The sequence below is a fragment of the Pleuronectes platessa genome, chromosome 13 (assembly GCF_947347685.1).
Source record: "Pleuronectes platessa chromosome 13, fPlePla1.1, whole genome shotgun sequence".
Taxonomy (NCBI): domain Eukaryota; kingdom Metazoa; phylum Chordata; class Actinopteri; order Pleuronectiformes; family Pleuronectidae; genus Pleuronectes; species Pleuronectes platessa.
This window is the reverse complement of record NC_070638.1, coordinates 17,699,861-17,842,690: the sequence shown is the minus strand read 5'-3', so window position 1 is coordinate 17,842,690 and position 142,830 is coordinate 17,699,861. Positions and strand designations below refer to the sequence as shown.

Genomic DNA, 142,830 nt, shown 5'->3' with positions numbered 1-142,830 from the left:
TTTGGCAGCAATGTTTAATACCTTCCTCTTACGTCCATGTAACTTTCTCAAGTCATGACAATTTTGCACAAACCAACCCAGGAAAAAAGCCTTGGAACAACCAAGCTAATTCTAATAAATTAATATCTTAATATCTTAGCCAGATCATGACTAGAATAATATTTGCCCTGCAGAGGTCTATGAGATGAATATCAAATAAAACCATTTTTTCTCTAGATTCAAGCGATTAAAGACAATTCCAATCAATTTGTGCCCTGAGATATCTACATATATATCTTTTTTCTTAAAATGTTCAACCACTCACGTCAATTGGTTGGTAAGTAACCTGTACTGCTATACTACTAACGTTTGATTATTATAAGCACAACACCAAAAGACGATGTGGTCCGTTTTACTGTCACAGTTAGAACAATAATAATCATTTTGAATCTCCTGTGTCCTCTACTCATCTTATCAGATTTCCCATTAAAGCATTGTTCTACTCTATTGCAGATCTATAATTTCTCTCCTGAAATAAGGTGTTATTAAATATTCATTGATTTTATTACACAGTATACAAAGTGAATTGTTGATCCATTTTTACTGCATAAGTAAAACCTAGTTTGATTTTTTGATGATGATGATGGCTTCATTTATTTTGCATACTGGCTTCACTGGAAGGAATCCATTGTTAATAATATTAGTTACACCTCTGCTTTCTTGCTATGTCAATTCAGCTGTCAGATGTTAGTTTCTTGCTCGATACTTGGAGACACATGATCTCAGTCTCACCCACAAATAAGTGACTGTTTCTGCACCAGTCTGCTGTCAAGTGATCACATCAATGTGAGAGAGCCTTAAGTGCTGTAATATTTGAAGCAATATCAGACACATAGAGCACCGCAGACAATCTCTTATCCATAGAAGACTCTCATTGTTCATCATTACTGCAACTAACTCTGCTTCATCCAGCAGCCTGTGGCGTAGAGCGGGAGCTGGATACGCTAACCGAGCCAGGGTGCTGGCGTCAGGGTTTCACTTCAAAGCTGACAGGCTTAACGAAGCACACAGGGAGAGGACGGGGACATTCACTGTCTGACAGGCAGGGAGGCTGCGCGCACAGAGAGAGGCTTCATGTGTTAGACAGAGAGAGGACTGCTGATGAAGCAGGACTGCGGGACTGAAGAGGGGCTATGGAGGTCTGCCAGCTCCAGCAATATCTATGCCCCCTGCCATCTCTGTCTGTCTGTATAATGTTTGAATGTGATATGGTGCACTGTGGCGTTATGGAACAAAATAATAATTTGATTTTGTCAAAAAAATAATGTGTGGTGTCTGATCGAGACAGCACACAGATTCAGGTGTGTCTGTTTTCCCTCAAAATGCTCATATTGTAGCTGAGCAATCATCAGCAAGACGATATTTTTATTCAAATAAACAGAAAATATCTTGAGAGACATATTTGTTAGGGTGGCACGATATTAGGAAAACATGCGATAATGTTGGTTATTATTGCGATGACGATATGACTTGAAATTAAGAAACAAATGCTTAAGTGTATGATGTAAAAGTCTTTCTGCTTTGGGTTCACTGCTAACATAAACCATATACAGTCAGTGGTCTATACAGCCTAGACATGAAAAGTTATTATTATTTCCATTCCAACAGCATGGTTTTATTGGAAAATTCCAAATGGCTACGGACACAGGAACCACAGACAGGTCCACACCCCAAGGGGGAGGGGGCTCGCAATTACCTATGCAGGAAAATCCCTAGGCAGGACCATCAATGATCTGAATATCTTTAATTTATTATCTAGGGCAGTAGGGCTTCATCTGATTGGCCAAATATATTGACATGCAAGGCACATGGAACACCGTTTAACGAAGGTCTATTCGTCTTTTGCGATACGTATATCGTACATGCTGTGCATAAAGTGATTTTCACATATTGTGCAGCACAATGCTACATAAACACAAAAATACCCCCAAAACCCCCACAGATTGTAGAAGTTAGATTATCATCATTGTGATGTTGGTCAGAAGAGAAATCTCCTCCACAGTTCAGGTAAAATCGAACTATAAGTCACGGAGAACTGAGGTGCGATAAACGTTTATGCATAACGTTAGATGCTCCAGCAGACCAGTGATGTGTGATCTGAGCTGATTCATTAAAACCCCTCTTTTCTCTCTGTACTGATACACTGGTCATCCTGCTCCCTGCCGAGCCTCTCATCTCTACAGGAAGGCTCGATTTACAAAGCTTTAATAACCTATTATCAAGACTGGATTTCTTTAAATAAACACATAAGCTGACCCTGTGTGAAACAGCAGTAATAAGTAATTAAAAGGCACACAGTTGAGTATATCATGAAGCATATGCTGAGAGGTATAAGAGGATTATTGCCTCAGACTGTTTAGAATTAAACACGTTTATTGCAAGACGGGAATTTTGTGTGTGTGACACAAAATTATTTGCAACATTAATCCTTACAGACAGGGCTTATTTTGAAGACACAGCATCAACAGCTAATTTAAAATGGCCAGCTCAGAAAGAAACCAAAAATATAATGCACTTAGAAACCGGAAGGACATGGTTTAATATTACCCTGTTTTAAAAAAAAATGCCTTGCAACACATAAAAAAATAAAATAATAAAGGATCCCATTATTATTTTGGTGATTGGTCAATAATTATGATTCAAAATCGGGATACAATGGTTAAAAAGTTGTTAATACAGTTTAGTTTGCAGGAAAACATACAATACGCAACTACATGAACAAGGTGAACTTGTCAAAACAATGTAAAATGCTTTGTATCTTGGTGCATATGTATCTTCTGGGGCCGTGGTGTTTGTACCTGGGAGATGTGGTTGATGGAGGACTCCATACGTCGTAGTTGCGAGGCCTGGATGTCCAGCAGCTGCAGCACATTGTTAGCTAAGGCATTGATCTGGTAGGCCACACTGGCCAGAGACTGGGTGGTGTAGGCCTTGGTCTCCTCCAGGGCCTTCCTCTTGTCTTGGGCCTGGCAAAGACAGAGGAGGAGAAATTAAAATATCAAGAGAAAATACTGTATTCTTCATTGTTGCTATCCTATCAGAAGAATGAGTGGAGAGTGACAGGGCAGTTGTTTTAGCAGGAGCATTAACTCACCGTCGGTAAAAGAGCAATGATCTGTTAATATATGAATGGACGTGAAGAGGAGTTTATGACTGTGTGGGGGGGCCACAGTGGAATGCAAAGCAGCCTGGAATCTGACAACACTAACTTCCGAATAACTTAGACGAACAACATGAGACAGGTGCAGGTTGGGAGCTGTGCCGAGTGAGCAGGAATGCCAAGACATTTCACAAATCTGTTCATGGCAACTTTAAATAGCAATGGGACTGAATGGACATATTTATTTATACTTCGTAAACACACCAGGGATGCTGGAAGGTCAAATAGAGAACTACTCCAACAGAGGACAGTCAGGTCATTTTCAGTGTAAAATATTGAGCCGATTTTTCTTTTCCTCAGATAGTGATAAAAAAACAGACACAAATTAAATGCGGGGGGAAAGGATCTGTAACTATTTTATATCATATCACCTTCAAATAATCTAATTTTGTCAGAATAACTTTAAATTTTAAAAACTTCCTTTGAATCAATTTCAGAATCAGCTATACTTGATTGACTGACCAATCACTTCAGTTGAATTATTCACACCTGGTAGTATTGCATTGAGTAGATACAACAATGTGAAGTGGCTAAAGCCTGATCAAAGAGTCACAATATGATGTAATACACAAATGACCATGTTTAATAAGCGATCTGCATGTTGGTTTCTTCCGTTTATCTTTTTGCCTTTCTCTTATTTTCTGACCTCACATATAAAGTATTTGAATACAGCTGTCAGTCAGCCAGTTCTACACATGTGTGTTTCTAGGGCCTCACTGTTGCTGTCCAACCAGTTGGGTTATTTAACTCTCAGGGTACCATGCACGCTTTTCAAAATGTCAAACTATTATTTAAACAGCTAATACCAGCTGAGTTGAATATGTTGCCATTTGTTATACTGTTCAGTAACTAATTATTCTGAGCCTACTTTTAAAGCTGTTATCTAACAAATGCCGTTTGAGTTTGTCACCAGCTAGAGTTCATTTAGGTTGCGGTTTCCAGCCAACAGCTTTTATTTGTATGTGTGTGGCCTGTACCATGAGACCTCTTTACTACAAGACCACCTGCTACCTTACAAACCACCTGCAGCCACACAATCTATTGCAGATGTCTGATTGGACCTGCAGGTCAGCCCTTGACTGTGCACGCCTCTTACTCACAGTTTGCAAATCACTGAGGCAGCAGAGGAAACGTTGCAGGTTTGCTCAGCACGATCCCAGAGATATGAGCCTGGAGCCTGTCCTAATACCTGAGCATGGGAAACGCTGACTTATTGCCAGTGACATATTCAGACGAAAACTCCCTGCAGAGTCAAATGTAATCTATGTTGATCCCATGAGTCCATTACACACCACGGTTATCAATGGTGTTGAGATTGTTACACATTCATACATATAATTCATCATTGACACAGTGTAGTATATGCAGTAGAGAGTTAACAGGGATCTGAGGAGAGGTGAAAACTTCAAATAGAACCAAACTAATTAAAATAATCTGAAAATATCTTGCACAGAAAAACCCCTGGATGTAATAGCCTACATCTTCCTAATCCAGGATGTTCATTACGAATCTCTCTTACTCTATCTGTTCACTTTGATACCATGAGACATTATGTTTCATATTAATCTTACAAAAGAGACTTCCACTCTGAATCCCTTTTTGTTACGCACCACACTGAAATTTAACAATGCATAACAAGTACAGCAATTGCCGGGTGCCATAGCAAAGTTAACATGAGGTCTGATACTGGCAAAACGTGAACCTTATGAGTCATGGATGCAAAAGACATGAGTCAGAGGGGAAACATGGGGATTTTGAAGAGGAACTATTGAGCAGAGTCATGAGCCTCCATGTAACACATTATTCTTCATGCATCCTTTGGAAAAAAGTTAATTTTTTAAATCATTTTTGGATCATTTGCTTTCAAATGTTATGGTATATTTACATACAAATAGAAGCAAAGGTCTCTCTGTGTCCCCAAAACAGCATGATCTCATTGTTCAACATAAAAATGTTTGATTCAAAGAGCTGCTATTTTAGTACACAAAGGTCTTGAGAAAAGTATGAACAAAGCTCAATTCTGCTTTCATGCTAAAAATGTTGTACGTGTCAGTCCGTCACTTTGTTCAGTTGGCCCACTTTAAGTATCTCAACTAAGAATAAAAAGTATTTTCTCCAGCGTCACAGAGTGGAGTTACATGTAAGCATTGTATGCAATGTATGGTGTCTAGTTTTAAAGACGATAAATGTTATATGTAGAGCTTATTCAGAATACAGAAAAATAAATGATGGTGAATGTTTGTTGTCCTTACTCTATCATTCCCTGTTGTGTTCGGCAAGTGTGTTTATATGCAGGCAGGTTCCTGGCAAATGTTCATCATGTCCCTGAAGAAATCATTATTCAGGAGAAGCCACATACAAGCATCTTCATATCCCAGGCATGAATATACTGCTACAATAAACAAACATAATCTCCTAAATATTGCAGCAGTAGGTGACACAAATGTCTCTGAAAATCAGGAGTAAAGGGGGTTTCTGAAAACTGATCAGAGTGCATTACGACCATTAGTCACATGTGACTCATACATTTCTATACGTGTTAGGTTACACACCGAGGTAATCTGATGCAAATGCAGTGAGGATGGAAATCACCAAAAAAAAAACAGAACCATAGAAGTTCTTTTTCACTAAACTTATTTCTTTCATTGTAATATCAAATACACAAAAGTTATCTAAATTTTGAATATTTCCATCCTCCCTTCATGGCAGACAGTTTTTTCAATAGCACTCAGGTTGTTTTTCTTAATCAAATGGTATGTGAAAGATACATCACAGCCAAGAAGCCTGTCTACAATATCTGCAAGACCTCATAGGTGTTGGTGGCTTTGACATACTAATATGAATATTGCAGCATCACAGTCTGAAGACAAACTCCAGATCAGTGACTAGCATGTAGTAACACATTATTCTAACAGACTGGATAAGACACTGCCATGCAAACAGCCTTTTCTGATTACCTTAACCTGAATGAAGTCATTATTAGAATAAGCAATAATCAAATTAGTGTATTCTGACACCACATTATCACCACATTTCCTCCCAAATAGATCTGCTTTAACTAAACTGGCAACTAATGGAGATGTGAGTTGAAATGGGCACAACCTCTGAGCAGAACATTAAACCTCTCAGGTAGCTTTCTGCATAATGATATTGGCGTCAGCTGCAGTACAGAGCTGTGCATGCTTGTCAGTATCTAATAAATGTGTATCTAAACAGTGTCACCTACCTAGCATTTCTTGTCTCGTCAACCACACTTAGGTAATCGGACCTGTTATTATGGCATGATGGTGACTTTCCTCAGCACTATACACATGAAAATACACAGTGGGGTTTCTGGCTTGCGCCGGTCTGCCAACAGACGCTGCTGTTCCCACCCGACCCTTCTGCCAACTGATGGTCTACAAATGTCAGCTCACACTGCTGAACACTTCATCCCCATGGCAGAGCTCAGGGTGGCGAGGTTAAATGAGTGCAACTCACTACGATTTTCAATGTTTCGAGGGTGGAGAAATGACACTGGCCACAATGAGGCTTCTTTTCAAACAAGCTTCACCAATACACATTCGTAAAATGGTAATAAAAGTCAAGCTGAACTGAGGTCCCCTTGCCCTGGTATGACCCCACTTGCTTTTCACAAGGGAGTCATCCCATTCCCAACACATACACCTAACACAGTCCAGATACACCAGAAAAAAACAGGCACACCTATTATTACCCTACACAATGATCTGATTAATGCACGAACATGCTCATGCTTTGCATGGTGTGTGCATCTGGAGCAGCTTTATATTATTTTTCTTTAAAGACTCCGCCTAATATATCATCACTAATAAGCAACCTGACATAGGAAAGATGTTAGTAGATTTGTGTTAATGGCCGATGATGAAGAATATTAAATGCACATCGTTTGAACAGTCTTAGTAAGTAGGTGTCTTTACTGCACAGCACAGTTTAAGTGACTTTATGGTGACTAGGCTTTATTTATTTATTGTTTGGGTATAATCACAGTCCATTCATATATTACCATGTACTTACAGTATTGCTAGCTTGCTAGTTGCTCGCGAGTAATATTCCATTTGTATGGATTGTATCCGCTATTTCTTCCTCTATCACACTGGAGTGTGGCCTGAATGTGAGCGGACCGTTTTATTTCCAGTCGTATAACGGGACAGATAATGTAACAACAAAGGTAAATGTGTGTTCAGATATCTGTCCATCACAGAATACATTCAATGACAAACCACTTGGTCATAACAACGACACACCCTCTGAAAGCCCCCAGCAGCAGCCACCCGGGCTGCAGCCCTTCAGATGAGAGCCCGGCCCCGGTACACCGGGCCCACCGGCCACACTACACTCCACCGAAATACAGCCGGTTCTTCCCCCGGCAGCCGCCAATGAGCCGCCGGGGGGAGAAGGCCACCACGGGCTTGTAGCGGTTTGAGAATCCCTTTCGTTCGCCACCAGCGCTTCCTGTGGTTTCACTCACTTCCACCGACACGGCGCCGCGCACACGACGGAGAACAGCGACGAATTCCCCGCCTTTCACAGCCGCTCGTCGCCTCTTACCTGGACATAGTTGTTTTCACAGTATTCGGCCACCCGGGACAGGTTCTGGTAGCTCTCCACAAGCGCTCTCTTGCCGGCGGGGATCTCCTCCTCTAGTAGCATTTGTAGCTCTGCCATCTTACATCCCTTCGCATCGCTCTCCTCTCTGTCCCTGTGAGCTGAGAGAGGGAGAGAGAGAGACACACACACAGAGAGAGAGAGAGAGAGATAGAGAGAGACACACACACATAGAGAGAGAGAGGCTCCCCCGCCCGGCGTAGTGGGGCCTCCGATTCACAACCGCCCGTGACGAATCACAGTTACGTTAGAAACGGAATGGGCTGATTGGCTGACAGGCTTACAGAGAACACGAGCACACCAATTACATTTCCCCGCTATGCTACGACATATAACAGTAAAATAATAGTGATAGCATAATTATATGAAGTTAATGTATTCGGTAATAATGTGGGCGTTAAATATAAAAAGTTATTATTATTATTATCATTATATTATTAATATTATTGTTATTATTGTTATTATTGTTATTATTAATAATATTATTACTATAATGTTATTATTATTATTGTTTTCATAATATATATATATATATACTGTTGCATTACTGTAACATAATTGTAATAATATATATTGTATATTCAGATAGGTTAAATTTACAATGAAAAAAAAATAGGCTCACATTTGACGTTTTAATAATTTTCCAAATCATATTCCAAGAAAAGGAAGAAATGACCACACATATGGTTCAAAGGGTTATTATATTATAGGGTTAATCAATATTTGCATTACTGTAATGACATAAATAGTTTTTCACTATTGTAACTTAATAATTGCAGTAATGTTTGTTTCTATTTATATATCCAGAAAGATAAAAATACAAGATGTGGAAAAATAACTAATACGAAAATCTGTTCATGTTGAAATGCTGTTAACAAAACACTCTTAAAGCATCAAAGACTGTAAATTTGCATGTGTCACAACCATCTTTTATCATTTGCATCCAGCCTCCTCTTTAAATAGGCTCGACAAAAAACTACATTTCCCATGCACCCCGGCTGTTTAAAACCCCACTGAGAAGGGGTTGTGGGACTTGTAGGAGAGAGAATGGAGCGTAACACCACCTCACTATGAGTTTTAGCCAATCAAAAGACTACATTTCCCAGATGTGCTAACAACCATCCGCAAAGTGTTTGGCTCATCCTTGACCGGAGTCAGGGCTGTTCTGCTGCATATTGCAAATAATATAACGCCGGCTAATATGAACTTAATGGTGAGTCTCTAATAAATCAACCATAGTGATAATATTTCTGGTTAATAGTGCAGTGTGTTATCACTGGACAGACACGAGCTCGCTAAATAGATCGGTTTTATCCCATGTATCTCAGACCGAAGGGGAAACACTCTTCCTCCACGTAGCCATGACAAGTGGCCAAAGTAGTGTTGAAGTGTCCATCATTGAATTAGTCATAAATCACGTTTATATTTCCATGAACGTTCTGAAATTCCGGACGAAGATGTGAGGACTCGTCCCTGTCATCCTCCCTGGAGCTCAGTATGGCGCAGGAGGACAAACGCAGCCTGGAGGCGAAATTTGCTGCTGCGGTTAAAGTGATGCGGAGTTTACCCGGAGAAGGTGAGAACTAATTGTGTTTCGTTCCTCTGTGATTGAAAGTGACTGGATGTGGGGTGCTACGCGGTGTGTAGACTGTGTGTGTGTAAACACTGCAGGTGGCTGACCTACATGCAGGGCGCCGTAAGAGCTGTCAGTCTTGGCTGAGCCTCCATTCATAAAGCTGCCACAGGAGCTTTATGAATAGAGGATGAGAGCTGGTCTAATAAAAACTGCTATAGCTGATCATGATAACTTCTCAGTTAATTGCATTTCCAAGCAGTCCTACACCTTAAAAATCACAATAATGTAAAAATTAAAAACAAATTTTATGTAGCATAGTAATTTGTATTTGTTTACTTTAATATTTGAATAGTGTTTATACATATATTCCCTTGCACAAGTAATCCCTTATTTAACTTGTATCTCTGTGCATGTAACACATACAAATCCTTGACTTCTTTATATTCCACTTCCTTCCTGTCTTCCTCAGGTCCTTTCCAGCCATCTGACGACATGATGCTGATGTTCTATGGTTACTACAAGCAGGCAACCTCAGGGCCCTGCAACATCCCCAGACCCAGCGGCTTCTGGGACAGCGGGGGGAAAGATGAATGGCATGTCTTTTTTTTTTTCATGCACATGTTATTGTTGTGTTCCACATTGAAATTCACAGTTTTAGCTAACTGCAGTAAGCAGAAATAGCCATGAATGGATGTCAAAATATGCCATTCAATCGAGGTCTGACCCTCCCCGGTACATTCAGATAGTCAAAGTTATGGTGAGATAATTCCTGCTATACAATGACAACTAAATATAACTGCTCCATACAGCAGTTATATCAACTAAGTAAACCTGCTGTAGATTAAGTAAGGTGAGATTGCTGCAACACTTACAGCCTCTATCACTGCATATTTCATCTTATACATGGTTTATCGTCACTTTCTTCTCAGTGTTTGAATGTTGGACTGTGACTTTGTGTTGCCAGGGATGCATGGAGCTCTTTAGGAAACATGACACAGGAGGACGCCATGAAGAATTATGTGGAGGACATCCAGCTGGTAAGTCCTTTCTGGATAAACTAAGGCTGAATAGAGGGAGCTTGCATAATAATAAATGCACAGGCATCAAGGATGGAATAGTCCATGCAATACAAAAGAACTCTCTCTCTTTCTTCAGCATCAGTTATTCTTTGTGGTTTGTGCTATTAAGAAAATATTGGCATGCTGAAACCATAAACTAAGATGGCGAACTAAGTGTCTAAGTACAGCTTCACACAACTGCTAGCATGGAGTTTATATATTGTATAGAATCGAGAAATGCAAATATCCTTCTTAATTTCTCCCCTCATAGCTATATGTCTATATCTATATGGTATTCAGTTCCCCTGTGATCCAACACATAAATGTGTCCGCCTAATAATTGAATCTAATTAACTTGTTTTCTTGTTACTTGTTGACAATGTTATTACACCTATTTATACAAAAGCATGTGTCATACACTCGTACTCCGTTTGAACACTTTTGCTGTCAGATTCTGGAGACAATCCCCATCTCAGACGAAGTGTCCGACCTGGTTCAGAAGCTTGGCAACTTCTACATTGAGATAGATGGAGAAGGGGAAGAGGCTGAGGAAAACGAAGTGGACAGGAGAGCCTTCACCAGGCCTTTTGTAAATCACGCAGGTAATGACATATGATCCGAGACACTTGGAGGCATGTCAAAGGAAGAAAAAGTACAACAATCCAAGAGGGCCACTGCTGCTCCAGATGTGCTTCTGCTATTCATCTCTCTTTCTCAGCCACAGCTGTTATTTACTGTGCCTGAGCTTGTCTTACATGTCTTTTTGTCACTAGATGAGCTGATCAAACCCTTTAAGAAACCAACAATGGAAGGCAAGTCTTGTGGTTTTTCACTGTAGCTGTAGAGTTGGTAGACGGCTCCTTGTGGCCCCAGTCTGAAAAAAGCCTATTTTGAATTAATAGAGCTGCATTCATTCGCATTTTAGTTGGCTGGCCAAGGGCATCGTGATATTTACGCTGAATTTAGAGTAATGCAAACGCAGTCGGGCTGTTAGTTGGGTGATAGTGGGGTGTACAGTCTGGCTTGTTTCGTGGTTAGTCAGTGTGTTTGTTTGTTGGCTTTGTAAAGCTCTTTGTGGTAGATATGTAGTGTGTCGAACCAGTGACTTGTCACTTGTATATTCGTGTTTGCTTTGTGTAGATGCAATATTTGTGTAGATGCAATATGTTCCTTGATACAGAGTTAATTGAGCATGTTTCCCTCACTGTTCAGGCTATGGGGATCTGTGGGATGATATACAAAACCTCCAGAATACAGACAGTTATTATGGTGTAAGTGGCAGTAGCACGGAGGAGCAGGGAAGTAAAGAAAACAGTGAAATAGAGAGAAAAGAGGAAAGTAGTGATGGAAAGAGGAGTGAGGACGAGGAGAATGGGGATGAAGAAGACAATACAGAAGACGACATGGAGGAAGAGGAGAAAAGAGGTACCGTCAGTAGTTTTGTGCTGTGAAGTAGTGTGTGTGTTTGTGTTATGTTATAGGGGCTACACACACCAAGCCAGCAGAGGGCATGAATATTGTTTTGCAATATTTAAAGGGTAAGGTTTCGATATCATATATTTGTCTTAGCTTGAACAAATCTCATGAAAGAAATTAAGCAATCCAAAATAGCAAAATTGTTGCGGCCCAGATTTGGCTCCCACTGTCACCCTGTCATCTGGCCAACATATTGAATGGAAGGATGGCACTTAGACGGTCCGCTCCTGTTTGCCAGATCTGGGTCGGAATTAAACTATATCAATACCGCATGTCAAGCAAAGATGGCATCCAATTAGTTTTGTGCTATTTGGGCCAATATAACCATTTACCACATAGGCCACTTTAGATTCACATCCAGATTCGGCTTGCAGGGAGCCCCGCATGTTCGCCAAAAAAAGGCCCCTATGATATTTTGGCTACATTCACTTTTTTACAAGTCGGCCAATTTAGGCTTACTTACATTTTGTCCATGCCACAGGAAGGCCAGAAGCTCCTCGACATTGCCTGAAGTGACCCACGTTCATATGCAATTTGGGATGCCTGATTTACTCTTTTACATCAGTTGTTGGGTTGTTTTGTGTTAAACAACACAGCAGATAACCACACTGTTGTACTGGACCTCATGTGTTTTCATTGTCATGAACACGAGCACTGCCATAAAATGTCCCTTGCAAATACTCGGTGTCCAATTCATCCATAAAAATTATCATGACATATTATTCTGTGCTGAGAATGTGAAAATATTTTTAAATACGTATCTAATATCTTTTAATGACATTTTCTGACAACTAAGTAGGGTAATTTTTTTTTTAAACAATGTCAAATTATTCCAAGGTACATAAGTGGGTACATGAGTGGGTCACCTTAATATTTTTGTAGCCAATGTGTGGACTGTTTTATCTTGTAAGGGGTCCTGAGAATCTCTGCACTGGTGTCCCAAAAGTGTATCAATACGCAGCTGAAAGTAGTCCCTAACAAATACATATTGCCCACTCCTGTGTGTGTCATGAGCTTTGTAGCCTGTAAAAATGTGTGTTTGACCTGTTATTAACCTGAGATGCTCTGTAATGAATGCTTAGTTTAGTGGCACAGATGCACACTCTCATTTCTATGCTGATCTCTTGGGTGTGCAGTACTATCTCTTAATTTTCCTCATGATTTGCTTGTCAGTTTTTAGTTTAAAGAGGAAGAAAAGAAGCTGTGTCTTTTTATATCTGTAAAAGTAAATCTTGGACTAGTTTCTACCCTCAGAGTTATTTTAAGGGTGCGAGACATATTTGATTTCCTTTCAAAGTCACTGAACGTGATGAGGGGATATGTGATGATGACAAGAGAATTTAAAAGAGATTCAGGTCGAGAGCACATGACAGCACACTCTTTTGTTATTTTTAAACTCTCTCTCTTTCTCTCTTTCCCACCTTGTCTCAGTCTCGACTCCTAATCCACGGCTGCTGATGGTGGGAGACAAGAGGCGGAGGTCTGACACCAGAGGCTCCAGCAGCAGCATGGAACCCAGCATGTCCCCCTTCACCAACGGGACACACAGCTCGCTCAACAGCGAGGTGGAGGAGGAGGAATTGGCCTGTTCCATCGAGCCCAGTGTGCAGTATAACCCTTATGTGCACTTTAATGGGCATCTGAGTGGTAAGATTGCAAATATAATGGAAAACCTATGTATTTGAATGTATAATGAAAAGTATCAAATTTGATTGTACGTATTTCAAAAAACATGATGATTATTCTGAAAATCCAAAATAAGTAAGAGTAAAGTAAAACAATAATTTGTATAGAAAGAAAAATGTATATTGCAGTACAAAGATTAGTATAACAAGCTTGAGGATATCTTTTTGGTAAAATTTTACTTTATAATACCATATAGTCCTATGGTAAAGCAAATAGGTGACACTTAAAGCCTTACGCTCTACTGCCCATCTAAATAGGGATATTTAAACCATAAAATTATAGTAAAACTTAAGTCCCCAAATAATGGCACAGAGATCCAGGCACTCAAAGTGACACAAAGACAAAGAGTGATTATTTGTAGTCACTACACCTGAAGTGACAAATAATCACTGTTTGTCTCTTTGTGTCCGTACTCCCTGATGAAGGCATAAGCCGATATACGCATTGGAGTTTTTTAATGCTTCAAGCCCATTGAAATAAAGGCCTTTTATATTTTATTTTTAAAACCACTTGGAGTGCCTGGACCTGATTACTTCATGCAATTATATTTTGGAAATGTATTCCCTTCCATGAGCACCAATGGTTCGAGGGACACCAGTCCTTCCAGCTCTTTCTTCCAAAGACAACTAAATGTTGGATTTCTGTTTTGCCCCTTTCAGATCATAGCGATGCTGCTCCTGAGAAGAACCACCGATCCACCGATTCTGATAATGAGGAGTTCTGTGACTCAATGGAGCATTTAGCCATGGAAGAGGTGCTCTATCATCAAAATTGTACACAAACGTGAATTCAAGAAGGTCTGTCCAATTTGTGGTATTCAATTTTTGGTATGCTGTCATTTTTCTCCAACCAGTGGGTGTTGACATCAAAAGTTACGACACCTAGATCAAGAGCTGCCTCCGTGAAGCAAAACGAGCTCTGGTTTGAGAGCAACACTACGCTGAATGGAGGAGAAGATCAAGCAGTAACAAGAGATTCCTACTTTAAAGATGGGATTAGTACCAAGAGTCAAAACAACAGCTCCTTATCAAGAAGAGGGAGAGGTGAGTCTTAACTTATACTCTCTCTAATTTACCTTTCCGGTGTACATGTGCACTTAGCTCACTAAGTATTTAATAAGATACATGAGATAAATTTAATCTGCTCCCGGTTTCAGGTTCTCATTCATTGAGGGCGACCTGCAGCTGTGTGCGGTGTGTCGAAGCAGATGCTGCCAGTTGTGTGTCACACAGCAGATTTCCTGTCGGTGCTCTAAGAGGAAATGTCAACGAGCAAATAGCTACAGCTCTTTTGAGGCTGCAGCGTGACATGGCCAATGTGTTGCACCGGCTACAGGCTCTGGAGATGATCGCTGTGTCACAGGTGAAACTTCAGGGGTTTGGCCCCTTCATTAAGACTGATGGTCATCGAGACATTATCATTTCTTCATCACAGCAGCTGTTGATCTTTTTTCCATGATTTTGAATATGAAACACACTAAATTCATATTGCTCTTAATTATTTTTCCTTCAAACTCCTCTGTGTTAAGATTTAATACAAATATATCCATCTTCCTGACTATTTATAAGATTTTCTTTAATAACTTTCTGTATTTTCAGTCGAGATCATCGTCACCGAGGCAGGCGGACTCCCTAACAGTGGCACGAAAGGTCCTAAAACATCTGTTTTCATTGTGCAATCTTCTGACTAATTACTTTCTAAACAGGATATAAACAGTTCTCTGTTTGTGTAGGTCCTGAGACCGTCCTGGTGGCCTTTTGACCTCTCTCCACTCACAGTGGTGTTGACTGCTATCTGGCCTCTGATTGCCCACTGGCTTTTCCAGCTTTACTTGATGCGGAAGAGGAGGTGAACAAAATCCTATCAGAAAAGACACTCTATGTGTAAAGTCACTGATTAATTTATTTTTATGATGTCATTCCACAAAACTAAAACTATGTTTCACTTTTTCTTCTTGTATAGGCGAATCCCCTGACTCTCTGACCACCAGCAGCATCAGAGACATGAACCTGGGATGAAATTGCTTCTTGTCTTGTGGCTTTGTAAAAGTCACCAACAGACAATGTGATGAGACAACAGTAGAGATGAAGACACTACGTTAGATAAATGAATGGTCAGAAAGGCGTTGCTCTATGTAGCGGAACTATGGAGACTGAGAGGACTTCTAAAGAAGGGAAGATTAATGCATCATTAATGCAGGCACATTTTCAATGTTATAGTTAGCTTAGCATTACCTGCTCTTAGTTATAACTAACAAAATTGATTCAACTTTTAATTGAAACACTTTGATAATCATATACTGCACTGTTAACCTTAAGTAATAAGAGTGTTGCACCATTGTAAATCACCAGTTATTAATGGTACAGTTTGTCAAATATGTTCTTTTCCCTGTTAATTATTGACTTCAGCCTTTTATACTGATAGACTGAATATGTAGACATATTTCAGGAGAATTTCCTTTGAGACCAAATAGACATTTAAGCTGAAATATATGGTAATTTATGTATAAAAGTAAATGTTGGTTTCACAGCTTCAGTGAAATTCTAGTAAAGGTTAGACAGAGTACAGACAAATCATATACTGTATCAATATATAAGATATTTATTCTTGTTTCTTGTCAGATGTACAGTGGAAAGAAAGGGGGTTGTTCAATATAAGCAAGGTTACAGTGCTTTCAAATATACAGTGGTAAAACATCAGTATATGAAGCACATTTGAAATGCAATAAATACCCTCATGAAGCGTTTTCAATGTAGAGATTCTTTTATTTAAGATATAACATAACACAGATAATTTGAACTGAAAAGCTTTAAGAGCTTTTGAAAAGGGATATTGTCTGTGTGCTAAATCCTGTTTACATGTAGGTTTTAAATACAAGGAGGAAGTGAGTTTATCACACTTAAGACTTTTGTAAATTAGCAAGTAATATTACTTTAGAAAAAAATGCTTCAGATTGTAATTTGAAACCTAAATTGTTCTTTAAGTTTATGATGATTAAGGATACAAATATGGGGATATTTTATACATTTTATTAGATATGAAGATACTGAAGTGAAGCGTCTTTGTTGGATGTGTGTGGTAAAGGTTTAACATGTTTTTTTCGGTTCCATCCTCTTGTTTGTCATACAGGTAATGTAGGTTGTATAGATTTAGAATTTTAGATGAAATATTTGAAGAAAAACATAAATATTAAAGCATTATTATTATAACGATGTAATAACAGAGGCTTGATGGGCGGAACCTCCTCCAGTTCTGTGAAGGAGGAACAGATTTCAACAGGGACAGAAAGTTTGTCACAACGCCGTTGAGGTCATATCCGGTTTCCTTGAACTGTCAAGTTGTCACATCAACTTGCTGCGACCGAAAGTTAAAGCGAAACCAACACGGACTCTCGGGACAGCGGTGTAAACTCCTTCAGCTTAGCGGCCGTCTGCTACCACTGAGAATCAAATCATGTTCTCTCTGTCAATGACGGTCCAACCACAGGTAAGACAGCGACGGGCCAAGCTAATGTTAGCATTGTTGTTGTTTTGGTTATATAGCTATGGTTTTGGTCCTGTCCCGGTTCAGCCGAGCCTGCTAGCATGCTAATTTAACATTAGCCATTTTACGTGGGACTGAGATAGCTGTTGACCTTTGGTTCAGGTTTAGTCCTGTGAAGTACAAGTAAGTTAACATGAATACTTAGCCCCTGTGTGGGCCGTGGACTTGACCGGTTAGTGCTCTCCTGAACGCTCAGTGTCCTTAGCTGCCAGAAGGGAACCTATGTCAGGGACAGACATGTTAGAGGACTCATGCATGTTCTTATAAATCAGCAGTTTATACAGATTCTCCGAAGATAAATGTGTCTACTACCTACCTGTGTCTTATTTAGTACATAATAAGGTTGATTTAGATCATGGAGACTAAATGACTCCATCTAGCTGGTGTACTTTACCTGGGGCTAGTGTAGATAGAGAAAATCCCTAAAGAACTACAGATGAAAGTGTGTATGGAGACTGAGCAAATAGTCATTACAATAACAGATGGAAATTGTTAAGTACTAAATTGAAGTGCACATAAGGTAACCAAAGCTATGATTTCTCCATGTGAGCTGAGTTAATATGGTAGCATGTATGAGAGTGGTCATATTAATGTCCTTCGCAGGTGACGGTGCCTCTCAGCCACCTCATCAACGCCCTCCACTCCCTGAAGAGCTCAGTGGGAAGCAGTAGCAGCTCCACCTGCAACTCGAGGAAACACAAGGAGCATGCCTCCGACTCACCACGGCACTGTACAGAGGTACGCACCAGCAGGAGAATATTACACTATGTTGTAATGATCCACATGTTTGCTTTCACACTTCCATTGGCTGAACGGTGCATATAGCACAAACAATTCACAAGGTGGCCACTTTACTAGGTTCACCTTCACTGGCTGTTATGATTCATTACCACAGCTTTTAACCCCGTTGAAAATGTGTAGATTCAGTAATTTATTATTTGATTAGATCATAGTTAGAGGTGGCTTTGTACTGAACCACATTATGTTGGGGAGGTTTTCTAATTTATTTATTTTCTATTTACATAGATGAAGGAGGCATGATATTAGAAAGACCTCTGACCAAAATGCTGCACAATTTAACACCAGCCAGCCAACACCTCAGTACTAAAATATAGATAAATAGATAGACATACTTTAATGATCCTAATTTTGGAAATTTTTGTATCACAGCAGAATGTCAAGCGCATTGCACATACAGCAAATAACTAAAGGCTAAATTGCAGTATTTGTTTGAACATGACTAAAGTAAATAAATATGACTAAATTATGTGCAGTAAAAAACGAATATAAATATAATATGTGCTGAAAATTAAATTCACAGTTGTTGCAGGAGTAATCAGAGAGTTTGGTGTAGACAGAAACTATAGGGCTCAGGGTTTTGAAGGTTCAACTTTTGACAGAGATGAGAAGTTGTACAGTCCTATTGCTGTGGGCAGGAAGGATTTCCTGTATCTGTCCTTGGAGCTCAACCAGTCAGATGGAGAAAGTGCTCCTCTGTCTGTCCACTAGGTGGTGGAGAGGGCGCTTGTATCTGTCAATGAGGGATAACAGTTTGTTCAGTGCCCTCCTCTCCACCACCACTTCAAAAGAGTCTGGTTTGCAGCCAATGACGGAGCCAGCCTTCTTAATCAGTTTTTAAGTCTGTTAGTGTCATATTTATATATAAATATACATAAGTCAATGTAAAGCTCTGTTGTAGTGTCACACGCGGAATACGAAAGCAAACACATGTAGTTAATCATTTAGATTGTGCAGGTGTAATTAATAGAGTGTTCAACTTTGCAAAGAACCAAACTCAACTTTCTGTCCTGTACCTCTTTCAGCCTGTGTGGAACCTGCGGGAGCTTGGATTATCCGACCTGGGAACACAGCAGCTGGATGAGCTCTTGAACGGTGTTTTACCAAGCTTGAGCAAGCTGGAAGCGCCGCTTCCACTTGGCAGCCAGATAGCCTGGAGGACGTCTCATCTCTCTTCACACTCCTTTTTCTTCAACAAGCATGGTGAGGATGTTTATTTTTGTTTTGAACAAGGGTTACTATGTTCCTTTTCTCAAGAACAAGCTGCCTGGTACCTGAGGTGTGAACAGTGTCAACTTTCAAAAGCAAAATTAAAACACTCTGTTCTTTCAGGCTTTTGCCTGATTTTCTGTATCTACTCTGTCCATTTGTGATACAGGTTTCCTGTTAAGCTGCAGTGTAGTTATATCTTTTGACTAAGTGAGTTTTGAGTACTATGTTGTATGTCTAATTGCTTTATGGATGTGTGATGCATTTGTATGTAGGCTTTATTTTATAATCATCTTATTAGTATTTGTTATTATAGTATACACCTTTGAATCTCTTTATATACATATATATGTATATTTTGTTATTTTGTTATCTCAATGTGAAGCACTCTTTCTTGGAATGATATTTTCCATATCAATAAAATTGCCATTAATAAACTTGAACACTCCAATAATACTTGTGACTATTCATGTTCAGTTAACATTCAATTATCTTTGTATTTATTTCTTATATGTATGTTATTACGTATGTAATAAAAAGCACTTTCCCTCTGTTTCCAGGGTTCTCATGTAGTCCAATTCCAATGTCAGCCCAAGTTTTATCCAGGCAGCAGCTTCCACCTTTTGAGTCTGTCTTCACAGAGCTACACCACTGGCCAGGTAACCATGGATTAGAAGCATTTATAAGAGGTGTAATAATCTATCACTGATCCGAAGCATTGCATTCAGTGAGTAATAATACATGAGTTACTTTCTTTGTATGGTGTTTGAAAACAATGTAGACTAATCTTGCTAGTGAGAGTATGATAAATATTCCTGTTTACTGTTGATAATATCTCTGCTTCCTATTTTTCATTGCACATTTACATGTAAAAGTGTATACATTTGTACCTTTTACGATAATTAAAGTTATATACAGTAGAAATATAGGTGTTTTTAAACTACTAATATGTCATATATTTACTTTATATTGAAAGTGTTGGTCCAGAGCAGGGGCTTTAAAACATTAAGGACCAAAACCAGACAACTGCAGTCAAACTATGAGCGCCCCCTGGAATCTGAAGGGTTCACACCGTCTTTTATGAAGGTAGGTATTTAGTGAAGTGTTCAAACACTTGGTGCTCTATGGGAAATACTTAATATAAGTCCACAACTGAAATAGCTGTGTTTTTTTTTCTTAGTTTCCTCAGCAAATGCTACACAGTTAAACAAGTGAAGGTACTAAAGTTACAGCTGAGGTTACACTACAAGAAAAAAAAGCTATATCTGAAGACATTTTTAAATAAATGCAGAGCAGAGTTTCCATTGCGATGCTTGTGAAGGTGGGATAGAAGTGAAGGAGTATTCTGACTACGTGAATACTCAAGTGTAACTTTGCCTTGTGCTGCAGGGTTTCCTTTCACGTGACAAGGGGATTGAAGTGGAAAGTTTAGACAGCCTGACGAAGAACAAGAATGTCCCGGATGGACAACATGAGTCTTTCAAGAGGGGCTTCGCTGAGGGTTTCCTGAAAGCTCAAGCCTTGACACTACGCACACAAGGCAAATCTTAAATCACCCACATAAATGTTATCCTACAGGTTACATTAGGAAACTGCGATGATGTTTTCATGTTACTTTTCCACCTGTTCAGACTCCCTGAAGAGGACTCGTCTCATCCTGCTTGTTCTGCTTCTGGTTGGGCTATATGGTATCTCCAAGACCCCGTTCCTATCGGGTAAAGGCTCCTTTTCTCATCTGAAGCTGCTTTTTATAACTGAAAATTCAACTTGGACCTTGAAAAATATTGGCTGTTATATTGCTCAGAGAAAGTCTGTAGCTGATGTGAAAGCTTGCATTGACTGGATACAGGTTTGAAAAATATGAATAACACGCAAGTTAATTGCATAAACATATGTCTAGTGCGCAAAGGCTGTAAAGCACTAATATAGACAATTGGATGTCACTATTTAATAACTCTTAACAGTAGGCTGTGTGTGTTTGTGTGCGCTTAAGTGTATGTTCATTAACCAAGCCTTGCAGTGTGATTTCGAACTTTAATCTAACCATTTTGGGCAGTGCGGTTCCGAACCACATCAGGCCTGGACTCGGCTCTGGACCCGGTTCAGATGAAAAACGTGACATTTGAACATGTCAAAGGTGTGGAAGAGGCAAAGAATGAACTGCAGGAGGTGGTGGAGTTCCTGAGAAGCCCACAGAAGTTCACAGCTTTGGGAGGAAAGCTGCCAAAAGGTAGAGTTGTCCCTGTGCAGTTTAAGTTAAACGAAAAGCTTAATGAATTACAGCAAGTCTATAATATCTTATCATCTGATATTGTGACAGATCAGTACTTTTCAAGGTTCTGATTTCTCCTCATCTCCTCTACTTCCTCACTTTGTACTTTAGGTGTTCTACTTGTCGGCCCTCCAGGGACTGGTAAGACCCTGCTGGCCAGGGCGGTGGCCGGAGAGGCAGATGTGCCATTCTATTATGCCTCTGGGTCAGAGTTTGATGAGATGTTTGTTGGAGTGGGAGCAAGCCGCATCAGGAACCTTTTCAGTGAGCTTACTTTTAAAATGGATCTTTTCCTTTCTCTTTTTTGTCCTCATAGGCCAATTGAATATTAATGTTTTTTCTCCTAACACAAGAGCTGCCGGATTTGGGGATTTATAGGAATGAATACATAATTATTCTGAGTATTGTACAACATATTTTTTCTAGGGGAGGGTAAAGCCAATGCTCCCTGTGTGATCTTCATTGATGAGCTGGACAGTGTTGGTGGGAAAAGGATTGAGTCTCCCATGCACCCCTACTCCAGACAGACTATCAACCAACTACTCGCTGAGATGGATGGGTAAAATTATCGCTTGCATTTCTAATACTTCAGTTATATTATTAAATAAATTATTGAACTTTAGATTGTGAATTTAAAATAAAATTGCATGTCCTCACTGGCAATGTGTGATGGGTTTGTTATGCGTTTGTGAACAGATAATAAGAGAAGATAAAATCTTCTGTGATAATTCGCTGCTTGGGCGAGAACAATTAACTAGATGTTAAGTAATAATACTACACTTTCTACTTTATGTACCTTAGTTGTAAATACTTACTCATATAGCTACTAAATTACTTAACCTTGTTGTGTTACCTTGTACTTCATGAGCTTAAGAACTAAATTAAAAGTAATTGTGGGAACCGGCAATTAACATAAGATCATGTAAACAGTTTTGTTATTGTGATAGCAGTATTGAGTGATATAAATTAGCAAATTTTGATAAAGAAACCATATATAGGTCAAAAGTAACCACATTGGAATGTGATAATGGCAAATTATTAAATGAACACATGACAAATCAAAGTACTTCATCACATTGATACAAACACCTTATTAGTCTGACGGATTTACAATACAGTCTGCAATTCAGATAATAATGAACCATCTTTAATCCCAAGGACATACAACACTGTACACTATAGTACACCAAGTGATACGAGAGAAAAGTATTGAATTACTGACACTAATCTGAATGCATCATGTGACACTTAATAGGTTTAAACCAAATGAAGGTGTGATCATCATTGGAGCAACAAACTTCCCAGAGGCTTTGGATAAGTATGTTCACATCTGTGTCTCTTGAGATAAAATGTCAAAGCTTACACTTCACCTATGGAAATGTCAAAGTTTACAACTCTCAGAGTCACAATTTGTCCTTCTCAATAACAAAGAACGAACTACAGCTTTGAGTTATACTCTGGCCCAAGATCAGTGTTTTTATAAGCTTATTTCCCCTTTCTCAGTGCCCTGGTCCGCCCGGGACGTTTTGACATGCAGGTGACTGTCCCCAAACCAGATGTGAAAGGACGCACAGAGATTCTCAACTGGTACCTGAAGAAGATTAAAGTAGATCCAGGTGTGAAATAAATAAATAAATAATATAAGCCAAAAATGTATCATAATCCAATCTATAACTGTAGTACCGTGGAAATCATAGGCTGAATATTAAAGATATTTTTAAGATATCTGCTTTGCTTCTGTAAAGCAATAACAAAGTCTGAGCTGTTCTCAGAGAACTGTGAGAACTGTGTGAGTGTTGTGTTTTTTCTGTCCAGCTATCGAGGCCAATATTATTGCCCGCGGCACGGTCGGCTTCTCGGGCGCTGACCTGGAGAATTTGGTCAACCAGGCGGCCCTGAAGGCAGCAGTGGATGGCAAAGACATGGTCTCTATGAAGGAGTTGGAGTTTGCTAAAGACAAAATCCTCATGGGTGAGAAACGCTTTGTCAATTGGTTAGGATGAGCAGCACCACTTGACTTTTTCCTTTTCAGTGTTTTCTTTGCATACATTTTTTTCCACCAATCCCTATCTTCGCTGTCTTCCTCTTTTTCTTTCTCACAAGAGTTTATGTTAGTCGTCCCTGTCCTTTTGCAAGGTAGCACCAAAAATTACTTTATTTCCCCTGGTTCATGGTTCGTTGCCATCGTATCGGCTGAGGAATAGGAAGCACAAATATTAATGGTCAGTAATCAAACTTCATGTATGTCAATGAGGGAGCACAGAGCACCTTGAGGGTGATTGCAGATGCTGTCGGTAAAGATGAGGCATCTGCTGTAACCTATGGAGTTACCTGGATTGTGATTGTAAAGGAGTGCCCAAAGTGGAGCTCCTAGAGGAAACAATCCGGTGGCAACCCATTCTGTTTGTGTTTCTCCTTTGCCTTTTTCCGTTTAGGAGAAGCATATGCTAGCAACACGCAATGACCAATCCATCAAGCATAAACACATCTTCAACCCTTGTGTTCTCTCTACTTTAAGGTCCTGAGAGGAGGAGTGCAGAAATAGACCAGAAGAATAAGCGCATCACAGCGTTCCATGAGTCAGGCCATGCAATCGTTGCCTACTACACCAAAGATGCCATGCCAATCAACAAAGCTACTATCATGCCCAGGGGCCCAAGTCTGGGACATGTAAGAAAGCCAGGAGCTTGTTTTTTTCTTACATTTTAACGTTGCGTTCTCGACTTTGAAACCAGATCTGGTGCAAATCTTTTCTCCTTTTTTCTCTCCAGGTGTCAATGCTTCCAGAGAATGATCGCTGGAGTGAGACTCGCTCTCAGTTACTGGCCCAGATGGATGTCAGTATGGGTGGACGTGTGGCAGAGGAGATTATATTTGGCCAGGAGTATATCACAACAGGTAAGAAATGGATTTTAATAAGATAAGAAGTTTTGGTTCAGAGGGTAAAATTAGGACAAACAGTGATACATTTTTTGCACAAGAAAATGTGTTGAGCAGTAAAAAAAGGCCGGATAAGTGGTTATATAAATGTACTTTCTTCCTATACAGGAGCATCAAGTGACTTTGACAGTGCGACCAAGATCGCTAAGATGATGGTGACCAGATTTGGAATGAGTGAAAAGGTAGGCGAACTTAACGGAAACATAAAAAGGAAAGACTGTTAACATTATATTCCCTTTTTGATAGAATTTAACATTTATTTGTGCATTGACTCACCTCTTTGTCTCCCAGTTGGGTGTGATGACCTACACTGACATGTCACGACAGAGCCCAGAGACACAAGCTGCTGTGGAGCAGGAAGTCAGGCTGTTACTGAAGGTCTGTTTAATCCGTCATAGAATATCTGAATTTGAAAAAACCATCTCGGAGCCTGTAGGAATATTTCTAAGTGTCTTTTCTCTTGCTTAACTCCAGGAGTCGTACGAGCGTGCTCGAGCCCTGCTGAAGTCTCATGCCAAGGAGCACAAGAACCTGGCGGACGCTCTTCTCATGTATGAGACACTGGATGCCAAAGAGATCCAGCTGGTCCTGGAGGGCAAGAACCTGGATGCGAGATAAAAGCAGCAAGAATAGCAACAATCACAGGGAAGCAACAGGGAATGGGGTCATATTTTACAAGCATTAAGGAGGGAGGAATGGACTCAGTTTTTGAATAATGAACCAGAGAAGTATGAAGTCAAGTGCTCATGTGGGACGCTGTCATCTCCGCTGTCACCTTCATTGAATCTTCTCAATATTCCCAGACAAGTTGTTTAGTTTGAAATTCAAACATAACTTTCCTGTGTTCAGAGGTAAGCAGATGTATGAAGTTCATTGTATGTGGAGAAGGTCAAATGACTGATTTTAAGGATGTTGCTCAGCTCACTTTATCAGCTGGTGTTAGGAAATTCTACATCTTGTGAAATATGCAACCTAAAAAAGTCTATGGATATTTAATTTGGTTAAATTCTGTTCACCAAGGTCTATTTAGATTCTCATGTCAGTGGGAAATGCTGAGCATCAAATACAAGTACCTCAAAGAGCTACTTTAAAGCAACACCATGTAACTTTTACTGTGCAACAGCGCCCTCTACAGCCACATGTGCGAAGTATGAGTATGGTATGTATGAATGAAGGCTCTGTGTCTAAGCGATCAAGTGGTTTTCATGTTGAGGAAAAAAAAAGTCTAACAACTGAATGGTGGATATTCCTCATGATCCCCTGTTTTCTGAACCAGAAGAGCTGCCCTTGTAACAAATAAACCCAACTCTGTTCAGAATTCTTCATATTTTAAAAGTTTCCTCGCCTAATATTGGAGATAAATGCAGTTTTTTTAATGACCTCCAAGTCTTTTTAACTGATCTACAGTTCGGCATTACTCAGGAACTTGTGACTCTCAGTCAGGTACACATTTCTCACAGGAGATGGTACCTGCTCATCAAAGTTAGATAGAGCAAGACCAGACTTTCAGGGAGAGGAGTGGGAATGAAAGTGAAAATTGGAAGCTGATATATAAGGTTATAAGTTACATAGTGTTGCTTTAACTCAGTTGATTAATGTCAGGCTGTATCTCCTACTTTAGCTCGTTTGATTCTCAAGTTAGTACATAGAGCTGTAGTGAGTTTTCCATCAAGTTCATGGTGTCTGGGATGTTTGAGAAGATCATACGTACATTCTCCTGTCCTGCTCTTTCCGTCGGCCCCCTGTTGCTGAAAGGTGGCCTTTTGGAGGAATGTACTGTTAAGTGTATATTTTGTCCCTTTCGAAGTAGAAAGTGTAAAAAGAGAAAACTACAACGTCGCAGCGCTTTGGGTAAGTGAACAAAATCAAAAACACACTTGTGCTATCCTCATGTAATTTATTTAATTCACGCTGTGTGTTCAGAACAAAGAAAGTTGCAAGAAATACACACTGCACTTATGTAGACGTAGAGCACCGGGATTGGAATCATTAGGATTTTATACTTGTGAGGGTTGGCCAGTTCTATCAGTCGCAGTATTGTGCATTGCTGTCTGTGAACAATGTGAAACAAACATGAAGCTGTAATGAATAGAGACATCCTTGGTTCTAAATGTGACATTTCAACACAGGTTGTGGGTAGAAACTTGCAGTTATGTTTTTATTAAAATATTGAATGTCTTCATTTTTATAGAATAGTTGAAGCAGCAGCAGTGTGTGTCATCTTTCATTTTACATTGCAGAACAGGAAGTATATACAGTTGTTACTTTTATGAGTACCAGCAAATGCCATTTTATTATTGCAGCTGAAATAAATAAAAAGAAGCCTAAAGAAATTACAATATTAACCTGAAGTTGTCTTACTCTTCCTCGATTCCTCGAATCATAAGAATTTGAATACCCTCAGTTCAACAACATTTACATGCTCCAAACAGTGTCAGGAACACTGGGATGAACATTAAGCCATGACACACCCCAAATGTAATCACAAGAAACATAACTTTGAAGAATGTCCTGAAGATGTAACTCTTAGAAAAGGACAGCGCCACCACTCCTAAAATAGTGGACAATGCTCCTTGAACAACAGGATACCCTAACTGGGACAAGGCCTCCATAGCTCTCTTATTGACATCGGCATTGTTACTGGAGACGAAGGCGTAAGAAATATGTGCTGAGAAATCCACAGAGAACCCAATGCTCATGATGAGGTTGATCATGGAAATGGAGTCCAGGCTTACGTCCCACAGGGCCATGAATCCTGTCACGCCGACAATGACCGAGCAAATCGCAAACACCACCCAAAGCGAGCATATAGGACTGGGTATCAGGACCAGTGCGATGACGAGCATCACAACCACAGCCACCAGGAGGGTTTGGATGGTGTTGCCCACGATGACAGTGTACTGGTCAAAGTAGATGAAAGAAGGGTGGTAGACCATGAGACCTATTGGACATTTCTCTGCTGCTTTCCTGAGGCCGGTCATAGTGTCGTCCTCTGAGTTTCTGTTTAGCGTCTGAATGAAAAAGCGAGAGGCCTGAATCACACCGGCCGCTGACGTGTTGATGTCTTCTCTGAATATTGGGCTAAAGTTTAAGAACAGGGTCAGATTGGTTTGATAAGCCTCTTCATAGCTAATGTTGAGACCCATTCCATTTGCAGTCTCTTGATAATAATTAAACCAAGCTAATGTATTATTGACATGGGTCAAATTTTCAAAATCTGCAATGCATGTGTCCAATTTCTTCATTACTTCCTTATCCCAGTATGCGATGGGTTCTTTTATAACCACCATTGCACTGTAGTAATATTCAGAGAAATGCAGACTCTCATCATCGTAGTATTTATTAATGTAGGAGTCATCCAAAGCCAGATTGCTGATATCCAGTCCCTCCTGTAAGGTCGTACAACCATAGACACTAACGGCCAGATAGGCTACATATATGACACCAACTATTGATTTAGTCACTTTGTGGGTTAGAAATGGGCCATAGTTTTTCTCAAAAATGCGGCTCATGAACTCACTCTCCTCGTTTCCAGTGAGTTGATCGAAGCGCCCTCCAATACAGCAGATTTGGGAGGCTTTTGATTTCCCATCAGGTAAGTCTTCTGGGATTTTGCGACAGGTGAACCAGTGCCTGTTCTTCCCCTCCCTCTGACCATTCAAAGCCATACAAGCCCCCAGGAAAGTGATGTTGTACAAATAGCAGAAACATATAGAAATCCCAGCATAGAGGCAGAAGGACCGGACCGAGCCAAAGGTAGTGATGCAGCCCAGGAAAAGAGCCAGAGCATCGGTCAGGGTGGTAATGGTGATGGAGATGGCAGCCTCCTGGTAGGTTTGGGCCAGCCGCTGGGGAACGCTGTCAGCAACTTTGGTCCTCTGCCAGCAGGAGATCATGATGAACATATCATCAATTCCAATACCTTTAAAAAGAAGAGGAAGGATAAGTCAAAAGGCACATATGACTTCTGAATGTTTGTTTGTTCGTCAGCATTTTGCACATGTCTTGGAGGGATGGGAAAGGACAGGAAGAACACAACATTTTGGCTGCGGATTTTTTGTGTAGGCCTATGTAATATTTGGTAATTTAAAAAAGCCCAAAGTCTTAGGTAAAGATAGCACCTCTCAAAAGAAGACACTGCTCCTTAAGTTCCTGAAACACAGGAGTTTGACTGATACGTCCGCATCGTCATGCTGCATGTGACAGCCAGAGGCCGACATTTCCTACACGCACTGGAAGCGTTTGACCAATCACAGAGTGGGCCAGCTGGCCAATCAGAGCAGACTGGACTTTATACCTGGGCGAGGTAAATGCTATCCTATCCCTTCATTCTATTTCCAGTTTTATAACTTTTACAGGCAGCCATTGGGTACAATAACATTCTGATTATCATCACGAGTTGTATAAACTCCATAGTGTACATTAACTTTTGGTCTTCAAGAACCAAACAATGTTTTTATCCCGGGAAAGCGTTTCTAAATAATGCACACCAAAAAACGAAAGGAATCTCATTACATAGCATCTCACCTGTAAATGGAAAAAGGAAAATGATGGTTTTAATTCAAAACTACATACAACGAAAACCACGTCAATAAATCTATGAATTTATTTTTTACTCTACTTGGAAGTTATGTTGTTTTGAGTCCTTTTGAGAACACAACCCACCTAATACCAGAAAAGGACAGGAGGCCGCTGTCATCACAAAAGGTTGTCCGACCATCATCAGCAATCCAAAACCACTCAGCACAGCCATACCTGTGGCGATCACCCCACATGTTGCAACCCACACCTTCGTCCGCACATTATCCATCCTGAAGGAGTCAGACATTACAAGGAATCAGTCACTCAATACAAAACACATGCTCTTTAAACGCTTAAGTTTTTCTCTATCTGGCTGAAATTAGTTGACACTTGTCGCCAATTCACCAATAAACTGGCGTTTCACTAACCTCACACATGATACGATTGAAAAGGTGATGACGATGGTATACGTGATGGAGAATAGAGAGATGACAGAATCTGGTGATTCTTCAAATTCCCACTGTCTTGACATTGAGGTGGAGTATGACACCTGGAAAGATATGAAATATATTTTGATATAAACCTATATTTAAAGCATTTAATTTAAAACACTGCCATGTTAAAAGTCTGCTTACCTGAATTGAAGTCAAATTCGTTTGTTCGCTTGCAACCAAATCTATGAAACTTCTCAGCCACAGATCTGTTTTTGATTTGTCTTCATCTCGTAAATAGTAAAAAAGCTGAATGGCATTAGCCTTTTCAACAAGTGGCGTATCCTTGTACAGTGTCACACTCCCCAGACTTCGATACAGAGGAATTTCCATCCCTTTGAAGCTATACCATGGATATGTCAAATCGACAGTTTCTATATAGGAGGCATTGTAGTTAATAATATCTAGAATATCATTAGAGACGCAGGATCCCATGAAGACAGCACAAAGATCACTAAAAGCAATTGACTGGCTGTCAAACGACACTACCATACTCCTGATTTTGTGATCCAACTGTAGGATTGCCTGCAGTGACTCCACTGTCAGGATATTTTTGTCGCTCGTAGCTATGAAGGTTGCAAAATTCCCGTCTGTGCTCAGCCTCAAGCTGGAAAACAAGGAGTCGTTTCCGTGAAAAGTTTCCTGGACGTATTCCCTCTCCGCCTTGGCTTTTCCGTCACTAGGTGTGAACTCCTTTTCGAGGTCGTTGGACAGCCTGTCGTCGAGAAAGTAAAACCCGCTCCCCAGACCTGCGGCGAGAATGAGGGGGATGATCAGGAACCACAAGGGATGGGACCCGATGAAATAACCGAGCGTCTCAAAACATTTCACCAGTGGTTTCTCTATGCAATCTGTTTTGCACTTGGCCATAGCTGCAGAAACTTGCTTCTTCCAAAGCTTCTACGTAGTTCTAAACTGCTGCTCCTGTTCTCCGAAATGGAGACCAGCATGCGAGGGAGCTGCATGCGGAATCAACTGTCTTTATTGTGCTGATTTTTATTTCCCTCACATGCAAATATTTGCATAATAGCAGGGTCTGACTTCTCCAGAATTTCAGAGCAGATAAGTAGCCTACCAAAGAATGGACCTTTGCACATCTCTCGTTGTTTATTACTGTTCCCCAGGTGATCTCCTTTAATGATTGAGTGACATCATGTTTATGGCTCTTGCAGTTTATTGAGGTGTAGAACAGGCACAGAAGAGCGATGTGTTGTGCTTAATTGTATTTGTACGTTTAACATTAGGTTGATTCCAAATAACTGAACCTAAATGGTACATATACCAAAAGCTTTAGTGCCTATCACCAATGGAAGGTCCTGTGTAGGGTTTGTTTGGTATTCCTTCATTTTACATGTATTCAACCTTTTCTGTGGATGAGGAAGTTACACTTCTGCTGAATCTCATTTCAATAACTGGGATTAGTCATTCAGTGGGGGGGGGGCATTGTATGCTGGCCAAGCTTAAAAAGGTGAATTGATAACAAGAACATAACACTTCTTATGATGAAGCAATAAAAACATATGATATAATGTAATATGATTTCATGTTATGTTTGATCACACTTTCCATTGTGTGTAGGCTTCTAATCTATATATTTTTGAACTTATTTTATTTGAAGAAATTGTGATTCAAAATACAACTGTAGAAAACAGAAATAAGTATGTACGTTTTATTTTATTACATTTTTATATACAGTCTATGATTTTATTTCACTTTAAAATTGACAGTGTATGATTTTGTTGAATTTTATTTAATGTAGTGTATGACTTTATTTCCTTTCATGTTTATATACACTATTTATAGTCTATGATTTTCTTTAAGTTAATTATATACAGTCGGCTAATTCCAGGTACTCAAAGTAACCATGTTAGAGGCCATGTTTTGTTAAAACGCATTTATTTTTTAAACAATAAAAATTTTAAACATGTTTTAAGACATATAACAATCAGGAACAATATATGCATATATGTGTATTCTTGGACGCCACCATATTCCACCTTTGCCAACATTTTCTGTGAAAAGATGAGTGGGGTCAAGTACTAAATCAAGAAACATTGTGATCCAATATCAAGTAACATCATTTATATCATGAAATAAAGGACATCTATGCATCTCTGGTTTTTCAAGAGAATCGTAAACACAGAAAAAGGCTGTTACTTTTTATGAAAGCTTGAATAAGCTAACTTAGTGAAGTCCCCAGCTGTTAGGGTGGCTAGTGTGTGGCTGCCTCACCATTACAAAAAAAAATAACTAGGTATAATGTAACAGTGTGAAGTTAAGTTCACGTCCAAAGCAGTTTTCACAAGTCAAGGATTCTCTCTGTCTCTATCTCTGTGTTGTACTCTGTACATTTTAAGTGAAATAAAAGCATAAAAATAAAATAAGAATTTTATAAAATAAAACAACACTTTCTTATTTCTGTTTCTATAGTTGTATTTTTAATCAACTTTTTTTTAAATATAATACATTCTAAAATGTATAGGATAGAAGCCTACACACAATGGAAAGTGTGATAAAACATAACATGAAATCATAATATATTATATCATATGTTTTCATTGTTAACGTCATAAGAACTGTTATATTGATATTTCAAATTCTTGTTATAAATTCACCTTTTTAAGCTCATGCACCATAAAATGTCAAAGAAACAGAAATAAGATACACCTCCTAATCAGAAACATGTTCAATAGTGATGTCCCCCCCCCCCCCCCCCCCCCCCCCCCCCCAACCCACACTCAGGATACATAGTATACATCATCTATTACATGAAGATCAACGTGAATGTAATATTTGACATGAATGACAAATCCTCGTTATTGAAATAAGATTCAGCAGAAGTGTAACTTCCTCATCCAGGGTAAAGGCTGACTAAATATAAAATGACGGAATAGCAAACAAACACTACACAGGACATTACCTTGGTGATAGTGACTAAAGCTTTTGGTATATGTACCATTTAGTTTAAGTTATTTGGAATCAACCTAATGTTAAACGTACAAATACAATTTGTCAGGACTAAACTTGGAATTTACTACACGCATATTGATTTCTGTTTTCTACAGCTGTATTTTGAATCAAAAAAAATTTCAAATACATTCTAAAATATACATACAGAAGCCTAAACACATTGGAAAATGTGATAAAAAATAACATGAAGTCATATTAAATTATATGATATGCTTTTATTGCTAACTTCATTGGAAGTGTTGTGTTGAGATACAGAATGACGATACACCTCCTAATCAGGAACATGTTCAATACTGACTGGTGTAATCTTCCGTGTAAACTGTATGTCATAAATTGTATTCATTACATGAAGATAAATGTGACAGTAATATTTGCCATGAATGACTAATCCAAGTTCTTGATAAGAGACTCAGCATAGGGAACATCCTCTTCCACAGAATAGGTTATCTAAAATGAAGGAATACCAACCGAACACTACAAGGGATATTACTGTACATTGGTGAAAGTGACTAAAGCTATTGGTATATAGTGTCAGTTAATAATAATCAACCTACTGTTCAATGTAAATATACAAATTGAAATTTGTCAGGACGTATCTTTGGGAATTTACTACACAAAAATGTATTCTTGCATGCAGCCCATCTGCTGTCTATGTCAGTTGGCCTTTTCTTTTTAATGTTTTGACTCTGATGTAAGCTAATTATAAAAAAAAGTTAAAGTTCAAAATGAAAAACCCTGAAAATTGATTACCTCGAAATTGCCCAGACAAGAGATGGCCTTGCAAAATTGTCCTTTTATTAAAGCCAGAGCAGTATCAAACACATTCAGTAACTGACATGTTTTAAGAAATAACATTTCGTAAATACAATCATAACACAGGGAAGCATCATTCCTAATGCAGAAATGGTTCTCGATATGCATGTCCGAGTCAATGTACCTTGTATTCAGTTTGTGTGGTCACATGAAGCCCCCACTCAAAGTCAATGAGGTCCTTTTTAAGGGTGGACACATGGGGATTCACATTTGCTGCTTTTTTCTGGACCAGCTTCCCTGTCTCCTTGGACACCAGCTTCCCCTGACTGGACTTTGTTCTCCTCTTGAGGTTAGTGCTAATGAAGCGCATAAGAATGTCAGAACAGAAAAAGCATATAAGAGGTGTGGTATTAGTGAGTTTTAGGTGCGGTGAGTAAAGATCATTTGCAATCATTCAATAAATTGGTTATTTATTAAATACAAATTCAAAGTTAATTTGTCATTATAATGTGCCACCCAATGAATTATTAGTTTCCATGACTAGGGATGACAAAAACAACAAAGATAAGAGAATACATTATTGGGAAAGCACAACATCACATTACTTTGTGAGACAGATACTGAAAGAGAGACATTAGACTGGCTGGGAGGGTCAGGGTGTGCTTGACATTGGTAGTAGTTGCAAAAATCGGTAGAACATGGACAATGGTATCCAAATTATGAATACAAGTATGTGTACAGCCATTGTGGACATAAAAAATAATGCTGAACAAAACTTACATCAGCAGGAAGTATCAGTCCCTCTGAACTCTCATCGAAGAAGGCCATCAGCAGCTGGATGACATGAAGAGTCAGCTCCCCATCGTCAACATGGCCCACGAAAGACTTGACGAACTTGTAAATAATACACAACAGTTACATAGGAAGAGATCAGGAGAGTATAGAGCGCATGCCGAATTCACAAGAAAACAGTATTCAAAGTATTAACTGAGATATTTTTGTCACTTTCTCTGATCAAGCACAAAATAGCTTAATCTCAATACTCGCACATAACAACCTTCAGAACTCAGTTAAAGTGCATAAATCATTTTATACAGATAAAAGAAATAAAGTGTCAATGCTAAATATTACTATCTGTACACAGAGATGGGCAGTATTTCAATTACTTGTATTTGAAATACGTATTTCAAGTACTTTAAGTATTTTGTAATTTGTATTTGATAGTGCCGATACAAATCAAATGTAATTTGTAACAAAATACTTTAGAGTGGAGTAATTTAGTATTTTAAATATTCAAAATACTTTCTCCACTAATCAAAAAGCAGTTCACGAGTTCAGTCTTCAGATCTTCAAGTGCAGCAGATTGTCTGTCATGGTAAATATTTTATCTGAGTGTGACAGATGTCAACTAGCTTGGATGTATAACTTATGTCAGGGTCTGGCTACATTATATAGCCTATTGTATATACATGGTGATGGTTTTAATATCAAACTAGCGATAGATGCTAACATGCTAATGACGCTAGGATGCTGGCTATGCTAATGCATAGCTAGTGTTTAGCAAGTTAAGTTATCAGTTGAGTAGCTAGCTATAGGAAGAGGGAGATTAGGAGCTTGTGTGTTCATGATAACCTTATCTAGAGACGTCTGACCATCTAATCTTGCACTGTATTACAAGTTCTGCTTTGTCTTCTCAATGTGAATGTCATAATGCCATATCAATGGTTGGGTCTCAAGAACCAAAATGGAAAGGATTATTATGTCATAAATATGTCAGTGTGAATATTACACTTAACACTGTAATATATAACTATGGCCTACCATGCCTCTGGCCAATGTAAGAGAGAAATTAGTAGGCTACCACGCCACTGGCCAAGGTTCAGTAAAAGAGAAGTAAGTAGGCTACTCACTTGTTTAGTTATTTTTCTGTGCAGAACTTTATGTACAGTAATTTATTTAGGCTATTTACCTGTGTAAAACTGGTTTTAATTCTATATTTTGCTTTAATAGTATACATAGGCCTAATGTGTGATGCTATCCATATGTGAGGAATATTTGTTTTTGGGCTGTTTACCCATTAATCTATATATATATATATATATATATACACACACAGTGGTGGCCAAAATTATTAGAACACCTTTAGAATCTGACAAAATTGACTTTTTTTGCCTCCAAATCATGATTTAATGTCATAATGTTCATGAAACATGCAGGTGGTTGCTCTGAGCACAAACAAATAACAGATGAAGTGAGTCCTACTGATTTTATCCACTTTTAACTTTAATATTTGGTACGTCCACCTTTTGGAGCAATTACAGCAGCACATCTCTCTGGCATAGTGTCAATATATTTCCTAAGAACCTCAACCCTCATTTTATCCCATGCCTTCTGCAACTCAAGCCAAAAGCTTTCCTTTGAATGTACAATAGATCTGTCCAGTTTATTATGTTTTTTATCAGTTTACCAATTTTCTCAGATCCTAATGGTGTTATAATAATTTTGGCCACCACTGTATATATATATACGTAATCAATCAAGTTGTTGTCTTTTATTAGCTCTGCTTAGTTACACTGACATTCCGTGACTGTTCTTCCTTTTTGTGGGGTTCACCAGAGCTTTGTGTAAATTATACAGCCCAAACCTGAATGCTCTGCTATACCAAATTGTGAGAAAACAGAAAATCCAGAAAAAGTATTTCCTATATTTCAATTACAAAATACATGTATTGTATTTTGTTACATTTTCTGGCACCAGTATTTTGTATTTTATTTTGATACATTTATTTGAGGGGTATTTTGTATTTTGTATCAAAATACATTTTGATGTATTTTTGCCCATCTCTGTCTGTACACATGTCAATTCACAAAATGCCGTCTACATTTAAATGATAAGCTAGAAAATTTAACTTAGTTTGTTGATTTGACTGCTGAGAGATGAAATCCTGTTGCCATGAAAATCAAATAAATCGACACAGTTTCGTATTATACTGTGAACTTGTACAGTAGCTGGCTGTTGATATTTCTTTCCGCAAAGGCATCAACATTTACAGTATTCAACTGTATTTACGAAGAACAGTATTTTACTGTAGCAAATTTCCTGTATTTTTACAGTAATTTGTTACAGTGTATAGTCTAGTACGTCATTTTTATTTATATACAGTCCATACATTTATTTTAATTTGGTTTATACAGTCTATTATTTTTATTTTATATACAGTCCATGATGTTCTTTTAATTTGGTATAAACAGTCTATTATTTTATTTTATATACAGTCCGTGATTTGATTTTAATTTGGTATATACAGTCGATCATTTTATTTTATTTTATATACAGTGCATTATTTTGTTTTAATTTGGTATATACGGTCTATAATTAGTTTTTTACACAGTCAATAATGTCATTTTTATTTGTTATAGTCAGTTTATTATTTTACTTTATATACAGTCCATGACGTTATTTGTATTTGGTATAGATAGTTTATTATATTATTAGATTTTATACTCAGTATATGATTTGATCTTAATGTGGTATATATTTCTTTCTTTTATCTATTATTTTATTTTGTGTCGTTGCGTCGTGGCGGTGACGTCACACCGGTGGCGGAAGTGTCCCACACGTCATCTGTCATCCTGGTAGCAGCAGCAGCAGCAGCGACTTGTTTCCACTAAAACTAGTTTCAGCCGTCGTCAGGGGAAGTGAAGTCAGCTCCTGTTCAACATGGACGAAGACGTGTTGACGACACTGAAACTGTTGATAATTGGAGAAAGTGGAGTCGGGAAGTCCAGGTCGGTCGCTGTTTGTAGCTGAGCTAACTGTTAGCTTGTTGTGACTGTTGATATTCTTCTCGTGTTGATGAAGCTAATAATGCTAATGTTGTTTTACTGCCTGTTTCTTCACAACAACTGAGGCAAACAAATGTCTTGTGTGTGACTGTACAAACCTCAGGTTACATAAACAGTTGCATAACCATGGCCAGGTGTTACTGCCCCGCAGGAAGTTAGCTTGGTGTCATGTTGCTTTTCATGGTCAACATCACAACTGTGTAGCTGTTAGCATCTTCACGTAAAAATACTTAAACATACACGAAATACACGTAGAGAGCACACACACATACATACACACACACATATATATATATATAGTCAAAGACAATATAACTGTTGTCAAACATATATAGGGGAATATATAACAGTCAGTGACTGGACAAATATGACAAATGGGTTAGAAAACACAGACACACACACACACACACACACACTCTAAAAGTTAGGAGCAAATACTTAAATGTCCAGTGTGTATTCAGGGGATTCTACATAATAAAAACACACTTACACAAACCTCCTCACACTCCCAAAATGTGGGAATGAATCTCAATAACAAGATGTTTAATGTACAGCTTCCTTGCTTTACCACAGTGCATTCTCTAAGTGATGATTTAAAGTTATTTATAAGTAGTCTAAGGAGGGTTTGGGATCTTCACACTCCTGACACCTTTGCCACAGCTGTTAGTCAACTCACCAACACCCAATGCACTGCTCACTGCCATGTTCTCTGTCATTCTCCAACAGTCTCCTTCTGAGGTTCACAGAAGATACGTTTGATCCGGAGCAGTCGGCCACCATAGGTTTTATACACTCACACACAACCCATGTTATTCTATACATAGACTTATGGAAAGTAGATTAGTCTGAGTCTTTTCTCTGTCTTCTCTCTGGCTGATCAGGTGTGGACTTCAAGGTGAAAACACTCGCTATAGATGGGAACAAAGCAAAACTCGCCATATGGGTAAGACAGGAGGAGTCTTTGAGTGTTGTTTGTGTCAGGAAAAACACGGTGAAGTACACGGTTTGTCCACAAGATGACGACATTGCTCAGGCTAAATCACATGGAAAAAATGTTAAAACGTCACATTAAAGGAAAAATGGAATAGAAGAAAACAACTAACTCTTTTAACGTGTGTGTGCGCGCACGTAGGATGATGCAAGAGCTCAAAAAGCCTTAGGAGGAATCAGATGCCACTCAGTAAATTTATCTGAGGCATCAGTCGAAAGGCTTAATCTACAATGTACTTTAACGTTGTATAGTTTTCAGTTCAGTTTGTTCTAAGCATAGCAATACAGTTATGCCTTGTGTGAAAAGGAACTATATGTGAATTAGATTTTGTCAGTACTTCCATTGCTCTTTTATTGTGGCTTTTTTTTTAATGAAATCCCTGATCAACCCTGTTTTTAACATAAGAACTATACAAAGTGAATATTTCCCTTGGACAGAGTCCGATTCACGGTGGGACAGCCCTGAGACTTTGTAGACTTGTAGGAGCACGCATCACAGTCACAGGGTCTGTTGAGCGAGGACGCTGTGACTGGGCTGATGTACCTGTTGGTCCCAAAAGTTTACGGTCATGGAATCTCTTCCTTCCTTCACTTCTGCAGGACACAGCTGGACAGGAAAGGTTTCGCACCCTGACTCCCAGCTATTACCGTGGTGCACAAGGAGTTATTCTGGGTAAACAATTTGTACTTAAAAAGCTATATATTTATTTTTTAATTCCAGACAAAGAGATCTCTTCATACCTCTCTGTTTCTTCTTTTGTCTATTTTCATGGTGTTATTCATACTAATCCTACTTTCAACACAATAGTATTGTCAGCCACTATTTTTGTTTTATGTTTGCTTGTACCTTTGGTGACCTAGAATCTGACTCGAGTAAATACTTGAACAGTAGATTAAAGGGAAAGTTCACTGAAAAATGAAAATCCACTCATTATCCACTCACCGCTATGCCGATTGAGGGGTGGGTGAAGCGTTCAGTCCACAAAACATGGTCCATGATAAAACAACAGAAAGAGCAGTACAGGCCTCCATACTGCTCATGTGGTGTCATCCAAGTGTCCGCAAGCCCCGACATTCATATTCGTCTTGATTCGTCATTTACACCGTGTATTTGGCCTAAAAGTCTACTGGAAGTGGCTAAGCTAGCGGACGTTACCCTGTCCCACAGTCCATGAATGCACCTCATAGTCAAATATCAGCAGACCTTTAGGCACGAAGTTAATGACCTCGTTTTGAGTCGAATATGAATGACGGCGCTTGTGGACACTTGGATGACACCACACGAGCAGTATGTGTTGTGTTTTTCTTCTGCTGTTTTATTACGTCTGAAGAAGGACTCACCATTGACTCTACTTGTTTTGGATTCTGCTGCAACAAAGTTTGTTTAAACTCCAGAAGTGTTTTGTGGATTCAAACCTCCACAACTTTACCCCTCCTTCATCACATGTCCAAATTGAACCAACACTGCTCTTCCCTGGGCCAGTATTGATACATCTGCCAAGTGTAAAGTCAATGAGATGAATGGTACATGAGATTTTGGTCTTTTGTCGTATTAGTAGGTCTAGATTGTCTTAACTAAACATATTGATAATAATCATATGTATACATTCATTGACTGTCTTACTCTCCTTCTCTTCCTGTTTCACAGTCTATGACGTCACAAAGCGCGACACTTTTACCAAACTTGAAAACTGGCTGAATGAATTAGAAACCTACACCACACGCAATGACATAGTGAAAATGCTGGTCGGGAACAAAATAGATATGGTGAGTGACTTTGTTCAGAATACACTTTACCATTAGCCCATATCCTTTCTACAACATTTTCAGTCCAAGACTGAATCATCAGTTTATTTGCTTTTCAAATGCAGTATTTCTTCTATGTGGTTGAATGGGTTTGAGAATAAAAGAAAGCAGCCATAGTTGCTTTGTATTTTTCAACAAGAGTGAAGTTTATTATGTTTAAACATAATATTTATTAACCATGTGTGTATTGTGCTCCACAAAGAGAAAATGACAGAGAATGTGTGTTTGGTTTTCAGGACGATCATGAAGTGGAAAGAAATGAAGGCTTGAAATTTGCGCGGAAACACTCCATGCTTTTTATTGGTAAGTGTCCATGTTAGAGTCGAATCAGATGTGGTCAGACATGGTCATTTAAACTAACAGAGCCATAACATTTAAGTTAAAGCTATTAAAACTTACCGTACTCTACTTAAAAGTCAGAAATATAATTGCAAATTTGGAACAAGTCCAGACATCACTCAGTGAAAGTTGTGTTTTTATTTTGGGTTTGTTGCGTTGTTTATGCTCCGTTGGGTTTTCTGTAAGTGCTGCACTGAAAGATGCAGCCACTGCAGATGAAGTGCATTGTGATTCAAATCTAGCGGGCTTTCATTTATCAAATCCATGTCTACACGTGTTTCTGATTCTCATCTCCAATCTGCCCGGCTCCGGGAAATTAGGTTAACATTTCTGTGGAGTTTCCATTTTAGAGCGGCTAAATTGAGGGGTTTTGAAAGGGGCTGGGGAAGAAGATGTCATGGATTTTAATCTGCAGTCAGGATGTCTTCATCCCAATCCTGATTATCAAATGAAGTCATTTTCATACTTTATATTCTCATCAACACATGGTCATTTCTAAAATCTTAGTCGTTGGTGTTGTGCCATTTTAAATAGGAAGATGTTTTGGAGTTAAGTTAGGTTGTGCCTCTGCTGAAACCCATTTTTGAAAGAGCTCTGCTGTTCTTTGACTAAATTCATAAATCCTGGTGGTTCCTTTGTACAGAGGCTAGTGCAAAGACCAAAGACGGAGTCCAGTGTGCCTTTGAGGAGCTTGTGGAGAAGATCCTCCAGACTCCAGGGCTGTGGGAGAGTGAAGGCCAAGGTCAGAAGGTCCGTCTGGGGGACCAGCAGGAGGGCGGCGGTAGGGCATGTGGAGGATACTGCTCTATACCCTGAAACTGAGAAAAATGAAAAACTAAGCACCAGCTTGATAGGAATGACTACGCACTAGAACCAGAGAGGAAAAGAAAAGGAGAGGTGGAGGTGGATAGATACTTATTATTAAGGTTGGAGTAGTTCTGTTGGTCAAATGGACTTTGCTGTTTGCACACTTCATTTTCAACCTGTCATCTCTTCCGTCACTACTTTCTCTTTAAAACATGAATGAATGGATCATTTGAGAAGGATATGTTATAGTATTATTATGCATATTTCAAATGAAGCTCACCATGCCAAGTTTACGTATGTCATACCAGTACATGTCTGGTTAGAATTGATCTCATAGGCAGCAGTGATTCTGTTGTACATTAGGGGATCAGGTTAATAGGGTAGTGCCTGTAACATGAACTAATTTGTCTCTTAAGGTATATAGCCTGTCAATTTTTAATTCAAAATGACCGAATATAATCAATATGGAAGTCTGATAGAGATCTCATTTACCTCCAGGAAAATGCTTGTCCTGCTTGCGCTTTGTGATTTGCAAACGTGCACTTATATGTCGCTGCAAAATAATAAAAGTTTATTAAAAACATAACACATCACCCTGACTGAAGATGGTAGTGGAGGAGACTTCAGTCTCTCATGACGTGGCAGGAAAGGTGAGGAGGATCCCAAAGATGACATAACACAATGGATCACTGTTACAGACTCCAGTTTTAATTTTACTACAAACGATTCGGTAAATGTAAATTAAAAAAAGTACATGCTTTCAAATTAAATGTTTTCATCTCTAAAATATGCAACACAATCATTTTTATTTAGGCTTTTCTGCAACCAAACCTGTCTTTTGTTTTTTCCCTCTGTCTCTGAAGGCTGACCTAGAAGAACAACAACAGTATTTCGAGCTCTCAATTCAATTCACTTGAGCTCACTGTTATTCTGCCTCTAGGTGTTTGTTCTCAAACCGATTCTGTACGTCTTTCTTTATTCTGTGTGTTGTTGTGGTCCATAAAATGTCCCACTGACTTGCTGAAGGCATTTCTCACACATCGTTGTATGAGTATTCCTGAGAGCTTTGTTTTTTTTTCCTGTTAGTGGTATATATTTGATGTATTCTTTTCTATTTGTTTGACCTCTATTTTTTCTTAATTGACCCTTTTCCCCGTCTTTTACCCCATTACTTCTCCCCGCATCTGTTTGAACAATAAGCAGTAATATGTTGAGTGATATCTGCCTTAACCATTGAATGATATTCACTAAAGTTATGGTCGTAACGTTTGTATCGTTTCAAAATGAAATAAACGACAGCCCCCAGATGCCGTCACTCAAGACTAACGATTGTTTAATTGCCGTTTGAGCTCTGCCATTTAGTTCCGTATTGCGTGGCCGTCGGCCTAATCAAAAGCAGGTTCGCAGTGGAAACAGGACTGAGGTGCTCTTTCCATGATACTGTGTTGATGACTAGCCTTGTCATACATGCGACGATGAAAACATCCTTTGCAGGAAATGTCAGGAAAAAAAGACCAAATCCAGGACACGAGTGGAAAAATCCTGTTAATCATGTTTTGTAAAATGGTCCCAGAGGGCAGTGTGATTACAAGCTTATGTTTGGTGTCAGGATGTCCCTCGATGGAACAGGACGCTCCCCGCAAATCCTCTCTCCGCTGAGGGAGAGTGGACCAGACATTCTTCTGAGGCTCAGCATCTCCTCCATGTTTCCAGTATGTAAAGCTTTTGGCAGTTGACCCTGTAATGAGGTCAGAGGATTCCTGAGAGCGTATTTGTCATGAAAGTAACAAAAGAGTTGCGTGTTTCACTCATCATAATGATGTTCTCTTGGTGAGTGGAAAGACAATAACACTTATATACAATAAGTTGATAGGATGTTTTTATTAGCAAACACCTATATAAACATCCAGCAGACATGATGTGACATGAGCTGTATTCATGTCTCTGTCCATTTATTTCTCTATGTCTCTCAAGCTAAATGCTCCTCTATGTTCACGAGCTAGTTGTGTGGTGCTGGGACTGAAAATGGGGTTGACAGTGAGTGGCGAGTCGTACCAGTGTCTGTATTGTCGACGTGTCTCCATTTGCACAATTGTTTCAAAGATTTGGCTAAAATCTGACAACCTCTTTCCACTCCATGATCACTTCTACACAGACTGTGGCTCAGTTGGAGCAGGTGGAGATGTGTCATCCATCTTTATTTGCAGTCATCAGCGGAAGCAAAACAATGAGTACAATTAGGCTATGAAGCTAAATAGAGATCAGGCATTAATTACAGTAGGGGTATTGTTTCTGCACTATAAGAGACTCTTGTTACATCACATTCTATATGATCAATTCATTATATACAAATATATCTGCTGGAGTAAATTGCTAATTTGCTGGCTGTCTGGGACTAGTTAAACTAGAGTTGTTTATATAGCAGATTACAGTGATTATTATATTTGGGCTCATCTCTATAAAAGTGATTCCTTGAACAGTAAACACAGCCATTTGATTACAGATACATTGATCATGGAGGTTCACTGTGTGTTTTTAGCCTTGTCCATTGTGCTCTTTTCTCTAAACTTGCCTCCCTGCTCAGTCCAGCTTGCCACACTTCTGCTCATACTACAACCTTTGAAATATGGCATTCAAAGGGATATATTGAAACTGTGAGACCCACAATTACACATGAAAACTACCACTAAATACAGCTCAGTAAAACAGAACTGCTGCTTGAGCCACTGCCGGGCAATGATCTAAAGCAAACGACTGGTCAAGAGATTTCACATTGGGTTTATTCAAATAGCTGCTGTCAAAAATAAGCAGTGGAGGATAATCCAGTCTCATTGAAGTTAATATAACTTACTGCAACAGGGGCCAATAGGAGGGCATTAGGAACACAGCAAAAAATATCCAACTGTGTTAGTTTTTTTTATTGTACAATGTAAAAAATATTGGAAACGTCAAAGTTTATTAGCTGTACAATATAACAGGGGCTGTACATTTATTCCAAGGCACTTAAGCATCTGGTATTCCTATATGGAGCAGTGTCTTTGGACCAGGCGCTGACGTTTAAGGCCTACACTCTGTTTGCCAGGGTCATTTTGACAGTCTGGACCTCCGCGATATGAGAGGACCTCTGGATAATGCGGCTGGTGAGAATGGGCCCTGTGGTGCAGCTCTGCCTCAGAGAAGAGGGGGCGCCTGCAACACATGTCCTGTCCATGATAGTTGTCCTCGCTATAGAGAAGGGCTCCCGGGTGCAGCTCTGCCCTTTGGCAGCGATTGGCACTGTAGCGCTGCCTCGGTCGCCCGCGTGGCTCTGCCCTTGGGCCAAGTTGGTCAGAGCCACAGCGGCGTGGATCTCCCTCCAGCCTTGGTCGTCTCGTCTCTGCTGGCCGCGCTCCTGCTGCTGGTCCCTGTGAAAATATGAGAGAAACAGCTGCATGAGGTGGAACATCACCTCACCTCTTGCCTGAGTTAACCTGGAAAAAACTAACCGCTGCAGCGGTTTTAGAAATCCTGAGCTGGCATGGATATTTCCCCTCGGGGATGAATAAAGTAATCTATCTATCTATCTATCTATCTATATCTCCTCTTGATAAAAAGCCAGAATAGTTATGAATTATTCAATTTCTAGGAACAATGGCCAAATGAGATTATAATTGTTGTTGTTTTTCAAGTTGAAAAGTGGAAAAAGCTGATAGAGAATAATTATACGTACCTGTCACAGTTAGTTGGCGTATAGTCCATTGTATCTGTGACAGAGGAGAAAAACATTCATGTGAAGATGCCACAAATTGAAGATACTTGATATCATTGAATATTTAAAGGTCAATCAGTGTTTGGACGAGGCTTCTGTATGATGGCGGATTATATTCATGTGTGAATGGTTTTGATTCAAAGCATATGTGTGAGGATTTAGGTTTGGATTCATTTTGTGTGCTTGTGCATATCAATGGGTTGATTGTGTTTTTATGCATCTCGGAGTATCAGGGGTCAGGCTGCAAAAACCCCTCTAGCACCTGTAAAAGCTGCTCTATATTGTGTCATTTATTTTCTGAGCTCAAGATTAAATCATATTGATGGGCACGGGAGAACCTCTCTTCATCTGTGGAAGACATTGCTCCCAAAAATCTGAAATCAAACCACAGTATATCTGGCTATTTAGGCTAAAAATGACTGTGGCACATATTGCTTGCACAATATCTGTTTGCGGTCCTTGCACAAGTGTGCGTTATACAAAGCTAATATTTTCCATTCCAGTTTTGGACTATTGCCTTTTTTCCATGGAGCAGATAGAAACTGGTCAAAACCAATTATTTTCTTCATAGAGCAATAGACAAAGAAATTAGAGGCCCTCAGTGAGACATAGTCTTCCAGTGCTAACGGCTCACAGGGTCCCGCTCGGATTTCTTCAACCAGCCTGAGGCCAAGAGCAACTACTTGTTGATAGTAAATCATTTTGCACTTTTATGCTTTTTTTGCTACTGATTGTCCCCACACATTTCTCTCCTCAGCCATAACATGCTTCGCCAAGAACGTGCTTCTGTGCCTCTGTTTTATTTATTACCATGAAAAAACATTGTTTTACCTCTGGTGAGTTTCAGATTTACAGCAGGGATCAGTTGCAGAGTTTTTACGATCAGTGATGAAGTTGCACAGTTTTTTTTTAATATATATATATATACATATATTACATTGTGCCGCACAAGAGCAGTGTGCTGTAATTTCATGATAAATCTTACATCAAATTTTATTTATCAAATAAGGAAATAAGATATATTTTAGGAAATAAAATGTATGATCTAATGTTTTTACAGTAAACATGATACTATATGTTAAAGTGGGTTAGCTTGGGTAAACAAAAAGGACTGGAAACAGGGGAAAGCTTGGTTGGTCTCTGTCTGAAGGTAAAGGCATTTGATATAGCACCTTGAAAGCTCACTAATAAAAACTTTATTTTATGAGGTTATTCCCTATAAAAACTAAAGTGTAGAAAGATTTTCCAGTTTGAGGTATGTATGAAAATTGTTTACCACCTTCAAATAAATGACTTTGATTGTTGACACACTAAGGAATTAAGTTTTATCAACTTAAACAGGTTATATTAACAAAATTGCCAACTTTATTTAAAACATCTTTTGTTGTTGTGGTAAAAAGCAAGTCCAGCTCATGTAAAACCACAACAGATTGTTTTCATTATTTGTTTTTTTTGTACTAATCAAACAAACTCAATATACCATGGCAATTATGTTCCTTTATTTTTTTTGGTAGATTTATATATTCCATCTTTGGACAGAGCCACCTAGCCTATTCCCCTCTTCATTATCCTGGCTCCAGCTAACGGTTATGAAGTAGGTATTGATCTTCTCATCTTACCCACAGAGAGTCAATAAATATATTTAAATTTGTATGAAAAGCTTTTTGTTTACAAGACAGGATCTAACTTTATATTGCTGCAATAAATCCTCAATGATATAATGTCTGCATCAGCTGATTTAGGTCTTGGGTGTTCTCCCGCTACGAGTTCAAATCCCCTCGTGCCCCAAAGTCAATGACCTTCAGTCATTCTCACAGGTGTGCCACTGGGATCCACACAGGAAAACAACTGGGCACTGAAAAAAGAATGTAACAGTGTTTTCTTATACTGTGAATAAGTAGAGACTCCCCTCTCAGCATGCACGTTTTCATTTGAAACTAAATGGGTGGAAAACGCAGCGAGGCGTTCCTCCAGATATAGTTTTGCCACTCTGTGTCTAATAAAACACGATTCTAGTCACATTTATGGCTCTCCAGCCTTTTTAAGGGAAATACTCCACTTGATGTGAGTACCACATTATAGGCTGCAAACATACTCATATTCCTGTACAGCAATAACAGCACTTACACAAACTGTTCCCTCAGACTTCCCATTAATATGTTTAAAGTGTCCTTGTACGACACCGTGCTGTGGCATCACTCATTAGTCCATCTTGAGGGTTAGCTGTCGCCTGAGCCTTCTCCCAGACGGAATATACACGTGTTAATGGTGTCGGTGCCTGTAATGAATCTGGCAGGTCGACTTTCCACTTCACCTCACGGAGGTGCCGCAAACACCCTCAACATGGCAAGCAGGGATTCATTAGAGCTATACACAAAACTGTCTACAGCGCCAAAGACACAGAGAACCCCTCAAATACAAAAGGAATAAAAAGAATAGTTGTCCGCATATTCTTTGCTTTCTTGTTGAGAGATAGATGAGAAAAGTGATACCACTCTTATATCTGTGCTGCTAATATCAAGCATATGCAGGATTATTTTTAGCCCAGCACAAGTACTGTAAAACTACAACTTGTTGTTTTTATATTCCATTTTTTTTGTAGCTCAAGTAAATAATATAACTTCTTGGTACATGGACCAAACCAAATAGTTAAAATAGAAGTCAAATACATATTTCTCAATAATGCTTCCTATCATTTCAGGCAGTTCTTATCAGTCTGAAGTTTATATTATGTATTTGATTCTTTTCAAAATGAAGTGAAACATCATGATAGACAACTGAGAGCCAGAACAGTCTATCATAATGGCCACGAAATAGCTAGCCTAGTGCATAAGCTCTTATTGGCTAACTTTTACAATTAAGTTTTTCATAATTTTAATGAAATATGCTAATTAGCTAATTGCAGGTAGATGGATTTGCCACCTTTAGGTAATGCCAGGCTAGTTTAACCTGTTTTCAGCCTGTGTGCTCAGCCAAGTGGCTGCTACCTTCATATTGAGTTCACGTTCATGTGCAAGTGTATTGTCTTATCACTGTTTGTAATGAATGAGGTAAATGAGAATTCTTGTATTACTAGTGTTAAATTCCTATGAATGCCTATTAAATACTTAGTATTACATAGTTATTATTATGTTATTATAAATAAAAACCTAATCTTATTGTTTAATTAAAGAATATGCATTGATGTTGCACTTCAGAAGTTCACTATTCCTGTTAATGCACTCGCCTCTTTAGTTTGTGAATTATCCTGGAGTCATTCAAGCTGAGGGCCAGTTTGAGGTTAATCTGAGTTTCCCGGATACAGATTAAGACTTGTCACGGACTATAAAAATATCCTTTAAATAACCTGCTTTACACTCGGAATGTTTTTGCCAGGACATAAAAAGGAACTTTAAACATGTCCGGTTTAATTTCAGAGTGAAACTATGAGATGTGCTAAAGAGAAGAAATGGTTTCAAAAGCTCTCATGGTGTAGATGTAAATTTAGATTTTATTTTGAGGTCGGAAAGTGACACTTGGGACAGGAAGGCTGCCAAAGCCTTCATGAGTCCAGGAAACCAGGCTACACCCTCAAACACGGACGGGAGAAGCCAAGAATTCTCTCACAGGTGAGCAGCAGCTCTTACAGTCGCTCCACGAGACGTCTTCAGTGCTTTACTGACAAACAGCAACAATTTTTACATGTTGGCTGAGGTTTCCACCCCTCACCCTGGGAAGAATAAAGTCTCAGACATTGTGTAATTGTCCTTGAGACTGGACTGGACATTTCCACCATGGCAGCAAGCTGAGGCGGAACAAATGGCACATTCTAGTGTATGGAAATTATATTTGCGGTGCGTAGCGGCAGCCAGCGCAAACTCCATCCAATTTTAAAATGAGCGATTTCAGCATCTGCACGAGTCTTTATTAGTGATGTTTGCAGAAGCTTTGGCTGCAGGTACCACGGCAGATTTGCGGGTTGTCGGTGCACCGGGGTCCCTAGAGGTCTGAAAGGGCAGCCGGGTGTCAATCCCCTTCCCAGTTCCACTGTAACTTTATAATTGAATCGCGTTGAGCTTCTGGCTGAGGGTGGAATGCCAAACATTTCTTAATGTCAGTGAGCTGTGAGGAGCCATGTGGACATGTCTGTTCCTTCTACTCTTATTTTACTGGACACTGTGGTGTGTTGAAAATTAACTTAGGGGAAGTAGAGTGACGAATAATTTCATTACATTCACTATAGATCTGCTATTATGAAGGAAGATGATTTAATCATTTATGTGGACAGGGGATTACATCATAAATGTATTCTTAATCTGGAGTGGATTTGATTGCTTAACTTGTCACGATTATGCACGATGATGCTGGGTTATCATAATATGTCACACATACAGTACATTAATACTAATATAATAAGTTTTTACACATGTCGAGTGCAGATCTATTTCCATTGCAGGATTAAAACAGTTATTTCTCTCACCCATGTGGTAGACAAAGTTTGTCTCAGTCTCAAAGGACGACGCCGGGGACACGACACTTCGATCACATTCGTTGGAGCTGAACGACCCGGAGTGACTCCTCCTCTTGCGGGAAGAGGTGACGCCATCAGCCTTCGCTGCCATCATGTGCCGCAGGGTGTCGTTTAGATACCGGTTCAGTAAACCGCTCTTGTATTTTGACGGGGGCGACGTGCTGTCGTCACTGTTGAGGGAGTCCGCCATGGCGAGGACGCTGCCCTGTTTCTCAAGCACGCTCTTGTGGGAGGACGACCTGCCATAGTTTGACTGGCTGATGGGAGTTTGTAAGGGACACTCTTCATCTGCAGCAAAGGAAACACAACATTCTTGAGATAGGAGATGTTACAAACTATCCTGCTTTTTCCAGGGGCACAGGTTTGAGATCTGAAACTCTCACCATCTGAGTCGGTGTCGTCACTGCACACGCTCAGCCTTTCAGCGTTTCCCTGGATGTATTTATTATAAAGTTTGATCCTCAGGGCCCAGCTCAGGTCTGGCTGTCTCACTGTGTTCTTGAGCCTTCGCCTGGCATTAGCAAACCAGTTGGAAACCTGCACAGACGCACCTTGTTACAGGAAACTGGTGCAACACTCAACTGCCTTAAATCCTTCATCTCCTCTTTTGATTTTGTTATGCACAGGCTCATCTCACCTGTACGAGTGTCATGTGTGACCCCAGAGCCAGCAGCACCTTCTCCGTCTTGGTGGGATACGGGTTGTCTCGGTGTTTGTACAGCCAATGTTTCAGGGGTCGGGCCATGTCCTGCAGCACCTGTCTCTTGTGGCGAACTTTGACCCCACCCAGACGAGACCTGCAGGAGTCAGGAATCACTGAATGGATTCACTAAGGTCACCTGCAAAGCCCTCTCTTTAAACTATGACACTGATACAACAACAGAAAGATAACTAACCCCTCCCGTAAGAGCCAAATAAATACATTCTACATTTAATAATACATTTGCACAATATAATGCTCTTGCTATTATAGCAAATCTCTTAAGAACTCAGTTAAGTCATTTTAGCAACATTATGGAAAGTAGGCAAGTTCTCTTAATCTTTCTGACTTTTATATTATATTATGTTATATTATATTTAAATCCTTACCCACATCTCCTGTATTCGGCTGTACAGCCGGTTTGATCGGTGTCCTGACATTGCAGCAGGTCTGAGTTCTGTCCGTCTGTGAAGCTGCTCTGAGGTAATTCGACACAGGTCAACCTGCTCCTCTCCTCTGAGCGCCTGTTGTCCTCCAGACCACGCACGGTGTCCATTCTTGAGATGTCCTCGATCAACAGGTGCACCAGAAGACTTCCAGATGTAGATACAAGCAGTAAGTTCCCATCCTTCACACACTCAGTGTAGGAGTAATTTAGAAAAAGGCATAAAAATAGGTCCCTTGCTGTTCTGTCTGTGGCCGCGGGAAGCTGTGCCCGAGAAGAAAGTTGATGATGACAGACTCTGATGAGAGAACAATGTTGGAAAAGTCGGCTTTAGCTGAGCTGTGTGAGGAGAGTTCAAATAACCTGCTGCTCGGCTGCCTATTGGCTCTCCCTGCGTCCAATCACCCGGAGCTGTGCGAGGAGCAGCTTGCAGAGCAGCAGTGGCAGCACCACACAGTATGAAAAATACTGCACGTGTAAGAATATCAGCGACTGCGGTCTTTTAGATTTACAAGTGAGATGCAGTGCGGTGTCGACTGCCGCCCGCGATGAGCAGCTCGACGTGCCCTCATATTTTCTACATGAGGCATGGGATTCTCCTGGATCTTGTGGTTTTCCTCAAAGATGGTGTCAGCAAATAATAATACATGTTTTACCAGGGAGATTCTGGAAATTTATGGGTGTAATTGCACAGTTGCAAATAACCGGCAAAAACCACCAAACTGTGCCCCGTGCTAGGCAGAGAATCCTGCTGAGTACACACTGGTTCATAATAAGAAAAACAACACAAATGTTGGAAAATGGAATAGATCTCTGCCTGGATAATCCTCAGCCCGGTGTTGCATGTGTAATCCACATATTTGTGGTCCTGTAAGTGTCTTAGCATGTGCATTGGAGTGTCAGAACTGTGCTTTGTTTGTTGTGTGAACAAGGGTAATCCGACAATAATGCATGTCAATGTGGGTCTCCACTTTGGGATACTATCAGGTATTAAGAAAACTGAGTCTGTCAAAAGCTTAGCCTGAACTAGAGGACAACATGTTGAGTCCAGACTGAATAATTCAGCTTTAGTTGTCATCCGCTCATGTTTTTTCCTCCCGACATCTAAACACTCTTGTGTAAGCCTGTTTGGATATACAGTGATGACTTTGCCATGCACAATCATAACTTAATAATCTTTAAGCAAACATTTGTAATACAATTTTTTTTCTCTGCCTACAGCTCCTGGCTTCAAACCCTGAGCAGCACTTGTTCAACCGCTCAACATATAATAGGACTTCATGACGTCCGTGTTCATAATTCAGCAGTATCAGTGGGTGGGGGGGGACGACTCGGTTTCAATGGTTTCAAAGCTGAAAAACACATGGACCAGAAGCATCCCCGTTAGGTGCAGTAAATTCCTCGCACACATTCCTCAGCGGCGGTTAGAGAAGGCTACATGCTCGTACACACCATTTACTCCGGTCCCTCTGTGATATGTTTGCCGACTCGACTGTTGATGTTAGCTGGGAACGCACCACAGTTCGGCGGCCAGGAGACCTTGACAAAACGCAGAGGATGGAGATATATCTCTTTTTGTTTTGATAGTTTGGAACGTGTGTGTGTGTGTGTGTGTGTGTGTGTGTGTGTGTGTGTGTGTGTGTGTGTGTCTGTGTGTCTGTGTGTCTGTGTGTCTGTGTGTGTGTCTGTGTGTGTCTGTCCAAAGGAGCTCAACATCCAGCAAAGTGTTTTGGGGAAACTGATTTGAATATCCTGATGAAGTACAGCCATATTTAGATATTCCATGAAGTGTGATTTAGTAATTGTAATGCAGCAGATACAAATTTAGGATTAATATTTTACACAATTCAATTAATAGATCCTTCAATTGGTCCTGTTACGTGGCCCTGCTGTAGGTATATATATATATATATATTTACGGCATATTTCTTTAAAGCTGGACTAATTTATCTTTTCATATTAATGATCAATTTATTATGTATAACATGGAAGGTTATATAATTAATGACATTATTAGAGATTTAACTCTCACTCTCCCCTCAGAATTTTAGCGTCTTTAAGCTCATTGTTTTGGTTTCACAGCCCACTAATGTTTTGTTCACTTTAACCGCTCTCATCAATTTAATTTTAACTACTGCAACTCGCAGCTGTTTACAGTTAAAAGCCAGGCTAGGATTACCTACTGTATCTAACCAGCACCAGCAGCTGCTGATCATAGCTGAACATTCACAGAACCAGACACTTGCCTCGGGAGTTGTTGGAAAACAAAACAGAGCTGAAAGGAGATAGGTTATTGTGATCAGCAACGTGGCTCCGAATGCGGCACCATGTCATAAGAGCTCCATAAGCTGATAATATGGCAACATCGCTTTTCGTGTTGCCTTCAAGGGTCCAAAACTTAATGTCTCCTATTGACGTTTTGTATTTCTGCATCTTGTTTTACTTTCGATGAGCTGATATGCAACAGGTGAAGAGTTCAATTCAGAAAACACTTAGTCATGTGTCCCAGTTCAGGGGCCGCATCGTTGAGAGAATGCATTTGAAGATGGCTTGCATCACACAGGCACGACCAGGCTGTCCCAGTCCGAGGGCTCCTTCTAATGCGGCTGACAAATGTTTCGTTTCCATTCCTGAGGCAGGAAGGATCCAACATGTGGGTCTTTCTCGGGCCAACCTATTCCAGGATTGATTGTGCAACGAGGACTGAGCTAACAGGCTAGATATGCAGGTGGCTCAATATTTCGCCCACGCATATGATCTCGGACTGGAATTCTGGTTTAAGTTGATCCCCAACCAGTCGGCCGCTTCAGGCTGTAGCGACAGAATCCCAGAGTGATTTGAACTCAACAAAGATTCAGTTCAGTTTTCAAATTTTCATTTGTAAGAGGAATTTTGAGTAAAGTTTTCTGTAATAAAGTGAAAAACTTTTTTCCCCTTCCTTCTTTTCTGACAGTTTGAGTGATTATCAACCGTATCCTTTCATCATGTGCCTTAGCGTGACAGTTGCCTCAAAGGTCTGAACTATTTCACCCAAAGATGATGATATTGTTTAATGTCAGTCGTATTTATTTTTACATACTTCCAATAGACAGATAGATGATTGAGCCAAATTATCCAGGACTAATTGACATCATACTTCTGTGCAATGTTTGAGGGGGGGGGCTACAGTGAACACAAAAATGGCGAGTTTTCATTGGATCACTCCGGTGTCTCTAATGGCGTCGGTATGATCTCAGAGGGTGCCTGCAGATTCTCAGCGGCGGGACGAAAATATATGCTGCCAAGCTTTGGCTGAGGTCGGTCTTCGGGCCTGGCAGAAGGGCGACTGTTGTAATGACAGCCTGGTTTGTAGGTTTTGTCGGTGTCCAGGAGACGTGTGGACGCACCAATCAGAGCATCTCCCGTCCAGTGCTCCGGTTCTGTCCCTGTCTTCCTTGTTTACCCAGATGTGTTTGACGCTGACAACAGGCCCCGCGAAAGTAAAATAAACAACCTGAGGCTGGATGGTGTGCTCTTTGTCCCGGGCCGTCTAATCCACTGTGTCAAGCCCTAGTTTGCTTTTACAGTGAGCTCCGTGCGGTCATAACTTTCTCCACGCACGTCTGCGCTCCCTCGAAAGCCATTACTGTCTCTCCGCATCACGCTGCTCCCTCTTCCTCCCAAACACAACTTGATGGACACATTAACACTCCTTCACAGCCAATTGAGCGCAGCGACCAAAGAGAGGAAGGAAACCCCGTGAATGTAGAGGAATGCGGCCATTAAAAGGAATTAGACGGAGCAGCTTCTGTGAAGGAGAACAGTAGAATGTGCGCCCCGACAGCTGCAACGCTCAAACACGAGAATTGGAGTGTCACTAGCGCTCAATTGCAGCCAATTAGTTTTAATTGTCTCAATATGTTTCGTGTAAAAAAAAGACAGTTTGAGATTAATGTACCATGACGAAGATTTCCAGTGTAGCGTGCTTAAAAATACACAGTTTCAAGCCTTTAAATTCAACAACAATGATTTTAACTTTAAATTGAATAGTCACAATGCCACCAGAACACCATCTCCACCCCTGCGTTGTCTATGCTTTTTAATTGACTGTTGTGTCTCTATTTTCTACAGCATATTGTTGGCCATAAGGTCTTCCTGACTGTTACTAATAATATTTCTCTGGTGTACATTACAGTTAATTGAAGTGCAGCAGCTGTCAGAATAATTACATGCTGATGTTTGCGACCTGACAGGGAAGGATTACACTCAGCCACAAGCTCTGGAGGAGTTTCCTTTTCCTTATTCTTCTTCTTCTTCGACTTGCGAGCCGACGTTATTTCAGCCACATGCCAACAGAAGAACTGGCTCTGAGACAGACAGAGGGAGAGGGACATGGATTCTGTTTGCCTAATTAGGTACACGCTCAGGGACACTGTGGAAAACTGTGGTAATCACAGCAGTTGTTTACAAATGGAAAAATATGTAAAATTAAATCCCCCAAAAAAATCTATTATCCAAGGTGCTGAAATCTAATGTTATATTTTACAAACAGCAAATATTAAAATGTTTTGCCTATTCTACGGGAAAGAGAAATACATGGTTGGCATATTTCTCATCCAAGCAAAGTTTCTTTCAAATACAAGTACAAAGTAAAACTTATCATTTAACAAAAAGGAACTTAATCTTAGGATCTTATGTGTCAAAAGAGCTTAAAGTTCAAATCCAGCCCGTCAATTGACCACAACTTCTCCGTGCTGTTGCTGGCGAGGAGCAGATCCAATCTGCAGGAACCCACTGGACCTCCATCTCCTCAATCTTCTCCAGGTCTGCCTTCAGCTCCCTGAATGCCACGGCGATATCTCCATTAACTATCACCTTGTCGAACAGGTGGCCGTGCTGCTTCTCCATTGTTTCAGCTAAGTTGATCATGTCCTCAAAATCCTCTTCCTGTAAAAAACAGGGCACTTCTGTCAATGAATGAGGGAACAGGAGGCTACTGTTGGTTTCCTGTAGCTGTACTCTACTATTTGTCATTTCATGAACCATCAAGCAACAGAAGAAAATATACCGCACAGTAAATATAATAAAACATCATATTACCAACATAAGGAAAAGGATCCCTATTACCATGTTATGGGCATCAAATTGTAAAGTGACACACACTCAAATTGACATTTTTGCTCAAACAATATTCAAATTAAAATGTAATCTTTTGCTAAATTAAATTACAAACTTGTAGATATTGTTGTAATTTTGTAGAAAGTTACTTTTTTCTCTTTTTACTTTCAGTTAATTTTTGGATTTGTTTCAACAATTATTAACATTTAGTAAAGATTGAATATTTAGATTGAACAAATTGACATACAAAACATTTCCTTCACCAAAATAACAATTACAGATATTGCTGTAATTCTAGTAAAACATCCATACCACTTTTTTACAGTTGTTCACAGTTGTTTTCTGCCAGAGCCCCTTTACAATACTAGGCGTAACAGATATGTTAGATGCAGAGAGTGTAATCCACCAGCTGCAGCACAACCCTGTGTCAGATCAGCCTGGACTGTTTGAGGCCTCTGCTGCTTGGCACTGGTCGAGCTCCAGCCCTTGCAGGTGTTTGACCTTTGGGCTTTAATAAGGGCAGCAAACTCTGAGTGAGGAGCCAGATGGGGATGTTGGGAGAGACCCAGCATCTTCTTGTTTTGCCTGAAACACGTGGCTCATAAACCTTCTCTTGTTTGGAAGCCCACCAGCAAAACTAAATGGACACCCTCCGTCATGCATAGGGTTAGGTCATTCTTTTGAAACCATAACATATACACACAAGATGAAACCTGTCATCTTCTGGACAAAATCATCCATTCTTAAATGATGGAACCCGAAAGCCACCCACCGAGCACCATTGTAACTCTCCATGCCTCTTAAATGTCTCTTAAATGCAAGAGTCGGCCATGTGTCAGGCAAGATCTGTGCAGGACTCACTCTGGTTGTGTGTACATGTGCGGGGTCGGGTGGGTGTGTTACGTCCAGGGTGTTTGACCTCACTCCGCCCTGCATGTTACAAGACATGGATCAAGCCCCTGACTCCAGACGTGTTACCAGGTGGAATGTGATGCACATGTGCTTATGCTGTGTGTCTCTTACTGAAAAGATCTTGACTGGGTTTGCGTCGTCCTTGTCGCAGATGAATTTCGCTCGCCGCCTGGTGAGACGCAGCTCCTCCATACGTGGCGGCTTCACAAACACCACGTATGGTTTGAATTCAGATGTGTACACGTGCTTTATTTTCTGCGATTGCAAAAATAAAAAAAGAAGAAAGGGAGGGGGAACTGATGAAGGCAGTGTTTAAAGTACAATAAACAATGTAAAGACGAGTCACAGGAGTAAACCCAGGTTTTAGAAGATCCGACCTTTGGCAGGAAAACACAGAAAATCTGAGTCATTCCATTTTGAGATCCTTGCTTAGTGTGAAACTTCTGGCATTATTTCAAATCTGGCAGATAGAAAACTTGTTATATGTTGAATTCTGTGTCGAGGATTGCAGCACAGTTGAGCATTCTGGGTTGCAATCATGAGAGATTACTTTTCAGACTATGTAAAGGTTGTACAGGAAATAATATGCAGCATATCAACAGCTACTGGATTTTATTTTAATTTTAATATTTATTTTGCCCTTCCCATCATTCTTTTGTGCATCACAGTGCTTGGGACTCTAATCGACCCGGGGTTGGAATAGAAAGCCTCTTCTGAATCACCAGTCCCTGAACTAGCAGGGTGTAACCCATGTGGAGGTTCACACTATCCTTCCCCACCACACACACCCTGACACACCAGCAAGCATGTGATCCCTCACTGGCTTCCCACCATGTCAACACGGCCAATAGGGCCTAGCCAAGCAGGAAGCACCGCTGCCAGGTACTCAACTCTTTAGTGGGGACACTTGGAAACATATTATTATATATATATGACATCAACAAGTCATACGGGAAGTTTTAATTCATTGTTTGTGCTAGTATGAAGCACCAGTGTGAATGATTTGAGGACCCGTGTGCAGTTTTGGCTCAAAAACGTCCTCCTTGGAAACCGGTCCAAGTTCCGTTGATTGAGTAAACATTTCTCTTGTTTATTGGCATATGATACGTACACTTGGATGTGCATCCAGGAGGCACACCTTGCCCTGGGCCATTACTCTGTGCGCAGAGTCTAGACTGGTTCCATAGTAATGACCTTTGTATCGCCCATACTCTATAAACCTGAAGGGAACAGGGACATTAACCGACAGATACGTGAGTTAGACAGAACGAAATGATAAGAAGACAGCAGTGGATATCACTGTTATTAAAAGGGAGAGAAAGAGTGTGTGTGTGGGAGGGGGGGGGGGTATATGCAGCATATACGCAGCATATACGCTACCTGTGAGTGAGAATGTCCTCCTCTATCATGTTAATTGACACAAAATGATAATCCACCCCTTCGTTCTCCTGCCGCCTCTTCTCACGTGTGGTGTCTGGAAGAGAATGGGAGGCTGAAGTTGATGTTGAAGTTCAAATAGCTGAGAGCGCCTTTTAGCGTGCAAGCGATAAAGGCGACAGGTATGAAACGTGAAGATGCCGGACTTACACGGCACAGTGACGCCATAACGGTCAGGGTTTGAGATCAGGAGCCTCTTCTTCAGTTCGCTGACGCCAACGCCGCTCGGCCCTCGAAAAACAAAGATCAAAACAGTATCATCGTGTGCTAATGTCCAGCATCAAATGGACTCGGTGATCTGGAGACACATCTGTCTTTATCATCAGAGAGGGGGAGAGGCAGACAGACAGAGCTCTGATTTCAACCTGATTTCAGTCTGAAAGTGATTCTCCAAACAGCTTTGCTCTATTCTCTCTGTCTGCGTCTCTCTACCGAACGTTCCACACCCTCCGGAAAATGTATAGTATCAAAGGCGCTCAGTGTCATTACAGTGTAGGATGCACAGGATGGAGTGCACGCACATACACACACACACACACAGACTGTGGCATCTGGGATTTTCTTCTACTGCAGCTATGTCCATCCCCAGATTGCATCAGACTCTAATGGAGGACTGTCTGAAAGTAGGATTCCTGACATACCTGCCTTTTCCATCATTGTGTTGCATGAGCTCGATACATTACAAAATATCAAGTTTATTGACCCTCCACTCGTACACTGCTAATGTGCTTCACAGCTGCTCCACACAACTGAAGAGGAACATCACCAGGCTATGTTATAAAAAAATTTCTGTCCTATCTGTAGAGTGTGACCGTTCACTTTTGCCAATTTTCCTGGGGCATAACCGCCTATTGTTTCATTCTTAATGTGTATACAATGCCAACTGAGAGGATATATTTCCAACCTGGTCAAACATTATCCAGCTGGTCCTGTTTTAGCGATGAAGGGTTTTGGTTTTCCGGTCTTTAACACTCATTGCCAATAAAGTATATATTCTTAATGATGACCTCTAGTCAATGAAGAGCCTTCGCAGCAGACAGTAAAACGTAATTCACAGTCGGGGTAAGCTCCAACTCAATTAAATAGGTCTAAATCTAAATCCAAGCTGTCTGGACTGTTCCAGCTTGATGATGGAGCAATTGGCTGACATCATGTGGGATCTTATTCACAATCTGCTCATCCCCTTGCTCTCCATTCATCTATCATTTATCTCTGCTTTGCTTTTTGTTGCACCCCCTGAGTTCATTGTGTTCTTTCTTGTAGTCCCTTAGTTACAGATGACCTGCAGTTGTATCGTGATATGACGTTAAAAAGACCTTCCGCGAGGCTCCATGTGAAATTCCCTGGGGAGCGATATAGCTCAGCAATACATAGAGCAGGCCTTCAGGATTGGCAGGGAAGTGAATCTGGGGTGGGCCACAAGGTAACTTAAGAGAACACAATATATTCTGACTGAGAGTTTTCTGACAGTGTTTACGTACTTCTGATGGGAAAGGATTGTTCTTGCACTCAGGAGTCGGAACATAAATCTTCATCAGTGTGTAACCTTTTCTTTTGATCAACAACAGCTTCTATAATACTGTCCTTTTAGCGAATGGGATCATGTTATTTAGATTTTTTGGGGTTGACAAAAAAAAGAGGCTGTGGGATAATATAAAACAGAACACAACCACTGACCGATGTGTATACATGCTCTAACCTGTGTATAAAGCAAAGTTAGACAATTCACACTGCTGGAACCCATTTTGAAGCATTTGTGCTTCATAAACAAACCCTCCAAACAACATGGATATCTGCCTTTCAAATGTCTTAATCTTACTTACCAACCAGAACGACCAGGCGGTGTCTGTCCTTGGGGTCTCGGTGATAGGGGGACACCTCTATGTAGACGGGGGGATGAAATGAGCCATGTACCCCTTCACTCCACCTCCTGGACCGAGCCACCTCTCTGGCCCAAGTGCTCTTTCTGCCTAGTCGGAAACTTCTTCTTAAACCAGCTGGAAAAGAGGTAGAGAGGCCTCAGACTTTCTGAGTTTATCAGTGTATATATGTATGAGTGATTTAATAAGTATATCAACCCACCTGTCAGGCCTATCACTGAAAACTAGCAGAAGGATATTCTCATTGCAAGAACCAGGAAACCCTAAATAAACTTGTAATGTTGATATTTGAGTGTGTCGGCAAATAATCCTGTACCAGTTTATACACCCAGCAGATACAGGAAAATATTAGCAGACATTTGTCATATATAAGTGTATTATTCACTTCCCTTTTGCTCAGTTTTTAGTCTCCACCAGTTTCTGTGGAAAATACAGCTCAGTTCATCAGCTAGTTGGTAATGGATACTGACAGGTATATGGTAACAGGTAAGATATAGTAACTTTATATATATATATATATGTATATTAACAGCTATCAACCATTGTCACATATTATGCACTTTCCTTTTTGCTCAGTTTTTAGTCTCTATCAATTTCTGAGCAAAAAATGGTGAATGGCCAAATTAATTACTACAGCTGCTAACTGACTGGCAAGGAAATGGCCATTTCAAGTGAGCTTGGTCTGGGCCGACCCTATTTACAGATTCAGAAGCAAGTGATGAAAACAAACTTATACCCGGGCTTCTCCCTCTCTTGTTATGAGAAACAGAGTTGACTAACTGGATGTGGTGCAAGTTATGTATTTTATTGCTTCCCCTGTTTGCCGTTCCAAAGTGTCGACACAGAGGTACTGGACAACGCCGGGGGTGCGAGACCTACAACATCTCTTTGAAAAATGCAAACGTCATGAAAGTTGCCACAGTCAGTTAGACAACACAATGAGGCAACATCTTTGCGGCAGGAATAGCATTGCTCGGCAGCTCGATGAGGTCTTCAGGATTGGCAGTGTTGTGTTGTTTTTGTTGGGTCTGGCTTCAGTTTGTTTGTGCCATCTCGAGAAATTGCATCACCAGCCACAACTAGTATGGTGGCGAATTCCTTTGGATTCATCACTATGAGCGACCCCAGTCATATTACATTCGTCTGAGCAGCTTTCAGAACACAGGCAGACTGAATACATTTTTTTGTCTTGACACAGTAACGCTAAATGCGTGTTTTCTTTCAATCGCAATTTGAGGTAATTAATGGGCTTAATTCCTTCAGAACTTTGGAATTTGGAATTTCCTTCCATGAGTCACCATCCATTTAACAGTGCTTCCCTTGGCTTACCATACGGACATCACTTTACTTCGAATAAAAGTTAAAACAAGAGAACTATTAAGGGATCAGCTTTGACAACTGAAAACACGTCAGAAGGGAGAGCCACGGCTGAAATGTGAGGCAGAACTGAGTACGACATCATTTAAGGAATCTTCAACACTGCCACCCAGAGCCTGGTGTCAAGCACAGAACTGCGACAACATCCTGAACAGTACATATTACAGTCAAGAATCAACAACTCTGTCATGTGTGGCTTGTAGGCCGTCTGGCATGCAGGGTCTGCCATGCGACTGTGGTCTGGCCTGGCTTGGCAGGCTCCACAGTCTTTCATGATGTTAACTGCAGTTAAGTGATGGTGCCAGGCTTTCTTTGACGTCAGCTGTAATTTCACTTTGTAAGCATATCTGTCCATTTCCTCTCTGGGCTTCACTTTAAGACACATGGCTCTATGGGTAGAGATTTCAGACAATTGTTTACATGGGATTTAAATGGATGACTTCACTCATAAATGGGAACGGGTAATACATACAGTGTAAAACCAATGCTGTGCAGAAAATTAAAAATGATTTTTCCTTGAATGAAATAAGGTCTAGAGGAAAAACATATTGTAATGGCTGAATTAATTCTGGCAGAGAGTTTCTCTTCTGTTACTGAAAATGCTCTGTAACCAGATAGTCATTATTCCTGGTTATGAGACACACTGTTGAGGAGATGAGAGGTCACTTACTGGACCTGGACCCATAATTTTAAGATTACATGATATGAACCCTAATATGCAAAAGTGAAAGCCAAAGTATCTTAATCACCCCTGGTGGCTGACTGCAGTATTGCTTACAAACCCAACTTCCTCCATGTTAGTCGAAGGGACATGGACCAAACTAAAAGTCAGAGTACATTTTAAATCATCTTTCCTGAAAGATGGTGTTTATCATTGCATACATATTCAATCATTAATCTTTTCATTTCAGTTTAGTTCTAATTAGATATTTGATGCTATTAGACTTAAGTAAATCGGCATGATTGACAGCTAAAACCAACTGTGATTGGTCGAGTGCATGTAATCCTGATTTAAATTTTGCTGCTCCCTCCCCTAATTGCTACTGCACAGACTAGTCATTGTGTCATCCATCTTTTACACTCTACGACTATATGGCTACTGTGACCTACAAGCAAATTCTCAAATGCAGCTGTTTATAGTAGGCAGAGTTAGCGAGCTAGTCAATGAATGTAAACTCAAATGCACCTCTAGCTTCATAAGAGTTATCTGACATTTACACAGTAAGAGTTTGATGTTAGCAAAACCTCTAAAAAAATTTTTGTTACATTTGTCATGGATCAACAAATAATGTAACACTCATCTTTGCATAATGTGGAGCAGCGGTTTACAGCTAGCATGGCTATTTCAGAAGTTTCACAGACTATTATCACTCTGAAGCCATTTCAGACATTGTTTTTTCAATCTAAAAACCTGCATCGGAAAAACATTTGGGGTGTACGGGGTGTTGTGTGCCTTCCATCTGCTTGTAATCTTGTTGCGCTAATTAAAGCCAACTGGCTGCTGGTTTACATTTAACAGATAGATGTGATAACTTGGCAAGAAAACAAGTACACATATTTCCCAAAATGTCAAGGTATTCTTTAAAGAACAGACAGATCTGTTAAAATCTGTTAGCAAGGCACAAGGGATTTCAAGCTATTTGCCTGGTTTACCTGTCGTTACCATGTAATAACCTGATCATGGATAACACTTGACTATGTCCCGTCTCTCTCACTAACTCTGCCTCTGATTACACTGCATGCAGTCTTTCAGTCATACAGCATCAATATGGTTTTACACACCAAGCACAGAGGAAACACAGAGTCTGAACCCCGTCCTCAGGTGGAGCATGGCCCGAGATTAGATAACCTGCACATTATTAAATGCACATGACTCTTAGAAATGATATAATGCAACATCTGTAAGTTCCTTGCCTTGCATAGACGTCAGGAGCATTTTTACAATCAGGTCTACGTGCACGCCCCCATACGAACATCCTGCACTGCTCACAAGCACATCATGTCCAATCCATGAGATCAAGACAAATGGGATAAATGGGAAGGTTAGAACCACATTTGCTTGTCTAGTCCTTCCCCCCTGAATCTCTATACAATAAAACAACATCATCTTATGAACAGGACTTCTGCACATATAACTGGGGTCTCCTTTCTGGAAGGTCTTCATAGTTTTTCAACATATATTCAATACACAATATGTGTGTTGTTGTGAGCTTTCATGTCCACCCGCCCCCCCCAGTTTCATTGTCTTTCATCATACTCATCTCGTTGCCAGTATGACAGTGGAACAAGTTAAACATCTCACCGACGTGGATCCCTGTTAGAGCTCCGTAGTCTACATCCTCCGTGACTGGAAAAACAGGAAAAGTGAAGAGGAAAGAGTGAGGAAATCGTGGACACAAACCACAGGAGGATGACATGTGCGTTGCTCTGAAACTTTATACTAAAAGTATTAACATGTGTTCTGACCCAAATGTCCTAATATTGTGCTTTGGAAAGTCTAATAGTAGTTTTATTTAGACATGATATCCCTTATATTAGAATTGTTAATAACTACCTTACTCTTACAAAGTGATTGCTGGTGAAAAACTAAAGCACATTGTGGGAGGCCAGAGGCTTAACCTGCCCGGTTACAACGGAGGAAAATGTCTTCAAATCCTCTCCAATTACATGACTATTATCGTTGGTTAACAACTCTTCTAGTCTTTAAAAAAACAAAACCAAAGCCTGGAAATGCTCCTGTGTATTATATCATTTCAATTATTCTGATTGTAAGTTTTGAAAAGCAAATTTAAACAGACAGTACCTTCCCCCTCATCTGCGGAGCATGTGGAGAAAAACAAAAGTTGTGAGTGTGACAGGAGGGCGGCAGAGCTCACCCATGACCTTCAGACATGACCTCTCAGCTCTGCACTGAGGGAACTCCAGTGTGTTTATTGTAAAGTGTTAAAAGGTAGTTTTATTATTTTCATGTGCGGTGAGTTTATGGACAAACGTTGGCTCAGCACCTGGTGGTTTGACTTGCCGAGGCTTGAACAGGGCTTTGGGTCGCTGTAGTGCGACTCTCCTGTAGGAGGCCAGATGGAACAAGCACAAATCAAAACAGGACTTAATCAAAAGGACTGACAGATGTTGGTCTTTTTCACAGCAGACACTTTCACAAGTCACTTGGAAAGTCACAGGTGTAAATACGCGCTGGTTAGGACTGTGGCCTAACAGCAAGAAAGTTCCTGGTTCAAATCCTGGTTCGGAGGGGGTCTTTAAGTAGGGAGTTTGCAAGTTCTCCCCGTGGCTGCGTGGGATTTCTCCAGCGACTCTTCTCCCCCAGTCCAGAGATATTTAGATTGGGTTTAGGTTCATTGGGAACTTTATATTGGGAATAAGTGGGAATGTGAGCTTAAATGGTTGTCTCTGTATGTTAGCACTACACTGGCGTCCTGACCTGGTTGTACCCTGCCTCTTGACCAATGTCAGCTGGGATTGGGGCCCGCTTCCTCTGTGACCCTCAAAGGATAAACTGTACATATTATGAATGGATCGACGGATGGATGGAGTCATTGTTCATGTTATCAGGAACCCCTTCTTGTGACAGTCAAAAAATCTGCTGTTAAAAAAGAACATATTGGACAGTTTTGTTGTTAAAAGTGGATGAATCAAAAGCAAAAGCACACCTCTCATGGAGCTGGGGGGAGGGGATCAGCCCAGCCCGACTGTCGCTGTCGCCGAGGTGACAAGCCTGCCACCAGGTGTCGTCCTCCATGTTGACAATCTGCAGGACGTCGCCTCTTTTAAAGGAAACCGCCGCGTCTTTGCACGGGACAGTGGGGTCCTCGTTTGGATCATAATCAAACAGAGCCCGTACAAAGAGCTTGAGAAAGATAATCATTCAATATTGTTAGCATTCAAACAGACTGGTGACAAAGGAAAATACACATATTTGTTTGATTATATATTTATTTGTATTTCTCTTTGTCTACAGCAGCTTCATGAACCTCTATATCCTGGCAGCGGACGTCTTTGTCTGCTTCTCTTTCACATGTACTTGTCATTTTTGAGAAATGACTACAATCACTGAAAATAATTTGTCTTAATTCACTGCAAATGTTTGCTGCTCCGAGAGTTTCCAGCTTGGACGTCGTGTATGGTGTGGGGCGAGCAACAATTCTTTCTAAACAGAGAGATTGGTGGAATGTGACATTTTCCACATAAGGTGTTTAGATTTATGGTTAATGTTAAATTGAGTTGATACAGCTCAGCAGATGGGATGTCTATAGAATTATAAATCATGTGTTTTAATGATAAAAATTGTGATGAGGCCTTATCCTTGACGGTCTGATCTGAGTTTAGTTCTTGACAACCACGCTACTGCTGTGACAGCACCGTGGCAAAAACACAAAATATAACCAAACACACAAGACTCCACTGATTTCTCTCTTCTTATCAAAAGCAGGTGGGTAGAGCTCCCGCTGCAGCCAGCTTTAATTATTTATTTAAAAAATAATGAAATTGCAATAGATTACCGTAGGTTAATAATTACTGTACCTTCTTCTTCTTTGACAACATTTCTTCCTTTGAGGAGGCCGGGATGATCGTAAATGTAACGTTACCCTGATAACGAGCCTGTGCAAGAACAGCAATATTAAGAAATAGTTTCATACTTTGGGAAGATCAACACCACTCTCACATGTTAAGTGTCTCTGCCCAGTAGCTTAGAGCCTAGAGGCTGGACATGGAGGAAACAGGTAGCCTGTGTGAATAAAAAAGGTTAAGCACATTTCAGGTTCACATATGTTCATAACAGTTATTCAGGGGTGGGGCAAGGGGGGTGCTGGCCCCAACTGAATCAGATTGGCCCCCCGAAGTGCCAATGTTGTTAGTAGCCTTTTTTTTTTTTTTAAATAAAGTAGTCACTTACATATAATACTAACAATACAAATTGTCGGAGAGAAAGATATTTTATAATCTGAGCTTTTTTGAAGACATGAACTTAAACAAGGAACCAATTTGAAAATGTATTCAATAATGTGTGGCTTTGCTCAAAGCTATGGAGCTAACAGTAAACAAGGAATGTCATGAATGTGCAACTTACTGGATCAGGAATTGTGATGGGGGTTTTACAAAAATCCTAGTTGCACTGGGTAATTTCTCCCTGCATCATCATAAACATGGGCACTATGGACTTTAATCTGAGTCCACTGGCATGTTGCTGTGAGTAGTACAGCAGTCTACACATAGTTAATAATAGCAGACCACATATGGAATCATCTACACCAGGAAATAACGTTTAACAACTTGCTGTTACTCCTGTTTGAGAAAGCTTTGATTAAAACTACAGCATCTTAAGAATTTGGAGAACCTTTTTAAAGTTGAAATATATTTAATTTAAGTTTCACATCTTCATTGGGAACAAAGAGGGTTGGAGCCACAGACATGTCATAGAGGATTAAAGGTTTTTATATTGTATTTGTCTTCTCATGAGATTTGATAACAATGATAAAAATTAAAATAATAACACCAGTGAAGCAAACAAACAAGCAGTAGAAACACTTACCATAAGAGGAAGGATTTCCTTTGGCTTCCTGTTCTCCAGTGAGACTCCATTCACCTCTTTCAGCTCATCGCCTTCATGGATCAGACCTTCAAAGTGTTGGAGACACAGACGGAAAATTGTACCACATGCTCTTCTCTCTATAGGATGCATATGTCATATTATAGTCTTACCACATTAAATTCTGTATAAAGTTTCATCAGTTTACCACTTTTATCAGCTGCACCTCCTCTCATGATCCTCGCCACCACAATGGCCCCGGTCGCTTTATCCCTCTTAATCGTTGCCCCCTTGAGGATGGCGATGTGGGGGTGAAGGAATGACGGACAAACAGAAGAGTAGATGAACAGAGGCAAAGAGGTTAAGTGATTCAGACAGTGAAAACAAAATGTTGATTGTTTTTACAGTAAACAAAGGTTGTTTGTATCAAGAAGGGGCCGTTTAGCCAGCTGCCTTCATGTAACACACAGCACGCTGGAAAAGATTATCCAAATCAGCATTATTTTCAACAGATGTTACTGATGTGCAGCAAATCACAATGGAAAGAGCCTCTTATGTAGATGACTACAATCAGCTCATAGTCGGGTGTAACCCTGTTGTCTGAAAAACAGGAACATGCTGAATCGATCAGAGGCCGTGTCAGCAAAAGGTCAGACCCCTTCCACTCGAGTTTTAGGATCAATACAAACATATGTTCCTTATTATTTGACATCATTAAGTTAATTATTCTCATATTTAACCCTAAACCATATTTTTCCTTTAAAAAAAAAAAGATTGAACTCATCTACACTGTGTTAAGTTTTGGTTATTTGTTTGTCTTTTAGTTTGTTTGATCTAAAAAAAAAAAATAACTGGCCGCACTTGTCTTATGTGATATTTGGTAAAAAGTGAAGCCACAGGCTGAGAAATCAAATGATTACGTTTGATGTGGATCCATGAATTCAGTAATGGAATTTTAACTTTGCTTGTGAGGTCATTTGTAAGAATGTCTGCTATTTTCTAATGAACTGGACCAACTTGCATGGAAGAGAATCTGGAACAAGTACCACATAGCTGTCCCTCACTATATGTATTGTTTTCCAGATACAAATTTTAAAAAATTGAATTTATTTTTATTGTTCGATAACAAATTTAGTCGGAGTTATGTGCTCTTTGTAGCTTCATCTGTTTTCGACCCAGTTTAACTTAATCCAGGAAATTTGAAGAAATAAGTGACAATGGTTTGGAAGAAGGTGAAATGAGGTAGATCATTCCGGGAATATCCAGAAACTGAGCTGTGATTAAAGACCTTGAAACAGGTTGATTTACACAAGAAATAGAACGGAAATGATCCCAATCCCTTAAAGGACTCCATTAGGAGGCATATTTGTGCCTACACCCACACACACACACACACACACACACACACATGCGCGCGCGCACGCACACACACACACACACATAAACACAGCAGATATATGGCAACAAACATGTGGAAGAATTGACTCTGCAATTTCCAGGTTGAGCAGCAGCCCAGAGGCAGAGGTGATCCAGGCGGCTGCAGGAACTCTTTCTTGTTTCCCATAATCCCGAGAGCTTTGGTTGTGCTACACCTGGACATACGTGGCTTTAGCGCCTCGCTATTTAAGTTGACAACACGCAATAAGTTCAGTCGCCAACAATTCAGCCTTGACTCTCGTGGATGTTTATGCCTCGCGTCCTTCTACTCTGTAAGTCTGTTATCGTGGCTAGACAAATGCAATTGCTGTGAAACATGGTTATTGTCGTAAGTTAAATACTTTGGGTTTTTTTTGTGCATTTTGAGGCCACGCAGACCAAATTAGAAACAGGTTTACATGTAGCCAAATACTGCTTTCCTCTCTAAGCCTCCATGCCCATGCGAACACTGAAAAAGATATAGTTTAAAAGTTGTTTCATGTTTGTGATAAGGGCAAACTAAAATTTCTGGGTCATTATTTGTGATAACAGGAAGCTTTAATGGATTAATACATTTTTAGTTACCTTTAGTTGCGTCATAGAATTTAAGGGAACTTTGAGGTATTGGTGGAGTAGGCATGTGCTATATTGACTCCCATTCTAGTTTACATAACAGTCTTGATTTTCTTTAATTAGAGGCTGTACTACGCCATCACCAATCTTTTCAATTTTGTTCCTGAGAGTTAGCTGAGAAGATTGAGACCAGTGTGATATGTTTATCCCAACCTAACCATGCAGCGAGAGCCATCGGGCAGTTTAGATTTGAATGAAGACTAGAAAGAGAGGGACTTAGCAAGGGAAAAACACTCCAAAGCTGATTTATGAACTTGTTTCAGTAGTTATCTGGATGTAGAAAGGTTAGATCCAGATAACCATGCAGGCAAACAGGTAAAAGACTGGCCTCAATCTTTTCATTAACTTTATGCAAGAACGTGTAAATGGATTTCCTGAAATGTTTAACTAATTACACTACCGTGCAAAAGTTTGGGGTCACTTAGAAATTTCCTTATTTTTCAAAGAAAAGCACTGTTTTTTTCAATGAAGATAACATTAAATTAATCAGAAATACACTCTATACATTGTTAATGTGGTAAATGACTATTCTAGGTGGAAACATCTTCTTAATGAAATATCTACATAGGTGTATAGAGGCCCATTTCCAGCAACTATCACTCCAGTGTTCTAATGGTACATTGTGTTTGCTAATCGCCTTAGAAGACTAATTGATGATTAGAAAACCTTTGAAAACCCTTGTGCAATTATGTTAGCACAGCTGAAAACTGTTTAGCTGGTGAGAGAAGCTATGAAGCTGGCCTTCCGTTGAGCTAGTTGAGTAACTGGAGCATCACATTTGTGGATTTGATTATACTCTCAAAACGGCCAGAAAATGAGAACTTTCATGTGAAACACCCCAGTCTATTCTTGTTTTCTTAGAAATGAAGGCTATTCCATGCGAGAAATTGCGAAGAAACTGATAATTTTCTACAACGGTGTGTACTACTCCCTTTAGAGAACAGCACAAACCAGAGAAGAAAGAGACGTGGGAGGCCCCGGTGCACAACTCAGCAAGAACACAAGTATATTAGAGTCTCTAGTTTGAGAAATAGACGCCTCACAAGTCCTCAACTGGCAGCTTCTTTAAATGGTACCCGCAAAACGCCAGTGTCAACGTCTACAGTGAAGAGGCGACTCCAGGATGCTGGCCTTCTAGGCAGAGTGGCAAAGAAAAAGCCATATCTGAGACTGGCCAATAAAAAGAAAAGATTGATATGGGCAAAAGAACACAGACATTGGACAGAGGAAGATTGGAATAAAGTGTTATGGACAGACGAATCAAAGTTTGAGGTGTTTGGATCACATAGAAGAACATTTGTGAGACGCAGAAGGTGAAAAGATTCTGGAAGAGGGCCTGACGCCATCTTTCAAGCATGGTGGAGGTCATGTGATGGTCTGGGGCTACTTTGGTGCTGGTAGAGTGGGAGATTTATACAAGGTAAAAGGGATTTTAAATAAGGAAGGCCATCACTCCATTTTGCAACACCATGCCATACAATGGCGACTGCACTTGATTGGAGCAAATTTCCTCCTACAACAGGACAATGACCCAAAGCACACCTCCAAATGATGCAAGAACTATTAAGGGAAGAATCAGGCAGCTGTATGCTGTCTGTAATGGAGTGGCCAGCACAGTCACCAGATCTCAACCCCCTTGAGCTGTTGTGGGAGGAGCTTGACCGTATGGTACGCAAGATGTGCCCATCAAGCCAATCCAATTTGTGGGAGGGGCTTCAGGAAGCGTGGGGTGAAATTTCTACAGATTACCTCAACGAAATAACAGCTAGAGTGCCAAAGGTCTGCAATGCTGTAATTGCTGCAAATGGAGCATTCTTTGACGAAAGCAAAGTTTGAAGAACAGAATTAATATTTCAAATAAAAATCATTATTTCTAACCTTGTCAATGTTTTGACTATATTTTCTATTCATTTTGCAACTCATTTGACAAATAAAAGTGTGAGTTTTCATGGAAAACACGAAACTTTCTGGGTGACCCCAAACTTTTGAACGGTAGTGTACGTAAACAAAACAAGAGAGAGATTTAGTTTTTACCGTCAACATTTAAACACAATGACACATTCACTGACCAGCGGCTCTTTGGTTTTGACCAGGCTGACAATTTTGACTGAATCCTCGTCCTCCTCCAGTACATCGTCAGGTACTGGTGGAAGAGACGGCTCAAAGTCCCTCTGCGCTACAGCGTCATGGACCAGCAGGAGACTCTGTGAGGGAAACAGAAACACAGTGGATTCAGACCATTGTTTTTATTGTTCTGTGTTGGCTATATAGCTACTGTTCCATTCAGTGTGAATAAATGCATGTGTAGTCGCTGCAAATATTTGTTAATTTACTATTATTCACTTTAAATGAAGAAATGCTGTCGAACCACTGTCACCACGGTTTGACCAGCCCTGGGTTTGTTAGTTAGTTAGTTAGTACTCTTTGTCCCTTTAGCGGCTTAAGGCATCAATGATCTGCCTCCACCGGGGCCTGCCTTTGACTTCATGGGCCTCTCCCCATGTCAGATCCATCTCTTTCGGACACATTTTGCCGCCATGTTGATTTGCGCCGACCTTGTTGATAGATTTTCCCGAGGGATCCATCTTGGAAGGCGTTGATCTTGTTCATGTCACATTTTACTGCGCACCAGCATTCCGGGCCAAAAAGGAGGACGGACGTTGACACTGCTTTGCACAGGTTTGAGACAGTGAAGTTAAATGTGATTGTAAAGTTAAGCAAATGCATTTACTCAAACAAAAGTACAACCAGTCCGAGTTGGCCTATTGAAGCCGACTTGGAGGTGAATGAGGGTGTGAGAACATTTAAACAAATTTGTCCGACTGCCTCCGCTCACTGCACTGACTGAATCCAAACACAGCACTGTTGGTCGCAGTGTTGCCCGCGTCGACATGAGCCAAACTTGATTTACAGTAGTTGTGAGTAGACTGCCGGCCTGTGGGCCACCTGAGAGCAGCCCCCCACATCACTCCCTCCGCCTGCAGTCGTACTGGCTCAGCGCATTTTCCAAAGCAGGGCTGTGGATTATTCTATGAGTCATAATTAATTCCCAGACAATTCAGTTTACTTTGTTTGAGAATGCTGGCAGTGTGCAGCCCCTCGGGTTTGTTTGCAGGGTAAACATTCGGGGGTAAACATGACTCCATTGCTGTGATTCTGCACAGACTACAGTTCCAAAACAAGGAGAATTAACTGTAAAGTAAAATAAGAAGAAGACGGGGGAACATCTGCACATTGACTTAATTTGAACAATCAGCCAATCCGTCTGTCGGTTGGTCTACTTGTTATCCCTGCATCCATCAACAGTTGCTCTGCTCAGAAGCTGCCAACACATTAGCAATGTGTCTCTGGCCACTTTCAGAGACAGGTCTTTCCAAAAAAACAAACATTCATTTACAGATTATTGTACACAGTGTCTCTCATAGGTATGTGCGAGCTCCCGCGTTGGGGCCAAAAACAAACAGGTCATTAAGACTGTTTAAACAAACCTGTTAGTTCTCGTCTGACTTCAGCTCCCCATTAGGAATAGCCACAAATTCTGCAGCCCACTGGAAAAACCGTACGCTGCTTGTGTATATGTATGTGTGTGTGGGAGTGGGTCTGAAATATGACTGTCAGCAGACCTGAAATAAGACAACATGCATTTGAGTAATCTGGGCCTCGAGATGAGCGAACACTGCTGAACCTAATTAGAGAGCGGGATGGCTGCAAACGCCAGAGTGGTTAATAGATGTCAGCACCTCACAGCAAACAGAATGACGAGGTGACATAAATTAAAATAAGATTTACAGATAGATTAACGTGTCACTGCGTGCGACCCAAATAGGAGCCGACTGGAGGAAGCAAAATCCTCAGAGTTTTGATGTGTGAGCGAGCGCCATTGTTCAGTTTCTTGAGCAGCTTCAGAATAGATGTGATGAAGCATGTCTGCATGGAAATGAGGCTCTCAGACTCCGGCTCTAGTGTTATGTTAAGAGAAATGAATGAACGTGTAGCTACCCTGCTGGTGAGTGGGTTTAATTTGCTGTTAATGATCCTTTCAGATCGTGGCACTGGAGTAGAATCAACATCTTTCCCGACTGGATTACATCCGTGCTTCAGAAATGATCCATGTGAATGACAATTACAGGCCATGCTTCAATGATACAACTAAAGTGTGTGTGTGTGTGTGTGTGTGTGTGTGTGTGTGTGTGTGTGTGTGTGTGTGTGTGTGTGTGTGTGTGTGTGTGTGTGTGTGTGTGTGTGTGTGTGTGTGTGTGTGTGTGTGTGTGTGTGTGTGTGTGTGCGCGCATGTGTGTGTGTGCGTGTGTGTGTGTGTATGCTGCTTAGGCACTGAAGCTCACACAATAACATATATACTGTTAATAGAGATGGACGATGGACTTCCTCTCACTATCCAGAAATGAAGCCAGAATATCCTGGACATGAACGCTGCCATGTGTTGATGGCAGAGCGACTGTCAGAGTAGTAATCAGAAGATGGAGCGACAGGATGGAGGTCAATCGTGACGCTTCACCCCATTTTTGTAGCATCTTTCACAACTGAATTTACTGGAAAAATAAAAAGTTTGATAACAACTACCTCATATAAGAGAAACCATCTTTGACAGAAGTATTATCTCGGCCAAGGAGGTTGTGTCTACAGTTATTTAGTTAGTTAGTTAATTAGTTAGTTAGTTAGTTAGTTAGTTTGTTCGTTAGTTCGTTAGTTGTTTGTTTGTTTGTTTGTTTGTTTGTTTGATTGTTTGTTTGTTTGTTTGTTTGTTCGTTAGTCAGTCAACAGAATTACACATAAACAACTGAACCAATTTACATGAATCAGTGGAGGATCCAGGAATTTTGAGGTGTAAAATCTACTGTAGGCCATTTTAGCTTTCTGTTTTTGACTTTTTAGTTTCACCTATGTCCTACTTTGTTGATCCATCTTTACATACAGTGATTTTTTAGAAATGATGTTATCTGACAGGACTTGGCTCAGGACGTTTTAGATCAACACATACGTGTGAAGCTACAGGTGCACATCTCCATTAAGAAAAATACTCCTCACCTTGAAGTGGGGTTTGGAAAAGAGAGCAACCAGTTCTTTGACTTCATCTCTCCAGCCTTGGTATATGAGTTCCTCTACCAGCTGGAAGAAGAGAAAATTATATATTTTATGATTGTACATTAACGTATATCATGAGGGAGGTTTGGTACAGTCTACACTGTATTAGCCAGGCAAGACAGACCAGCAAGCCGAGACAAAAATCATTAGTGAAATTCTGCTTCTATCAGATTCAGACTGCAGTGACACATCATCGATGGCGTCATTATTACCAGTGAGCTGCTGCCTCATATGGACCCAATTACTGCCAACCTACTTTTTATTACTTGATGTTAATTATTTGCCTTTTTCTCTGTTTTGGGTTTTTGTATCTTTCCGCCACCGCTGGAAAAAATCTATTTTTTCCTAAAAAGTGCTCCTGAAAGTTTAAGGCTACACGACAGCTGCGGTGACAACCAGAGCAGAGCAGCCTTGACCGTCAGCAGCAAGTGGAGAGGCAGCAAGTGACTGTGTGCAGTCGCCTGTCTTGTCAAGCATATTACTGTAATGACTTCTACTGCTTCAAGATGTTGTGGCGCACTCCAGAGACACAATGCATGAAGGTCATTAGTTTCCACTGTGAGCAAACAGAAGCCTCTCTGAGGGGAAACAGACCCATGGTTTGGCCCTTCCAGTAGGTCCTGATGATTTAAGCCAGGCAGAGAGTGGCTGTCGGACCGAATCTGAGGCAAAGGGAGTGAAGGGAAGGGGAGAGGAGAGGGGGCGATAGACATATGGAAACATGGCAGGGATTACAGTTTGTGTGCTTTAAGAAGACGATAAAGGAAAGCAAATGAAAAGGAAGGAGAATGAATGCAGGAAAGGAGGATGGACAGAGGTGTGTGGTTTGCTGATGGAGAGGGGGAGGAGGTGGAAGCATGGAGGTAAAGGAAAAGTGTAAAAGGTTTGTTGTTTTGTACTTTGTCCCCGAACAACAGAGGGGAAACTGAACGTGGGAGGGGATTAAAGAGGAAGAAAGGAGGAAGAGGAATGAGTGAAAATAAAGGAATGATTGGTTGCTGACGGGAATGAGGATGACTAGTGCATGAAATCAGAATCGCATCTGAGGGGAATAGAGACCTGTCGTGCTGTTTTTGAGCCACAGCTGTAGTGGGAGTACTCCCTGTCACTTCGTCTTAAATCTGAAATTAATTGTATTCCTCCAGCCTGAAACATTAGACTACACACAGAATGGATTTAGCAGCCTGGTGCTCGCCACTGTCCACAGTGACCTAACTCCTGGCAAACACATAAAAAACGATATCTGCTCTTACACGTTGCCTCTCAGGAGATAACATCTGAGCTGACGGAGATTCAAGACAACATTTCGGATGAGGGGAAAGCACGTTCCGCTTGTGCTTCTGTGTGACAGGAGAATCCAACTGTCACCGTCTGCAACGTGTCTGTCTGCGAAAGATGTTTGCAGAGAGTCACTTACATCTGCTGCCAGACGTGCTGCGTGCTCTTGGACGGGGACGGGGCTTCGCTTCTCAAACCGCTTCAGCCGCTCGTGGATCTGTCAGTTCAGTAAAGTATCATAATAAAGATTCTCCATTCTCCAAGGCCATTTACTGCAGGTTTTACCATTATCCACTCACTGATACAACTGCTAATATTGCTAATATTACTACGGAGATTACTAAATAGTATTAAGCAGGAGAAAAAGAAACAGGAAAAATTCCTAATTGGACAAATTATTTTAGTTTATGATAATAACAAAGAGTTACATTAAGGACCTGCTTTGTTCCAGGGCTAGAACACAACAAATATCAATAACAGTAAAACAGCTTGATTAAAAGTGGATTTGTGTGACCTGTTTTCTGTTTTCAAGTTCCTCTTGTTTTTCAATTGATTATTTTTAATGTACTGATATTTTCAGATTCCTGTTTTTGCAGTTTGCATTTAGATATTATACACAAACTGCATCATAATCTCCTGAAATACAACTTACTAAAGGATAGTATTACTCATAAGTATATGTATACATTGCAGTATTATTCTGGTATTCACTAGCTGCAAAATTTTAGTGTCTCATACATACTAATTCCTTCTTTTAACACTTATAGGGTCTAATATACTATACTACACTACAATATACTATATTTTAGTATACTATACACTGCTGTATACAACACTATACTATATTTCACAATACCATGTTACACTATACTATAGGTACACTATGCTATACTACACTGCACTATATTATACTACTATACACTATATTATACTACATACAGTATACTGTACAATATCAAACTAGATTATAATATGTATTTACACATGCAATCAACTTATTACCATTTAATTACATGTAATAATTCAAATGCAGGATTTTGACTGAACAAAGTGGGATATTAAAATGTTGGAAAATAGAGGATGTAACTACACAATCACCAATCATTGTAGCATCTTCACCTTGAAGAGCAAGTGCAGCTTCTTCTCCATCAACATGCTGTGGAGGAACCTGTAGTCCTCCTCTCTGTCTGTGTGAGACTCGGTTCCAGACATCACTGATGATAGCAGCCTGCACACACCTGCAGGAGGAGGAGGACACACCCACACGTGGAAAACGCACATATACATCAATGAGAAGTACACCTGCATCTGTATTTGATTTAAAGAGCCTGTTTTAAAGGTTAGGAGGTGATGTCAAGAGCTCAAAGAGAGAGGTCAGAGGTTAAATTGGGGGTGTGATGAAAACCTCCCACCGGGGAGCCTCACTGTCTGACAAGATTGAAAGTTGTGGTGGTTTTAATTATTTTTCCCCTTAAGAACTCGATATGGAAGGTGAAACAAAAAATGTAACTATTGTGCTTAAATAAATTATCTTGTGCACTTTTAATTTGCAGTCCCTCTGATATACACTACCTCTGTGTTCTGTTCGGCTCAGCATCTCCCTGACTCTGAAAAAGAAAAGACAGAGAGAAGAGCTAAATAGATTCATGATCAAAGTATTCTCGCTTCATATTTCCTTTGTTGTTATGAATCGACTAGAGTGAAACATGGTGAAAAAGAAATTATTCTACTTAGTATGTAAAAAATTGTATGTGAGATATTACTGCCCCCTAATGCTCATATGAAACATTTCAACATCACAGTACTTTACTGTTCCGCCATCAATATGGTCATGTTAATAGATCACTGAGTCAGTGAGTGATTGTTCACATACGTTCACATTATTTTTCTTCATGACATTAACAATGTGCAGGATAAATACTGGATGGCCACTGCTCTGAATGAATTTGTTTTAATCACATACTCACATATTAGGAGTCTGATCAGTATATGTAATGAAATCATGAAATGTAAATTCAAATGATTAAACATGTTAATTTGTTCATTGAACAAATGTGCACTTGTTTGATAATATTATCCATGTTGGAATCAGATAGTTTCTTGTTTCCCTCCATTAGCAGGTCTGTAGAACAACAACCACACTAATATTCGTTATTTCCTGATTTCCTGATTATATTATGTTTCTGAAGCAGATGAAATAAGAATAAATGATTCATTACAATCTATAACATTTTGGAAAAATAATGAACAAGCTTGAATTGAGACATGTTATATCCAGTCGAACTAATTTTAAGCAGAACCTCAGAAAAGTTGCACTGCACTCACCAGTAACTGCCCCTTCCATCAGGCCCAGCTCAGGCAGACCAAGCAGCTTAATATCCAGAGAGTGAGAGCTGCGTTTGAACATCCACTTGTGCAGAGAGGTTGTTTATAGTCCGAGTGGCCAGATTGTAACAGATTCAATCAATATGTGCCAGGTCTGACCTAAATCCAGCCAGCAGGAGATCAATAGAGCAATTAGAGAACAGGGGGCACAACGTTCAACTTGGCCCACAACCGGTGGTGGAAGAATTATTAGGATTCTAAAGTAAAAGTATTATTTCTGCACTTTTAAAATACTCCACAAAGTGCAATTGCATTCAAAACATTACTAAAGTAAGAGTATGTGAGTATTATCAGCCAAACAAGTATTTAAAGTAAAATTACTGCTGCATTATTGTGTGTGTTGAATTTTACTGCTGTAGATGTTTCTGTAGGTGTTTAAATTTGTTGACAGTATGTATTCTATATATAATGTTTTCAAGACTGAATAAAAAGGTATGACATGATAGAGAAGAACAATATGTCCTTCTAAGATGTAGCACAGTAGAGGTATAGAGAGTTGAAATAAGCAAATGCCAGAACAAATGCAAAGTACCTCTAATGTGTACTTGAGTACGGTAGTTGAGTAAATATACTCACTTACCATCCACCACTGCCATCAACTGTTCACTTTGTCCATAAGACAAGTCTTTGCAGTAGAGTATCAACAGAGATGTAATTACAGACTCATTTCCAACCTTCCTGTGTGTTGATGGAGAACATGGACGTCAAAGTAATATGATCAAAATGTTATTTGCAGCAGATCAACCTCAACAATCACAGGAGGTGAGACTTTGATGCAAATGCATTTTACACTAGATCTAATTACCCCTGTTTTCTTTGAATCGGGGGCATGGGCTCATCATGGCGATGAGTTATTACTCTAGAGCATTGGTTCCCAAACTGGGGTACGTGTACCCCCAGGGGTACGCGAAGTGGTTCAGGGTGTACGCGGGGAAATATTTGATTTGCATTTTGCATAGCTCAACATCTTTCGTGTCCTATCGCACGCGCTGCGGGGGGTACGTAGCTGGAGATTGAATGTCTGAAGGGGTACGGGACTGTATAAAGTTTGGGATCCACTGCTCTAGAGGAGTTGTTCCATTTTGACCTCTGACCTCTGCGTGGTTAATGGAGAAGTGCTACTTTGAGAGCAACACAGCAGAATATAATGTGCTGTGGATTCATTACAGAAATAAAGGTCACAGTCCTTGTTAACTGCACCACAGACCGAATCCTGCACAGATCAACAGACAACACCTGACAAAGATCCGCTGATGGAGGATAAAAGTGTTGATGATGTTGATGTAGGAAGAAGACACGAGCGGAGAGACGGTGGGTGTGTCCCAGGAAAGGTCCAGCCAATGGGAGGACAGGTCGGGGGAGGAGCGACCAGCTTCCTTTTCAGCTGCGTCACGTTATCCAGAGACAGCTAGGCTAATACCGGAAACCAAGCTACTCACTTCAGAATAAAAGCCCCCGGCACAGAGCTTATGTCACGTTCATGCTCCACTTTCTAGGCAAGAAGGGTAGTTTGATTTACTTATACTTATAAAGGCAGATTGTGCTGTATGTGTAACAAAAGAACAGTGAGATATATGTGTAATAAAGGAATAAGCTCTAACATGGAAGCTCTACACTGTTATATAAACACCTGACCCATTTAATCAGTTATATAATTGTATTCTTCTTTGTGGCACTTTACTAAATACTGCAGTGTATGCATACAGTACAGTAAAGACGTTGTAAAAGTAGGTATGTATTGTTTATATCGTATTTATTTTGTATTAATATAATTACGATTTTCACTGGCTCAAACATTAACTGCCTTATACACAATAATTCCTTATTTAACAGTTTCAGAAACGAATATAATATATATATATACATGAAAAAATACATTAAATAAATAAACAACATAAAATTGTAACTACAAAATGCATTGACAGAATGTGCTCATAATCAATTGCAAATCAATTACAGGTAACAAGTGTAGGATTTCTTTATCAGCCCTTTTATTCTTTATTATACTTTGTTGTTACACGATCACAATAGAGACATTTTAGTAGTAATCGTGATATATTTACCTGTTATTCTTCTTTGAGGTGCTTTTCGATACTATTATTAAAACCCAGTACTTTTAGCTGTAATCATGATATACGGTGCCTTGCATAAGTATTCACCCCCCTTGGACTTTTTCCCATTATATACTGTTACTAACTGGAATTCAAATAGACTTAAATAAACTTTTTCCCGTTTGATCAACAAAACATGCATAGTACTTTGGAGGTGCAAAATAAATTTTATTGTGAAACAAACAATAATGAGAACAAAAAAGTTGACATCTGTTGGGTGCATAAGTATTCACCCCCCTGTGTCAATACTTGGTAGAACCCCCTTTTGCTGCAATTACAGCTGCAAGTCTTTTGGGGTATGTCTCTACCAGCTTTGCACATCTAGAGATGGAAAGGTTTGTCCATTCTTCTTGGCAAAAAAGATGAAGCTCAGTCAGATTGGATGGAGACCGTCTGTGAACCGCAATCTTCAAGTCTTGCCATAGATTCTCTATTGGATTGAGGTCTGGGCTTTGACTGGGCCATTTTAAGACATTAACATTCTTTAATCCAAACCATTCCTTTGTAGCTCTGGCTGTATGTTTAGGGTCATTGTCCTGCTGGAAGATGAACCTCCGCCCCAGTCTCAAGTCTTTTGCAGACTGCATCAGATTTTCTTCAAGGATTTCCCTGTATTTGGCTCCATCCATCTTTCCCTCTATTCTGACCAGTTTCCCTGTACCTGCTGAAGAGAAGCATCCCCACAGCATGATGCTACCACCACCATGTTTCACTGTTGGGATGGTGTGCTCAGGGTGATGGGCAGTGTTGGGTTTTCGCCACACATAGCGTTTTGCATTGAGGCCAAAAAGTTCAATTTTGGTCTCATCTGACCAGAGCACCTTCTTCCACATGTTTGCTGTGTCTCCCACATGGCTTCTGGCAAACTCCAAACGGGATTTTTTTATGGATCCCTTTCAACAATGGCTTTCTTCTTGCCACTCTTCCATAAAGGCCAGATTTGTGGAGTAGACGACTAATAGTTGTCCTGTGGACAGATTCTCCCACCTCAGCTGTGGATCTCTGCAACTCCTCCAGAGTAACCATGGGCCTCCTGGTTGCTTCTCTGATTAATTTTCTCCTTGTCCGACTCTTCAGTTTGGGTTGACGGCCTCCTCTTGGTAGGTTTGCGGTTGTGCCATATTCTTTCCATTTTCTTATGATGGATTTTATGGTGCTCAGAGAGATGTTCAAAGCTCTGGATATTTTTTTATAACCTAACCCTGCTTCATATTTCTCCACAACTTTATCCCTGACCTGTTTGGTGAGCTCCTTGGTCTTCATGATGCTGTTTGTTCAGTAATGATCTCCAACAAACTCTGAGTCCGTCACAGAACAGGTGTATTTATACTGAGATTAAATTGCAGACAGGTGGACCCTATTTACTAATTATGTGACTTGCAAATGTGACTTGTGAATGCGATTGGTCGCACCAGATCTTTTTTAGGGGTTTCACAGTAAAGGGGGTGAATACATATGCACTCAACACTTTTCAGATTTTTATTTGTAAATAATTGTGAAATCCATGTAATATTTCCCCCCACTTCCAAATGATGCACTATTTTGTGTTGGTCCATTACATAAACTCACGATGAAATACATTTTAATCTGTGGTTACACCATGACAAAATGTAGAAAAGTCCAAAGGGGGTGAATACTTATGCAAGGCACTGTAGTTACCTTTTATTCATCTTTCTGGTACTTGTCTTTACTATTAAACGATCGCAATTGAGATATTTTAACAGCAATCATGATACTTTTACCTGTGCTTCTTCTTTGTGGTGCTTACTATTATACCATTCCACTGACACATTTCAGCAGTAATCTTGATATATTTGCCTTTTATTCTTCCTTGTGGGGCGTTTCAGAATTTACCCCCTGAAATACAGACTGACACTTATATTTTGAAAGGCGAAAGCGGAAGTCGGTGCTCCTAGCTAAACATTAGCGAGCAGCTCGTCTCCTCCACTTCTTCCTGCCTCCGCCGCTTTCTGCTGAGCTACATCGGCTGAGCCAAGCATCGTTCCGCCGCAGCTTGATGCCAGGTGATGCACTGAGGGTGGTTGTTCACAGAGACCCCCAGCTATGCACTGCTGGAGCCCGGTGCGCGGCTTCTAGGTTCCCAGTGCTGTGGCAGCAGAGGCCGGGTGCAGACACCAGGAAGCTGAAGAAGAGAGAAGTGAGCGGAGCAGACAGACAGACAGGAGGCCACGGTTTCCCCCCTCACACACCACACACATCACCACGGCCTTGATGGTGATGTATGCAAGGAAACCAGCAAGAGTCAGCGATGGGTAAATCACACACTCCCTGGGACGTTCGACACAGATCCCGCACGGTTTACTTCTGATTTTAATCCGCAGTTCGATCGCTAATGACTTCTTGTAGCTGTTAGCTCTCAGTGCTACTAGCTAACAGTTTTGCTGCAGTTAGCTCTGGGCTCGGGATATTTCCTGTCGCTAACGTCAACGTAACGCTAGCTAATTGACAGGCTAATGGTCAACCCTTAAGCTCATGGGAAAATGATGTAGGATGTATATGAAATATGAGCACTTGTGTTCCTACTCAAGTGACAACCACAGCTAACAGCTGTTGCGAACATAGCAAATCCAGCAATTTTTAGCTAGCGGTGGCTAATGAGCTAACTCACGTTAAATATGCAACAGAAAATGCGTAAAAACTGCTGTTTACACTAATGTTTGTTCTGTTTCTTCTCCACAGGTGCAACGACAGAAGGGATTCCCAATCCTATCAGGTACGACATGTGAGACATGAAAGCTGTTACCTGTCATTAATCGAGGGGTCTTAGTATTTTTGAATAATAAAGGTTAATCTTTATATTGTCACGTTAGAGCTGCAGTAACACCATCTAGTCATATGGTCACATAGTAACACAGTGATGTATAGTTAGTTAATTTAGATGTTAAAAATGTTACAGCAGATGTGGGTCTGTAATGCTAGGTAAAATCCATTTATATCACATATTTCACACTGATGCTTTTCATTTACATGAAACAATATAGAGATTGCAGTAACCTGACAATAGGTGTAAAGAAATATCTACTCTTTAGCTTGTAATGTGCAACATATCATCTACTGCATTAACAGTTGCACTATTTTCACGGTTATGAGTCTAATCCCAGTTTTAATCATAATCAAGTTGTGGTGTTTTACTTGCAGCATTGAGAAATCTGGTTAGAAGGTGGTCACAAACTGGTAACAGATGTACACGTGCACCAGCATCCCGGTTGCTTACGATGTACTCAAGCTAGTAAAGTCGTGTTTCTCGGTATAAAGGATTATCCAGGATGTGGAGATCGGGATATGACAATATTTTCAACATAATTTAATGATGGTATGTACTGCTCCATATGTGAATAAATGCTATCAGTGTGTACATGAGCCCATCCCCATGAAGTCGTATCTGCGTTCCTTTGTAGACCCATAAATCTCAGCCAAAGAGCCAGTCCAGCAGCCTACACCGTTACGACAAGGTGCGCGATGGCTCAGCGGATCCCACGCCCCCTTACAAGGTGCTGCGACGCTCAGACGAAAGTCCTGTCAGCAGACAAGGAGACAGCGCTGGGCATGGCAAGGCAAAAATCTCTCACACAGTTAGAGGAAAAAATGGTAAGCCAGGAGCAAAACAACAGCAAACTACATTGCCTTCACTGCTCAAATGTACATAATATAAACCTAAAATAATAAAAGGCAAAGAAAGATCTGCGGCCGAATCACTGAAGATCCATTCCTCTTCCTGAACACAATTTGTTTTCAGTTGCATGATAAATGACATTGTTGCAGGGACCAGCAGCTCTCCTCAGGAGAACTCCCACAACAACAGCTCCCACCATGGCTCCGACTCGCATGCGACTCAGAGCAAGCCTGCAGACAGGGTAAGACGCTGTCCAGCGCTACTTGGTGATACACCCTCAGCATGTCCTGTACAAATGACTGTCACACTGCTTTCGAAGATGTAATGCAGGGCGTTATGTGGAGGCATCTCTCTCGGTCTCTGCACATCGTTTGTTACCGAACTCGAATGCAATGCATGGCTGAGATGTAACAGGCTCCCTCTAAAGAGAACATGATCTGACTACACTTTAGACCTTGTAAAAAAGAATCTCCATTTCTACACTTGAAGGAGAGACTCACGTTTCAGCAGATGCACTGAGCAAAAAGGCAAAATACTCGGATGTGTAGAGTTGTCTGTTTGGATCCTCATTGACTGGTTAATCAGTCAAATATGTGTATGTATGGGTAAAATGATATAGTAAAAATATGGTCTGCACATTGCAGAAAAGATTTATGTTTTATCTTAATTAAACTTCTAAATATTAGTTTTTGTGGGGTTTGGTTTTATTTATAGTAATTTATAATAAGGTATATTCATGCCTTTTTAAAGTATCAAGCCTCAGTTACATTAGTTACATTTGTTTGTCACTAGGGTTTAATAATGATATCATAGGAGTCATGGCAAATCTTGTGATAATAAATTGGTATCTTAAATGATCTTTTCCCTAATGGTCTCAGCATTCAGGCTGCATGTGTTGACAACACAATAAAGAGGATTCAAAACTATTTTAGTTTGTAAATTACTACATGATACAGTTATAAACCTTCAGAACTACACTTGTATTTGAATGATTCCTACTTTAATGATCTACTTCCAAGAGTTATCTCAAAATCATAAAAGTCAAATTCATGCAATGATCTTTTTTTTTTTATGGCCGCAGTAAATGTCAGATCACCTGCTTGGTTTCCAAGTAAAACTTAAACTCTGCAATTATCTGAACTCTAATCTTTCTCCAGACAATCTGAGTGATTGTAGATGAAGAGAAACAATATGAGTGGGGCTGTGTCTTTCCTGGAATTTTTGGATTGACTGCAGATGACAGTATATACAGTACATGATCATTAATATTAACCATTCCAGCTCCCATCCAGACTGGAAACCCTCGTCAATTATTGAGGTTGGAGAGAGGGGGACATTTTCTTCTTGAAGGAAAACAGGCCTATGTGTACTGTATCCGTATGAAGGGAAACGTTCACATTCTCCAGTTGTGATATTTTTATATTAAAATATGTATATCAAAAATCACAAAAGCATACACGGGAAGATACCAGTCATTTGGGAATTTTTCATTTACTTTCTTCTATAAAGGGTTCATACGGTCATGGAAAACCTGGAAAAGTCATGGAAAAATATAAAACCCCCAAAGTTTTGGAAAAGTCATGGAAATTTGCCATATTCATATTTTCATGTCGTTCAGTTACGCTGAGTTTTAAATAATTCATATGCTTTTAAAGAAATACGGTCAAATTATAAGCAGGCATACTTGTGTTTGTGTCATTTAAGGTATACTGTATGCCTTGGAATTCTCATTGTTAGCTTAAATACTTAATTTTGTCACTTTTTCGCGTTTAAACCAAATTTTTACAAAATCTTCGGTCATGGAAATTTGGTTTAAAGTTATTGAAAAGTCATGGAAATCCATTGGTCAAAATGTGTATGAACCCTGTCTATAGCAATATGAAAATACGTTTTGAAAATCGCTTGAGCTGTGTAATCCATCACCGTGAATGTTAAGGCTACAAAACTTTCCCCAACCTTTCTAACGTCATGTGTTGTCTCTCTGCACCAGGAACCAGCCGATGACTGGACCGAACACATCAGCTCCTCGGGAAAGAAGTATTACTACAACTGTAGAACTGAGGTCTCCCAGTGGGAGAAGCCAAAGGACCTGTTGGAGAGGCAAGTCTGCTTAAACGAAATGACAACATATGCCGTCTTATTACCGAAACAGTAATCACAGTGCAGTATCAAACAGTGCACCAGTTTTGACACGATATCAAGACCTCTTCCTACACGTTTTCACTTTTGCATCGTGTTCCATCTGCTTCAGGGAACAACGACAGAAAGACCCAGTCAAGATGCCGGCGAACAGTTTCCCTAGGGACATGGACTACAGACAAGAGGCCTTGCAGGACAAAGCCACAACAAGTAAGAACGACTTAGATTGTTATGACGAATTTATGTCAGTCCGATTTCAGACAGGCCATTCATTCGATCAGTGTAGATGTGAAGGAGAAAAATTAAGATGAGGGGTCTTACGCAGAGGCGGGTCGTCCTATCACTAGGTGAATAGTAGTAAGTGTAGAAAACATTCAATAAATGTTTGCTTTTTACAGCTCAAAAAAACTGAGCCACTCGGAAAAGGTGGCGCAGCTCCCACCTTTTCTTAAGACAAAAATAAATGTGAACAATGTGTACATGTCTTCTCTAACTTGATTTACAAATTGTATATACTTGACTTGGCAGTGAAAAGATTCAGTCAGATTTTTTGTTTTGCTGTAATCTCTAATGTCCTTTGCGTATGTTATATAGCCGCTAAAATGTCTGTCACCTTCTGATGACCACTGTTTGGGTAAACATCAGAGACGCAGAGAATGATTGTTGATCATGCAATATAATATCTTCTGCTCTGTCCGTTTTCAGAGACCACATCAGGGGACCAGTCCACATCATCCAACTCCGCCCATTCCTCCTCTTCTTCTCAGAGCCTGAACTCTGCTCCTGGTGCTTTAGGTTCCACCCCCTCCACCATGTCCTCCTCCTCATCCTCCACCTCTTCCTCCTTGACGGGACAGTTGCTCCAGTGTGTCCAGTCCCCTTCACCGGCGCTGCTGCAGGACCCAGCTCTGCTACATCAGCTCCTCCCTGCTCTGCAGGCGACTCTGCAGATGAATAATGGCAGTATGGACATGGCTAAGCTCAATGAGGGTGAGGGCACAATACCATGACACTTCTTCTGCTTTCGCTCTTAATTCTTTTTTACTTGTTTGTTTTTTTGGACAATCACTATGGCCACACTCATTTTTGTTGTACTCCCCTGGTCAAGCAAGCAAATCATGATTTTTAAAAAAATTAAAAAAAAAAAATCGGATCAATGTTTAAATGTCAGAATAAAATACTTAAAATTGTGTCAAAATGCCTGATGGAGAGATGATGCAAGGAATCTTGAATTGTTGTTATGGTGAGCTGCGATGACTCTGCATATATATATATTATGCCGGCCATGTTTTTTCTGCTGGATTGTGTTGATTGTGATCAGCCTTGACATTAACTGAGGATGCGACAGATGATCTCTCCAAATATTTTAATTTAAATTCTGCTTAAATGGTTTTATTCCATGTTTAACAAGAGAAACTCCAAGAATGAGGGCAGTACTGGCAGACTGAGTCGTGTCCCAGTGAAACTCTCAACAGGATTTGAGCAATAGTCTGTTTTCTCAAAACGTATTTTTCCGAAAAACGGGTTCTGAAAAACAGAGTTAATCTCATATTCAGAGCAGCAGAGAGTGAACCTGGAAATTTCAGATTCTATTCCAAAAGATACTACTCATTGAAACTGGCACTGACATTAAACTGTGCTGACAACGAAACACACGGCTTTTAGACTGCAGAGATTACAACTACAACTTTGATAAATTGTCTTCAGGAATATTGTTGCTACTTTTCCTTATAGATCAATAAAATAAATTTTGCATTGGAGATTGCAGTATGAGTTAGTGGAAGAATAATGACATCTAGTTTCTGATAAAATTCTGTGTGTATGTCAGTAAATATCAGGGTCTTTCTATCCCTTTCTGTTATTAATGGCTTACTGCTTATATTCTGGGTGTGTGTCTGGTGTTAATTGTGATGTGTGTGTGTGTGTGTGGCGTTAATATGGCCTTTTGGTAAAATAACATTTACATGACAGGATTCATCTTTCCACTGATTGGTTTCTTATCTTAACTTTTTCTCACTTTGTTGTGTGTGCTTGTGCAATCACATGTTGTGTTACCTTGCTCGCTCACCCGTGTGTGTTTCCTCTTTCCTCCCTCCAGTCTTGGCCGCTGCTGTCACCCAAGCTTCCTTGCGGTCTGTGCTTCATAAGCTCCTCACTGCTGGACCTGCTTTCAACGTCACTGCTCTGCTCTCCGCTGCTCAGCACTCCAACCAAGGTATGGCATTCTCGCTGTCTCTCACCATCTGCAACACAAACTCCTTTCCTATTTGTTTATCAGGGATGCTGCTGCTCTTCCCATCCCCAAGTGATCTAACTGTCTAATATCTATAATGTTCCTATTGACTTTTGGTCATTTTAATTATAGCTTTTTTTGGTGCAAGTAAACGGTGTAGGCTGTTTCGGGGAGTTTTACATTGACCATATCTGTGTGGAAAAAGGGGGCCAGCTCCGCAGTTTCACCTGCTGGATAATGTCCACGTGAACCCATGTGACATTACGGCAAAAGATTCTCCCAAGTGTTGTCTGTGAGCAAGTGGGCGTGTTGATTAGCTTTTACCACACAACAGACACAAATCATCTCAAGGGTGAAAAAGAGCTTTGATTGGAGAATCTCCTGTTGCGCTCTTCATATGTGAAAGATGTCCAAAAGTCCATGCCGGCTATCATCTCATGAATTGCAGTTAGTTTCCTAGAACGGAGGCCATTCGTGTGTGTTTGCTTGTGTGTAGGCTGATGATCCCTGGTTCCTTCTCATCAATGCCACGTCTTCTTTTCTCTGTCTTCTGCAGCCCAGCACTCCAGTCAGTCACCTGTCTCTCTAACATCAGAGGCGTCATCACCCCGGCCGTACGTGTCACCACGGAACGGCACGCCACAAAACAACCAGAAATCCATTGGGGGCATGCATCCCGGGAACATCACTTCCTCACAAACAAGGGTGAGCGCCGCAACTGACAGACCTAAAGAAAAGTGGGCATTGAGAGGGGGGAGTTCTCTAACAGACACTTGTTGATGCCCTCTCTGTCCCGTCCTTCCTTCTCTCTTCAGGGCAGTATGTCTTCGGGTAAGCAAGGATCTGTCTCCCTGTCTCAGAGCGTAGAGAAGCGTCCAGAAGACCCCAGAATTCTCCAGCAGAGAAAGTAAGTTATCTTTTATCTTTTTTCACATACAATTGTTACTTATAGCAGAGTAGGAGTGATTCTGAGATGTTATTAAATGAGGCCAAATTACTGTTACAGACTGAATAATCCATAGTATCCCTGACTAAATGCTCCAAAAGTAAGAACATAGCAGCTGAATTTTATTCACACCATCAACACAGTTGGTAATTTGTCTTGCTCCACCAGCCAGGAGATGCTGTGTGCGGGATCAAACGCATCCGGTTCTGCATTGTCCAATGCGGGCTCCAGCAGCACCAGCCAATCTCAGTCTGACAACCCCAGCTCCATCATTCCCTCACTGGCAGCTCATTTCGATGAGAACCTCATCAGACATATCCAAGGATGGCCTTCAGAGAACACGGAGAAACAGGTACGGTTCACAGTGCTTTGTTTGCTTTGCTGAGAATGCTGCCGTAGATTTTTCTGGGTCAGGAGCTCTGGGATTCTTATCACTGGTTTATAGCTGCACCATTAAGCCAGAAGTGTCTTTTTTAAAGTTTCCTTTAGCACCACCTTTGTTTCTAGTTTTTGATAAGCACTACATTGTCACGTTTTAGATAGCACAAACATACACTTTGACATTTGTATCACGACAATATAATGACAAAGCCATCGCTGTGGAAACAATATATCCATAGTGGAACAAAAGGAGTTGGGGTTCAAAGCTTCGTAGAATAAATCTTTGCTCGACTTTGAGTTTAAATCGGCATCTCAATCAGTATAGTAATGTATTAAGTTGGAGTGTTCCTTACATTGGTTGGTTTTTAGAAGCGTGTACGAAGTCTGACATTGGTGTTTTGTTAATTCAGCTATTGTATTCATTAACTTCTTGATCAAAGTGCATCGATAAAAGATCATTACTGGAATATCATTATGGTGTTACTACAAGCAAAGACAATGGGGGCAAAGACTGCAAGCCATCCTTCTGCTTCCTTCATCTGTTGTTTAATGCCGTCTCAAAAATCCCTCCTATCTGTCCGTCAGGCGGCTCGGTTGCATGAGGACATGCACAACATGGGCAGCTTGTACATGTCTGAGATCTGTACGGAGATGAAAAACCTGCGCTCCCTGGTCAGAGTCTGTGAAATCCAGGCCACACTGAGGGAACAGAGGTGAGGCTGATGTTATTGATGCATGGACTTGTCCTTCAGCTGATGACAACACACACATTCATTAATACTTTTCTTTTCCCCCCGTCAACCAAAGAATCCTGTTTCTGAGGCAGCAGAGCAAAGAGCTGGACAAGCTGAAGAACCAGAACTCCTACATGGTGTAGGAGAAGAAAGGACTTGGATGGACAGATTCAAATATTGATAAAAAAGAGGAGTAGACATGGACAGCGTGCTGCTGCAGCCTGTTTCTTCTTCTTCCCTGTAAAAGCAGGCAGACTTGTTGACGCTTCACCACCCTGAACGTTATCTTTTCATTCTTTTTTTATTTTAAATTTTTACTCTGTCCACCTCATGGATTGCCCTTGCTGAAAGGTGAAACTGAGTTGGACACTTTCACCAAGTGGACATGGAGGACCTGAGGCTCTTTTCAAACAGCACCTTTTCGGACTGTGAACGTTGGCTTGTGTGTATTGTATTGGGCTACCTTGTTTTTCTGGTGTGTTTCTTGATGTGTAGTAGTCAGGAAGAGAGTCGCTCTTGGAAAACTGAACTAAAATAAATCATCTCATAATAATGATAATTGGTGTAACACAATTCTCAGGGGGGGGAGAACAAACGCATTCACTCCCCAAATGTATGAAATGGACTTAGTCATGGATTAAAATGTGCGGATTCAATAGCAGTGATGTTACTAATGTTCTTTATTTTTATTCCACCGTAATCGTCTGTGGTTTTACCATCTTGTCCTCAAGCTGGTTTGTCTTACATGTCGTGTCATGAGATCAGCGAAGACCCCCTGACCAGATCTTGCTTTCAGGAATAACCAATTCACAGAGAGGCTAGGGTTAGTTATGTCAAACACATCCAGATGTTTCGAAGCCATTTGGAAAAAGCCTACATTATTGGACCTAGGTTGGCTGCTAGTACATGAGGCTGTATTCATTTGGAGCCTTGCTTGCCATTTCTTATCGCTTCTTTTTTGTCTCTTTTGTAAAATGGTCGGCATTTTGTTTCTCCCCCGAGTCTGATTTGGGGGAAATATTTCATTCCTTTAGTGCAGCTTGGCAAAGATTGTGTAAAACAACAGAGAAGTGACTGAATTTACATGATGTAAAACTAATTTATTGTTGCACATGATTGATTTACGTCCTCGTAGTCATAACGACAAAGATGGATGGAAAGATGTTTTATTTTTTTCAACAAGAAATCTCACGCTTCGCTCTCGCTTTATGTTCAGCTGCCGCCCCTTTTGTCAACTGACTCTTCGACCAGGCTCCTTTTTTTTTAAAGGGTTTATTCATTCATGATCAGAGGGTTTCCTTTTTATATGAAGACATCACATTAAACTGCAGTCTGACGCTTAAACACCCGTAAAGCAGAATCCCTTTGTCTCTTGGCTATTGTTTTTCATTGTCCTTAAAAATAGTTTCAACCAGATCTGATGTGCACACTTTTTGGGGTGGGCGTGGGGATGGGGGCTTTGTATTCCATAAAATATGAGAATAAAATATTATACCACGTATTCTGCTTTACATTTATTAACTGTAGGATCAGCCTGTAACAGTGTGTGTGTGTGAGCTGAATATCTTGACTGAATATTATGTTGAATTATGCATTTAAAAAATGTCTTAACTGCAATTATACATCTAGAAACATGAGGATGGAGAGAAATGCAATTTAATCCGAACATAACAGAGTACAGTTCCTTCTCTGGCCACGAGATGGTGACCCTGAGCTATGTTCCACTGAATCTGCTACTGCTCATGTGTGTTTTGTCCTCTTGAGTCCATCAGATTAAAAACCTATTACTGCACATGTCACAGGTAAAAAAATATGAGGCCTCAACATGAGCAGACTGCTGGATCAAATCAGAATTAGTTTGACCTGTGTAATAATCCTGGGTCAGCTCCTGATACACACTTGGCTGCACAGATTGGAACACTTCAGCAGCTTTTACTGTTTACACAGCTTCACAAGCCGGTGAGCCTCCTTCCCCCCCCCATTGTGAAAATTACATTTTGTGAAAAGATCTTTATTAATCTGTCACCTAAGTAAATGAGGAGTTTGGTAACTGACGATAAGCAATTATCTTATCATGTTGAGATATACAACCTGAAGCATGTTTTTAACAAACTTTCATTTTATTTTTATTGGTGTCACATTAATTCACTTGATACATTATCTCCAGGCGCTATACAGAGTACAAATACAAAGGAGTTTCTTCTTTGACATTCTGTCATTATAGTTTGTGGATTTCAGTCTTTGTGTTTTCTGTTTTATTTTGTAGTCTTGTTTTCCTTTGGTGTTTTCCAGCTTCTCGGGTGTGTCACTTCCTGTCTTGGTAATTGTCTTCCCAGGTCCTCATGTGTTGCACCTGTGGCTAATTACCCCGGCCTTCCCTGTGGCTCTTTTTAAGCCTCTGTGTTCCCCTGTGTCCTTTGTCGGGTCGTTACTCGTTTTACACGTTTTCTTATGGGTTGTCGTGTCTTGCTGTCTCGTCCAGTTTTCCCATCCTGATGTTCCGTGTTCCCTGTGCGCCTTGCTACTCAGCTTCTGCTCCTCTGTTCCTACAGAGTAGCTATTGTCTCTCCAGTGTAACCCTTTAGTGTTTTATGCTTTGTTTTTGTCTAGTTTAGACTCTCGTTATATTCAAATTGTATTTTCTGTTCATCCTCTGCATCCTGGGTCCATCTCCTTCCACATAACCTGACATCTTCCACGTCTCATGCTGGCCGCTTCCTGTCTGTCTCCACTCCTTTGTGCTCTCCTCTGGGTCCCACACCTGAGCTCCAGCTTTAATGAGGGCGGAGGCATTGGCACCTCCCCCAGGAGTGCCTTCTGGGAGATGTAGTCCTCCCGGCAGCCATCTTGGGGCGTGGTGGCCACTCCCAGGGTGAGGAACATAATGCCCCTCTATCACACGCCCTCTTGTGATGCCACAACGCACATGGAGGCTATTCCGGCTGGCTCATGGACTCTGATAAAAATCCAAACAGGAAGTACCGTACATATTGTACCGTACAACCAACCCAAATGGGTTGGTTGGGGAAAGAGGATTTGGAAAGTGGGGAGTTGGGGCTGTATGGTTTGGATATGAGGTTGGAAATGGGGGAGGTGAGGATAGGGGAGTTGGGGCTGGATGGTTTGTATATGGTGAGGTTGGAGATGGGTGAGATGAGGATAGGAGAGTTGGGGCTGGATGGTTTGTATATGGAGAGATTGGGGATGGGGAAGTTGGAGATGGGGGAGTTGGGGATGGATGACTTGGGGATGGGGGAGTTGGGGCTGGGGTGGTTGTGAATGGGCTGGTATAGGGCTATCTAACCAGCGGTGCTGCTTCATTTCCTCCAAAGTGGCACGCTTCTTAGGGTCTAAAGCCAAACACATTTTCAAGAAGTCTTGGCAGTCTGTGAGGAGAGAGGACAAACGATAAGGAAACGATGAGGCTTGAATCTGCAGTGATCGACTGTAACATGGAAGGATCATAATAACCGCACATTAAAAACCCGTGTTGTCTCACCTTTGGATCCAAACCAGATTTGGAAATCAGGCTTGATAACGTTACTGGTGTGGAACCACGCGTCTCCAGTCAGCATTTCAAATAGAATTGCTGCCAACTGCCAGACTGTCGTGGGGCCAGCCATGTATCTTCCTTTCATTGAGAACTCTGGAGGAGCGTATGCAAAGGTTCCTACAATATGTCAGAGAGAAGGAGACAGAAAAAAGCAAACGATGAGGAACAGGCAGAGATTTTACAGTCAGATGAATGAAGAGCAGGATAACAAGACAGGTTGGCTGTACCACTGAATTGGCTGTAGACGCAGTTTTCCCTTCTATTGCTGCCACATCCAAAATCAATGAATCGCACTCGCGGTCCATCGGAGCTGGGCTCAATGAGGATGTTCTCTAATTTTAAATCTCGGTGGAAGATGCCCTTTGCTTTCAAATCGATGGCAGCATCCAGCAGCTGCTTCATGATGATCTGAGAAAGAGGTAGAGTCACAAATGAGTTAGAGTGGTGAAGAAGGGACTCTGGGTGGGACTGAAAAACACAGACTATGTTGGAGCTGCTCTGGATCTTTCAACCTCCTGAGCACTTTGAGGACTAAGCTGAGGTCCAAAGGCCTTTCTTATTTTCCTGGACCAGAAGTTGTAAAAACGACCTGGCACGAGGTCTATTTAATGGCTGTTGTGTAACTATAGTTTTCTCAACTTTTCAGCCACTAATATATCCCTTAATTACAACTCAAGTTCCCTCGATAAAAGTAAAGGTTTCTAAAGAGTGAATCTCCAATAATATATTTGACAAATTTAAAATGTTAGTTGTGATTGGACCAACATGAAATATAAGTGTGTTAGCAGCCAAACACTCTCGACTGAAAATGATGATATTCAAAATAATGACCTTTTCAGTTGTAGTCTGGGAATACAGTAAAACGCCAGTACCTGTGCATGGTTCTCAGCCAACGGACCACAGTTCTTTTTTATGAGGTGCAGCAGATCAGTAGAGTCGACTGGCCTCTCCATGACCAGAAGAACCTCTTGTTTCAGGTCGTACCAGTCCAGTAATGACACGGCTCCAGATCTTCCCACAGTCACTGGTTCGCCTGCAGCTTTGTGCATGAGCAGCACCTCCTTGGGAATCAAACGTGACCTCCCATTTATCATCTAAAGGAAAAATATCTGTGTGTAAATCTTCAACAACAAGGAAACAAAAAAAGCTTAAAAGTCACAGAATGATTTCAACAGTTGGTGCTGAGACAACAGATCACTCACCACTCTTTGACGGGGAACAGACGATTTGGGGATGTGTTTTATCGCCACCTACAGGACAGATCACAAACACTTTGGTTAGTCCAAGGGATGAAGTCAGTGTATGTATTTGAGATGTGAGAATATCATATGAAATTATTTTTAATCACATCATATTATGTACTTACTAGTAAATCATCAGACCTTCTGATGCCAGCGAAAACTGTGTCAAAGCCTCCTTTACCAAGTTGTTCAAGCTCCACGTACTTGGCCTCGAAGTTAGCTGCACCAATGAACACAGACACAGATACATGGTTTAATATAATTGTGAAAAAAAGAAGCATCACTACCTCTAACTTAATGTGACATTTTTTTTCCATGACTGACATTTTGATATAGTAATCCATCATCCAGTTTTTCATATTTCTAAGGCTTTCAACCACCACATTTCAGTGTTTTCAGATGTTGTGGAAATAGTTCAGTGGAGAGAAATGATCAGATAGCTTCATGAAAACTAAGTAAAATCCATCCGCCTGACAGGTGGCTGAAAGATAAGTATTTGCTTGAATCGTTTAATTTACATCTCATATCTAGTTGGTTTAATCTGTGTAATCAATATTTACATCTAATCCTCAGGAAGAAGGTCAATAATTATATTCCTTAAAAATGTAGAATTATTCATTTAAGTAAGACAAGAACGTTTTTAAAACAACCTGAACAACATCACCAAAAGAAAAACTGAAATACCTCCGAACTGGAGTCAACACCAATCCCCATTTTAACATGATAATATTGCTTCCATGCAAACAGCAACACATTTTCTTTAAAAGTAAGTCACCTGTGCTGGTGTGGCCTGAGCAGGTGCAGGCATCAGGGACCTTTCGACCCCTCTTCCGTCGGAGCTTATTTTCCGTGGCGGCCTTCCTTTTGCGGGCCTTAGTCACAGACTGATAACTCGCCAAGATGGCGATGGGTGAGACTGGGGGGCAGGGGCGTTGTTAGGGCGTTGAAGCCCCCCTAAAATGTTCTTCAGCCCCCCCCATATAATTATTGGGATTTTTTTTAATGTTTTTTTATAAAGTATTGTTTTACACATGGACAAGTTATTTATAACTCTAACATGCTACATATGTAAGTGCGTTTCTGGTTTGTATGTTTTCTCCCCCTTCAAATTACAATCCAATAGCCTCTCATCATACTTAACAATAAAAGTCCGGGCACTAGGACCTTGGGGAGTCTGCATCTGGCTTTCTCACTCTGCCAAGTAACGTCTCTCATCAAGACAGCAGGATTACAGCCAAGGAGTTTAGCTCATAGTAAATGATGCACGGAGTGAAATTGTAAGTACAGGTAGTTACAGAATGTGGCTATCTGTAGTTGTTAACGATTGTTACCTGCTTCAATTTAGGTTTACTTGAGGCAAATGAAAGGGAATATTGTAATGAGCTATGTTAACACTAAGCTAGCTAGCTAGCTATTTTGTTAGAAAATGTCTCCAGTGAGCAAGAGTGTGAACGAGCAAATTTATAATAATAACTATCGACAGCTCTCTATTCTTTGCATTAATATATATATCTCTAGTATTTTAAAACAATAATATCAGTGCCTATAGAATGTTGTTGTTTATAATCAGTTCATATTTGTGTTGTCACAAATTTCACAATGACCCTGAAATTCTGTCTTTTTTGTTATCTTATACTGAATGAACTCAAGCAAAGATACAGAGAAAAATCACACTCTTTCTGATTGAACCAATCCATGAACTGTATTAAACATGGATATCTGCTGCGTGTGCAAACATTCAGCATCCTTAGGGGCTAAGCCCCCCCTTTCTTTCAATCCTAGAAACGCCCCTGCTGGGGGGCCAACCATATGTACGAATGAGAAAAAACCTGTTGACTGCGTGTAGTCATGTTTGAATCCTATGACCACATAAGGTGGATGACATTGGATGACTCTGCCAAATTCTGTATCACAATCAACATATTTTTGTAATTTTAAACAACAGCATTTTAAAAGTAAGTTGTTACATTATGTGAACATGGCAACTACTGTTTGGTTAAGGTTAGTGAAAGTACTGTTCACTAGTATTCACAATGACTGTGTCTATTATCCTGCACAGTGAACGAGTAAAGACATATTATCAAGAGCCTGCAATGAAATCCAGGAGATCAAGTCTGTTGATCATTTATAATCTTGAAATCATGTTTTATTAATGCAAGTGAAAATAAAGTGACAGTGGAGCACGTATGATATCCACTTTTTCCTATAAAAGTGACTGTGTAGCAAGATTTGTCCTGAAACAAGTGTCTGTATCACGGCACAAGAATGAATGAGGCACGTTACTGCACTAAAATGATCCTAATTTTAAAGAAATACTTGAAATAAAATGACTTGTGCTGGAAGTAGGTTGAAATATTATGAACGTCTTGTGAGACCTCAAACTTATTGACGGAAAAATAAGCTGAAGTCAAGAATTAGTCTGATACGCAAGTGCCAATAAAACCAAACATCATGTTTTATCTGCACTTAAAGTTTAGTTGTTGGTGTCAATATTTGTATCTAATCCTCAGGAAGAAAGTCAATAATTATGTCTCTCAAATGTAGAATTATTCCTTTAAGCTGGACAAGCCAGTTTTTAAAACACCGTGAAAAACATCACGAGAGAAAACTGAAATACCTCTGAGCTAGAGTCAACACCAATCCCCATTTTTACATGATCATATTGCTTCCATGCAAACAGCAGCACATTTTCTTTAAAAGTAAGTCACCTGTGCTGATGTGGCCTGAGTCGGTGCAGGCATCAGGGACCTTTCGACCCTTCTTCCGTTGGGGCTTACTTTCCTTGGTGGCCTTCCTTTTGCGGGCCTTAGTCACAGACTGACTATTCGCCAAGATGGTGATGGGTGAGACTTGGGTGCCAAACATTTCTACGAATGAGAAAAAACCTGTTGACTGCGTGTAGTGAGGTTTGAATCCTATGACCACATAAGGTGGATGACATTGGATGACTCTGCAAAATTCTGTATCACAATTAACATTCTTTTGTAATTTTAAACAACAACATTTTAAAACTAAGTTGTAAATTATGTGAACATGGCGAATACTGTTTGGTTAAGGGAATTTACAGTTGGGTAAATTACCTGAATATAGGTCGGTCGAGAGCCCGTAGCAAACTGGTTTGGTGTGAGTAGAGGTCCAGCAAAGAGAGAGAACCAGTGATCACAAAGTGTGGTGAGGGGAAATAAAAGTGCATAACAGTGACACAGTGATACATAAGTGATGGAGGCAGATGCTTGAAAATACAGAACAACATAGGAAAATGACTTTTATAACATAGCTCCTCACTCAGGAGCAAAAATCTGCCTCTAAACTTAAAGAGAGGAGTAATGACTATAAATTTAAAAAAAAAGCTGATGTGACATTTATCCTGATAATTCTTGATTTCTTGATTCTTGATTTCACACAAGAGACTTTTACATTATCAGTGGATCACATGACTACTCGTATATGAAAAGGGTGGTTTGTAGTGAAAAAATCCTGATTACTGGTCAATATTTAGATTTGAGGTCCTGCAGCTTTAATGATTCGGTTCATTATGTGCTGCTATATGCTATATGTGGCTAGCAAGTTCCCAATATCAACTTGTAACATGTCAATGTTACAAGTTGATATTAGGAAAAATATTAGGAAAAATAAAAAATCCGGCATGTGTAAGGGACTGATATTTAGGAGAGTATTCAATTTGGTTCAGATCCAAATATAAATCTGGATCTGGAAAAGGAGGTGGTTTCATTAGGGGACTGAGGTAAACACTCAGTTGAGTGATATCCTATTTCCTTATTTAATCAGCAATATTGTCTCTTCGAGAGTAGTACTCAAGATTTTACAGTCATGAGAAATTGCATGAACACATGAAAACAGCAGGAAATGGGCTCATGTTTCCTTTGAGCCTGCATTTCCCTTCAGTGTATTTTCAGTATAGATCAGTGAGATCAGATCCCTGCATGAGGGACTTTATCATTTACCAACGACAACCTATAAACTATTCAAATCACAAATATCCTCTCTATAGCAGTGAAGCACCTTCGAATTACAATGGATGCACTCACATTTGCAATTTTCCTCCTGTGAGCGCCTGTGTGAATCTTTGTTTTGTTTATTTTCCCAGACTAATCTGTATTTTACAGCCCGGAGACTTCTGAAATGTGTCTTTTCCAAACACTGATTGCTGCTCTTTAAAATTACGTATAAAATCATCTAGATATTTTTGAGAATTTATAATTTTTGTCCCCATACCACAAAGAAGGTGCTTATCCTTGTATAATAGTCTCCTTGAGAATCACAGAGGAAAGCGTTGTCGAGCATTTCTGAACAGATTTCTTCACCTGTCAGTCAGACAAATGTTTCCTGAATAAACCTGCGAACCTATGAATAAAAGTGCTTTTAGTTTTTTGTGATAAAATGCAATTAAACAAAGAAACATCAATTACAATCAAGATATGATTGGAAAAAACGAATATGAAACAAGGTTTTTCATCAGTGTTGAGGTATATTTCTTGAACTTAATTCGAAATTAAACACACTCATGTCAGTCTACATGAGAAATCATTTTTGAAGAGAGAAAATCTTTGGAAGACAATGAAGGGGAAGAGTTTAGAGAATATGAAGATCCTGTTTCTATCAATTCAGAGTCTGACAGTGAGTTTGAAGAAGAGGATGAGATTGACCATCAGCCAGCTACGTAAAAAGTTAATCTGCAGCCAGTCCCAAATCCAGGCCAGGCCAGCAGCAGCCAACATATGGATGTCAAAAAGTTATGAAATCACATGGCTACCAATTTAATAAGGATGCAACCAGGGCCGACACGGATAGCAGTAATCATGTGCAGGACATCAAGCCTTCTTACGAACTTTTCATTACGTAAATCATTCTGCACTAATTTGGAGGGACAGCGTGTTTTCGTAGAAAGCTGGAATGAGATGGACCAAACCCATTTATTTGCATACTTTGGGGATTATTATCCTTGCTGGAGTTTTCAAATCCAAGGGGGAATCCACAGAATCCTTGTGAGATGCAGAAACTGGCAGAGAACTTTTACATAAAATGTGCAGGAATGTGGGAGCAGAGATGCTTGAAATGTACAATTTAACACTTTACGTAGTCCTGGGTCCAGTGGACACGAACACCACATATGTGTAGGGGGGGTGTGCAGTGTACAGTCACTGAAAATAAGTCATTGTATATGTTCATCACAGAAAATGAGCCAAGGCCAATGAGTCTCAGGTTGAAACATTTTTTTATCGCATAATTTTTCTTTTAGACTGACTTCATCCCTTGAACTAACCAAAGTGTTCGTGATCTGTCCTAGCCTGACGTTGTTATACTTATAATTCTAGTCAGAGTATGAGTCTGATACTGCTCCATTGGGCTGTGATTATGGGGCGTGTTTCAACCGAACCAGGAAAAAAAATGCCTCTTCGCTGAATTGGATAGACCTACAACAAATCAGAGCACAAGTATGTGAAGTATGTTAAGCGATGCATAGTTGTTGTCAACAGAACTCAACTGCACGCACGCTGGAAGAAGTAGAAGAGGAAGATCAGTAAAAATGATTTTTGCCGGTGTTTAAAAATAATTTAAGGATACACGGAGAACTTACCAACACGATCAGCATTTTTTAGATAAACAGTAACGCCGGGTTCACGCTGGACGCGGAGGCGACGCCAAATCGCCGCAACGCGCTAATCCCTAGCGCGTCAGCACTTAGCTGTTCACACCGGGCGCTGAAGCGCCGGGCAGCGCTAATAATATCACCCGTTGATCCAGTAGTATAAAAGCATATACTTACTTGTTGCTCCAACATTAAGGGTCCCAACATTTGTTAGCCTGGATGCCAGACAAACTTAGCCCCCGCCCACAACATTTGAGGTCGGGAAGTTCGGTCTGGAGTCGCTCCGTTGGGGAGAAATTATGCCCGAACAGAAACTGTTCGGACCAATCAGATTGTCAGGGCGGGCTTTATATGATGATGGACGGATTATCAACAGTAACGTAATCAACAGCGTCACCAAAGAGCGTTTGGGTTGAATTCGTTTTCATCAAACATGCCTGCCGCTGGAGATCTGAGATGTGTCGCACTCTGCCTCAACCAAGTGAGAGGAGAAAACTGACGTACAAGAGCAAGACAGAAAAGGTGAATAGAAAGAAGAGAGTGATTAAATGGGAGGCTGACGAAAGAGAGAGAGAGCAGGAACAGTCAAGTAAGTCATAAGCTAGAATAAACCTGACATAGTCTGGAGTTTGCAACTTTAATTTTCAAGCATGACTCTGTCATTTCGATGTAGACACACATGGAGGCTATTCCGTCTGGCTCATGCACTGCAAAAACTCAAAATCTTGTCAAGTATATTTTTCTAATTTCTAGTCAAAATATCTCATCACACTTAATATAAGACAGAATCACCTAAAGAGTAAGATCTAAGTGAGATAAAGGAGCTTGTTTTAAGAAAGTGCATCTTGAATATCTTGTTAAGTGAAGCAGTCTTGAAAACATCTTGTTTTGAGTCATATCTCAGATGAAATAAGCTTTTTTCACATGTCATAAGGTTTTTAAGCTGCTGTGTTAGTCGTAAAAGATGAATCTTCTTGTTTCAAGAAATAGACTTAACTTGAATTGAGACAACAAATCTGCTTTATTGAAAACTGCAGGTCAACATGCCCAACTCACAACAACTCACAGTCTGGTAAAACTACAACCAGGAAGTACCGTACATATTGTAGTTTATATTTATAGGGGTGGGTTGGGGAAAGAGGATTTGGGAAGTGGGAAGTTGGGGATGAGGGAGTTGGGGATGGATGGTTTGGAAATGGTGAAATTGTGGAAAGGGGAATTGGGGATGGGGGAGTTGGGGATGGATGAATTGGATTTGGTGAGATTGGGGATGGGGGAGATGGAGATGGGGGAACTTGAGATGGAAGGTTTTGATATGGTGAGATTGGGGATGGGGGAGTTGGGGCTGGGGTGGTTGGGAATGGGCTGGTACAGGGCTATTTAACCAGCGGTGCTGCTTCATTTCTGCAAAAGTGGCACGCTTCTTAGGGTCTAAAGCCAAACACATTTTCAAGAAGTCTTGGCAGTCTGTGAGGAGAGAGGACAAACGATAAGGAAACGATGAGGCTTGAATCTGCAGTGATCGACTGTAACATGGAAGGATCATAATAACCGCACATTAAAAACCCGTGTTGTCTCACCTTTGGATCCAAACCAGATTTGGAAATCAGGCCTGATAACGTTACTGGTGTGGAACCACGCGTCTCCAGTCAGCATTTCAAACAGAATTGCTGCCAACAGCCAGACTGTCGTGGGGCCAGCCATGTATCTTCCTTTCATTGTGAACTCTGGAGGAGCGTATGCAAAGGTTCCTAAAATATGTCAGAGAGAAGGAGACAGAAAAAAGCAAACGATGAGGAACAGGCAGAGATTTTACAGTCAGATGAATGAAGAGCAGGATAACAAGACAGGTTGGCTGTACCAGTGAATTGGCTGTAGACGCAGTTTTCCCTTCTATTGCTGCCACATCCAAAATCAATGATTCGCACTCGCGGTCCATCGGAGCTGGGCTCAATGAGGATGTTCTCTAATTTTAAATCTCGGTGGAAGATGCCCTTTGCTTTCAAATCGATGGCAGCATCCAGCAGCTGCTTCATGATGATCTGAGAAAGAGGTAGAGTCACAAATGAGTTAGAGTGGTGAAGAAGGGACTCTGGGTGGGACTGAAAAACACAGACTATGTTGGAGCTGCTCTGGATCTTTCAACCTCCTGAGCACTTTGAGGACTAAGCTGAGGTCCAAAGGCCTTTCTTATTTTCCTGGACCAGCAGTTGTAGAAATGACCTGGCACAAGGTCTATTTAATGGCTGTTGTGTAGCTATAGTTTTCTCAACTTTTCAGCCACTAATATATCCCTTAATTACAACTCAAGTTCCCTCGATAAAAGTAAAGGTTTCTAAAGAGTGAATCTCCAATAATATATTTGACAAATTTAAAATGTTAATTGTGATTGGACCAACATGAAATATGGGTGTGATAGCAGCCAAACACTCTCCACTGAAAATGATGATATTCAAAATAATGACCTTTTCAGTTGTAGTCTGGGAATACAGTAAAACGCCAGTACCTGTGCATGGTTCTCAGCCAACGGACCACAGTTCTTTTTTATGAGTTGAAGCAGATCAGTAGAGTCGACTGGCCTCTCCATGACCAGAAGAACCTCTTGTTTCAGGACGTACCAGTCCAGTAATGACACGGCTGCAGATCTTCCCACAGTCACTGGTTCGCCTGCAGCTTTGTGCATGAGCAGCACCTCCTTGGGAATCAAACGTGACCTCCCATTTATCATCTAAAGGAAAAAAATGTGTGTGTATATCTTCAACAACAAGGAAACAAAAGAAGCATAAAAGTCACAGAATGATTTCAACAGTTGGTGCTGAGACAACAGATCACTCACCACTCTTTGACGGGGAACAGACGATTTGGGGATGTGTTTTATCGCCACCTACAGGACAGATCACAAACACTTTGGTTAGTCGAAGGGATGAAGTCAGAGCATGTATTTGAGATGTGAGAATATTATATTAAATTATTTTTAATCACATCATATTATGTACTTACTAGTAAATCATCAGACCTTCTGATGCCAGCGAAAACTGTGCCAAAGCCTCCTTTACCAAGTTGTTCAAGCTCCACGTACTTGGCCTCGAAGTCAGCTGCACCAATGAACACAGACACAGACACATGGTTTAATTTAGTAAAAAAAGGAGCATCACTACCTCTAACTTAAAAGGGAATCTCTCTCAGTGTGGACTGATTGGGCCATGACTTGAAAACGTGGTAGAATGATGGATTTGATCCTCAAATATGAACTCCTTAGTGTTTCCACTTTGATCAGCACAGTGTGCTACTTAACCCTTGTATGTTGTTCGGGTTTGTGGGATCCGTTATCAATGTTTGCTAAAAGAAAATTATGCGATAAATATTTTTTTAGACCTGAGACTCATTGGCCTTGGCTCATTTTCTGTGATGAACATATACGATGACATATTTTCAGTGACTGTACACTATACACCCCCCCCCTACACATTTATATTACATATATTGTGTTCGGGTCCACTGGACCCAGGACTACGTACAGTGTTAAATTGTACATTTCAAGCATCTCTGCTCCCACATTCCTGCACATTTTATGTAAAAGTTCTCTGCCAGTTTCTGCATCTCACAAGGATTCTGTGGATTCCCCCTTGGATTTGATAATAACCCCAAAGTATGCAAATAAATGGGTTTGGTCCATCTCATTCCAGCGTTCTATGAAAACACGCTGTCCCTCCAAATTAGTGCAGAATGATTTACGTAATGAAAAGTTCGTAAGAAGGCTTGATGTCCTGCACATGATTACTGCTATCTGTGTCGGCCCTTATTGCATCCTTATTACATTGGTAGCCATGCGATTTCATAATTTTTTGACATCCATATGTTGGCTGCTGCTGGCCTGGCCTGGATTTGGGACTGGCTGCAGATGAACTTTTTACGTAGTTGGCTGATGGTCAATCTCATCCTCTTCTTCAAACTCACTGTCAGACTCTGAATTGATAGAAACAGGATCTTCGTATTCTCTAAACTCTTCCCCTTCATTGTCATCCAAATATTTTCTCTCTTCAAAAATAACTTCTCATGTAGACTGACATGAGTGTGTTTAATTTCTAATTTAGTTCAAGAAATATACCTCAACACTGATGAAAAACCTTGTTTCATATTCGTTTCTTCCAATCATATCTTGATTGTAATTGATGTTTCTTTGTTTAATTGCATTTTATCACAAAAAACGAGAAGCACATTTATTCATAAATGTGATTTAACAGGGGTAAATGAGAAATATTAACCATATATGCTGTTTATATTGCTTGTAATTGGGATAAAGTTAACAGATGTTCAGTATAAAAGTCCTCGTAGTCATAACAACAAAGATGGATGGAAAGATGTTTAATTTTTTTCAAAAAGGAATCTCACGCTTCGCTCTCGCATTATGTTCAGCTGCCGCCCCTTTTGTCAACTGACTCTTCAACCAGGCTACTTTTTTTAAAGGGTTTATTCATTCATGATCAGAGGGTTTCCTTTTTATATGAAGACATCACATTAAACTGCAGTCTGACACTTAAACACCCGTAAAGCAGATTCCCTTTGTCTCTTGGCTATTGTTTTTCATTGTCCTTAAAAAAAGTTTCAACCAGATCTGATGTGCACATTTTTTGGGGTGGGCGTGGGGATGGGGGCTTTGTATTCCATAAAATATGAGAATAAAATATTATACCACGTATTCTGCTTTACATTTATTAACTGTAGGATCAGCCTGTAACAGTGTGGGTGTGTGAGCTGAATATCATAACTGAATATTATGTTGAATTATGCATTTAAAAAAATTCTTAACTGCAATTATACATCTAGAAACATGAGGATGGAGAGAAATGCAATTTGATGAGAACATAAGAGTACAGTTCTTTCTCTGGCCACGAGATGGTGACCCTGAGCTATGTTCCCCTGAATCTGCTACTGCTCATGTGTGTTTTGTCCTCTTGAGTCCATCAGATTAAAAACCTATTACTGCACATGTCACAGGTAAAAAAATATGAGGCCTCAACATGAGCAGACTGCTGGATCAAATCAGAATTAGTGTGACCTGTGTAATAATCCTGGGTCAGCTCCTGATACACACTGGGCTGCACAGATTGGAACACTTCAGCAGCTTTTCCTGCTTGCACAGCTTCACAAGCCGGTGAGCCTCCTTTCCCCCCCCATTGTGAAAATTACATTTTGTGAAAAAGATCTTTATTAATCTGTCACCTAAGTAAATGAGGAGTTTGGTAACTGACGATAAGCAATTATCCTTTCATGGTGAAATATAAAACCTGAAGCATGTTTTTAACAAACTTTCATTTTATTTTTTTTGGTGTCACATCAATTCACTTGATACATTAACTCCAGGCGCTATACAGAGTACAAATACAAAGGAGTTTCTTCTGTGACATTCTGTCATTTTAGTTTGTGGATTTCAGTCTCTTTGTGTTTCCTGTTTTATTTTGTAGTCTTGTTTTCCTTTGGTGTTTTCCAGCTTCTCGGGTGTGTCACTTCCTGTCTTGGTGATTGTCTTCCCAGGTCCTCATGTGTTGCACCTGTGGCTAATTACCCCGGCCTTCCCTGTGGCTCTTTTTAAGCCTCTGTGTTCCCCTGTGTCCTTTGTCGGTTCGTTACTCGTTTTACACGTTTTCTTATGGGTTGTCGTGTCTTGCTGTCTCGTCCAGTTTTCCCATCCTGATGTTCCGTGTTCCCTGTGCGCCTTGCTGCTCAGCTTCTGCTCCTCTGTTCCTGTTCCTACAGAGTAGCTATTGTCTCTCCAGATGTAGTCCTCCCGGCAGCCATCTTGGGGCGTGGTGGCCACTCCCAGGGTGAGGAACATAATGCCCCTCTATCACTCGCCCTCTTGTGATTCCACAACGCACATGGAGGCTATTCCGGCTGGCTCATGGACTCTGATAAAAAAACGATCAGGAAGTACCGTACATACTTGGGGCTGGATGGTTTGGATTTGATGAGGTTGGAGATGGGGGAGATGAGGATAGGGGAGTTGGGGCTGGATATGGTGAAATTGAGGATGGGGAAGTTGGAGATGGGGGAGTTGGGGATGGATGACATGGATATGGTGAGATTTGGGATGGGGAAGTTGGAGATGGGGGAGTTGAGGATAGGGGAGTTGGGGCTGGATATGGTGAAATTGGGTATGGGGAAGTTGGAGATGGGGGAGTTGGGGATGGATGACATGGATACGGTGAGATTGGGGATGGGGGAGTTGGGGCTGGGGTGGTTGGGAATGGGCTGGTACAGGGCTATCTAACCAGCGGTGCTGCTTCATTTCCTCCAAAGTGGCACGCTTCTTAGGGTCTAAAGCCAAACACATTTTCAAGAAGTCTTGGCAGTCTGTGAGGAGAGAGGACAAACGATAAGGAAACGATGAGGCTTGAATCTAAAGTGATCGACTGTAACATGGAAGGAACATAATAACCGCACATTAAAAACCCGTGTTGTCTCACCTTTGGATCCAAACCAGATTTGGAAATCAGGCCTGATAACTTTACTGGTTTGGAACCACGCGTCTCCAGACAGCATTTCAAATAAAATTGCTGCCAACTGCCAGACTGTCGTGGGGCCAGCCATGTATCTTCCTTTCATTGTGAACTCTGGAGGAGCGTATGCAAAGGTTCCTACAATATGTCAGAGAGGAGGAGACAGAAAAAAGCAAACGATGAGGAACAGGCAGAGATTTTACAGTCAGATGAATGAAGAGCAGGATAACAAGACAGGTTGGCTGTACCAGTGAATTGGCTGTAGACGCAGTTTTCCCTTCTATTGCAGCCACATCCAAAATCAATGATTCGCACTCGCGGTCCATCGGAGCTGGGCTCAATGAGGATGTTCTCTAATTTTAAATCTCGGTGGAAGATGCCCTTTGCTTTCAAATCGATGGCAGCATCCAGCAGCTGCTTCATGATGATCTGAGAAAGAGGTAGAGTCACAAATGAGTTAGAGTGGTGAAGAAGGGACTCAAAATGATGACCTTTTCAGTTGTAGTCTGGGAATACAGTAAAACGCCAGCACCTGTGCATGGTTCTCCGCCAACGGACCACAGTTCTTTTTTATGAGGTGCAGCAGATCAGTAGAGTCGACTGGCCTCTCCATGACCAGAAGAACCTCTTGTTTCAGGTCGTACCAGTCCAGTAATGACACGGCTGCAGATCTTCCCACAGTCACTGGTTCGCCTGCAGCTTTGTGCATGAGCAGCACCTCCTTGGGAATCAAACGTGACCTCCCATTTATCATCTAAAGGAAAAAAATGTGTGTGTATATCTTCAATAACAAGGAAACAACAAAAGGATAAAAGTCACAGAATGATTTCAACAGTTGGTGCTGAGACAACAGATCACTCACCACTCTTTGACGGGGAACAGACGATTTGGGGATGTGTTTTATCGCCACCTACAGGACAGATCACAAACACTTTGGTTAGTTCAAGGGATGAAGTCAGAATATGTATGTGAGATGTGAGAATATTATATTAAATTATTTTTAATCACATCATATTATGTACTTACTAGTAAATCATCAGACCTTCTGATGCCAGCGAAAACTGTGCCAAAGCCTCCTTTACCAAGTTGTTCAAGCTCCACGTACTTGGCCTCGAAGTTAGCTGCACCAATGAACACAGACACAGACACATGGTTTAATATAATTGTGAAAAAAAGAAGCATCACTACCTCTAACTTAATGTGACATTTTTTTTCCAGGACTGACATTTTGATATAGTAACCCATCATCCAGTTTTCATATTTCTAAGGCTTTCAACCACCACATTTCAGTGTTTTCAGATGTTGTGGAAATAGTTCAGTGGAGAGAAATTATCAGATAGATTCATGACAACTAAGTAAAATCCATCTGCCTGACAGGTGGCTCAAAGATAAGTATTTGCTTGAATCATTTAATTTGCATCTCATATCTAGTTTGTTTAATCTATGTAATCAATATTTACATCTAATCCTCAGGAAGAAGGTCAATAATTATATTCCTCAAAATGTAGAATTATTCATTTAAGTTGGGCAAGAACGTTTTTAAAACAACCTGAACAACATCACCAAAAGAAAAACTGAAATACCTCCGAACTGGAGTCAACACCAATCCCCATTTTAACATGATAATATTGCTTCCATGCAAACAGCAACACATTTTCTTAAAAAGAAAAGTCACCTCTGCTGGTGTGGCCTGACAACACTGTGCTCTTGTCAGTGGAGCTGTTGACCTTGGGCGCTGACTCCAGCGTTGATAGATCGGAGTTGGTGCTGGCATCAGGGCCCTCTCCACCCCTCTGCTTCTGCAGTGGGGGTTCATTTTCAGTTGTTCCCTTCTGCTTGGTGATCCTCCTCTTGGCCTTAATCACAGGCCGATTACTCGCCAAGATGGGGCTGGGTGACTGCGTGGCGCCAATCCTCTCTACAAAAGAGGCAAGAAGTCAGTGAGCATCAACCTGTTGACTGCATGTAGTGAGGTTTGAATCCTATGACCACATAAGGTGGATGACGTTGGATGACTCTGTATCACAATCAACATTGTTTTATAATGTTATATATGTTTCGTGAAAAACATCACGAAAAGAAAACTGAAATGCCTCTGAGCTGGAGTCAACACCAATCTCCATTTTAACATGATCATATTGCTTCCATGCAAACAGCAGCACATTTTCTTTAAAAGTAAGTCACCTCTGCTGGTGTGGCCTGAGCAGGTGCAGGCATCAGGGACCTTTCGACCCCTCTTCCGTTGGGGCTTATTTTCCGTGGTGGCCTTCCTTTTGCGGGCCTTAGTCACAGACTGATAACTCGCCAAGATGGCGATGGGTGAGACTGGGGTGCCAACCATATCTACGAATGAGAAAAAACCTGTTGACTACGTGTAGTCATGTTTGAATCCTATGACCACATAAGGTGGATGACATTGGAAGACTCTGGCAACTACTGTTTGGTTAAGGTTAGTGAAAGTACTGTTCACTATTCACAATGACTGTGGCTATTATCCTGCACAGTGAACGAGTAAAGACATATTATCAAGAGCCTGCAATGAAATCCAGGCGATCAAGTCTGTTGATCATTTATAATCATGAAATCATGTTTTATTAATGCAATTGAAAATAAAGTGACAGTGGAGCACGTATGATATCCACTTTTTCCTATAAAAGTGACTGTGTAGCAAGATTTGTCCTGAAACAAGTGTCTGTATCACGGCACAAGAATGAATGAGGAACGTTACTGCACTAAAATAATCCTAATTTTAAAGAAAAACATCACAAAAGAAAACTGAAATACCTCTGAGCTGGAGTCAACACCAATCCCCATTTTTACATGATCATATTGCTTCCATGCAAACAGCAGACAATTTTTTCTTTAAAAGTAAGTCACCTGTGCTGATGTGGCCTGAGTCGGTGCAGGCATCAGGGACCTTTCGACCCCTCTTCCGTTGGGGCTTACTTTCCTTGGTGGCCTTCCTTTTGTGGGCCTTAGTCACAGACTGACTATTCGCCAAGATGGCGATGGGTGAGACTTGGGTGCCAAACATTTCTACGAATAAGAAAAAACCTGTTGACTACGTGTAGTGAGGTTTGAATACCATGACCACATAAGGTGGATGACATTGGAAGACTCTGCAAAATTATGTATCACAATTAACATTGTTTTATAATTTTACACAACAACATTTTAAAACGAAGTTGTAAATTATGTGAACATGGCAACTACTGTTTGGTTAAGGGAATTTACAGTTGGGTAAATTACCTGAATATGGGTCGGTCGAGAGCCGGTAGCAAACTGGTTGCGTGTGAGTAGAGGTCCAGTAAAGAGAGAGAACCAGTGATCACAAAGTGTGGTGAGGGGAAATAAAAGTGCATAACAGTGACACAGTGATACATAGGTGATGGAGGCAGATGCTTGAAAATACAGAACAACATAGGAAAAGGACTTTTATAACATAGCTCCTCACTCAGGAGCAAAAATCTGCCTCTAAACTTAAAGAGAGGAGTAATGACCAAATCTGCCTATGAACTTAAAGATAGGAGTAATGACCAAATCTGCCTATGAACTTAAAGAGAGGAGTTATGACCAATTCTGCCTATAAACTTAAAAAAAAAGCTGATGTGACATTTATCTTGATAATTATTGATTTCTTCATTCTTGATTTGCTATGATTTCACACAAGAGACTTTTACATTAACAGTGGATCACATGACTACTCGTATATGAAAAGGGTGGTTTGTAGTGAAAAAATCCTGATTACTGGTCAATATTTAGATTTGAGGCCCTGCAGCTTTAATGCTTCGGTTCATTATGTGCTGCTACATGCTATATGTGGCTAGCAAGTTCCTAATATCAACTTGTAACATGTCAATGTTCTGCTTCCAGATTTATTTTTCTATGTGTGACTTGAAAATAAATCAAGTATAACCTCGGCCAAGGAGGAAATAACAGATGTTTTGTTTGATGGTTTGTTTGTTAGCAAGATGACAGATAAACGACTGAATGGATTACTATGAAACTTGGTAGATGGATGTGAAATGGGTTTGGAACAACACAATGCATTTTAGATTTTACTTTTCTTCAACGTTGAGTTTTTCAACATGGATCTCGACAAAAATAAAAAATCCGGCATGTGTAAGGGACTGATATTTAGGAGAGTATTCAATTTGGTTCAGATCCAAATATAAATCTGGATCTAGAAAAGGAGGTGGTTTCATTAGGGGACTGAGGTAAACACTCAGTTGAGTGATATCCTATTTCCTTATTTAATCAGGAATATTTTCTCTTCGAGAGTAGTACTCAAGATTTTACAGTCATGAGAAATTGCATGAACACATGAAAACAGCAGGAAATGGGCTCATGTTTCCTTTGAGCCTGCATTTCCCTTCAGTGTCTTTTCAGTATAGATCAGTGAGATCAGATCCCTGCATGAGTGACTTTATCATTTACCAACGACAACCTATAAACTATTCAAATCACAAACATCCTCTCTATAGCAGTGAAGCACCTTCGAATTACAATGGATGCACTCACAGTTGCAATTGTCTTCCTGCTAGCGCCTGTGTGCATCTTTGTTTTGTTTATTTCCCCAGACTAATCTGTATTTTACAGCCCGGAGACTTCTGAAATGTGTCTTTTCCAAACACTGATGGCTGCTCTTTTAAATCACGTATAAAATCATCCAGTTATTTTTGAGAATTGATCAATTTTGTCCCCATACCACAAAGAAGGTGTGTATCCTTGTATAATAGTCTCCTTGGGAATCACAGAGGAAAGCGTTGTCGAGCAATTCTGAACAGATTTCTTCACCTGTCTGTCAGACAAATGTTTCCTGAATAAACCTGCGAACCTATGAATAAAAGTGCTTTTAGTTTTTTGTGATTAAATGCAATTAAACAAAGAAACATCAATTACAATCAAGATATGATTGGAAAAAACGAATATGAAACAATGTTTTTCATCAGTGTTGAGGTATATTTCTTGAACTAAATTAGAAATTAAACAAACTCATGTCAGTCTACATGAGGAATTCTTTTTGAAGAGAGAAAATCTTTGGAAGACAATGAAGGGGAAGAGTTTAGAGAATATGAGGAGCCTGTTTCTATCAATTCAGAGTCTGACAGTGAGTTTGAAGAAGAGGATGAGATTGTCATAGAATCTCAAATTAGTAATAAAAAACGTACAATTGACAGCTTGTGACCATTTTATTCATGACTGGTCCACTGGAAGCTTAAATTAAACTGGGAAGCTTTTTCAGCTTAAGTAGCACACTGTGCTGGTCACAGTTGAAACACTAAGGAGTTCATATTTGAAGATCAAATCCATCATTCTACCACGTTTTCAAGTCAAGGCCCAATCAGTCCACACTGAGAGAGATTCCTCCTGACAGAGAGCACATGGGTCCGTTGCTGTTTATCTTGTTGTCTGATGGTGAGTTAATATATTAAATTGTCAGTCCTCGAAGAAAAAAAACTAAATATTAGGTTAGAGATAGCGAAGCCGTCTTTTTTTCACATTTATATTAAACCTTGTGTCTGTGTCTGTGTTCATTGGCGCTCAAACAAATACTAATCTTTCAGCCCCCTGTCAGGCAGATGGATTTTACTTAGTTGTCATGAAGTTATCTAATGATTTATCTCCACTGAGCTACTTCCACAACATCTGAAAAGACTCCATATGTTGAAATGTTGTGGTTGAAAGCCTTAAAAAAGTGGATGATGAGTTAATATATCAAAATGTCAGTCCTGGAAAAAAAAAACATTTAAATTTAGAGGTATTGATGCTCCTTTTTTTCAAAACTATATTAAACCATGTGTCTTTGTCTGTGTTCATTGGTGCAGCTGACTTTGAGGCCAAGTACTTGGAGCTTGAAATACTTGGTAAAGGAAGCTTTGGCTCAGTTTATGCCGGCCATAGAAGGTCTGATGATTTACCGATAAGTACATAATCTGATGTGATAAAATAATTTAATATAATATTCTCACATCACACATACATACTCTGACTTCATCCCTGGAACTAACCAAAGTGCTCATTATCTGTCCTGTAGGTATTTATACATTTATCTCAGCGCTGATTGTGTGCAAGATAGAGAATAAGAAGCATGTATATATAAATATAAACACACACAGGCTACAGCTGCACACAACATCTCTGTTTTTTTGTTAATTATATCTTGTTAGGCTCAGTGTAAGACTGCAATGATACAGACTCACCACAGGGGAGTGCTGTTAGTCAGTGGAGGAACCTATTCATGAAGTTCCATCCAAAAGAAGCTCATCATTGGCTGTTCTCATCTGGGTGTGAATCTGACAAAGATCTGGTCTGGCCCACATCCAGAGAGGAAATTAGTGCTCGTATTCAGCCTGAGGGAAGACTATGAATCCAAGTGAGGGTTCCTCAATAAGAGATACAAAAAAATAAATTTAAAGTCATCAAAGCTTGCTTTCAGTAGAATTTGTTTCATATTCCCTGGTTTATTGCAAATGATCTAGAAGATGATTGTTGCAGTTAATGTGAAGGAGTAATATTTTCATGAAATCAGACAAATCTGAAGAGTGACGTCTAAAAAGTCTGGTACATTTTTAAGTATTTTATTGCCAAGTAGGTTTACACCTACAAGGAATTTGCTGGTAATTGGTGCATACAATGAACATAGGAACATAAAAACGAATTAAATATACATAGGAAAAGCAATAAAAAATAGAAAACCAGTATATATTTACTCACTGTCCGATTGCAATATGCAATGTAATGCAGTATAATATAATATGATTTAATGTGTTAATTTAACACATCCTTGAGGTGTGGGGGCGGAATAAAAGTCCGAGTCAGGTGGGGGTCCCGGGCCTTGTTGATAAGGCCAACAGCCGGTAAGAAGCTGGTCTTGTGGCGGGAGGTTTAGGTCCTGATGGACCGCAGCCTCCTGCCCGACGGAAGAACCTCAAAGAGTTTGTGACCCGGGTGGGAAGGATCAGCCACAATCTTGCCTGCACGCCTCAGGGTCCTAGAGGCAAACAGGTCCTGTAGAGATGGCAGATTGCAGCCGATCACCTTCTCAGCAGAACGGATGATCCGCTGCAGCCTCCTTTTGTCGTTTGCGGTGGCAGGAGCGAACCAGATGGTGATGGAGGAGGTGAGGATGGACTCGATGATGAAGGTGTAGAAGTGCACCATCATTGTCTTTGGCAGGTTGAATTTCTTCAGCTGCCGCAGGAAGTACATCCTCTGTTGTCCTCTTTTGGTGATGGAGCTGATGTTCAGCTCCCATTTGAGGTCCTGGGAGATGATGGTGCCCAGGAAGCGGAAGGACTCCGCAGTGACGACTGGGGCGTCTCTCAGGGTGATGGGGGTGGGTGGGGCTGGGTTCCTTCTGAAGTCCACAACCATCTCCACTGTTTTCAGAACGTTGAGCTCCAGGCTGTTCTGATCACACCAGATCTCCCACCTGTAGGCGGACTCATCCCCATAAGAGATGAGCCCAATGAGGGTGGTGTCATCTGCGAACTTAAGGAGTTTGACGGACTGGTGACTGGAGGTGCAGCTGTTGGTATACAGGGAGAAGAGAAGAGGTGAAAGAACACAGCCTTGAGGGGAACCGGTGCTAATGGAGTTGGGCACGCTCAGCTGGGAGAGCTTCTCCTGTAGCAGATTCAGAAAAAGATGTAATCATTTGATCTAGTGTAGCTTCTCTTAAATGGACAGGCCCCAGCACATGGTGATTATTGCATGGTGAGCAGCTACACACACACACACACACACACACACACACACACACACACACACACACACAAGTAGGCCAACCCATTAAATAAAATTGGCCAATAACATTGTCTCTGACTCTAATCATGTAAATATGATTTAATACCATTAAGACTGAAGATACAGGGGTTTTTCGGCTCATTGGACTGATAAGAGCCTTAGTTAAATGTATCTGTATTAGTTATTTTAGTAATGTTGTATTAATGTTGTGAGTTGGTTTATGTGTCTTCAGGATAGTTTTATGTTTACTGATAGTTTAGCTACAGAGACTGTTGGTTGTGCTGAGTTCGATAGGCTACCCACATGGACTTGTCACTGAAAAGTTCTAGTGGATTGGGGTTACGTTCTTTGGAGACTCTTAATGGAACAACGGATACATGATATGTGTTTTTGTATTTTTATGCTGAATATATACATATCGTGTTGTTAAGTATAAGCCAGTTAGATCGTCCTCCATGTGTATTCACAGGTCAGAGGACTGGAGACATCAGCTGTGTGGTCTCTCCTCTGTGATGAAGGGAGGCCTTGGACACTTCCGTGCAGCTCACTCGGTGTGATTAATTGTAGGTGAGGTTTGTGGCATTTGCCTAACCTTTCAAAGGAGTGTTATAAGAAGGTCATGAGCAGTATGTTTTTAAATATTGTTCAACACAGCACTTCCTCTTGATCCTCGTGGACTGGCTTCTTCGCCGGCTGCCTGACCTGTGGGCTCTTACAGCAGTTACTCCATGTCTCCTCTCCCCCGGTGGTAATGTCATTGTAATTCCTACTCTAGTTCCCTCAGATCTTGGATAGACACATTAGATGTAGTGTAAAACCTCTTTTCAATAACAACTGTCCCCTTCAATACCCAGTGAGGACAGATAAGCTCATTACACCCCAGAGCCGTAGAACGAATTCAAGTCATTCGGAAAAGCTCTGAGCTGACAGCATTCAGCAGAGGTATGCTAATGGAACTGAAAATGGCAAGACACTGTACCCCATAGATGAACTTTAAATGTTAATGCTTAATAACGCTAAATAGCTGGGAAATCCTCAGACAGCTTGGTGGACCATTAGACCGCACCAATTGGGTCTTCTGAGAACAATGGCCAATTAGCTGGCAGATAATTGTGGGGCAAAAGTGTTATCGTTGCAAATAGTTCCAGGATGTTCGTACAGCTCATGGGCTCAGAGATGCTCAGGTTTTACTTGAAAAGGGAGCACTGTGGCCACAGGTGGTTGTTACAGGATCATGGCAGTCACTAAAACATAGTGTAACATCAGCAGATGTATATATAAAAGTATAAAAGTATAGCAGCGACAGAAAGTCACAATACTGACTCAGCTATGAAGGTTTTAGTAATATCCAGCTTAAGTTAAGCTACCAGTCATACCAAATGATATGATTTAAAAACCTCATATTGTAATCAAAATAAATCTAATCAGACTTTATGTTAGAATAAAAGCAATAATAGAGCAATATAGTAAATAGAATTATTAAAATAAAAAAAAATTGAAAACTTTTGCCAAACTTTTAAATGAGATTCAATGTGCTGTGACATGTAACATAAAATAAAATATTAAATATAATTATAAGATAAAAAAAAAAGATACAGAGGATAATAGGTTTGAATGGAACAAAAGGATTATGTGTAATGTGTGTTTCCTGGTTCATAGTCTTGGGTGTCTTTAGACTTAATGTCAGTAAATAGTCATTAGCGGGAACAAATTTTTAAGGACAATCAGTGCAATGCAGAAAAGTCATTCTTTAGTTTTAAGTCTGTGATGTTTTGGTTCAGGAGGGTTTTATCTCTAGAGTAAATAGCTTTCCTCATCTGTCTGCAAGGACCCTGATGAACCCTCAGGACTCTCCTGCTCTGCAGACGCTGCATCTGCAGGGCAGGAGAGTGAAGATGTGATATTATGTCATCACATAAATAAATCAATCATCATAGACTGTGCTGTGTGCCTTCCAATCAGCAGATTCCCTCCCACTGTCCGCTGGTTTGATTTCCACCAGTGCACAATGAATGAAGTTGAACAGCCGACCTTAAACCTGTTGTTTGTTTCAGCTGCAGCAGAGATTTTACAACTGGAATTCTTAAGTTTAAAACTTTCATTCAAGGTTTAATCCATAGAAGGCTTGTTTTAGCCTCAATCGGAAAATTCGGCCAATTTGACAATACTTCATGGCAACTGAGCAGCTGTGCTCTGCCTTTCTTCCTCTTCTGCTTCCCAGTTATTTTTTCATCCAGGGTTTCCTCTGATCAAACGGCTGATTTAGCAGTTTAATGGGACAAAGCTTGATTACATTCTTCTACTTTGTCTTTCCTCCGCTCCTTGTTTGTCCATCCATCCATCATCAAAGTCCACCGACAGCCTAACCTTTGGAGGGTCTTGGGGGAGTTGAAGCCAGCAAATCAAAGGGCCAATATACAGAGACACACAACCATTCAGTCTTACATTCACACCTAGAGTCAATCAACATACTCTAGGATTCACCGCAAGCGAGTGGTGCAGTTGTTCTAACACACAACAGATGCAACAAGGACAAAACAAAAAGAAAATAAACATGTCCGGATGAAAAATCTGTGCCACATGAAGAAAACACCAACGAAGAAGTCAAGAGAGTTTGTGGTCATAAGTGCATGTGGAAGAGGCAACCTGCGGAGACCCAATTCTCCAGAGATCCTCCACAGGACATGTCTGAAAACCAGAGGTGTAAAGTAACGAATTACAGTTACTCACGTTACTGTAATTGAGTAGTTTTTTTGTGTACTTTGTAATTTTTTGAGTAGCTTTTGAAATGGGTAATTTTACTTTCACTTAAGTAGATTTTGACTGAAGTATTGTACTTCGCTACATTGGAAATTACATTCGCTACTGAGTAAAAAAAAAAAGAGTACAAGGCGCAAGGCAATTCTCACTGCAGTTGTAGATGCTGCATAGAGTGGTTGACGTTCCCTCCGCGGGTTGCCGACTCCTGGCTACGGCTAAAGTGCGATTGTTTACTGCTCCGCCGTTAAAGAGATGCCGCTAGAATATTAGCTCCGCCCCATATTTTCCCCTCCCGGTCACGCGCGCACATGGTACGCCTCCGCGCAGTTTGAGAGTCACTGTGCTACACAGGGCCGGTGCTAGAACATTTGGCGCTCTATGCAAACTTCACTCCTGGCGCCCCCCCCCCCCCAAGACTGCATTCCTTTTCAAATAAACACAACAACGATTGCCAAATTTTTTTGCTAGACCTCAGTTAATATGAACGTGTTCATCGTTCAAATTCAATATTTTTCAATAAGTTTCGTTCAGTTCAACGTTCTCTTAAAAATGAACGTGTTCAATGAACGCGTTCTTTTGAACTCGTTCATGCACAACACTGCCTGAAACTCAAAACTGGCCTACCTGCCTCTGTGCTGGATGCTGTTCACTGCAGAGCCCGGATGAGCTCTACTCACCTTGAAAATCAGCTGCTGCTCAAACTCAACAAGAAGTTTGTAGACTAGTGCTCTAAAGGTCGACCAAAGTTTAACCAAAAGTTTAAATATACAGTGGGACAGCAGCATTTTAACTTTTTATTTTAGCTGTCATGTGGTTCATGTCTTGACATGATCCTCCCAAAAGTACTTAAATGTTGTGTTGACATGTTTAATGTTTGACATGTTTAATGTCATTGCACTTATATTTGTAAAGATTCTCCTTTAATTAAAAATAACTGTTATTGGATTGGATTTATGACCCCTTGTCCTTTTTTGCACTGTATAGGAGTGGCCCCAATCAAGTTGTTGGAAGTAACTAAGTAACTTTTACTTAAAGTACATTTTAAATTAACTACTTTTTACTTTTACTTGAGTAGATTTTTAGATGGGTATTTTTACTTGTACTTGAGTAAAATTTCATCAAAGTAAAGTTACTTTTACTTGAGTACAATATTTCAGTACTTTTTACACCTCTGCTGAAAACGGTTTAATCAACCTGAGCCTAATCTGCACGTCTTTGGACTGTGAGAAGAAGCCCCCTTGTGTGTGAAACTATATTTCATGAACAAAACATAAAAAAACTGTTAAGGGAGAATGTGTCTTTCAAAAGTAATGGCAGTTGGCGTGTGTCACAGAGTAAGGAGACAGAACGGGCTGCATTGATCGTACACAGCACTCCACCGCGAGACTCGCTGGCCTCTGTGGCAGACACGTCTCTTTAGATTAGAACCAGCGCACTCGTTCACACCGGCGAGGCTGATCCGAGGCCACTGGTGGAAGAAAAAGTAGAGAAGAGCTAAGTCATATCTCAAGTTTGCTTTGTGTGTCTTGTCTGTATGTGTGTGTGGTCCAGGCAATACTCATGATGTGGTGACCTAAATCTGTTTACACAGTTTCATTAAGGGAACAAAAAAGCAAGTTCCCCATATGGAAATCATTACATTTTAAGGTATAGACACACCCATTTGAATTGTTCATGTTAGGTTATGGTTAAGTTTAAGTTAACATTAGGGTTAGAGATAGGCACTTAGTAACTATTGTTAAGGTTAAAATAAGTTTAAGGGAAATTTATGTAAGTCAATGTAATGTCCAATAAAGTAATGGAGACACAAGTGTGTGTGTGTGTGTGTGTGTGTGTGTGTGTGTGTGTGTGTGTGTGTGTAGTTGTACTTTGTACTTTTTAAAGACCATTTTGAGCATAGACCATCTGGAGTGAGGACATTTTTGCAAAGGGAGAACATTTTGTCCGGTCCTCGTGTTTTCAAAGGCTGGTTTGATGGTTAAAGGATCCATCGTATGCACATTTGACCACAGTTGATATGGTTCCTTGGGGTCTTAATGAAATGTCTGTAACATATTATGTTCAAAATACCACAAGGATCATATAAAACAGCACCTTTTTACCCTGTCTAAAACAGCCCTCCTCAGATTGACCCCCCCCCTCACAGAATAGAATGAGCATAAGGTTAGGCATTTAGTATTGATAGGGACAGTAGGGTAAGGGGCTAGGGAATGTATTATGTCAATGAGTGTCTTCACTAAGACAGAAGTACAATAATGTGTCTGTCTCTGTATGTGTGTGTGGTTCGCTGGCTTTTTGGTTATTTGACAGAACAATAAATGCTGACTCATTGTGATGTGTCTGAAGCTGCAGCAGCAGCAGTCTCATTCAGAGTGGGATGGATTAGCACATAGCCCTGATGGCAAATTACAGGCCTGGCCAACAATAGACAGATGAAACCAGTTTGATTGAAACACTTAATTGGATCAACAAAACACTTATTACTGCGTGGAGCCACTTCTAGGGCAGTCCCTGACCTTTGACCCCACTGACATCAGCATGACTGGACAAAATGAAGCTCAGTGAATGAGAGGGAAGCATCAAGCTTTATTTGTTCTACAGCGACTATTGTTACAGTCTGTGTGACTGGCAGCACTGAGGAGAGTTCAGTTTTAAAGTGCTGATAAGCTCTGCTATACTCTGTTCAGTGAAATTTTATGAATGAACAATGCATAGAGTTGGTGAGTTTGCATAAGATCACCATTGCCCTTTAGCAGGCCTGGGTGTACATTTGTAGTTTTGCAGGATTATCAGAAGACAGAAGATTTTCAAGACATTTCCCTGAGTTTCCCTTTCATGTACAGTATGAGCAACGCAGGTGGAGATTGCTCTGGTCTGTTCACAACAACAGGAAAATATGTAGAACAAAAACAGGATACAAGAACCATACTGTATCTGCTTTCCTCCCTCTATCCTTTATATCTTTGACACAAAAACACTTATCTGCACTTATTCCTACTGTATTCTATTTACAATGAAGCTGGGAGTCTGAACGCTGCTTTAAAAAGTTAGATACTGTCTCAAATCACAAATGTTGGACACAATCACATTTTTCAGGAACTCTGCAAAGACATGTGAACACATTGACATACTTGAAACGTGAGTCAAAATATGATCCTTACATTACATTACATTTCATTTAGCTGACGCTTTTATTGAAAGCGACTTACAATAGGTGCATTCAACCATGGGAGTACGATCCGTTCTGAGCATGGTACGCATTTACTAGTATTTTGAAATAGATGCGGGCAGCCACTGGTAACTAGTGAAGGGAGCATAGGAGCGACGCGGTGTGAGTTAATTTAGGTAGGTTAAAAACCAGTCGAGCTGCTGCATTCTGGATGAGCTGCAGAGATGGGATGGCACTAGCAGGTAAACCTGCCAGGAGGGAGTTGCAATAGTCTAGGCGTGAGATGACCGGAGCAGATCATAGTAAGAACTTGATTGGGAGACAGGGGGATGAAAGAAGAAAGCGAAGGGGATGAAGAAGAAGTTGATGGAAATGTGGTTACAGAAGGTGTAATGGAAAATAAGGAGAGTATGTCATCAATCTTATATCAGGAGTAATTCAGGATGATACAGTTGTATTTAGATATAGATATAGATAGATATATAAAAGTTTGCAATAAGTACGCTGGCTGAACTAAATGAAGAATTGATCCCGCCCCTCAGCTCGGAGCCATGCAGAACAAATGTGCACATGTGAACAGAGGGGAGGAGGAAGAGGAAGGAGGGAGGGGTGACTGTCCCTTGTGTTAAGGTTTGCTTTCTTTTCTTTTCACATCTCTGCCGTGCACTACATCACCTCCCTGCAGCGGACTGAGCCTAAGAAGTGGAGGCTGGCTGTCTGTAAACAGCTGAATAGGAATTTCCTTTTTCAGTGTAATTTCACCCCATAATCCATTTTGATGAGGCGATCGAATCATCAATGTCCATGTCTCTTGAAAAGAGAGCCGTAAATCTTGCCCGGCAGCCAATGGCAGCCAGTGATAATTCTGTATTTGTCGCATGTAACAAACAAATAAATAACAGAGCCAGGGGCCTCAAGGTAAACCCCTGAATTGATGCCCTTCTAAATCTGCCTTATGGCTTCAGAGTTAAACACATAACACATAAAAATACGCTCCGGATGCTAGGTTGCAGCACCTACTCATGATGCAATCATGCGCTGGCTGCAGATGTACGATCCTCCAGTGTGTCTGTGTCCATTGGATAGAAGTATCAATAAGAACGTATGGGAATCACGGACATAATCTTCGCTGACATGGTTTGGAGGCAGCCACACTGACATAGACATCAACCAGAGAAATTTAATGTCTTAATCCCAGGACCCCCCCGTTCCCCCACCTCACCCTCCAAAGACCCTTCATGCTTTACTGACAGCCCTGAGGAAGGTACGCAGCCTGTCTGCTCAGCCTCACCACTGTGGTGCTGAATAAATAAAAAGGGCATCGCCATGAGGAGTGAGTAACTCTGTCCACCTCTCTAACTTATCCCTACTGGTCCTCATTATAACTAATCCTGTCAGCGCAGGCCGCCCATAGAAGACAATCCTGGTTCTCCACTGACACTGCTCCTCTGCCTCTTGCACATCAATACATTTAAAAATATATGCACATTCACATATAGGGGTGTCAGCTGTTGAGAAGAACATGTCTGAATAGGGAGGAAGAGTGTTTGAACGCAAACATTGATTAGACCTCTAGGTAATGCAATTTGATATGATCATTGTGGTACAGATATAACATAGTTGTGGTTTACAGTCAGATGGGAATCAAGTAAATGCATAAGGTAATGAGATGGTGCATAAATATAGAACATCAATTGGATGGATAGGTGGATGGATGGACTGATGGATAGATGGACTGATGGACTGATGGATGGATCGAGTGATGGGTGGATGGAAGGTGGGAGGTTATTAGTTTTGGGATGGGCTGAGTTCATTGATCCCAATCTGGTAAAATCCTGTGTTAAAGATCAAGGTATCACACTATACAAGTTATACAAATATTTACAAAATACCAAAAAACACAAAAATAAAGAAATGTACATTATTTACATAAACAACAGAGTTAATGCAGAGTGTTCTCTGTGAGACAGAGGTGAACTGAGCATGGCACGTTGCATCAGCGGGTTAGCACTGTCACACTGTCTTGATTTGAATCCTGGGACATTTCTATTTAGAGTTTGCTGGATGTGTTTATTTCACAGTCCGTGGATTCTAAATTTGACTCCATAGATGTAAATGTGAGTATGAATAAGCCTTGTGATTGGCTGGCTCTGCACCCGCCTCCCAATGTCAGCTTTTATTGGTCCGGCCCCCCTGCGACCCTCGCAGGATAAGCACTGTAGATAATGGATGGATGCATTCATTTATCTTTTCGGCCACTTGAGGCAACCCAGTCTCATCAGAAAATGTTCAATGGTAACGTCGGTCCAAGTGGACCAACGTTACCATCTCACAATCTGGCCTCTCAGATTGTGAGATGGTAACATTTAGTCCTCCCATTGTTTTGCATTGGCGTGTTCTCACGTCACGTGACTCTCAAGCTCCCGTCTGCGGAGAGGAAAACATGGCGGAGATTCCTTGTTTTTTCAGATAAAAATATAATTTTGTAACTTAGTTTGGGCATAAAAATACATTCTGACACCATTTCTAGCGAGAAATGTGGTCTTTGCTTCCACAGTCTTCAGCCAGTTCGTGCTTATGATAAATATTTTAATAGTTATCACGCATGTTTTTATCGTTGCTATGATGGTTGCCATGGCACCACGGGCGAAGCTTGGTGTTTAAATCACAGTCCCTGCGTGGTGTCCTTCAGTGATCGTGAATGTTATTCATGTTATATAATAGTAATATTTGAGGCTAGATTACATCTCTAATGAGAAGGATCATGCGAGTCTGTTTATACCGAGGCCGGCCCGAGTACGCGACCGGCCCGAGTGGCGCGAGCCGAGCGGCCCGAGCGGCCCGAGTGCGCGAGCGGCCCGAGTGCGCGAGCGGCCCGAGTGCGCGAGCGGCCCGAGTGCGCGAGCGGACATGACGTGTGGCTGTCGTAAAAACCCTATTTGTAAACAACCAGCCCTTTAACTCGGGGCTGCGTCATAAACACGGCGCGCTTGGAAGACCACGATGTCATCTTCCTTCTGTCAGGTAAGTAGTTTATTGTTTTTAAAGATCGTTACGATCTAGGTTTACAGTCCGAGTGCGGAGAGAGTCCGTCAATCCACACTATGGACGCTGTTCATCAGCTAATACGCCATTGTTAGCCACATGCTTCAGCCCACGGTAGCCTGTGCTACCTGGGAGGTGAATACATGGTTGTTGAAAGCAGTTCAAGACGCTTAGCTCATCATTGAGGGACGCTACAATATAAATATAAACATGAATTTGATTTATGAATGCTTTAGATTAATAAGGAGTGTATTTGTCTACCATTACTCCACAATATCAGGTCAATTTGGTTTAATGTATAGTATGCACTATGACAATAATGTTTCCATGTTATGGAGTTGCGATTCATTTTATAAAACAATTGCTATGTTCTGTTTTTTAATCAAGGAGGATCCAAGTGAAGCTACAGGAGTTTCATTAACGTCAACAACTTGGACCAAACAGTTTGTTTTGCTTGATGAAGAGCAGGAAGGGCAGCCTGGAGAGAAAGAGAAGCCGGGTTGAGCCCACTACCATCATCCACGTACCACGAGGAAGATGAGGGAGAGAAATGATCCTACCATTAAAGAGGTACTTTTAAGTTACATACCAGAAAAAACATTTTATATAATTTGCCAAATATACATTTTTATTAAATCCCCAAAGTACACTTGCTGAAATACAAGTTAATATCACACTGAAAGAATTTTGATCAATCATGCTTCCCTGCTGTGATTGTTTAACTAGGAAAACAACTTTTTCCACAGGAAGGCAAGTAAATTTAAGGAATACATGTGCAAAGTTTTCCTCTGTTATGTATAATGATGACCCCCATCAAACATAATGTTAGCAATATTTACACCTTTTAATTTATACTGTTTATTTCTGTCTACATGTGTGAATTTGCCTTCATTAGTTTCAGAAAAGAGCGATGATGTATCGGTCAGTGGGCGGCAGCACGAGACTCCGCAAACTAGTCTGTAAGCAAAGCAGACGAAGGCATCGAGGTTGCGGCCTGCCATCATTGTTATTTTGCTTAAGGGACTGAATATGTTTCATGTAGAAATATTAGCATTTCCCTTATATCTACCAAAACTGCTTGTTTCACAGACTGCAGTTTTGTTTTGATCCGATGTGGTGTGCAAATACAACCGTATCTGCAATGGGTTGTGGGGCATTAACATTTGTAACTCTAATTTTGTTTTGACAGACTGTGAAAAGAACGTTGAGAACATCACCACTCTACAGGAAGACACAGTCCAGTAATGGGTGTCAGAAGTTCAGTAGTGAACGACAGGTACTGTGGAAAAATATGTGTCATTGTTGTACAATGTCCTTTGACTCTGTTTAAACAAGGTCAACACAAAAAGGTTTGATTGTAAACTGATATCGGTATGAATTCATGTTATTCTCCTCGTCAAAAGAAACAAACAATCCAAATTACCTGCAGAAAGCCCTTGATGGACGCTTCAGCTGCATCGTCAGACTGGTGAGACAGCAAGATGCCAACTTTAATGCCAATTTATTTGTGTAACATTCTGTGACCAAATGTATAGATAACTTTTTGTAGATTGTAAAAATAGATAACCCATTTATTACAAAAAAACTACACTAGAATTATCGCACTGCGTTGTATGACTCCGCTAACCAGAGCAGTGTCCGTCTACATATTTCTACATATTTTCTCTCATATAAATGACACTGTGTCTCTTGACAACTGAAACCATAAGATGAGGTCAGTGTGGCCTTGACCTTTTTACTTTAAGACAAATACAAAGTTAGACAATCCGAAAACATGCAGTTATGCCTCCGGCGACTCGCTATTGCAGAGGCATTAAAACCGTAGTGTAGTAGATTGGATTTTATTGGTGTTACATTGGACATCTTGTATGGGTACACCAAAAAATATATTTGGTTTCACATTCTAGATGGCAATAAGCAGAGTCATCAACTCAGGAAAAATTTTTCTGTAGAAAAGAAAGCCTTGTATGTGTGTATGTATACATACACACAAACGCACAATTGAGACGTTTTTGTCTTTTATCATATATTCTCAGGCAGTACTGATGCATTTACTGAGAGGGGACGTGAGGGCCTACTCTGCGTGCTCAGAGTTCAAGCCCAGCAGGCTGCAGCGGGCCTGACATATTCTGGAACAGCAGCACAGTCTTTGGATGACTCCTCTGAAGATGAAAACATGGCGAGGTACTTCTCCACTGATGAAGAACTGTGAGGGCTGTGATTAGCTACACTCTCTTGCTACAAGGCTACTCATGCTACTCCCTGGCAGCCTTAGGAAGGCATTAGCTTGCTGTGTGGTAGCTGTTAGCTTCAGCATTTTTAGTTTTTAGTGGCCTGTCTGACGTTTATGTTAAAAAAAAATCAGAGGGAACCATCTTCATAATTTAACACTATGGTTTGTTTGTGTCCTTCAGTTCTTCTCAAGAGAAGCAGTACAGGTGTGCCTCAGCTCCACGGTCCCTCCTGCAGCCTCCGCTCCTGATGCTAACCTCATGTCTCCATCACACCAAGCAGCAGACCTGGATTGACAGACCTTTCTCCAGAGCTGCCCCCTCCCTCTGAAACCCCCCTCTCCAAAACACTATTTGTGTAGTTTTTAAAGTATTTTTTGCATGAGAATTGTTGATCATAACATTTCCAGCAGATGCCTTAATATAATGTTTGTGCACAATAAATGACATTGATCATAACATAATGGTATTTCCTTGCACTTCTACACCATGATATTGTCAGATAAGATGCTGATTACATTAAAGCAGTGAATGCTCTGCTTTAAGCAACATAAACACACAATGATTCAATGGATCTGAAGTAGAATGGGCACATTACATTCTGTAGAGAATGCCTCAGTTATGAAAGTCAGAAAATAACTTTCTTTATCTGAGGTTCCAGCCATTTATAGTCACAGCAAAGCACACAGGTCTGGTTGTCTAAGTGGCGCCCATATCATTGTTTAAGATGTGTAACATCAAGTTTGTGTTTCAGTGCAAAATTAGTCATTAGTCAAGAGTTCACCATCTTGTTTACACTAAAATTAGGTGACCCAGATGTTTCACAATGCATCTGATAAGGTCTTATGAGAAACATTCTTAACATTAAAGAAATCAACACAGAGGATAGCAATATCTGTTTGACTTTAATCCGTAGCTGATAATCAGCGGCCTGACTTATTCAAACACATTAATACTACAATGAATAAGGCAGGGGTTTTCCATCAGAAATCATTTCTGGGACATTAATTTAAAAGATCTCCAGTATAAGCAAATGTATTCTAAAATTGGTTTATATCCAAGTGTGAGGCTGTCCTGGCACATGGAAATAAGATATATATATATTGTTTGTATTAGCTTTCCCTCAGTTTAGTACTTGCACTTCTTGAAAAGCTCTATATAAATAAGATGTATTAATGTTTATACATTGCCCTCTAGTATATGTTTTCCTAAAAGTCACTGTAGATACAGAAATAACAGTATGGTTCAGGTGACAGTAAGTGGAAGCTGAAGGTAATTTCCATGTGCTCAAGAGAAACATAACGTGACGATATAGTTGATTTCTGATAGAAGGCCCTGCCTCATTCATTGTAGTATTAATGTGTTTGAATAAGTCAGGCTGCCGATTACCAGCTACTGATTAAAGTCAAACAGATATTGCTATCCTCTGTGTTGATTTCTTTAATGTTAAGAATGTTTCTCATAAGACCTTATCAGATTGCATTGTGAAACATCTGGGTCACCTAATTTTAGTGTAAACAAGATGGTGAACTCTTGACTAATGACTAATTTTGCACTGAAACACAAACTTGATGTTACACATCTTAAACAATGATATGGGCGCCACTTAGACAACCAGACCTGTGTGCTTTGCTGTGACTATAAATGGCTGGAACCTCAGATAAAGAAAGTTATTTTCTGACTTCCATAACTGAGGCATTCTCTACAGAATGTAATGTGCCCATTCTACTTCAGATCCATTGAATCATTGTGTGTTTATGTTGCTTAAAGCAGAGCATTCACTGCTTTAATGTAATCAGCATCTTATCTGACAATATCATGGTGTAGAAGTGCAAGGAAATACCATTATGTTATGATCAATGTCATTTATTGTGCACAAACATTATATTAAGGCATCTGCTGGAAATGTTATGATCAACAATTCTCATGCAAAAAATACTTTAAAAACTACACAAATAGTGTTTTGGAGAGGGGGGTTTCAGAGGGAGGGGGCAGCTCTGGAGAAAGGTCTGTCAATCCAGGTCTGCTGCTTGGTGTGATGGAGACATGAGGTTAGCATCAGGAGCGGAGGCTGCAGGAGGGACCATGGAGCTGAGGCACACCTGTACTGCTTCTCTTGAGAAGAACTGAAGGACACAAACAAACCATAGTGTTAAATTATGAAGATGGTTCCCTCTGATTTTTTTTTAACATAAACGTCAGACAGGCCACTAAAAACTAAAAATGCTGAAGCTAACAGATACCACACAGCAAGCTAATGCCTTCCTAAGGCTGCCAGGGAGTAGCATGAGTAGCATTGTAGCAAGAGAGTGTAGCTAATCACAGCCCTCACAGTTCTTCATCAGTGGAGAAGTACCTCGCCATGTTTTCATCTTCAGAGGAGTCATCCAAAGACTGTGCTGCTGTTCCAGAATATGTCAGGCCCGCTGCAGCCTGCTGGGCTTGAACTCTGAGCACGCAGAGTAGGCCCTCACGTCCCCTCTCAGTAAATGCATCAGTACTGCCTGAGAATATATGATAAAAGACAAAAACGTCTCAATTGTGCGTTTGTGTGTATGTATACATACACACATACAAGGCTTTCTTTTCTACAGAAATATTTTTCCTGAGTTGATGACTCTGCTTATTGCCATCTAGAATGTGAAACCAAATATATTTTTTGGTGTACCCATACAAGATGTCCAATGTAACACCAATAAAATCCAATCTACTACACTACGGTTTTAATGCCTCTGCAATAGCGAGTCGCCGGAGGCATAACTGCATGTTTTCGGATTGTCTAACTTTGTATTTGTCTTAAAGTAAAAAGGTCAAGGCCACACTGACCTCATCTTATGGTTTCAGTTGTCAAGAGATACAGTGTCATTTATATGAGAGAAAATATGTAGAAATATGTAGACGGACACTGCTCTGGTTAGCGGAGTCATACAACGCAGTGCGATAATTCTAGTGTAGTTTTTTTGTAATAAATGGGTTATCTATTTTTACAATCTACAAAAAGTTATCTATACATTTGGTCACAGAATGTTACACAAATAAATTGGCATTAAAGTTGGCATCTTGCTGTCTCACCAGTCTGACGATGCAGCTGAAGCGTCCATCAAGGGCTTTCTGCAGGTAATTTGGATTGTTTGTTTCTTTTGACGAGGAGAATAACATGAATTCATACCGATATCAGTTTACAATCAAACCTTTTTGTGTTGACCTTGTTTAAACAGAGTCAAAGGACATTGTACAACAATGACACATATTTTTCCACAGTACCTGTCGTTCACTACTGAACTTCTGACACCCATTACTGGACTGTGTCTTCCTGTAGAGTGGTGATGTTCTCAACGTTCTTTTCACAGTCTGTCAAAACAAAATTAGAGTTACAAATGTTAATGCCCCACAACCCATTGCAGATACGGTTGTATTTGCACACCACATCGGATCAAAACAAAACTGCAGTCTGTGAAACAAGCAGTTTTGGTAGATATAAGGGAAATGCTAATATTTCTACATGAAACATATTCAGTCCCTTAAGCAAAATAACAATGATGGCAGGCCGCAACCTCGATGCCTTCGTCTGCTTTGCTTACAGACTAGTTTGCGGAGTCTCGTGCTGCCGCCCACTGACCGATACATCATCGCTCTTTTCTGAAACTAATGAAGGTGAATTCACACATGTAGACAGAAATAAACGGTATAAATTAAAAGGTGTAAATATTGCTAACATTATGTTTGATGGGGGTCATCATTATACATAACAGAGGAAAACTTTGCACATGTATTCCTTAAATTTACTTGCCTTCCTGTGGAAAAAGTTGTTTTCCTAGTTAAACAATCACAGCAGGGAAGCATGATTGATCAAAATTCTTTCAGTGTGATATTAACTTGTATTTCAGCAAGTGTACTTTGGGGATTTAATAAAAATGTATATTTGGCAAATTATATAAAATGTTTTTTCTGGTATGTAACTTAAAAGTACCTCTTTAATGGTAGGATCATTTCTCTCCCTCATCTTCCTCGTGGTACGTGGATGATGGTAGTGGGCTCAACCCGGCTTCTCTTTCTCTCCAGGCTGCCCTTCCTGCTCTTCATCAAGCAAAACAAACTGTTTGGTCCAAGTTGTTGACGTTAATGAAACTCCTGTAGCTTCACTTGGATCCTCCTTGATTAAAAAACAGAACATAGCAATTGTTTTATAAAATGAATCGCAACTCCATAACATGGAAACATTATTGTCATAGTGCATACTATACATTAAACCAAATTGACCTGATATTGTGGAGTAATGGTAGACAAATACACTCCTTATTAATCTAAAGCATTCATAAATCAAATTCATGTTTATATTTATATTGTAGCGTCCCTCAATGATGAGCTAAGCGTCTTGAACTGCTTTCAACAACCATGTATTCACCTCCCAGGTAGCACAGGCTACCGTGGGCTGAAGCATGTGGCTAACAATGGCGTATTAGCTGATGAACAGCGTCCATAGTGTGGATTGACGGACTCTCTCCGCACTCGGACTGTAAACCTAGATCGTAACGATCTTTAAAAACAATAAACTACTTACCTGACAGAAGGAAGATGACATCGTGGTCTTCCAAGCGCGCCGTGTTTATGACGCAGCCCCGAGTTAAAGGGCTGGTTGTTTACAAATAGGGTTTTTACGACAGCCACACGTCATGTCCGCTCGCGCACTCGGTCCGCTCGCGCACTCGGGCCGCTCGGCTCGCGCCGCTCGGGCCGCTCGGCTCGCGCCACTCGGGCCGGTCGCGCACTCGGGCCGGCCTCGGTATAAACAGACTCGCATGATCCTTCTCATTAGAGATGTAATCTAGCCTCAAATATTACTATTATATAACATGAATAACATTCACGATCACTGAAGGACACCACGCAGGGACTGTGATTTAAACACCAAGCTGCGCCCGTGGTGCCATGGCAACCATCATAGCAACGATAAAAACATGCGTGATAACTATTAAAATATTTATCATAAGCACGAACTGGCTGAAGACTGTGGAAGCAAAGACCACATTTCTCGCTAGAAATGGTGTCAGAATGTATTTTTATGCCCAAACTAAGTTACAAAATTATATTTTTATCTGAAAAAACAAGGAATCTCCGCCATGTTTTCCTCTCCGCAGACGGGAGCTTGAGAGTCACGTGACGTGAGAACACGCCAATGCAAAACAATGGGAGGACTAAATGTTACCATCTCACAATCTGAGAGGCCAGATTGTGAGATGGTAACGTCGGTCCAAGTGGACCAACGTTGCCATTGAACATTTTCTGATGAGACTGGGTTGCTTGAGGGTGCTACAGCAAATTATAAACCATATGTTGATGTAAGTTGTAAACATGTCAACAAACAGTGGCTTATGTGGTTTTCAGTTTGTGTCCACATGATGAATGTATAGGTTTAATATTCGCTCTCCTTTAAACAACAACGCATGCCAAAAGCATCTGGCTATTCAGCTGCTCAGCGCTCCACCATATATGTTCACCATGTAGTCACTAAGTATGTGTGTTGTTTTCATGTAGAGCAGATAATGTTAAGTCTGTTTTGTTTTTCCCACTGCTAATGAATCAAATAATAAAGGGCCAGAACATGATGATCTGAAGGATTATAAAGGTCAAAATAATCTGTAAAGCTCAACCTGCAGCTCAACGTGGCGAAGACGAGGGAGATGGTGGTGGACTTCAGGAGGAACAAGCCCCTGCCCTCTCCTGTCTGCATCAATGGGACGGATGTGGAGGTGGTACCTGCATACAAGTACCTGGGTGTCACACTGGACAATAAACTGGACTGGTCCACCAACACAGAGGCCGTCTACAAGAAGGGCCTGAGCCGGCTTTACTTCCTGAGGAGGCTCAGGTCCTTCAATGTCTGCAACAAGATGCTGCAGATGTTCTATAAGTCTGTTGTGGCGAGCACCATCTTCTTTGCTGTGGTGTCCTGGGGTGCGGGCATCAAGGCTAAGGACGCCAACAAACTGAAAAAACTCATTAGGAAGGGAGAGTCTGTGGTTGGCTCTAAGCTTGTCACCCTGGAGGAGGTGGTGGAGGACAGGATGCTGGCAAAACTGCTGGCAATCATGGACAATCCCTCTCACCCCCTCCACAAAACACTGGACAAGCTAAGGAGCAGCTTCAGCCACAGACTCATTCAACCCAGCTGCTCTGAGGAACGATACAGGAAATCGTTCCTCCCAACCGCAATAAGACTGTACAACTCATCTACCTCTGTCAGAGCCACCATCACAGAACTGTACTAAATAAACCTGTTTCCTTGCACTGTGTACCCTGTACAACACTCCGCTCCATATACCAGAACACTTACTTCACATCATATGTGATATGTGTTAATATAAACCATATTGATACTATATATCATTTCATACAATAATATTGTCTTTTGCACACTCTGTCTACATATTCTCACACTCATAGTATATTATATTATCTATTGTATAGTCCAATACTTATATTTATACCTCTACTATATATCATATCATATTATATCATACTCTTTGTATATTATGTGTATATATAAGTCTATATACACATATTTATACATGTGTACATGTTATTATTATTATTATTATTATATTTAATATTATTATTATATATACTGTTGCTGCCATTATTATTATTACTATATACTGCTATTATATTGGTATAATTACTATCATATATAAATATATATTATATTATATTTATATACTATATATACTGTACTATTTTTATATACTTTCTAACAATAACATTACCAGCATATCATCAGTACTATTACCATCATCTTGCCACTGCACCTTATCTACCTATTTATCTTGTGTTTCTGTTTTTATTCTTTCTACCTCAATATTTTTATTTTTATTCTATTGTATTGTATTTTATTGTATTCAAATGTACCGGCTGCTATGACGACTTAATTTCTCTTCGGGGATGAATAAAGTAATCTATCTATCTATCTATCTATCTATCTATCTATCTATCTTTTCACATGACATTTTCTGAGATGCATTGCAAATATAAAATTAGAGCTGTTTTGATGAATGAAGATGAATTCTTTATTGAAAATTATTATATTCTGTAGAAATGACTCAAATGACCCCTCAGTGCATTTTAAATGGAACTAAACAAGCAATGGTCAGCGTAAGACGTTTTCAGACATGAACTCCGAACTCCGAACTCTTTGCCTTTAATACATGAGAGGCAGCAGCGGATTGTTCGGATCGGGCTCGTTCACAGGAACGGGGGATATATCCAGAAAACTCTGGTGAGTGATGGTGTGTCTGTAGAGCAGGAGGCAGGACATGGTGTATAAATTCACCCTGTGGACATCACATGTTTTTGTTTACATAAAATCAACAGTGGCCCTTTCTATCAAAAGCTCTCAAATCTCTTTGTCTTTCCAAGTTGACATTTTCCTCACCTACGTGTATTTGCATTCTTCCAATTTCAGCTCCACCACGTGTTCTGCCACGTGTCCGGCTGTATTAGAAGTGAATTCGCTCGAACCTTTTCTAGACACATTGGGCTGGCAGGAAAAATTCCAGAAAATGTCGGGAGCAACTGACTTGGACATTTGCATTCTCACATTCAGGCCCCCCTGGAAAGTTTCAGGAAAATATGTGGAATTCCGTGCATGCCTGAAAGCAGCTCTGTCAATGTATAAAATATCCCTCCAGATTTCCCATGGGTTATTCTAATGAAGCAGCCTGCAGGGTAATAATATCAGGCAGTTCTGCGCTGTGGGCATGTTGATCATCGCAGGACATTACAAGCAGAGTTTTTTGATTATATCTACCACTAGCATGTTTTCCTCCATCTATTGAACATAATGACCAAATATTGACCAAACTGACGATGCAGCTTCTTAATGCACAGCTTTATAACGACTCGACAATTTCTCTACTGCAGGGCATGCTCCAGTATGGGCCCCTGGTTCACAGGGGGATCATACCCATGCAGTTGCCTCCACTGCAGTTTGTGAAGTGGTGTACACATCAGACGCTTTTTACACAAGTGAAAACCCTCCACATCTTCTTTTCTCCCACATAGTCGCCTAATACCTGGGATTGTTTTAAAACAACATGCAGGAACACCGCTTGTTTTCAATTACAGCTTATCGTGGCTTGGAGATTGAAACGCGAAAGATCCAGAGAGTGGTTTATTGGAGAAAACTGCCCGTGTAGACTGTAAAGTGTGAGCAAAACCCACATCGAGCCAATAGAAGCAATCTCTCACTACAGCTGTCTTGTATCCTCGTACCTCATTTAAAATGTAATTTATCCTTGGTGGGCACGCAACAATTCCAGTCCTGTCTCAGAGAAATTACATTTATACACAACTAAACTGCAACAACAATTGTAAACGCTGGCGAGATTATGCTCAGAGGCAATCTTATTTTGAATTCATCAGTGGAGGCGAAGACGACAGGAGGTGGATGGGGTGGAACAAAACCATTTTGGTTAGGACAAGATTGTGCATACGGTTAAATGTAGATAAACATATTAATCTAAAGTTTAAATTCACTTTTTTGCACTAAACTAAGCCATGATGTAAACAATCTAAACATAACCATACAGTTTGATAATGCTGTAGCCACTTGAAATGGAGATCCGGACAGAAAACACACGTCCTCTGCAAATGTCTCCATCATCAACATGCATCTTGCAAAATTGTAACTTTTAGTGAGTAAGATATCTTCATGTGAATCAAAAAAGCTAAACTGGTCTCAATTACCTTTTCTACAAAACCCATTTTCGGTTGCAGTTGTGTAGAAAATGTCGATCATTGGACACTGTGACAGTGAGGATTACAGTGGAGTCACAGTTAAAGCTCCCTGCTGGTGCCAAGAGTCCATGTGGAGAGCAGTAGAGATGGAACACAGAGATGCGTCAGCCATCGGCTTTTTAATTCATCTGCATTCACACAGATAGCTGTTAGGTTAACCAACATGTCTGCCCCTAAATACATGCAAAAAAGATCACTATTTGTGTTTTGTGTGGAGAAACTCTCAACATATGTGCGATAAAAGAAACTGGTCAGACTGGGAACAGTGTGATTGGATTGCCTGGCGCCAGTTCTTAGTTATTTGTTAACACACAGTTTGATTGGCTGATACCTCTGCTGCCGCTTGGAAAGAGAAGCTATTCCAAAGTTCAACCGCAAAGAGACGTGATTTTTTTTCTAAAAAGCAACTCTTTAGACTGCTCAGATCCCACCAAGACTGAACTAGCAACCTGTCAAGTCCCACACACTTTAGATGACCAGATTTCATCACCCAATTGTATTTCCATCTGAAACAGTCAAATAATTAATTGTTGCAATTCATTAATTTGTTCTTCACTGCAAAGTGGGACTCTGAGCCCTAAAAGCGTAATTCACGGTTAATTATTACCATGGTGATCACCTCTTATTAATGCCATGCTGCTTGTTCTATGCAGAGATAGACATGCCCCCCCACAAACACACAAAGCACACACTTACTTGCTAATGCACAGCCTCAGGTCTATTACATCATCTAAATGGTTTAATATCAGACTTCTTTTTTTTTCTGATGATTGAACTTGAGAGTTTATTAGTGGGTAAGCACTGCATCCTGGGTAATCACTCACGCTTCGTGTATTGGCTGCAGACAAATGGATGCGCTCCAAACACAGAGCTGCAAGTTTGCTTCATGCCACCTCCTGTGTATATGAATGTGACCAGAATTACATGAGATAATAACATCAGATCGGTTTTCAGTGTCAGAGTCAATTTCCTCATCCTAATTGGTTGGGTTTGTTTTAATCAGCAGAGTTACAGTTGACAGACTTCAAGCTTCCGCCCACAGACAGACAGGATGATCCCTGCACGCTGTTTCAGTCTCACCAGCCTTTTTTTCAACCAATTTACTGGAGATAATTAATTATGGAGAAAAGAGAAGAAAATAACTTAAATGGGTATTAAGTGAAAATGCGGGTGCTGCAGGGTTTTTCCCTTTTTTCTTCCCACTGCTCCCCCTCTCTGGGCGACACTGAGATCTATGCTCACACACGCGATGAGGAAAAAGAGCTGCGGTTTCCACCTCATTCAATAGTCGCTGTAATTACAAAGTGCCACCTTTGACCTCCTCTTTACTCAAAGCGCCACATGCTTTTTTTGTATGTCAAATCACAACAGGTAATAAAAGCCATATATCTTCATTCTGTCTACGTAGGCGTTTTTTTTCCACATTGACAGGGAAATAGAAAAGCTTACTTGGAGGCCAGATCTTATTGGCTTGGCTGCCTGGGTAAAGCTTGCACGCTCAAATCTCTTTTGTTCCAAACAGACAAATAAGGGTAAGGTTGATTAATTAGCCTTGATTAGCTTCCCTCTTAACCAATTATACTGGGGATTTAATTACACATGAGTGCACGTCTCGCTCGATAATCGATTGTTCTCTTGGCAGGATGTAGTCGAGCGACTCGGAAGCTGGTAGGGCTACAATGTGTTAGAAAAACGATTTTATCGTGATGAGGACTGGCGGCACGTTAAGTCTTCCACTTTGTACCAATGTTTGTGGGTTGTGTGCCCTCCAGCACAGGGGTTTGACCACTATGTGGAACAACTGTATTGTTCTCAGTGGTAAGTATTGGTGTGGAAGGACGAACGACTCCTAACTAATGGGTTGGGGCCTACACCCTGGCAGTGATGAATGGGGCTGTAGCCCATCACAGTGGTTTTAGTATTATCGCGGTTGTAGCCGGAGGAGTGGAGGTGGAATTGAAGCTGAGCTGTACTGGAGCATGTTCTCAGCCCATGAACCCTGTCCATCCCTCCAGACTTTTCCCTCAACTCTGTGTGACGGGCTGGTGCAAAACGTGGCAAAGAGCCAGGTTATCTTCACATGACGTGGAGAAGCGCGACTGCTGGTCCGCATCACCTGAAGGCGACTCTTTATCATCGAGGCTCAGGGTGTGTTAGGATGGCAGATCTAGGTGTTACAACATAAAGTTAAGTGCTTATGAATTGGTGAGATGAGTGCAGCGCCGTAAAGATGAGAGTAGAACAGAGCTGAGGTCAGAATGTGAAGGCGTATCTCTGCCAAGATCCTCTCCTGCCAGTGGAAAGAAGCCTTTTGTCCACTGCCAAAAACTCTCGATGTGAATAACAATGCTCTGTCTCTGCTTAGTATTTGGGCTCATTATCCTGACCTGTCTGTAACAAGATCTATGACCTCCGGCAGTCCAATTAGAGAGGAGGCCTTCTCTTTCATTTCTTATAAACTTTTGTTCTCTACAATATTTTTGCACTTATTGCTCCACAGAGGAATTGAAAAGGATATTATAGGTGCCAAGGAAATAATTGTCATGCATAGGGTATCCATGGTGGTACAGTTTAAATCCTGATATACAGCGCCTGCTCCAGCAATGGTGGTCATTTCCATTGTCCCAGGAACGATGTTTCAGTGTGGCTACAACTGGTTCACATTGAGACTGAAGAGACAACGCTGGATGTCAATTTGAAGAGGTATGGGATTTTTATTTAATGTTCTGGACATGTCATATATACCTTACCTCCCTCCTGAGACCACTGAACTGCTCCCAAGTCCCCAATAGGTTAAACAGTTGAGTCTCTGCAGTTCTGATGCAGTGGAAATGCAAGCATCGACTTTCATTCCAAACAATACATGATAATAAGAAATTCCATCATCTCAGACACGGATCAAGTGGCGCCACTCATGCATCCGGAGGGAAGAGTGCTGTGTGTGTGTTGAATGTCTTGTTAGAGCAGCCACACTGACTGCATGACTCAGCTCTTTCAGAGGTTTGGGGTCTATTTTTTGTCCATGTGCGGTAAACAGCAGGATAGAGAGTGAAAATGATCTCTCACCACAGTTTTAATGTCTGTCAAATATGAAAAAAACTTTTATCTAACACTTTCATGTTTCAAAGTAAAACCACTCCAGTGTTTCTGTTGACTGAATCCATTCATGTGTTTTAACAAGGTCATTATTGTTATTGCAGGACCAGAAGATGCATGGCTTCATTCTGTAGAGTCCTGACATTTAGTTGAGAACATGTGTCTACTTTTATTAAAGGCAATACAGACCCTTTATTTCTGGTTTGACTGGTGTTTTGATTGGTATTTTGAAGAGTCCGTGTTCATGATACTGAAATCCAAAAAGCCCTTGACGGCTGTGAAGTTGGGGTATGAATTGTGTGTGATAGAAGAAGCACTGTTTAGAGAAGCAATGGATGAATGTGTGTGTGAATGGGTGAATGCAACTGGTCCGGTAAAGCACTTGTCAATGATAGAGGAGTCTTGTTAAGGGCTATTTTACATTTACAAATATATTTGCTATCGTTGTTCATTCGCTTCCATTCAATTTTTCACAGCACTGCACTTTTTTCAAAACAATTTTATGTTCTTCATGTTTCATTTCTCAGGGAGAATGTTGTGCTTTTCACTCCACTGCATTTATCTTACAGCTGTAGATACTAGTCTTTTTAAAGAAAAATATTTTGTATGCAAATCCATGATCAGTTGATAATATATGATGATTTTATTTATTGAATAAAAATCCCCAAAGTTTATAATGTGGTGGAAGGCACCTTAAACTGCTACAGGATGAAAAAACTGTGCATACATTACTGCATATGCAACAATAACCATATAATATAATACACTAAAGTTTTACTTCTAATGGAGTATTTTTATTCTGTCCTATTGCTATTTCTTTACTTTAGGAAAAGACCTGAATATTTCCTCCACCACTGCATAGCTGTATGAGTAACTCATGCATTGTGACACAGCAGAAAGCTACTAATTGTGTCCAATTGTTGGATGGTTTGTCAATCACCACTGTGCCGATGGAGGGGTGGGCGAAGTGCTTGGGTCCACAAAACACTTCAGGGAGACCCCCACTGGAATTTCAGGTGTGAACAGCGTTGCAGCCAAATCCAATACAATTGAAGTAAATGGCGACCACTTCTTCAAACGTAAAAAAAAGAAAACTGAAAAAAACAATAAAGTGACTCCATTCTGCTCCTGTGTTGTCATCCAAGGCCCGACATTCAAATTCGAAAAAACATAATTTACAGCTTGGTTTTAGCCTAAATTCAACACCACACAAGCTCTCGCATCCATGCTCTCACATAAGGCTGCAAAAAGGCCAAACGTCATATGTGACCGCTGAGATACTGGTGTGAGATATAGCTTGGTGGAGTTTGTGGAAATGAAATCTAGTCTGGACTCTTTATACTAAGGGGTGAATGAAACAAGGAATGGGTCATAGACCTGCCAAGAGAGGGACCTGTACTGCTGCACGTTGTGCTTTTTGAGGCCAGAGGTGGTGATGTCAATTTCAGGAGGCACAAAGTAAAGCAAATGAAACAATAGTGAGGGAGGCGAGGAGGCATGACCATTAGTGGCACAGGTTCAGATGAGAAAAGATCTTTATCGGCTTTGTGATTCGAAATGCAGAGCTTGGATCCTCTGATGTTTGACCAGCAATTATCTGCTCACATTGACAAACCTTTCGTTAGCTCACACTAAAAAAATAATTTGGAGATATTTTTAATTCACAGCCAGATGTAATTCGTTTCCTGGGAACTGGGGACAGCCCCATGCAGAGGACACTATTTTTGTTTCGTGAGAGCACAGCAGCAGAGCGCTGCAGCTGCATAAACTGCTGTGCTTCACCTGCTCCATCGGATATCTAATTTAATCAGGATCATCACCACTCACTGGAGCTACCTGCTGATCTTATCCTCAATAATGAAGTATTGACTTCAAGAAAAAATTCATAAATGTGACTTTGAAATGCTTGGGGCAAAGTCATACCCCAGTTTGATGGCAGATGTCCTGACATCAGAGTGAGTTCACAGGTAAAACAAACCCTCTTAAATCCCTCGTACCCTATTATTTGATATCTGTCATTAACCTTGAATTGATTTGTGGGAAAATGTGTAGCTGTCCTCTTATTCATCTCCGGTATCAGGAGATGTTTTTAGTGACTGAGTCTGTAGCAGGGAACCAAGTGGTGGCTACCAAAAATGATTTATCACCAGGGTACAAACTGAGATTAGATCATGGACAAGGTTTCGTTGGCGTGACATTTATCAGGACAGTAGCGTCCATTACAAGGGAGGACAAAACTGTATAAACATTACATTATCTCTGACAAAGGAATGGACAAAAGATGATTTAGCACATTCACCAGTGCAAGTTAAATGGAGAAAAAAAAAACATGAAATCTGACGTCAGAGATGTCAGGGGGAACCTGGGCAAAGAACGACAGTCCAAATGCCAGAGGTCAGACATGAGGATGAAGACTCTTGTCTAACATCTCTCTTAAAAAATAATGAAATGAGTGATGCTCCGATGGACCCATGGCTCATTAAATTTGTTTCATAAAAACAACACGTTGAATACTTTTTTTATTCGATCTCTGCAGCTCGTTGTCCGGCTGTCTGATGTGGCGACCCGGTTCGGTGTCCTGAATTAAAGCGAGTCAGGCAGGGAGTTGAGAACCCAGGGGTTCCTCTGACATGTTGTGTAAGTAGCCAGGGCCTTTGATGGATGACTCTTATTTTCTTGTCAACCTTAGACTACTTTTATGTTTATCTTGATATCTTCTTGATGGGCTTTCATTTATCCAGTACAGACTGGACAGGAAGGGAAGGAGTGGAGGGAGAGTGAGAGAGAGAGAGAGTCAATCAAAGGAAGAGAGCAAGAGGGTCTGTTGCTAAATAAAGGCAGGTGGACTGTGGGAAACTGACCAGTGAAGACTTGCAGTCACTAGGTTTAACATGAACAGTTGTAGGTCTCAGAAAAGACAAGCTCAAGTTGAATTAAGTGCAATTTTCATCAGCCACGAGATTTGGAATTTAACCCCCCATGACCTTCTTTTGACTCATTTACCTTGATTATTGCAAATCCTGCAGGCCACAAAGGTGAAAGCAATTAATCAACTTTCTCAGTGTATTCATTAGTAGTTTGCATTTGGGCAACAGGCACAGTTGGAGAGGCTCTAATTTCTTCCAAGTAATTATGTGGTATTCATTCGGGCCCTGTGGTTGTTAGTTGCGTGATGAGCAGCATTCCCAGCGCCACCCAGGGGAAATTTAACCACCTCGCACTGATTTTCCAGACCTTCCATCTATGACTGGGAAAAAAAACATCTTGAGCACCTTTGTGAGAGATCCCACAACACAACCTGCTGAAAGACTCTGAGTTTAGACTATTAAACTAGAGCCCCTTTGTGGGGCAAAATGAAGGGCCACCGAGTTTTTAGTTTTCTATATCGGCAATCAAAAACTCGTTGGATCCTACCATGTCTAAATGACAAAACTAAATGGCTAAACAAAATCGACTGAAATGTTCAACCTGATCATTGATGTTTTGATTGACTGCAACTAGACAAAAATAGTTCAAGGTTATCGTGGACTAAGTTAAGTCTGAAATGCCAGGATGTTGAGTCAAAAACCTAAATTAAAAGAGGCCCAATAGTTCTATTTAATCATGTTAAAAATGACATTTGCAACATGACGGAGCTAATGAAATAACAGCTTATGAAATGAACAGCAAGATCGTCAGTGACCCATGTAAGTATACTCCTGTGATCCTGAATTAATGGATAAAGATGAAGTCATCAAATGTTTAAGCAATCTGAAATCAGCATGTGACCAAAATTCCTGCTCGACGGGATTATTTGTTTTCTGCTGAGCTCAGCTTCAGCTGCTCTAATCAGCACATTATTTAAATCTGGCATCACATCCAATATTGTCCAGTCAGCTTTTACTGTACGATCCTGAGCAAAATGACACGTGCATCCTCTTAAATTTCCTACAGTGAAATACTCTACATGATTATATGTTTAAAACTTTGATTTTAAACTATCCATTAACACGTTGTGAAAAAAGTGACAGTGATAAACAAGTCTGTACAATGGTTTTTAATTTGACATAAAAAGACTCATGGCCGAAATAAACTAAAAAGAAATATCACCCATTCTCAATTTCCCCTTAAAGCTACAGAGATTTGTAGTCATACATTTTATACATGGTCTTTGAGCTCCTTGTTTTGGTTTTAAGTCTGGTCTATTGACTTTTTGTTTCCCTCTCATCGCCTTCATCACTCTGCTGCAGGAGCCAGCTGTTTTCAGGGGAAAGCTACAAAAATAAATTATGTACTCCCTTTCGTGTGCCGACTTCGCAGATTGGCGAAGTTGGTTTGGAGCTGGTAAGTGCAGCAGCGCATTTAGAAACTAACAAGACAGATATTTCCGTCAGGAGCTGGTGGAGAGCAAAACGGAGCTAAAAGCAGAGTCTAACAGCCTGCTACTGTGGCTTCATGTCTGCTGGGTGTGTAAATTACCAGTTTGCTAAAAAGGCTCTGGGTTTCACCTAACACATGACTATTGAATCAGTTTTAATTAACTACTCTTTCTCATGCAGACACAACAGTGGTTGTATAAGCATTCACATCAGGAAAAACAATACCTGGACGAAATCCAGACAGCTTCTTTTTGTTCTTTTATTTATCAAAGACAGAATGAACTGTCTAGACCCTGAGGAATGTCCATTATTTTTTGAGCAAATACAATTTCAGTGGGTATTTGTAAGACGTCAATGCTCAAGACATCAAACTCCATCAACCTGGAATGATGCAAGGGAAAAGAATCCGAACACAATCTACTCTCCATTTATTAAAGAACATACAATATATTTAGAAGGACTATCATGTGACCCTGTTCTACCAACTCATATGAAAGGATTTCAAACACATCTAAAACAGCACCATGTTGACAAACAAGTTTTGATTGTGTATGTCAGGTAGACACAAGAAATGCATTTGATTGTGAATATTAATATAGAGTTTTGGAGGCAGAGAAAATAGCTGCAAACCTAAGAGCTTTATATCTTCTGATCCGTAGGTGCTGCCCGGCAGCAAATCGTCCTCAGACTGACACTATCAGACTTTGACAAATCACACAGCGACACAATGTTTCATGCAGATGTTCTTGTCATTTCCTCTTGTGTGTGTGTGTGTGTCCAAAGGGCTTAACATACAGCAAAGTATTTTAAAGAAATGTATTTAAATATCCCTGAGAAGTACAGCCATATTTAGATATTGCATGAATTGTAATTAAGTTATTCGAATGCAGCAGATCCAAATTAACGATTAATATCCTACATAATTTAGTAGATCCTATAATTAACTTTGCCCCTGCTCTAGGTTATATATATACATATATATATAGTGTAATATATATATATATATATTTATATATTACACCACATGGCTTTAAAGCTTCACTAATTAATGTTTTCACAATCAAAATCAATAGATCATTCCTTTATTTTTTTAGTTATATGTTTGAGAATCTACATAATTTAGTCAATGGTAATTACATATGGTTTAGACTATACATATTTTGTTGTCTTCTCTT

General features: G+C 40.4%; 8 protein-coding genes and 1 long non-coding RNA gene across 14 annotated transcripts in view; 5 read left to right on the top strand and 4 right to left on the bottom strand.

Moving 5' to 3' along the window:
* Positions 1 to 8,028, bottom strand: part of LOC128454406 (abl interactor 1) — a 23,780-nt gene extending 15,752 nt beyond the window's left edge. Inside the window, exons 1-2 of the mRNA XM_053437811.1 lie at positions 7,769 to 8,028; positions 2,838 to 3,005 (exon numbers count right to left, since the gene is read on the bottom strand). Coding sequence (XP_053293786.1) covers positions 2,838 to 3,005; positions 7,769 to 7,885 — 285 coding nt within the window. The 5' untranslated portion in view covers positions 7,886 to 8,028. The remainder of the gene's footprint in view (positions 1 to 2,837; positions 3,006 to 7,768) is intronic.
* A 910-nt stretch (positions 8,029 to 8,938) lies between these two features.
* LOC128454609 (acyl-CoA-binding domain-containing protein 5A) lies at positions 8,939 to 16,367 on the top strand. Of its 2 annotated transcripts, XM_053438045.1 has the most exons (14): positions 8,939 to 9,038; positions 9,283 to 9,401; positions 9,871 to 9,994; positions 10,366 to 10,438; positions 10,911 to 11,061; positions 11,233 to 11,271; positions 11,672 to 11,884; positions 13,367 to 13,582; positions 14,281 to 14,375; positions 14,475 to 14,664; positions 14,778 to 14,983; positions 15,220 to 15,270; positions 15,354 to 15,469; positions 15,584 to 16,367. In XM_053438045.1, exons 2-14 carry the CDS (start codon positions 9,323 to 9,325, stop codon positions 15,594 to 15,596), a joined length of 1,566 nt encoding a protein of 521 aa, XP_053294020.1. In that variant the 5' UTR covers positions 8,939 to 9,038; positions 9,283 to 9,322; the 3' UTR covers positions 15,597 to 16,367. The 2 variants fall into 2 exon arrangements, with proteins under 2 accessions (XP_053294020.1, XP_053294021.1); XM_053438046.1 differs by lacking the exons at positions 11,233 to 11,271; positions 11,672 to 11,884.
* Positions 16,368 to 16,914: 547 nt separating this feature from the next.
* On the top strand, positions 16,915 to 26,728 carry yme1l1b (YME1-like 1b). 2 transcript variants are annotated; one of them, XM_053437819.1, is made up of 18 exons: positions 16,915 to 17,107; positions 17,768 to 17,902; positions 18,988 to 19,165; positions 19,732 to 19,830; positions 20,148 to 20,257; positions 20,561 to 20,711; positions 20,803 to 20,886; positions 21,249 to 21,401; positions 21,555 to 21,707; positions 21,870 to 22,002; positions 22,699 to 22,761; positions 22,947 to 23,059; positions 23,259 to 23,414; positions 23,962 to 24,113; positions 24,215 to 24,341; positions 24,492 to 24,565; positions 24,675 to 24,761; positions 24,858 to 26,728. In XM_053437819.1, exons 1-18 carry the CDS (start codon positions 17,075 to 17,077, stop codon positions 24,999 to 25,001), a joined length of 2,145 nt encoding a protein of 714 aa, XP_053293794.1. In that variant the 5' UTR covers positions 16,915 to 17,074; the 3' UTR covers positions 25,002 to 26,728. The 2 variants fall into 2 exon arrangements, with proteins under 2 accessions (XP_053293794.1, XP_053293793.1); XM_053437818.1 differs by having other exon boundaries at positions 21,228 to 21,401.
* On the bottom strand, positions 25,765 to 30,271 carry LOC128454413 (patched domain-containing protein 3). The gene is made up of 4 exons (XM_053437820.1): positions 29,540 to 30,271; positions 29,333 to 29,454; positions 29,049 to 29,194; positions 25,765 to 28,305 (listed from the first exon to the last, which is right to left on the bottom strand). The coding sequence occupies exons 1-4, from the start codon at positions 30,263 to 30,265 to the stop codon at positions 26,789 to 26,791; spliced, it is 2,511 nt and encodes an 836-aa protein (XP_053293795.1). The 5' UTR covers positions 30,266 to 30,271; the 3' UTR covers positions 25,765 to 26,788.
* Positions 30,272 to 36,713: 6,442 nt separating this feature from the next.
* On the top strand, positions 36,714 to 42,220 carry LOC128454599 (ras-related protein Rab-18). Its single transcript, XM_053438032.1, has 7 exons — positions 36,714 to 36,906; positions 37,690 to 37,745; positions 37,845 to 37,906; positions 38,554 to 38,626; positions 39,602 to 39,720; positions 39,996 to 40,062; positions 40,742 to 42,220. Exons 1-7 carry the CDS (start codon positions 36,839 to 36,841, stop codon positions 40,912 to 40,914), a joined length of 618 nt encoding a protein of 205 aa, XP_053294007.1. The 5' UTR covers positions 36,714 to 36,838; the 3' UTR covers positions 40,915 to 42,220.
* A 1,657-nt stretch (positions 42,221 to 43,877) lies between these two features.
* On the bottom strand, positions 43,878 to 50,605 carry LOC128454598 (homeobox protein Mohawk). Its single transcript, XM_053438031.1, has 6 exons — positions 50,253 to 50,605; positions 49,801 to 49,960; positions 49,547 to 49,700; positions 49,113 to 49,451; positions 44,615 to 44,648; positions 43,878 to 44,309 (listed from the first exon to the last, which is right to left on the bottom strand). The coding sequence occupies exons 1-6, from the start codon at positions 50,417 to 50,419 to the stop codon at positions 43,970 to 43,972; spliced, it is 1,194 nt and encodes a 397-aa protein (XP_053294006.1). The 5' UTR covers positions 50,420 to 50,605; the 3' UTR covers positions 43,878 to 43,969.
* A 3,767-nt stretch (positions 50,606 to 54,372) lies between these two features.
* On the bottom strand, positions 54,373 to 77,449 carry LOC128453976 (MAGUK p55 subfamily member 7). Its single transcript, XM_053437092.1, has 19 exons — positions 77,312 to 77,449; positions 76,559 to 76,593; positions 76,106 to 76,224; positions 75,126 to 75,203; positions 73,652 to 73,732; positions 70,675 to 70,809; positions 66,765 to 66,846; positions 66,560 to 66,645; positions 65,551 to 65,628; positions 64,680 to 64,876; positions 64,017 to 64,075; positions 63,815 to 63,826; positions 63,314 to 63,358; positions 59,578 to 59,751; positions 57,905 to 57,985; positions 57,698 to 57,791; positions 57,429 to 57,537; positions 56,429 to 56,572; positions 54,373 to 55,234 (listed from the first exon to the last, which is right to left on the bottom strand). Exons 2-19 carry the CDS (start codon positions 76,581 to 76,583, stop codon positions 55,004 to 55,006), a joined length of 1,830 nt encoding a protein of 609 aa, XP_053293067.1. The 5' UTR covers positions 76,584 to 76,593; positions 77,312 to 77,449; the 3' UTR covers positions 54,373 to 55,003.
* Positions 77,450 to 81,385: 3,936 nt separating this feature from the next.
* Positions 81,386 to 91,050, top strand: LOC128454733 (WW domain-containing adapter protein with coiled-coil). Of its 4 annotated transcripts, none has more exons than XM_053438244.1 (14): positions 81,386 to 81,755; positions 82,183 to 82,216; positions 82,759 to 82,816; positions 82,902 to 83,091; positions 83,266 to 83,357; positions 85,107 to 85,216; positions 85,368 to 85,465; positions 85,961 to 86,245; positions 87,354 to 87,470; positions 88,045 to 88,193; positions 88,304 to 88,395; positions 88,603 to 88,786; positions 89,401 to 89,528; positions 89,623 to 91,050. In XM_053438244.1, the coding sequence occupies exons 3-14, from the start codon at positions 82,811 to 82,813 to the stop codon at positions 89,690 to 89,692; spliced, it is 1,521 nt and encodes a 506-aa protein (XP_053294219.1). In that variant the 5' UTR covers positions 81,386 to 81,755; positions 82,183 to 82,216; positions 82,759 to 82,810; the 3' UTR covers positions 89,693 to 91,050. The 4 variants fall into 4 exon arrangements, with proteins under 4 accessions (XP_053294219.1, XP_053294218.1, XP_053294216.1 ...); XM_053438243.1 differs by having other exon boundaries at positions 82,642 to 82,816; XM_053438241.1 differs by lacking the exon at positions 82,759 to 82,816.
* A 32,003-nt stretch (positions 91,051 to 123,053) lies between these two features.
* LOC128454867 (uncharacterized) lies at positions 123,054 to 125,839 on the top strand. The gene is made up of 6 exons (XR_008341652.1): positions 123,054 to 123,156; positions 123,565 to 123,747; positions 124,367 to 124,453; positions 124,581 to 124,645; positions 125,214 to 125,361; positions 125,592 to 125,839. It is a non-coding gene; the product is annotated as an uncharacterized LOC128454867 (long non-coding RNA).
* The last annotated feature ends 16,991 nt before the right edge of the window (positions 125,840 to 142,830 follow it).

Coding starts and splice junctions, on each gene's coding strand:
- LOC128454609 (XM_053438045.1), top strand. CDS start 9,323: ATGGCGCAGGAGGACAAACGCAGCCTGGAGGCGAAATTTGCTGCTGCG. Junction 11,062..11,232: donor GCCTTTTGTAAATCACGCAG/GTAATGACATAT, acceptor TTTTGTCACTAG/ATGAGCTGATCAAACCCTTT. Junction 13,583..14,280: donor CTTTAATGGGCATCTGAGTG/GTAAGATTGCAA, acceptor TGCCCCTTTCAG/ATCATAGCGATGCTGCTCCT.
- yme1l1b (XM_053437818.1), top strand. CDS start 17,075: ATGTTCTCTCTGTCAATGACGGTCCAACCACAG. Junction 20,258..20,560: donor TCACACCGTCTTTTATGAAG/GTAGGTATTTAG, acceptor CTTGTGCTGCAG/GGTTTCCTTTCACGTGACAA. Junction 21,402..21,554: donor GGGAGGAAAGCTGCCAAAAG/GTAGAGTTGTCC, acceptor TTTGTACTTTAG/GTGTTCTACTTGTCGGCCCT.
- LOC128454413 (XM_053437820.1), bottom strand. CDS start 30,265: ATGGCCAAGTGCAAAACAGATTGCATAGAGAAACCACTGGTGAAATGT. Junction 29,195..29,332: donor TCAATCGTATCATGTGTGAG/GTTAGTGAAACG, acceptor TGACTCCTTCAG/GATGGATAATGTGCGGACGA. Junction 28,306..29,048: donor CTGTCCTTTTCTGGTATTAG/GTGGGTTGTGTT, acceptor TTCTTTTTAAAG/GTATTGGAATTGATGATATG.
- LOC128454599 (XM_053438032.1), top strand. CDS start 36,839: ATGGACGAAGACGTGTTGACGACACTGAAACTGTTGATAATTGGAGAA. Junction 37,746..37,844: donor GGAGCAGTCGGCCACCATAG/GTTTTATACACT, acceptor CTGGCTGATCAG/GTGTGGACTTCAAGGTGAAA. Junction 39,721..39,995: donor TCGGGAACAAAATAGATATG/GTGAGTGACTTT, acceptor TTTGGTTTTCAG/GACGATCATGAAGTGGAAAG.
- LOC128454598 (XM_053438031.1), bottom strand. CDS start 50,419: ATGGACACCGTGCGTGGTCTGGAGGACAACAGGCGCTCAGAGGAGAGG. Junction 49,701..49,800: donor CACACATGACACTCGTACAG/GTGAGATGAGCC, acceptor GCGTCTGTGCAG/GTTTCCAACTGGTTTGCTAA. Junction 49,452..49,546: donor TGACGACACCGACTCAGATG/GTGAGAGTTTCA, acceptor CCTTTGCTGCAG/ATGAAGAGTGTCCCTTACAA.
- LOC128453976 (XM_053437092.1), bottom strand. CDS start 76,583: ATGCTGAGCCGAACAGAACACAGAG. Junction 73,733..75,125: donor CAGCACGTCTGGCAGCAGAT/GTAAGTGACTCT, acceptor CTCTTCTTCCAG/CTGGTAGAGGAACTCATATA. Junction 66,847..70,674: donor TCAAAACCAAAGAGCCGCTG/GTCAGTGAATGT, acceptor GCCATCCTCAAG/GGGGCAACGATTAAGAGGGA.
- LOC128454733 (XM_053438241.1), top strand. CDS start 81,715: ATGGTGATGTATGCAAGGAAACCAGCAAGAGTCAGCGATGG. Junction 87,471..88,044: donor TGCTCAGCACTCCAACCAAG/GTATGGCATTCT, acceptor TGTCTTCTGCAG/CCCAGCACTCCAGTCAGTCA. Junction 89,529..89,622: donor GCCACACTGAGGGAACAGAG/GTGAGGCTGATG, acceptor CGTCAACCAAAG/AATCCTGTTTCTGAGGCAGC.